The sequence below is a fragment of the Pipra filicauda genome, unplaced genomic scaffold, assembly GCF_003945595.2.
Source record: "Pipra filicauda isolate LSUMZ 115617 unplaced genomic scaffold, ASM394559v2 scaffold155_size1731166_pilon, whole genome shotgun sequence".
NCBI classification, from domain to species: domain Eukaryota; kingdom Metazoa; phylum Chordata; class Aves; order Passeriformes; family Pipridae; genus Pipra; species Pipra filicauda.
Window position 1 is genome coordinate 1,286,555 of NW_024104051.1, and position 121,896 is coordinate 1,408,450.

Below are 121,896 nucleotides of genomic sequence, written 5' to 3' on the forward strand. Positions count from 1 at the left end.
GGAAGGTGGAACTGAGGAACAGCATCCAATGGGCAAGACCTCTAAGCAGGCCTTACTGAGCTACCATGATCAGTCAGCTACAAAGCAACAGGGAGCTAGAAAATCCCTCCAAGGGTCAGCATCATGCTGTGCCTGCCATCCCTGCAGGTCCGCTTTCAATGCCCACAGCACCTAGAAACCCCAGAAGTTTCCAGGTGCTCTCCATGGTCGCCCAGGGAGGCTGGATCTGCAGCAGCTCACTGGGATGAACGCACAGCACACAACGTGCTGACAGCATAGCCAGTGTACTAGGGAGGCTGTTGATGTGGTGCCTTGCCAAAGTATGTCTGCCTGCCAAGCTACAGGCAGCTGCAGTGGGAGAAGACAGGAGGAGAGAGGAACCCCAGGCACTGACTGGGTTTATCTTCCAGCCGAGTATCGATCCAGATTAACTGCACGTGTGACCACAGAGGCTTAAACTCATTCCTCGTCATGGTTATGAAACATGGCTGTGAAGCACAAAAAATGCTTGAAACAAAGATATTTAGAGCTTTTATACAGTATAGTCTGGAAACAAAGATATTTAGAGCCTTCATGTAGTACAGTCCAGTGCTGTGTTACGTGACTCACTGGGTTTAGCAAATGAGAGGCTTTATGTGCAGTTAGCCCTTTTAAGCACATTAAAGAAAGTCCCAAAAAGACTAAAAGCTTGATCTCTTGGTCAAAAGATCCCAAAGATCCCAAATGTCATGCAAGCTGCTGGGACTATGCTGGTTCTGCAATAGCTCAGCAGCACTCTGTAGCATGTTTGAGGGAGTCAGTGGCAGAAGAGGTCCCCTCCACTGGGAGGCAAACATGGGTACCCTCTGCTCTCCTGAGAAGTGCCCTCAGACTGGGGAGGCCCGAGTGAGGTACCCACAAGAGTCCGGATAAAGCATTAAAACCCCCAAGTAAACCACAAGCCCCAGGGCTAGGCTGTCTCAGTGCCTTTCCTTTTGACCTGAGCAGTTCAGACTCATCAAGATGATAAAGATCTGCCTAGAAAGAAAAGGCCTTTCTGTGTTTTCCATCACCCAGCACAGCGGATTGGTGGGAGCGATACTCTGCAAAACTGCTGTAATCTGCATCGGGACTGAAGTGCGTCAGCAGACACATGTATGGTGTGTTTGTTATCCTACACTTCACAACGCCGGCTGTGAGGAAAGGAAATGTGGGGTTTTAGGTCAACCACTGGACCAGTAGGTAGCAGTGATGAGTGATGTGCCATCCCCGTGCTTGACCACTTTAGAGCTTTAGAGCTCAGATTGTGCACTTGAGTCACCAGAAATGTGCATACTTCAGCCACAAAACTGTTTTAGGGACACACTGTGTTATATGAGAAGGTATTTAACATTATTAGTAAACTGAGTAACTCTTTAGACCTATAAAGCTCATACAGACCATGTGCATGGGAACCACAAATATAACAATAATTTTCCATTATTATTTTTTGCAATAAGTTTTATTTCTTTACTTATCATTTGGTACACACATGTATTTTAGAAGGGGTTGGGTAGAATGAAAATTTTTTGCTGGATCTAAGCCTTTATGATGTCCTTTACTATGTGGCAACCTGCTTCACTGATACATTCTGCTAATGCAGTGGTCCTGGCCCTGTTGGTCACTGGCAGCAATGCCAAAGGGCTAGTCTAGTAAAAGCAGTATGACTGCTAGAGATGCCCTGGCATCCCGCATTGCAAGGGGTCTCTGGTGCCTGCCAGCTTACACTGAAGCAAGGTGAGTGTAGCTACTGAATCATAGGATGGTTTGGGTTGGAAGGGATGACCTTAAAGCTCATCTAGTCTCAAACTCCCTGCCATGGGCAGGGACACCTCCCACTAGACCAGGTTGCTCAGAGCCTCATCCAACCTGGCCTTTAACACTTCCAGGTAAGTGGCATCCACAACTTCTCTGGGGAAGCTGTTCCAGTGCCTCACAGTAAAGAATTTCCTCCAAATAACAGGGACGTTCAAAAACAGGCACCTGCAATGAAGGTGTCCCTGGATATGAGCCAGGTACTTCACTGCTGTGCTTCAGCAGGCAGGTAATACTGTGAGGAGAGCAGCACCCAACTGCTGTCTCATCCCTCTGGTTGTCACCCTTGTATTATATGGATTGAACCCTGAAACTACTCACTTTCTAAATTGTAAGCGAGAGTTTTCTCATCTTGTTCACCACTTTTGAAACTGACTTTCTAAAGCATCAGTGGCAACATGCACTGCAGGGAAAACCTAACCAGAAACTCCTACGTTGGTCTGCGCATTCATTTAGATGCTTAGGTTGTCATTTGCATGGCTGGGGTCAGCGAAAGTCATGTGAGTGGCTGCACCAGAGCACACTGAAAAAACCCAGTGCCTCCTTCTCCCAGGGGCACTTCCTTGCTGAAAGGATGACTTTGCTCCTGAAGACAAGGAGGGACAGGAAAACAGTGGTGGGGTTCCCCCTCTCCACGACTTCTCTACCCAGATCATACTGCTCAGTTGGAAAGTTAAAGAAAATAGATGAGTTTTCATACACCCACCTCTGCAGTCTCATCCTGGAAGTCAGGCAGAGTTTGCTCCCTCCCACGCATCACCTCTGCTGTGCTGCCTGACCCTGGAGCCCCTTCTCCCATCTCCCACCTCTGCTACTGGGTGGAGAAACCACCACAAACCCACTTTAATCACTCTGACCAGCACAGTCTCCCTGGGGCATGTCCCAGGGGGACACTGGCACAGGGTTTGTTTCCACAGGTGTGCTAAATTGTGGCTGTTCTCAGCCCACGCCCGGCCAGCCCACACTCACCCCCAGTACAGCCAGGGCTCCATGGGCTGTGCTGTGGTGGGTCTCCCTTTCCTGCCTGGCTGATGTTGCTGGGTGGGAAAGGCCCGTGGCTTCTGGTGCCTTCCCAAGAAATTTGCTGCTGGAGCCATCAGAGTGTGCCGGCAGGGCAGATGGGGTTAAACACCAGAGCAGTGGCTCTATATGCATGGGGTGGGTGGAAAACACAGGAGTTAATTCATTCAATATGCCAAAAGGTGTGTGCTCAATTTAGTGTCATCATATGACTAGGGGCCTATCTGTTCTGTAAGATAAAATATACAAGAAACCTACATTAAAAAAAGTAATAAAGAGATTGCCAAGAGGATGAGAGCAGTGGGCTGGATCAGCTCAGCCCAGGCAGGAACCCTGGAAGGGGGCCAGGAAGGCAGGAAAGATCCATGAGGAGTTTTCTGCAAAGAAACCATTCAAGAAATTGGGCAGAGGCAGTATGCATGTGATGCCTGTATGGCTCTGCTTGGGTGGAGGGGGAGCCATTGTCAGGGAAAGCAGCCCATCCCAGAGATTTGGGAAAGAAGGTACAGTTTGGATCAACCTGATCCAAAATAATATGTGGTTTGTATTTTCTAAGCAAAAAATTAAAGAAAAAACCCCAAAAAAGTAAGCCGAGCAAAAGATTTCAAGTTGGAGGAAATGTCATTTTTCCTATTAAAAAACAAAACAAACCAGACCAGAAAAACCTCAAACTTTGCAGTTAAAAGATTCCTGCCAAACACTGAAATATTTTCTGGTGAGGCCCAGAGGTCTCTGTTCTCCCCCAGTACCATGAAGCTGGTGTCACTGGAATGTCCCCTGACTGGACGGGAACACCATTACACTGAGTTTTGGGACCCCCCACCATGTGTGTTCGTGGAGATTTTGCACCCCAGAATAGAGTTTATAAACTTTGCCAGTGCGGGGACTTAAAAAGCATCTGAAAATGCAGAGGCTGTTCTCCTGGGACCTCCCAGCGTGCCAAAAACCCTCTCAGCAAGCCCCTGCACCCCTATCCGAACCAGCCTGTCCGCTGGTGGGCAAGGGATGAACCTGGAGCTTGCTGAAACCCCCGTGGGGAAGCCAAGAGAGTGATGCCAGCAGAGGCAAAACCATGCTCATTTCGAGTGCCAAAGGTTTGCTTACATATATCTTCAGCATTGTGGGCACGTGTAGGGCACTCTCGGCCAGGCAGGGGGAGTGATGGCCAAGGGAGATGTGGAAAACAGCTGTGTGTGGTGCACAACTGCCTGGCTGGGTGGCTGCTCCTGCTGGAACAACTATGGACCAGCGAATTCAGTGAACTGGCCATCAGGCTAAAAGCAAGCCCTGGGCTAGGGCAGCTCTGCCACAGGTACCCACCGTCAGTGTTTGCTCTGTTACTTTTGACCCATAAGCTTTCTATCAGCAGTGCTGGAAACAGGATGGGGACAGGAGCTGTCAATGTGAAACTAATTCAGAAGAGGTGCTGGAAACTGATGCTGACGGCATTTTTGGAAACTCTTTCCCCAAGCTGAAAAAAAAGGGATTTCCTAAAATGACTGAAAATGAATTTGCCACATCTGCAAAGAGTAGCTTGTGGGTTGTCTGTCCCTGAAAGTAGCTGAGGAAACACTACAGTCAGCAATTTTCAGTTTAAATGACAAAAGCTAATGTGCCCATAGATGATGGCAAGTTCCATGTATACTACCAGTCACTTTAAATCCTGGAAATACAACTTTCTGAATTGTTAAAGCTCTACAAGTTTTCACAGTACACAAAGACAGTCTCTTTGGCCAAAAAAAAGCTAGTTTTGGAATCAAGGACGACCTGTAATTAAAGCCAACAGTATGAGAATCCGTAACTGATCTGCTCAGAACAAACTATTTGGCTACCTGAAGAGAATCAAAACATTTTTATTTCTTTGGAAAGAAGTGCAAAGAAGAAAAACATTAACTTGTTAAGAAAGAGGAAATTGTATGGGCAAACTAAAACAGGCAAAAACCTGACCTTCATATTGGGCAAGTGTATGCAAAGGTGGAGAAGTCAGGACTCGATTTAGTTTGATGAACGATCCAATCATGCTTATTACATGAAATTAGACCATTTATTTAAAAAACAGCTACAGAAACCAAAAAGATCTTATGCCATTGACCTTAACACTCTGCTGTAATAATCTTGATGAGAGGGATTTTGTTTTATTTTTACTGAGACAAATTCAATAGATTTACAGTGATGAATGCAATAAAATTACATACATGGTGAAGGAAAGCTTAGCTTCAAGGCAGTACAATTCTGTCCAAGAAACTCAACTCCTTGAAATGCGCCATTTTCAGCTGGAAAGGAAAAATCTCAAAGGCATGACTCCAGCAAGGCTATTTAGTCAAATAGTACCAGATGGATGTGTGAGACTCACCTTCTGCTTTGATTATGAATGAAAATAGTCACTTAGGTGTTTGCTGAAGCCTATTTTGCCTGAAGAAGTCTGGTCAAGTTGGGGTTAACGTAGCTGTGCTTGGGTCTGCTGTGCTTTGAGGGAGGGATGTGTGGAAATGAGAAGGAAAGGAAGCTCAGAGGAAGCCAGATAGCACAATGTCTGAAGTATTTTGCTTGGATGAATTCAGTCTGTGACCAGACATTTTGCTTTGGTACAAAATGCCATGGTCTCCAGGAGACACTGTGAATTTGTGACTGAGTTTTCAGTATTTTCCTCTTTCCAGGAACCTCACCAACAACACAGCTCATGCTGTCCACATAAGGCATAAATATCATTATTTCCACCCTCCAGAGTGGGAAGCAGAGAAAGAGCCCTTTGATTGACCTCTGAAGAGCGGACTGTATCTGGGTTTGGATGGGCTTGGAGCATCTGCCTCTCCTTAAATGGCAAGGAGTTGGGTAGCAGCCCCAGGGAAGCCAGGTGTGATGGACTGAGCAGGGAGTGACACCTCATACTCACAGGAAGACAAACCCAATGCAGAACAAGGTCTTCTTTCAACAAAGGCTTTAATACATATTTGACTCCTTCTTGAGGAAGTTTTGAAAGGTGTTTAAATGTTCATGTAAACTCTGTGGTAGGCATGCTTATATACTTTCCAACTTGCTTTTTGTTCTGAAAAATCAAATCAGATCAGGTTTTCTCCTTTCTGTATGATTTGGCCCATCAGGTGTCAGATGTTGGTACATACAGATGCACCACCTGATGAGGTGACTAGAAACCCAAACCTGTGTACAGCCCAGCTTTGACTAAGCTGACATCCTCCTGTTGCCCCCTTCTCCTTTGGGGCAGAGCAGCAAGGGGATTCAGGGAGCAGGACGCATCATACAGATCAGATCCATCAATCGCACGTGTGGGCCAGTGGCAAGCCATCCCCTTTCTGCCAGCCTATGGGCAGCCATCCCTTTGCAGGGCTACCAAAGCCTCCAGCCTAACAAAAATGTCTCTTCTATCTACCACGTTGAAGACCAGAGATCCAAAGCCTACCCTTTGTAACCCACATATTTCAGAAATGGTTCCAGGGAGAGCAAAAGAAACTGCTGTCCAAGCAATATATACAGATGCAAGTACTTAGTTGCATGATTAATAAGGCAGTTTGTTTCACCACTTAAAATTCATCCAGAGGGCTCTTTTTAATAGTCAGAATCATCCCTGGCAAAGGTATTTTTGAACATACCTATTAAGATTATGCTCCAAGTTCAGAGTGTTCTGGCTTTTTGGTTTTGCTTTGTTTTCAAAAAGGGTTGATGAAAACCATTTTCTTAAACTGACAGCAACAACCATAACACACGTACAGAAACAAGATAGCAGTCTCATACAGGAAATATTTCTGCTTTCATTTTTATTTTATGAATACATATACAAGAGATGCATAATTTTCCATTATCCAGGCTTAAAAGTAACAGGTTGGGGTCTGTCTTTTCCTTTTTTCCTTTCCAAAAATAGCTTAAAGAGGAAAATAAGAATGAAGAAGGTGCAACATAGCCAAACCATACAGTTGAAAAGTTTGCTGAAATTACTGCTGAAACATGAACACGTGGAGGATGTGCCTCTGTGTGTGTGTATTGTCCTGTATGGTTAAAACCTCACCCAAGGTATTTATGTATATGAATAAAAAAAATGCTTTGGCATAACCAGAGATTCCTCCATGCACAGTTTATTGACATTTCTGAAATACTGAGAGAATTAAATCTGAGAATTATATCATATATAATTTTCTCTTCTTGGCAGCAATGTCTTTAAATGCAGTGGAAAAATGAAGAAGAGTCTGTTGACAAGAGACTTTGCTTCCATTCTATTAGCAGAATGCAATCAGCTTCATAGAGAAGACATGGAGACATAGATATATGTATATAATCTAAAAATGCTTATTTTTTATGAGAAAGGAAGATTTTTCAAGATAACATAAAATGAACCACTCTAAGACTAGCTTCCAGCAAAACATGTTGCTTTATTAGTTCTATTTTCTAGCTACAAGTCAAGCTGACATCTGTCAAGCTTTTTAATTTTTCATATGGCAGTCTATAAGAAACGTTTCATGCAACGTCTACAATGCTAAATACAGGGTAAATAACTGGGATTAAACAAGTGAGGAATACAGACTATCGTAAGGACCAATAACAGCATATTATGTACATATAGCCATATTATATTCTCATGTCTTCACAGTAATGTGCAAATGTGACAAATATGGCTTTCATTTTTTTCCCCCTAAAGAAAGTAAGACATAATTTTACAGAATAATGTTTTAAAACGCTTAGAAGGATTTCACTTTTTTGTGAAACCTGTTCAGTCTTCATTGCATCAGGGTTAAGGAGCCACCGCAGCTCGGGGGTGTAGTTCAGGTGTATTTCCAGGAGGGGGCACAGATTCCTAAGGCACAATATTAACGTTAAACATTTTTAATTTAAAGTCATGCTATTTTATTTTAGTTTTGTTTTTATTTTTTTTTTTGGTTATATGAAATAATAGGTTGCTACTAGTTATATAATAAGCAGTTGATTGTAAAAAATACAATGTTAAAGGCTACACTACATGCCTACCTGTAGCTCCAGAAATATTAGCTAATCTGAAAATACACTATACAGTGCCGCATATTAAACTTCGGTGTTTTTTTGGTAATATCCTTTTTCATACATGTAGCAGAGAGTTATAAGGCTTCTGCGGAATAATAACATTATAACTGAACAAATATTTTACACTCTTCCATAATGGTATTTACAGTTACTATAATTCATATTTCAACATTTGGTAAATAACATGTATCTTGTATGCATTCTTCTTGCCTATCTAAAGTGCTTGCTTAAATGCGTGAGGAAAGAAAATGCATACCTGCTTTAGGTGCAACAAACCCTCAAAAAAAGTAGCTGAAATATCTGTTGTGGATTTGAAATGCATTCTCAGAAATTGAAATTATTGCTAAATTCAGTGCCCTTATCAGGCAATCATCTATATTATTTGTCATATAAATATATGCATATATACTAGTATGTATGTACATGCATACACATTCATCTATCATGTAAAAGATAGATATCAATTTTTTGTCCATCAACCTTTTTTATTTTGTGCTATTCAACTCACTTGTGCTATGACAGAAGCTGGATAAAAATCAAAATCTTACCATGCTACTACTAACAACCCTATGATTCATTAGCACTTAAGAAAGACAATATGCAAAAAAAAGCTGAGATGATGACAAATTAGGAGGCTTTTGAAATGCACTGAGAATAAGGCAATAGGCTGTACATTACAGCAGAGGAAAAGCTGAAGAAATTCTGGAATTCATAAACGTGTCTTACTGGAGTTGGGATTGCTCTCCCTACTCTGCTGCAGAGTCCTGCTTTTTTTTCCAATATCACTCTCAGGAATTCAAGCTCTACAGTTTCTGCACCTACCAACACTTTTAATGGTAGCAAATTCAAAGCTTATTAAAAATGCCCTGATGCCACAACCTGGTAAAATAAGGCACTTCCAGGGCTGTATTCCAGCGGTGCCATGCCAAAAAGATCAGCACTCAGATTTTGCTGAGTTTCCTAGTTTTGTCCCATGAAATGCGCCATCTTGGAGCGTACTCCTTCTTCTCTCTTTTGAGATGATTTTCTTTAAAAAAGCTGTTTCATCAGTTGAAGCTGAGGAGCTACTTCTTTGTAAGCAAGAGGTAAATCTTCAGTTCCAGACATTCAGTAAGGTGGAAGGTCAGAGTGGTACCAGGCAACGTCTTCATTTTATTCGGTATTTCTCTACTCGAGCTGACACACCAGCCAAGTCAAAAGTCTGTATTTCATGCTAAGCCCATATTGAAAGCTATGAATGGACATTGGTACTGGAAAGGTCATTCCTTATAATTTCATTTACTGCAAAGAGAGAAGACAAGAGAAAAGGAATCAATTAACATCCCACTGCTGCAGGCAGGTCTCTTCAGTACACAGCCCCCCTGAACTCGCATTCGTTCCTTGACAGTTTCAGTACAGCTCTGAACAGTGTGTAACATCACGAGGTAGCTTGTACAGGCTGATCACAGTGCAAAACCAGCAGGATTAACTAAGGTTATTAACATGCTAAATACCATGTAAAACCAGCCATCACAAGAACAGCAGCATCCTGGATCCTTAATTGCATCAGACATACTTCACATTTCAAATCACTTACAGATAAAACATTTCATTTGCTCTAGAATTGGCTCAGAAATGTAAAACCAAGAGAACAACAGAAGATCTTAGAATTATCTACTCCTTCCACAAAAAGAGCCATTTGGAAAGTATGTTAGCCATGGTAGGTACTGGTGGCAGAAGGCTGCCAATCACCGAACCTGGCTATGTACAGCTGCAATGCCTATATAGAATACAACTTCACATGCTGATTTTTTCCACCGTGGGTTGATTTAGGAAAAAAAAAAGCAAAAGAAGAGAGGAAACTGCTGCATGCTTGCCCATTCCCTGGAGCTGGTTACATGTTTAAATATATACCCTCCTTTTGTGGTGACCAACACACGTGGACATGCAGGCTTCACTTCTATCCACACAAACAGACAAGAGGGATAAACAAAACTCTCGGCAAGAGTCAGAGGAAAGAATAAACAAGGTCTGCTATCTCAGCATCAGCCAGTCAGACTGCATCTCCACTGATAAAGTGTTTTTTTCCTTATTCACAAGTTCTTCTTTCAATCTTTTCCCTCTCCCCTGAAGATCATCAAGCAATACAGTTTCCCACACTCCAATTATGTCCATGTGATTTTTGGCAGATGGACAGGAAATGACTGAACCTGGCAAAGGTCATCGACAGTGGACTACACAACATCCCTTTTATTTCCACTCCACCTCCCTACAGCAACTGCCACCACCTGATTTACACAGAGATAGACAAAATGCCATCACTGCTTCTGAGTTTCCCTAACATTGCTGGGAGTGGGAAACACATGCCCACGTCATGGGAGCACCATGGAAAAGCCCGCATTTTCCTTTCCTTGTGGGCTGCTGTTCACAGCAATCCAGATAACTTCATATGTTTACTGGAAAAGACCAAAGCCTGTCTAAAACCAACTTCCTGAACCAGTCAATTGGGTTCTTTGGGTGTTGGGGTTTATGACTTGGTCAGTTTTTATGACTTGTTTTTTTGTTTTGTTTGTTCTTGTTGTCGTTTTGGTTTGGGTTTTTTTACGTGCAGACCTATTGCCCATATGTAATTAGTAATTGTAGCACATGAATCAGTCAATTTGTGTTACAGGTCCTAGTCACCAAAACCAAATATACCAATGGATATGCACACCATTCTTTGGAAAGGAAATATCAATTTCATCTATAACTATCTATTTACAGAAGAAAACTAAGAGAAATGGAAATGAGCTGTGAAGACAAAGCAGTTCCTTCACTTGAGAGTGCCGAGGCGTTAATCTTCAGTATTACCAAACAGCAAACACAAATTCAAGCAGCAAGCCCTGCACTGTGGCAAAGACTGCTCTGCATGCATCCAAACACAGCAAGAAGTGCCATCCTATTCACTTGTGTCAAGACTTCGTACAGCTTTTGGGACTGAGTCTTTGCCTTCAACGCAAACAGCAGAGTTCTGTGGGATGATTCTTCCATGATGCTTTTGTAAAGATAGTTTCTGTGATAAACTTCTCAAAGCAATATTGGGTATGCAGCAAAACCACATAGCAACCTTGGTGTTGAATGTGACAATGAAAAAAAAGTCCTCATGTGGGCCAGGCAGTGTCACAGTTTTGCTAAATTACCCTCAAAGTTTCTGTTACAGCAAATAAAATCAAGATACTAGCAAGGCTATTGTCATTCTTTGTATAGTTGGTTAGTGCTCAGAAACATTAAATAATGAGTCTTTATGGTGCTTCTGTAAAATGTGAACATACACCGGTATCTCACAGATGGGGACAGGAAAGTGGAAACATGAAGGACCTCCCCATCTCAGTCGGGATTAGCACTAAGGCATCTTGAATCTCAGACTAATGCTACAACATGTGCTTGACTCTTTCAGTAAAACTTTCAAAAGCAAGAGCCTGCCCATGCTTTCCCCTATTAGAGCATCTGGTAAAGATATTTTGGAAGCAACTTGATGACATGAGAGTCTAAGAGCCACAGGTTCATCTCCAAAATCATCTTAGAAACTTACAGGCTGCCCTTTCCAATCACGCTAGGTGCCCTCAGCTGATCCTCTGTCACTCAAGTGCTCTAGGACACATGACTTATCCTAGATATGACGTGACTTTTCCTTTCAGCTGAGAGCCCACCTGCCTTGGCTCAGGCCATGAGACCATGACACTCCTTCAGTCACACTCTCTCTTCAGCTCTCAGCAGCCAAATCAGTCTGTCTCCAGCTGAAGTCACTTGTAATTTTGTTATCGACTTACACCACTTTATTTCTTGTTTTTATTACATATAGAATATATATAATATATACATATTATATATAATATTTATTATATTTTATTATATTTATTTATTTATTTTAAAATATATTTCTATTTTTTTATATACACACACACACACACACACATATATATATATAACTTTCTCAACAGAGGTGGATTTCTGCTACCTTGATGAGTAAGTCTAGTGTCCTCCTGTAACAACATTTGACAGCTGTTCAACAACAGTCACTAGACAATGTCTGCACGGACTTGGGAGACAAAAGAACCTCAACCCAAGTGTACCCATTGCCACTGGATCTCACAATCAAAAACACCAAGAGGACATTCAACGTCTCTCTCATCCACAGTGGTACATGGACAGCATGGCTCAGACATGGACCTCTTTATTTCACTGTTGCTTGTTCCCTTTTAGCCATCGCAATGTCAAAAATGCAAAAAATTCCCAATAATGCAGTGGAAAAAACCTGCAGAGAGGGACAAGGGTGCATGCAAAAGGCCCAGGTGGGGCAATACGTGATCTGGCAGCGCAGCCGATCTTGCAGAGAGCACTAAACACGAGAGCTGAAAGGGGAAGTGTGCTGAGAGCGGGCTTTCCCGCACTGCCCACCAAGGCACCTGAGACTGGAAGGAAAACCCTCTGGTGGGTGGGAACAGGGAAAAACCAGGAGGCAAGTGCACATGAAGTGGGCTGGGTGATGCTTGCTGGGCTCAGCTAGAAGGATGCTCCCTGCCACCTCCAACTGCATGGTCCAGCACTCCCATGAAGGATCTCTCAACATTTTTTATTTTTAATTTCTGGAAAATTTGCTTCTTTTAATACTCCAAAACGTATTAATATTTTTTCTTGCACGTTAGGAAATGTTTTATTTTGCATCATGTCTTGGGGAACTGTCTTGGAATGTTTTGTTTGACCCCAAGCTGTTTTTTTTTTCTTTTCCTAGGAAGACATTAATATTCTTGTTGTAGGTTGACCCAAGATTGTCCTTCCCAACAGCAACTCAAACATTCTGTTACTGAAGTATGGTTCTGCTAATGCATCATCTTTGTGATGCCCATCCACACTAGTGTCAAAACTACCACAATGGCCAGTAGTCAGTTCTTTGGGAAAGAGCTTAGGAACCAGTACACCTCCAGTGATGCTTTCTCTGGTACACCTTTACTCTGCTGGGGGTCTTCGTGAGCCAGAGGAGGTCTGCATTCTTGTTTCTAGTGAACTCTGATGAACTTTCTTTCACGAAGTTTTCTAATAACCTTCTGAACTTGTTTTGGCCTTTAAGGTTTCCTATAGCAATGGCTTCCACAGTTTATGGGTGGAAAAAATGGATGGTGGAAAAAGTATGGTGGTTTTTTGTTTTAAATTTGTTTCTTGTTAATTTATTTTATGTGTCACGTGAATGAGCTGACTGTTCCCTGTTCACTATCTCCTTTGCCATCTATTCCACTCCTTCCCCTTGGTATCCTCAGGGCTCCACCTGGTCCTGTAGGACCACTGGAAAACTTCCCAGAGAAGTAAGATATACTGTTTGTGCAGATAAAAATAACTGACATTTTTCTCTTAGTTTTCACCTTTCTAACAAAATATTTATTATATACTTAAGGAGATTCAGCCATTTGCTGTCTTGAATGCTCAAGTTCTGACTTCTTAACCTGTTACTATTACAAGAAGATTGTGTGTGCTCCACAGAACAGCAGTATTCAATGCAAGCAGCATTTTGGCCTGGGTTTGAGTTTCATTCCTAAAGCAAATGCTGTTCTTTGACTCTGCTGCTGCTTGGATATGCATCCATTCATCTCTGTAGTACCATTCCAGGAGTAGCTGGGTTTTGAATAAGCACAGCATTCTTCAAAGGAAGATTGCAAAGCCTCTACACTCATTTTTAAAACAACGTAACCTGAGTACTTGAAAAGACCCATTTTATAAACAGGACAGATGAGATCCAACTAATTACCTGGCTTGTTGTAGGCCCTACATACAGCTTAGGAGCAGATCTGGAATAGCATGCAAGATGTTTAATCTTCAATGCCTAGAGTAGCACAACACTTCCCTTACAGCAATAGGTTGATCCCTATCAGATCAAACAGCTGAGTACTAAAATTTACAGTGCTTTTGTCATCAGATTTTTTTTTTTCACTGTTTTTCTGCTGGCTTTGGGGTGGGAGGCCACTGTCGCTTTCATAGCTAACACCTACAGTTCCCCACAATGCCTTCTCTCGACTGGTATTTTCCATTGTCATGTTCAGCTTTTCCACTGACAGAAAAGTCAAAAAATAATAATGCTGAGAAATGCAGGTAACACGTGACCTCTCTACCTGTCAAGGCTTCTGAAAGAGGAACCTTTCCTTTGCTAAACAGCAGATGCCACGGTAGCAGGATGTGGTGAGCTGTTACACCACATTTTAGTTTAATAAGTAGTTTTTTTCTCCTTGTATTTAATTTTGCTTTGAAATGCCCTTGCAATGGAATCTTTTGCCTTACTAATTAGCAAAATCAGTGTCTTACTGATGCAACAGTTTGGGTTTCTGCACGGAACAGGACAACCAGATATATCTGAACAAATGTGGGTTCCATATATAGATGTGAACTTCATAGGAAATGGAATATTTTTAACATTTAGTGGCTGTACACAGATTCCATCAACTGGCAAAACTTTAAATTTCTGCAGATTTCGGCTTTTCTTGCATCCGACTACTAATATGGATAACAATGTGGCTTTATTATTTATATTTATTATTAATAAAATACCTGTTCTTCTAAGACAAAGTTCTGCCTTCAGCTGAGAGACTGATCCCTCTCAGATCAAAGAAATTACAAGGTCAGTGGTGCAGAGAGTAGGGAGAGGGCACATGCATGAGGTTTCTCCAACTGGGGAGCTTTTTGGGGATACAAATAAGAGAGATTGGAAGACTTCACACTCCTAAAGATGAATGTTACCAAGAGTCTGAAAAAATGGAATGTGGATGAAAACCATGGTCAAACCCACAACTGTAAAGAACTGAGTCTACAGTTTTGTGGGGGAATGTATCAATTTGAAAACATCCCATCTCTGTTCACTTTGTAAGCAGTAACATTGTCTCCAGTTTCTGGCTGGGTTAAGCTGCTGTCTCCTCACACATCACATACCAAAGGCTGTGGAAGTCAAAGAGCATCCTTCCAATGACTTCAATCCACTTCAACAGGGGCCCAGAAAGGCTGACCAGCAGAACTCTTGCCTGTATTTACTGCTGCGCCCCTTTACCACTGCGTGCTTCTCTTCTGCAAGAGAGCTTTGCGGGTCTCCACTCTGTAAGGGGTGTGACAGAGTTGAAGCAAAAGGGCACTGAGAGGTTATGCACTGAGCTGACACCACGTGATTCACACGTCCCCGTTCCCCTGTAAATAGTGATGGTTTCAGCTCAGTTCCTTTAGGATGGTTTTTGGTTTCCTTACCAATAGGAAGTGCCACATGGTATGTCCCAAGACATCAAGGCATTCAGGGTCACATCAAGTTTCTATCCACAGCTGACTAACCAACTTCATGTCCGCCCGTGTCCGCTGGGGACCACTGCCTCTACCATGGAGCAGAACTGAAGATGGAGGTTGAGATGCCGTAACGCTCTCTTGACGAAAATGAACAAAAGCAACCTGCTCTGACTGGTTCACGTGGCTTGGAAAATACAAGTAATACCAGCTGCACCTTTCAAGCTACATGTGTGGAAAGCCTGTGGTAAACTATGCTCAGATTTGGCTGCGTCTGGGCAATAATGCTTCATCTTTCAGATAAGTGTAACTGCTCAAGCAGTGCAGTGCCATGCTTGTATACTCTGTTTGACCATGTTTGACATTGGTCAGACTGCACACCTTCTGTGTCACAATCTCCAGAAGGTTTGTGGAAGCTTTGAGCAACCTCCAGAAAGAGTAGCAGTCCTGAAAGCAAAACTGCCTCGGTTTGGCTCATCATTTTTGCCTTCTGGCAGAATTCACTAGCTCAGGTCAAGCCTTACATGGGTACAACTACAGTGATATCCAGGTCAGGGATCTTGCTACATAGCTCATTACACAGCGTGGATGTACCCACAAGTGCTCTAAATTTCTGCTGTCACTATTCAACATACGAACAGAGACAGGGACACAGAGCTCTGGAGTGAGCATATGAGTTTGATGCTGAATCCATGCTACCTGTAGTAATGCTTTGTAGCATGATGTTCACTTTGCTGTCTATAATTACTGCCCTGAGACTTTTTCACCAGCTATGATGCCATATCTTGCTCCATCAGGCTCTTGTATGTGCTTCATTTCAGATGAAATGCCACGTATTAGCCTCACTGAAGAGGAATTCAAAGTTGCAAGTGAATGCAGAGGAAGCAGAACAGGAGAAAAAAATGTTTTTCTTATCTCCATGGTCAGATTTTATTTTAAGAGAAAAATTACTAAATATAGACATATATAGAGCAAGTAAAGAAATTAGGCTCCTGGTATAAACTCCATCCCATGATTAAAATTCTACAGTTTTTATCAGGGTATCTACTTCCTCACTATTAATAGGCATCATTCCTTTCTGACATATGAAAACTGCAACAAACAACATAGAATTATAACTCAAATCACTGAAAAAAGTAGAGTTGTCTTTTTCAAAGCTAATAAGTATTGTCCTATGAGTAAGATAAAACATCAGAAAATGGTGATGCAAATTCCTGAGGTGCCAGACTGTAATGCAAAACTATAGATTGCATTAAAGCTTACTGAGTTAAAAACCAAACAAAACAAGTCTCATGAAGCAATGGAAAATGTAACTTCACATGTTGCATAAAGAAGTCAGATCTTGTATTACCTCAGGTATCCTGGATGTGTTTAAACCTTAAACTTATTTTTGTCTGTTTAATCATAATAAACCACCACCACAGGGCATGCTATTTTTGGAGACAGAGAATAGGACAGTGGAGCAAGTGAGTGACAACAACTAGCAGGTTTTAATAAAACATGATCCTCCCATAAGAACGTCGGCTTGGCGCGATGGATGGTATTGTTGTACATGACAGCCATTAACATGGAGTTATTTTCCTACCTGCTTTACCCTCTGCCTTATTTAGCTCAATAACCCCAACTAACCCAAAATCTCCCACGGTGGCTGTGCTGAGGAGGGCTAATGGGAAAGGTTCCTTGGAGTGCGATGACAGCACTGTGCGGCAGCAATTTAACTGGGGCTCTTGACTAGGTGCCCAGACTAAATGAGTCCCATCCTATCACTCCAAAACTCCTGGGTTTGGATTTTTTTTATCCTTCCCATATGCAGCCCTGGAAAAGCCCTGTGTGTCTTGCTCTTCAAAGACTTAGGGATGAATTCCCTGGCTGCTGGAAATTAATGCAGGAAATCAGTGGAGCCACAGTGATTCCCAACACACTGGGGTCTAAACTTTAGCTTGTTTCTACTCTCAATCTGAGAGTGGCTGCACTGAACCTGATTTACCCTTCTTACCAAAGAATCAGAGAGTCAAAAGGAATTTAAAGCAACCTTCACTGAGGCCAACCTTGCCTGGAGCGACGGGGATTTGGGCTGCGCAGAGGCTGCAGGATCTGCCCTGGTATGATGCAAGCCACGTTTGACACACGCATACACATACGTGTGAGGATAAGGCTGGGCAAAGGACAAATAAAACACATTTTAACCAAAATGACGTGTTTACATTCTTAAGAGCATCTGTAAGGGAAACAAAACAGACATATTTTATGTTTTACACAAAATTCCCACATGACAGACAAACTACACAAATGTTACCTAAGGCAACCAAAACCTGAGGTCGGCACTGCTGGAAGCTTTGTGGGCACCAGTCAGGGAAGGAGTAAGGAAGACCACGCACCGCTTTACCAGAGACACCAGAAATCTGCCTCTGCTGTAAGCACTACAGTAATGCAAATTGATGCTGGTTAAAAGTTCTACTTTTCAGTCTAATGACCAACAGTGAAATAGTGCTGTCAGACCCCAGTATTCAGAACTTATGAATCATGCCCTGAAGCATGATGAGACTGGATTCAAAACTGAAATAAATTTAAAGCAATTCTGCATTTGCCTATATTTTAGCCTCCAGATGTCTCTGGCAGCATTTATTAAATCCTGAATATAACCAAAATGAAACTTCCTCTTTTTCCTTTTTACTCTCATATTCCTGATCCCATCCCTCAAGGTTTGCTGTACCTCACAACCGGTAGTCAGCTACAGGATGGACAACACTTGAGACATGAGGGCCTCAAAGCATCCTATGGTTTAGAAGAGCAAGGTTAAAGCCCATAGGATGACCCCAAGGGCTGGCAGCTCCCCATGTTTACAGGCAGTGAATGGGAGAGGGAAGTAAATCTGGACCATGTTGCAAAGCTCTGAGCCTGACACTGAAGGCTGCTACTTGGGGACTTCATACCCTGCCAAAGGAGCATCCCATGTGTACACATCCAGTCAAGCACCAGTGATTTCTGTGGGCAGCTGACACCAACCTTTAGCATCTCACACAGCAATCTGTATCAGGCCAGGCCTTTCCACATAACACAGGAAGGGCTTTCTCCATATGCTGGAAAAGTGACAGATTAGCTTTAGAAAAAAAAATATTCTGGGGGTACAGGAGGGAAGAAAACAGAGCAAGGGAGGGTCCATAATCTCCATAGCATACTGATTTCAGAGTTTAAAAAAAAGCCAAATGAGACTGAATTTCTTTATCGATTATACAATTATTAATCTTTTTAGGAGCTTTTCCAACATTGCACATAATGAGCAATTCATCAAAGTATATTAGGTGCCACAGAAGTTGCATTCAATATAAAGGGGTCATTAAGTTTCTTGTAATTGCACATTACTGAAGCTTTCGTTAGTTCTAAATCAAATCAATAGGATGTGCACGTATGCTCTTTAATTGACTTTATGTAATAATAGTGTGGCCCCTAGTGATCATCTGGAATCCTCCAAAATGAGCCACCTTGCACTGCTGTTCATAAAAAAACAGCTCGTGTGCAGCTGGGCATATCAAATAAAGCAACAGAATAACAAATAGGGGAAAGAAAAAAAGCACCTTGGGTCACACTGCAGTATTTGCTGAGTGCTCTTTTCTTTCCATGACAGAGAACAGCCAAGTGACTCAACTCTTCTTCTACTCAACCAGCTTCAAAGTCTGATGGACTTTAGCAGGAGTAACATGGTCTCAACACTGGAAGTGTCATGGAAACAAGGTTAAAACAGGTTCTATCTGATCTGAGCAAAAGAGTTTGGTTTTGGTTTAGTGGTGGGTTTTTTGTAAATGGACCCTACTTGCCCTATTATCATCACCATCATCAACACCTCTTTCCTTTATAAACCTTTTCATCAGCAAAGTGTGTGCCAAACAAAAAAAAAATCACTGCTATTATTCACATCACCTAGCAAAGAGGGCACTGAAGCAGGAACATCACTAGGATACTGCTGCCTATACCACAGAATATGTGCCTATGAGCTGCTTCAGGAAGCGACCACTGTTGGGCCACATCCACACTTAGGCTGGGGTGAAGGCTGAGCCTTGTTTGGTAACCTCTAATTCACAGGGTTTTTGCTCAGGCAGATAAAATGATGGTCATAAGATGACTCAGTGAGTGGCCACATGCTGCTGGGTGGAAGACAAAGGCTAGGTGGAGCTAATAAAATTTTTATGTGTTTCATAAGGGAAAAGAAATCCACCTATGAGCTTGCTGGGGACTAGGCTGGGAAAGGTCATGCTAGCTGGAGGAAATCCTTAGGTGATGGAACACAGCTGCTAATCTTCAGCAGTGGGCACAGATGAAGGGCTGGCTCTGGGAATCTGAACTGGCAGCTGCAAACAGCCTGCAAAAAACCAGATGCAATAAAAAAAAATCATGTAATAAATTTGCTTGTGGCATGACAACCTGGTCACCACCATAATGTGAGCTGCACGTAACGCCACAGGAGTTCATTTTAACCATGGCAGCATCTGTTGCTTGGAAGAACACTGCAGTTCAAAGAGGAATGCATGTCCTCTCTGCCACGGCTCCTTGGACAAGAGCACTGGCAGTGGTTAATGACATTCTTGCATTGGTTTTGCACCACACTAACTAGGTAAAGACCTTTTCATAACACACCTCTCATTCAGTTTGGCTGGGAAGGTTTGAACCAAAGGCTGATTTACTGGACCCACACTGGAGACATACCAATGCAACCTGGGCCATGGTGGGGAAACCACCAGGTGGGTGTTAGTAGGTGCTGTAACCAGTGCAGAGAAGTGGATGTGAAAGCCACTGTGTCCAGACAGTTGCTGGACTCCAGTACTCCTCAGAAGCTAAAATCGCCTACAGCAAGCATCTCAAATTATAGCAGCTGGAAGAATACTCTTATTTGTACATGGTCCCAGTGCGACAGAGCTGCAAACACAGCAAAATGTCTCTTCCTCTTTTCCACTCTCCCACATGCTGTGTCTAGCTGCAGAACGGCTCAGGCTTAGGCTGGACCAACAGAACAATGTCAACAGTAAAACACCAGATACAGTTGCAAGAATTCAGTAAGAATCACAGCCAAGCTCTCAGGGAAGACAAAACCTTCCTCCTTGCAGCTCAGTGCTTGACACAAGAACCCTGCTGAAGCTCAGTGCTCTTGACTAGAGAGAAAATTTATTCCGCCTCAAGAATGAAGCCTGTAAACCTGCTGCCAGCACTAGAGAACAAGGAAAAAGGCACTTGAGAGCAGGCATGCAACACTCATCTCTCAAACACACTTAAGGACCTGAAATTTTAATCAAAATGTTTGCATTACACTTCTCAAACAACCACTTGCAATGTGCAACAGGCTTCTCTTCTGCCTCTTTTGAGTACCTGGACTCCAAATCCCTTGCTTCTCAATAGCTGAGAAATGACAGGGTGCTTCCATGGCCCAGGCTGTGAATCTTGCAGCACATCCAAACTCTAGTAGGAGTTGGTCTGGACTTTTGAGAGGTGCTCTGGGCAACAAAATGAGTGGAAGAACTTTAACAGTAATTCAAGAAGAGCTTTAAAAAATTTATTAATGCTACAGTGAAGAAAAACTGGCTGCTTATATGAGATTCAGCCAGTTCAAGTCAGCCAATTCAGACCAGGAGGTGAAGGCATGGAACCCAACACAAGGAGCTTTGGAAAATCCACACAACTACACATTGCTTGAAGGGGCAGGCAGCTCCCTGCTGCCCAGGGAGATCAGCCAGAACATGCAGACCCCAGGACCTAGCTGTGGGCATGCAGATGTGCAATATCCTGCTCTATCTTCAGAAGCATCCTTGTGACAGGAGCAACCCAGCAAGGGTCAGCTCTTGCTGAAGATCCTGTCAGAGTCTTGCTGAAGACCCTGTAAACCCAATGCTTTTCAGGCTGAGGCTTTAGGGACATCAAAGACATTCCAATGATAGGATAAAAGAAAAAAACAAAGGTTTTGATGAAAGGCTGTGCAAGTTGATTGTTGTTTGCTCCACACAACAGCCCTTCTTGTGTAACCACACCTTCTGTAAAACATAGTTCCATGAAACAAATTATTATCTCCAGTAGCTTCCGTCTACACAAATTTCTGAAATACTTTCATTCCAAACTGTTTTGAGAGGAAACATTAAAAAGAATGGAAACCTGGCAATTAATCAGATGGAAACCTTTGTTTCCACTTTACAGAATAGGAAAAAAAGAAGAGAGAATTATAAAAAGAATACCCAACATTAACACTGAGTAGGGAAATGAAAGATAACGAGAGGCCAGGAACTGGGAACACTGGTGCGCTGCATGCATTTACCTGCATTTGGACGTGGTTCTAAAGGGTGGGTCAGATCTGTGTTTGCCATTCTCGTTCAAACCCACATAAACACCTAGCTAGGAGCTGGGTTTTGACAGATGAAAATTCTATTTTCTTTAAAACTCACAAAATAAAAACCTTGAAAATTTTTTTTGAAGCATGGATGAAAGTCTCTCCTGGTCAAGACACAGAGCAAATATTTACAGGTGCTGGGGAGACACCATTTCCTCTCTTTAGGCTTCAACCCAGTGTCTGCTACATAATTTCATCCATTCAATGAATTTTCTTTTCCAGACATCTGCCAAGAGGAAATAACTTTGCTGTATTGGGAGTCTGGGAATCCTAGAAAACAATCTTAAATCCATAAAATAATTGAAGTGCAGTTTTACTGAGCTGTTCAGTTCGATTCTGATTTTTACTACAATGTCAACAAGAGTTTAATTTGTTTTAAAGTTTAGGTTCTTAAATCTGAGTGATATACGGTAGTTTACAGCTTGCTGGCAACAGCTACTGTGGAAAAAAAATGAAAAGTGCATATAAAGGCAGTTCTAAGTTTGACATTGTGAAAGCAGGGAGCAGTGCCAAGAGCAGCAAACAGCATGGCTTTCCCAATCCTGGCTGGCTTTAGGGACTGCTTGCTATTGACATCAGTCGCTATGGGATACATTTCCCTGCTCTAACAAATCTCATCTGGAGCCTGTAATTAAAAAAGAAATGTCTCAAAGTGTAATTTCTTTCCCTAAAACATTTACAGATGTTAACTAGATTGCTAAGAGTGTGAGATGTCTGTGGGTGAACATCTTCTTCCTTATCTGCTGTGTCAAAGAGGAAGATTTCTTTACTAAAACCAATTCTAAAGGTAGCATCTTTGCTGTGTACATCTTTGTGTATGGGGATGGTGGTGGTTTTTTTCTAAACTGCTTGCCAAACTGAAAGGTTTGGAGGTGTTTTTATAATTTCTTATTTTTATCTTTTCTTTCAGAAGTCACCTCCAGAGTCGGCCTGATTTTAAAAGTACTCAAAGGGACTAAAAATGTCTTTCCTGAGCAGATGAAGAAGTATCCCATCTGAGCTGTAAAATTATAATAAAAATAATAGTCGTAGTAAAAAAACTAATAATAATAGTAGTAGTGATGTAAGTTTCCTGCTCCAGTGACTTTCCACCAGTGTCTTTGGCTGGCATCCTTTGCTAAGTGCTGCTAAAAGCATTTACAGGAGCCGCCGGACGACCAGGGAAGCTGATCTGCTTTAGGTGTACACCAGACATGAGAGGGGAGAACGTGACAAAGGGATGGGTTTTTAGAAAAGCATGTCCCTTGGGAGACAAAAAGAAGTTTTCTTGGCTGTTGAGGGAAGGTGCCGGCCCCAGCTGTGCCTTGCCAGCAGCATGGAACACTGCTCCCAGCCAAGCACTCCCTGTCCACATGGCCATGTCGAGCAACTCCCCAGTACCCTGCAGGAGGTGATGGCTGAAACTCTCCTTCCTGACACACACAGCCCAGGGCCCTTCCCTCCGCCAACACCCTCTCTCTCCCTTTTCATTCTCTTTTTTTCAACCAGCTTTGATTGGAGCCAGAGCCTGGAGTAAATCAGAGGAATTTCTAGATTTTTCTGAGTGCTGTGAGCTCTTGCTGTTTTCCGGTACCTACTTCCTGCCATATCTAAAATAACAGCAGCTGCAGGGGCCTGATAGAGAAGAGCTCCAGGGGAGAAATTCTCACAAATGGGGTGGGAAAGAAAAAAAAAACTAAAAAAAAAGACAGTTATTAGGGAGACGATAACACATAGAGCCAGCATCAGATTCATTGTTGGAGTTGATAGCACCACAGGCTGTGGATGTTGTTGTCAGAAGAAAACAAATCCTGTAAAATGGCCACGAGAATGATAAGTCTCCATGTTTGTTGGGATAACAGAAGTAGCTTTACAGCACTTGTCCTATTGTATGGAGTATCGGGCCTCGATTAGCTAATGTCTCTGAGGGCCAGATAAGCAACGATGAACGTTCTGACCTAGAAGCTTTCGTGCTTTCTCTTTGTCATGGCTATCTATGGAGAGCTGCAACAGAAATCTTTGCACACATAAAGAAGACCTGCTCTTTTGAGAAAAACATCACAGAGAGTGGAAAATTGTTGAATTACCTTGTTTTCTGCGGAGAACGTATGGTGCAGTGTTGTCATTGTCTCATTACAGACCACACACGTACAGCAACTCAAGACTTCCAAAATGGACATGGTGCATTCACACAAAATATACTTATGTGCAAGAACACATTGAGTTCTCTTTGAGATTCCTTGAAACTAACACAAATATTGCTTTAAATATCAGCACACCCCAACAACCAAAGTGAGGGTTCTTAAAATGCCACCAGTCAGTCACACTACTTGCGCAGTACAGGCAGCATTTCAGATTGTTGTATGTGCCATTAACCTTAACATAATAATGTAATAGAATCTTCCACAGTTACTTTGGGAACTATAAATTGTGTCTGCGTGAACTTTTGGGCCCTGAAATTTCCACCCAATATTAGAGATTTTCATGTATTCTTTGTTTTCAACATAGGACTTTTTTAAAGAGCATTAAGTGATTGTGAGATGAAGGTTATCATGATTGTGAGTTGGAGCTTGATCCGAAGAACACAGAAGGCAACAGAAGAATTCCTACTTGCTTCAATGGGCTTTGCATCAAGTTCTTATGAAACACAGGCAGATATGTAAAAGTGGTCTACAAATGCACAATGTACTGGTCTGATGACTTGGCAGAAAAAAATCAGTCACTGCATTGCAAACATCCTATTTTGCTCATTATTCCCAAAAGATCATTTGAAATGTTTTAATGTTGACATGCAAAAAAGGCAAATAGATCTGTTCTCTTATTTTGCCTGAATTTTGGAGCATGCAAGACTTCTCTGATGTCAGCAGACTTACTTCTTATTTCGATCACTCAAAGAGGACAAGCATGTTTCTGTGTTTACTTCAGTATGTTGGTTTGAGTGCATATGCATGTGAGTGCATGTGAGTGCAGTTTGATCCTAGAGCTCCTAGATCCTTTCTAGGGAATAGTGGAAAACCATACACAGGGGTTTAGTAGCAGCACGTGGTTTTTCTTTTCTGGATTTTAAACCGTTTCTGTAGGCCTAAAAATCCTTGCTTTGCTTCAGTACACAGCTTAGGTGCCAATTTTTAATTGTTAAAACAAAATTATGTTAAGCTACTTGGTTCTTCATATCCCCAAAAGAGGCTCCTTAAAACATGAACCATTTTTGGTTCATGTTCAGGTGATTACACAAATTGACCAAGTTTAGATAGACTAGACAATATTCTAGTCTAAACTCATAAAACCAAAACTAATTAAAACAATTTTTTCACCAAAAAATCAACCTTGACAATACAAAGAAAGTGAATTTGTATTCCTGCAAAAGTAGAAGTAGTTAGAAATCATGAGGTATTGTCTAATCTCGTTTTAAGCACTGTTATGGTTGTGCTGACATATGCTCATGGAGCAGTACATTTATGGTAAACTGGTAAAGGAATTTGGGAGTAGGATTAATGAACTTTCCTTTCACACTAAACTAGATCAGATCTCAGAAGGAGATCAATCTGCCATAATTCCCAGCTTTTGTACAAGAAAGGCGAGCATAGTGAAGGTCAGAGACAGACTGAAGTGCAGCATGGCAACTATTTACTGACATGAGACTGGAAAGAATATCACATGGAGCACAACTTGGACTTCAGACATGTAGGAAAGAATGGTTCATTTTATGCCACTAATCATAGCCAGGGGTTAAGATATTTTGGAAAAGCCCTATAATTTCTCATTCTGCAAACCAGGATTTCATTACTGGTAAATCAGGAAATTTATGAAGTCCATTCATACAAATTAATTTCCTTTCCTGATTTCCATTGGCATGTGAGATACAGATACATAATAGAAATAAAAGTCTGTAAAGGAAAAGATACACAGAAACGTCTGTTAGCACTTAGAAATGGGGTAATCTCAAGGAAGGGTGTAGCTAGAAGGATCATCACTGCAGCTAGTACATTCAATCTTAAATAAATTGGTTTTGGATCTGAACAGGTAGAAATCAGTGCAGTTGCACTACATGTAGATGGATCTATATTGACTTACTATAGTTGTCTCTATCAAGAATAACCTCAAGGTCTCCCACCCTAAGATTTTTGTTGTGCAGTAGCAGTGTAAAATCTAGATGTCTTTCTCATATTATGAGGAATATTCCCACCTAGACAACTTAACAAAGAATTCTTACAGCCATTTTAGTGTCACAAGTTATGGGGGTTTCCCCGTTAAGTGGTGCTTCCCCTCGATGAAAGTTTTTCATACGAAATGTAAATCTCTCTTCAGACAACTTGCTGAACACTGACATTTTTCCAAAAATAGGCACAAAGAGGTGTGACCATATCCCTCAGGGGACCATGCACAACAGAAGGCATGATACAGCCTCATCTGGCATCACAAGCATCTGCCAGCTCCTCCCTGAAACGAGGTCTTGACTAACAGTAAAGAAATCGTGTTGGTCATTGCAGAAATCTAGATTTCATCATCAGAGAAACCATAAATATAGCCCTGAAATACTAGATATACATCTGGCTGATTTCTGGCTGGCTGACCAAACATTTTTAGGGTCACAACACCTAACATGAGACACAGAAAGTCCTCTATCTGACCACCTTCCTCACTAAAATAAAGAGAGACAGCAAGTTTGCTTCAAATTTCAAAACCAGATTATTTTTTCCGAATATTCACCTAACAACCAAAGAAATGGTCCACCCATTTGTAGATTTCTTGGCAGGAAATCTGGCATCTCTACCAAACTCTGCTCACTTTTTGTACTCTTCTCTGTGCTGAGTGTTGAATCCAAAATATTCCTTATAATAATAAAGTCTACCCCACAGTTTGCTCATGGTACTGTTATGCAAGGCCTTGGTTCCGACAAACTAGTTCATGGGAGCAGAAGGTGCTCTGGTTTAAGATGGTGATATTCCCTGTAACAGAATTCAGTGGAAGGGAAAGAATTAGGGAGGAGTTTTCTTTTTCACTTTAGCGAAGGATTTTTTTTTCAAAAGTGATTTTGGTCTGGAAACACTTAAAATTTTTGATGAGACACCATTCAGTCCAGGTGCTTTTCCTAAGATAATATTAAATATAGCTTTGGAAACTTCAGCAGATGTTCCAATTTCTCCTAGTTCAAAATTTTTTTTCTACTACTCTGCCTTTATGTAAATAGTTGACTCTAATTGATTCTTTAATACAGTGATTCATAATCTGTTGTGAATCTTCTGTTAATTTACTTGCAAGTCTTAATATTTCCCCTGGTTTAACACATCCTGTTTTAGAACATCCATCAAAGTTGATGGGAAAAATTTTCATGGCATTTGGATCACATCCTAAATGTAACATGAATGCCATCTTTCAAGAGTTGCAAAGTAAAGGGATTTCCTGTTTTATTCTTCAATTGTATAACCTTGAAAGTGAGCTTTTACAAAGCCTCCTCTGCCTTGTCAAGGTCTGATCACTTCTACTCCTTCTAGCACTCCTTTTTCTGGGTAGTTTCCAACTGGGGAAAAGTCAATGGATAATACATTCTTATTTTTCTCATTTTTACTGAATGCCCTCTTACACTGTGAGTCTTAAAACTGATATGGAAATTTCTCAGGAAGTTCAGGTGATGGGACTGTATTTATTTAGAGAGCACTTCCTACCCCCTTAATTTCCATATTATTTCTGAGGGTTTTTTGGGCTCCCTACAGGAGCTTTCTCCACCCGGTGGTAGCACTGAAGCCCTTTCTTCGTCTCTTAGAAAACTTGTCAATACAACACAGAAATAAGTTATGGGGTTATTTGAGGCCCCAATGGAGCTGGGCCACCAAAACTTCCCATCTGCAGGCAATGCAGCCACCTCACTGCAGATCGATACAGACAGACGGGCTCCTCTACACTCTCTCTTCATATCTATGTAAATTTAATGATCACATTGCTCATTTCATAATCTCATCTAATTTTTCTCTATACTTAAATTATTTTGGGGCAAAGTGAGGTATCCTTTAGGCACACTTTTCCATGGCAGTCAAATCCTGGGCTATTACTAATCATTTGTACCATTTTACTTTTAGACAAACTCCTCTCACACTCACACTCATCCTTTCCTCTCTTCTTCCAGAATTCATCTTTGCTCATCATTTTTTCCCTTTTTTAAATTTTTTTATGGGGATGCTATATTTAACCTTTCTCTCATTTCTCTTTTTCTCAAGCCTTCTCTCACACTAATTACCCCACCAGGTAGTTTCACAGCCATACTCGAAGTCTGAAACTTTAAAATGCTTGCTAACTGTGCTACAGCTTCATGAGAAAGCTTCTATTTTATTTTTTTAGTAAGTTTCCTGAATAGAATATATGTATATACACACGTGCACTTGCCTGTACTTGTCACAAAGGGCCCCAAACCTTCAAATGTGCTGAAACCTCTACAGGGAGCAGCCCCATGCAGAACCCCTGTTTTGACTGAGGGTCCTGGAGTCCTGCAACACAGATCTGCCTCTGCCAGCAAACACAGACCAACTCAGCTGAGGGCTTCAGCTATCTCTGGACTTGTAAATTAGTGACTAAAATACTGCAAGAAGATGCTTTTGCATTAGGATGTCTTTCTGACAAACGTTTCCTTGATTTCAGCACTGCTGGTTCCTCTGTAAGACTTTAGTTTACCGTTGAAATAGTGTGAAAGGTAAGTCTAAACCCTCTAAACCGAAAGGTGATGGGCACCTTTATCTCTACAACTCTGACTATGTGCTGAACAGGGCAGAAATCAACACTGTCTGGTAATAATGGAGGTTCACAGTTTCCTATCAAGTGGTGATCTGACACAGTTCATCCAGTGAGTCTGTGGTTTAAATAGACTACAGTGTGCTTGTCTGACCTGTAAAGATCCAGCATGGGTTTCCAGAAACAGTGAGAGAGTTCCTGGAAAGTCCTCTGAAGCAGCCATTGCCACCATATTGGCCCGCTGATGCAAAAAGCAGTCTTCTCTCTGTGGTTGATGGCACTTTCTGCCCTAGGATCAGTTTTACTTCTTTTTCTTTTGTAACGAGGTCTTCCCTCATCCTAACATACTCTCTATGTGGAAGAAAAAAAACAAGAAAAAAATCCCTGAGAACTATTTCAAAGTAGAGCTCAGGGTTTGGAGTAGAGCAGCTATCTCCATCTCTGGCAGCCCTTCCAGAGAGATCTTGTGCACTGCCTGGCTGAGGTACAACTTGCCAGAACTTGGACCCATTATAACTCTCTGCAAAACCACAATTTGCATTGCATCAATTCTAGCAACATCAGGAAACTGTAGCCTTTGACTGCTGCGGCCCACGGGACACCTCTCTATTGTGTGGTGCCATGGTTAATAGTCAATGAGCCAGGGAATTTTCTCAGAAGAAAGAAAACAAACAAGAGTGTGTAACTGAAAAAAATCCAGACCAGTTTCTCTGCTAACCTCTTTTAATATGACGATTTCACACACAGTCACTTTAGACTGAGAAGAACATTTGAACCTCCCAGTACTACTGACCCAGAGACATTACTATAAGGAGAAGATGCCTGGAGAAGCTGTTAATGCCTTATGCAGATGCTCTGAGTTGAAAGCCCTCGAGTCAATAGCTGAGTACAAGTGCAGCGTGGAGCTTGGTGGAACACAGAGTCATCACAGGGAAAAAAAAGAAGCCAACTAATAGCGAAGAGATTATCTTTACCAGTTGCTTCAGTCTTCCAAATGAATAACTGGATAGCAAAAGCTGGGATGCCAGCACCAGTGACAACCACAGCTCAAAGATGTGCAGCAGCATGGAACCAGTTTTCAGAGCTGCAATGGGCATTTCAGTTCAGAAACTAACTGTGCACAACACAGCATCCACAGGATGGGCTTCTCCACCTGACATCATGTTTCTAAATGCTTTTACTCAGCACGCACCTGTAGATTTTCAGAAAAGTCAGTCATGAGTAGAAGAGACTTAGATCACTTTTGCCCGTGACAACTACAAGAATGCAAAAGAATTAGAATACTAAATCTTACAGCTCATTTCATATATAGCTTATCTCATGCACACTATATATGCATATGGATTTGCTTATACAGGATAGAAATAAAGGTTAAAATAAATATTCTTCAGGTTTTTATTTTTGGAGGATTCTCTTGTGACCCAAAATAGCATTTTTTCTACTTCTTAAGTAATTTGCAGAAGATTTTGCTTATGAGGTGGCAATGAAACATATTTTCCCTGAAGCATTAGAAAAAGAACTGACTGCTGTTCCCAGACTATCAAAATGGATTTGTAATATCTATAGCAATACCTATTCTGCAATCCCAACGATATCACAAGAGTTATGAAATGGAACAAATCTTCACCTCCAGCTCCCACAGAAATCTAACATCAAGAGCAATCTTTAAAGCACAGATATAAAACATCAAATCTTGTCTTCTGCACTCTCATATGGCTGCAGATGGGTCAAAATTAAGTAAAAAAATAATGTTTTAGTTGTGCAGAGGAAAGGCAAGTAAGGAATGTTCTTGTGCACACATGATGCTTGGATAACATGAGCTGTAACTATGTAAGGACCAAAGAATTTAATCCCTTAATTATGGACTTTGATAGCCTATAGCATTGCTTTTTCAAGACTGTTCAAGTGCTCATATTGCAATTTACTTGTTCAGGAACAATGCAGCTTGGGAGTTTTGACACACTTGCAGCACCGTCTCACTTGGCTTTCTGCTGTTTGCCATGCAGTAGGCTTCATAGTGTGCAAAATGTAAAAGACCTACTGACAAAGTGAGGCCTGTAAAGTAGGTAGAGGGCTGGTCCAGCTCCCCAGTTTGCTGACAAACCCAGCCAGCCTAGCCAGTGAAGAATAGGACCATAGTTTTCCCACTGTACTTCTTACTCACCAATTGTTCCCAGGTATTTTCAATGCCCAGACTTTGCAGACTTCCTCAGTGACAGAGGAGGAGGGGAACATTTTGAGGGTCTGCTTTTTTTCATAAGATTCCTCCCTGCCTGGAGATAAGCCTATTGTGGAAAGCCTGTGCCCCCTTTGGTTGCAATCAGCATTAGCTCCTCAGAGAGGAGGAAAGACCTGGAGCCAGGTTATCAAGCAGCCTGCTCTCAGCAGCAATGGTCAAGACACTATCAGGCCCCTGACCAAGCCCCCAGATGTCCAGCAGACACAGATGAAACAGCGGTGCCGCGCAGAAATCTGCTAGGGAAAACTCCCTCTCTGCCTATCAGGGACCAGGTTTCCATGAATGCAGCTATTATGTGCACTTTAACTACCAGCCACACGCTTGGTCCCGTTCCCAACAAACCCAGAGGGAATGGTGTTATTGACTTAAGTGGGAGCAGAGAGGCAGGCTCTCCACAGCTTGGGGATCCAGGAGCTTGCCAGTGCCTCACCAAGAGTGCCATCTGTGAAGTCAGGGAGTCTGCTCATGAGAGTGCTTCCTCTGACACGTATGTGTTTGCTGGCAGCTTGCTCTAGCCCAGCTCTGCCGAGACGCAGTGGGGGTCTGTGTGATATTGTGCTCCCTCGAGAAGAGGAGTCTGCTACCACAACTTCCCCAGCAGCGTTTTGCCAGAACGGGTTCAGGACACAGGAGCATGGAGGCCGACCAGGAGGCACAGGGCCACACCTGACCACCTAACATTGCTCAGCTCAGCAGAAACAATTCAAACAAACAACATATTCCTAAAATACTTTGCATCGGGACAAAGCTTTCTCACGAAGCTTCTGCAAGCCATGTATTTTCCTTGGCACTGCTCCAGGCTTAAAAGCAGATGTAAATGTTGCCAAGGCTCAGATACAGCAACTTCTTCTCTCCCAACCACCAGAGAAAACTTACAGAAAATAACCAACAAAACCTTTACCATTTGAAATAGCAACGCCAACAGCCATTAATATGGAAATAGAAGAATGAATCGGACATGGGAGTCAGTAGAGACTTCTTCCCCAGCGAACTGCACAGCCACCAGCAGGGCTGCCGTGCCAAGCAGCTCTTGGCTGTAAAGAGGGGGAGCAACACAGCTTCAGCCGAGCACTTAATGACTCCAAATGTTAACACGAAGGTGTGTGTGCAAATGCACAAAAAAGCAAATCTGTTTTTTCAGCACTAAAAATACTGCTTTCTGCAGCTTTCCCGTTGCTTGGCCAGCTTCCTGCTCCCTCTGCCAGTGTCTGCCATCACTGAATGGGGCTGGAGCCACTAAGGACTTCTCCAAAGGGACCAGACACTTCCTTGAAAGTCTGAGACTCCCTGAAAATCTAAGTGCTGATGTTGAAAGAAAGCAAAGTTCCCTACCGTATTACACAGCATATCGCAGCTAAGAGGTAGGCAGGTCTGCCCTAAGCGCAGCTGCACACCTGGGGCTGGAGAAAACCAGGAGGAACACCTAGTCTGGTCATCTGCGCTTCTGGGGGCTTTCTTCTGGTGGGCCTCCTGGGAGACCCAATTCATCAAACCCACTAGAAACAGCAAAACACTATCCCCATGGGTGTGTGGTTTCGTGTAACAGGATACCCCTCCAACCCAGACACGCAGCTCCACTGAAGGTCTGACTTGAACGCATTACTTCAGCCCTCCCGTACTCATCGCCTACAACCCAAGCCCCAAATGTTAACGACTCAGCATGTTTTATCACAGTAGCATGTACACTTTCAATCATCATTAGAGACGAGGAGGGTCTAGGCTCAGGCACTATGCCAGGTTAAGCAAAACTTTCCATGAGGAAAGCTATTTGTTTTCTCCCAGAGCTGCGAGGCTTGGCCAAGAGGGAGGGAGGGAAAAGCTTGCCCAAGCCAGACCAAAGTGTAGACAGTGTTACTGGGCTTTGCAGACTACCTGCGTGTTGTTCTAATGACATTTGGACTACTGGAAATCACTGAGTGAACTCAGGAGTTTTCAAAGGCATAATTGTGGCAGAAGCAGACTAAACTTAGTGCCTCAAGAGCCAATCGCTTTAATCATGAAGCTGAGATGTATGAAAAAGGATACATTTCAGCAAAAGAATAATTCTGTCTGCTATGGTTCCTGTTCAAATAAACTATATCACCAAACCACGTGCATTTCCAGAATATAGAGGAGTAAAAAAAGAACATATGGTTTAGAGGCAAAAAACTTTCATATATACTGCATAGGAGATATATGGACTTGTCAGACATCTAACAGTTCAACGCTGTAAGCAATTCATGGGAATGACATTAGCAATAGCTCATATTACATCCAGGAGTTACAGCTTTTACTGCAAAAGTTATTTTTAAAAGAGCCATGTTTAAAATGAAATGGCTGGCAGGGCTGCAGCTTTCAGTAACACTTTACCTGTGGTTTTGCCACTTTTACATACTTATTGGGGACTTAGTGCTCCCAATTTACCTTTTCAGAGTAAAATAAAAGTCGCAATGAGTGCATTCATTGGCACAGTGCTATAAAACTCACAGCTGTGCAAAGACAATCACAAGAACAAAAGCCTCCTTGTTTTAAAAAAGATGATTATGTGGTTCTGATACTTTTTCTTAGCCACATATCCAAACATCAGATACCTTTGTTTATGACCTGTGTATTTTCATCTTACTACACAAAGATTTATAGATCGAATCAAGTCAAGATCAGGATAGAGACCTTTATGAAAGCATTCATGTGGAGAGGAGGAGGTTGAATTAATATACAAAACTTCAGACAGGAGATCTGTCATTCAGATATTGTTATTTCACTTCTGGCTCCTACACAGGACTCAGGACGTTCTGGAGAACATTTTTTTCAACAGCATGTGGAACCTTGGCCCCCTGGCCAGCAATGGGAGCGTGATGGTGATTTCAACAAAGCTGGGACTGCATCTCAAAAGTTGATATTACAACCCAGGAAAAGCTTGAAGAAGTTGAGATCTTCAGCTTCAGTACTCAAGCCCACCTTAAAGAATTCTCCAGGATGCTGCTTTGCTTTAATTTAAAAAACTGCTTTTGTGAAGTTTTGTGCACTGATATAACAAATGGGATTACACATTTACAATACACCTTGAAATCTGCTGAGAATGTAAGTCACACATTTTTTCCTGTGCTTCCCCCTTGCTTTTTCAAAATAGTTTCATTTTCATCTGTAATAAAAACTACATTCTTTGATGTGTCTAACAGCAGGAAATAATTTCACAACTCAGTATCATTCTGCTGCAGGAAAAATATCCAATAGCTATTGGGAGTGCCAGTTAAAAACTGAAAAATGTTTCTTGGCATTAGCATGCTTAATTGACCTCTCTCCATCCTGGTGAAAGGAAAGATTTGGAGCTCAGTTCTGTGTTCCACTCAGGCTACACTAGGTACAGGAAAGGGAAATGGGTATAAGAAAGGTGATTTCAAGTCACCTTCAGCATCTCCTGTTGTATGCCCGGCCAGTTCCCAGATGCCTGAACATCCGGAAAGCTGTGTGAACTTCCAATCTACTGCCTCTGGCTGGGGGTTTCTTCTACCACTAAGAAAAGCAATGCTAATCCACTTCATGCCCCAAAGGGGCTCTACAGCACAGCAGATGCAACAGTACATCAAATAAAATGTTTTCTCTTAAAAGCAATTACAGAATGGACTTGTACTGAAGAAGTCCCTCAAGCCTGCCTGCCTAATGATTTTCCATGAGCTCCACCACCCTAACATCCCACACTGCTCCCAGGTTAGCTCTGAAACAGAAATGTCACTTAACCTTCACTGTCTAAGGCAGGGGTGGCGCACACACACACACAGACATTGTCACCCCTGGCATCAGCTACCAGGGTGCCCCAGTGTCCTGCAGGTTTCTGCAAGAGCTCCTGGCACAGAGGACAGGAGACACTTCCTCTCCCACTGCAAAGGACCATGGGCTCTTGCAGAGGACTAAAACAGGCATAAATGTCACTATTTCAACCACTTTTAATCAGATTTTCCTGTGAAAGCAGCAAAGGCAGTCAGCCATAATCTTTGCTAGGAGGTTGAACTCAAAATTATTTGAAACGGGTGCTGCTATACAAGCCAGATACCTTTCAGTATCAAGAGCATAGCCATAATATATCAGGTATCACTTTATGGTGTGAGTTTTAAATATGTTCTGTATGTGGAATCATATATTCACATACTGAAAGGGACAGCACATTTAATGAGTAGCCCAGGTGGCTACTGTGGATTTCGATTTAAAACAAATTGCCAAGACCGAAACTTATTTGTCAAAATGGAAGTCACCTTGTGGGCTCCCTTTATATCACTTCAGCTGCCCACCATTACCAAAGCAGAAAAATGTCATATAAAGGATATGTATCTATATAAATTCACTGACTCTTCTTTTCCATCTATACTTTGCAGTGTAGATGGTCTATATTTGGACATACTCCAAAACAAAAGGAATGAATATTTCTTTGAACCCATAAGCTGAAACCAAAAAAATTTCTGTTTATACCTGGTCCAAAAATGCTATGCATATATTAGATGCATAAATCAAACCTCCTTAAAGTGGTAAACAAGCAGCCAAAATTTTATGAAATATCATCTGGGAAAACCAGCTGGGTATTTTATTTGTCTGGCAGTCCCATAAGTATGTTAGATGTCTATACCTCACACTTCTCAAATACTTTTAGGTAAAACTGGATGTATAAATAGCTACAAGTACTCTATTAAAAAAAAAAAAAAAAGAGGAACCCTCCTTACTCATGGATATGATATTCTGGATTCGTGGATTTGATATTCTGGTTTTCAGAATACAGCCATAAGGTACTACAGATATCTCTCCTCCAACAAGAAAAACACTTAGAGGTGAATATGATACCAGTAATAAACAATGGTGATGGCTTAAAAGTTCCTATTTTTAAAAAAAAATCAGGCACGTGAAAGACTAGTTGCTCCCATTTGGCACGAGCCACTTGCCAAAACCCATTGTCCCTTATTCCACAGTTATAGCCAGAGGTCTGAACGAAACAGTGCCAGGCACAAAGTCATTGCATATGTGCATTGCCTTTTCCATGCCCATCTCAGTGAGCAGCACCTCCTGGGATACCAGGAGCAATTACTGGTGGTTTCCAGGCAGTCACTGTAGTAGCCAAACTGCCCTTTGAGACTGTGCCATGGAGCCCTTCCGTAACTGAGAGGTGAGCATGAGAAGGGGATTTTTAACTGAGACAGGATGAGCTGATTAGATAGTTGCTGGGGAGATAAGATCACATCAGATGTGTGGCTTCAACTCACACTTACTCTGGCCTATGGGTGGGCTGCTGCCAGCGGGAGCGGTCCTGTGGCACCCCTCAACTCACAGTGCCAGACTTCCTGCCCCTCTCGAGGGCTGGACCCGGTGCTTGGACAAAGGGCATGTGGTTCCATGAGCTGACCCAAGAGAAAATTACGTGAGTTTTGCTATTTTGGGCAGGCTAATTTTTCATTAGCCTGCTCTGCTGCTCCATAATCAATTGATATGATTCAAAGGAAGCAGCAAGAACATGTGACTGAGAGCAAGACAGATTGAGGCTACCCTTTCCACTGGAGCCTGCAGTTACATCAGATTAAACGGAATGTGAAACCAATGTCTGCAGTGGTGGTGAAAAGGCTGCCTTCATGAAATGCATGTAGCATAGACCCAAGTAGGCTTCCAGCCTGAGCCACAGTTTTGCGCTCCTGTGCTGTGCATCTGAGGCATGACGGAGCTCTGAATGGTTTGAACAGGGCGGCTTGGCCACAACAAGTCCAACATGACATGCTTCCTGCCTTTAGCCCCTCTGCCACATACTTTCTCTCTTAACTGCCCAGACACTGAGACAAATATAAAGATGACAGTAGTCCACTCCAGATTACTACAAGGGCTTCATTTTGTCAACACAAAACATGGAGTGGATGACCTTTCCTTTCAGGTAGTATGATAAGGTTTAGATATGAAAGGGCAGCTTACGTGGGTGACACTCCATCGGTGTGAACCCTAAGACAAACCTAAATATCAGTTTAGCCATTTCTGATCAAGCCCTTTAGAGGAAATTGGTGGTATATAATTTCTGGAAGTTTGAAAGGTTGGGTTTTTTCCTATTATATTCTGTTACCAGGACTGTTATATTTATGAATTCTTTCTTGGCCTATAGTTCTTGTAGAACAATTTTGATAGCCTGCTGGATGCCAAAGGGAAGTATATATCTGGATCTGGCTAGCTGAAGAGATCTCCAAAGTCAACCTCAAGTTTCAGGGCAGATGTACAAGGTGCCTTCTACAATTACTTCTGATCATCTGTTAGAGGATTGCTGTGCATGTGTGTCCAGAAGAGGGGATAGAAGAGAGATGAGGTTTAAGGCTAAATTATTTATGCTTTGTCAGAGAGAATGAGCGCTGCTGAAAAAAACCTAAAACCTCTCAGAACATATGGTAGCCAGTTCCTCTGTTCCTCCAGGAGAAACCTCAAGTAGACATGGCTAAGGAGCTTCATTCACCCTTCATCCATGAGATGCAGTCCCATCTCTCTTGGAGAGACCAGCCAAAGGCAACTTTCATGGTTCTGTCAGAGGAGTGGTTGCTGGATTTTTGAGAGGTAAGGCAGGAAGACTGCCCATTTCTCATGCTTTTCTAGAAAGACAGCTATAAACTTGGTTTATATTTTATCTCAATTCTCCTCCTTCCATATACAACTTCTGTTTTCTCTCAAAACCTAAATTTGGCCATGGCTTTTTGTTTTGGTTTGCATACATTTCTCACTTAGTTTGTTGAAATCTTACTCCTTACAGCACAGACAAGTGGTAAAAATGTCTGCTATATGAAAAAAACCTTGTCACAAAGATGTGTTGTGCATAATTTTAGTGAACTAAATTCCTGATTAGGAAAAATTCCTTAGACCTGTCTATCATGTAACCAGTAATAACTTCTGTTAAGAAAAATAATTTTTCTAGAGTTGAAAAGCAAAGGGCTGCTATTCAGGCTCCAAAATATTAAGTTGCAATCCTAATTCAGTGAGTAGCATGCTGTTTAAAATAGAATGACAAAATGTCCTATTTAAAAAAAACCAGTGCAATGAATTGTCTTTAAATTCTCCCTCAAGGACAATCATGTTCAGATGTTCCTTGGCACCAATTAGTTTCAATGCAGCCACTTAAGAGGCATCTCTTCTTCAAACAGAATGGTATGTTACATAAAGTTATGTGGCTATTGGAAGGGAACTCACATACTGCATTAAGGTGAAGGACCAGAATACTATTGGGATGCTTAGCAGCAAATGCTAAATCACAGTTCAGTGAGGTCACATAATCAAATTCCATATTATCCCTTTTACTACATTCAACTAATAAATCTTTGGAAACTAGAGTGTGACAAGTTTATCACAGTATTTTAGCTTTTCGGTGGTGCATGGAGGCTATATATACATACAGAATCTTACAAAAGAAAAAAAAATCATCAGCAAGGCCACAAGAAGAATGGCAAAAAAACAGTCTTAATGCCAGATGCAAACAGACTGAAAAGTTATGCTGAAAGATGTGCCTCCATTTTCAATTTGAACCTTCTCAACTGAAGTAGAGCAGTTTATCATTTACTTCCATTGAACAGATTTGCACATCAGACATTTCACTGCATTACGAATGGGACAATGTTAAATATGTTTTCCCTGCAGCTCCACAGGTCACTGGTGTGGGCATAAGCCAAGAACATACAGTTACGGTTATTACAACATAGCTGTCGGTCATGCAGCTAGCTCTATGCTAACTAACAGCATTTAATGCTTAGATAATGTGGTTTCATTATTGCAAGTGGAATGAGAGGGCCCTTTCCTGTATAGAGACAATCCAAGCGAAAGTCCGAACCATTCCACCAGGCTGTTAATTGAACTTTTTTTCCACCAGGATTCAAAAGAAGGAGGGGGTTAAGGAAACTCACTGATAAGAGCAACATGGTGAATGCAAACCTATGCTGCGGAAGACTTACCATCATCCAGGTACATCTGGTCCAATTCCTCAGGTTCTCGCTTGATCGTTACAGGAATAGGGGCCAAATTATGATTACTTTCCTCATGCAACTCTGGCAATGACAGTGGTTGGGTTGTTGGAGACTCATTTCTGTGAACCTTCGGCAGTTGCTGCTGCTGTTGACCCATTATGGATGAGTGAGTTGGACTGCAGGACTGCAAATATGTTGGCTCTTGGGTAACAGATGGAACTGGAGAAGAGGGACTGTTGGGATAGAGTGTTTGTTGATAACCAAGGGGACAGCTACTGCTCAGATGTTGACTCACCTGCGGCTGCAGCATGATGTGAGATGATTGCTCGGAGGAGCTTGGGTGCACAACTATAGACCTTGGCACTTCCTGTATGGTGGGGACACCTCCAGCAGGCTGTTGAAGTCCGAGGTGACTGTGGCCCGGGTTGGGGATGCACTTGTAAGGAGAGGACGAAAGGTCGTGCAGCTTGGGGCTTGCATTGGGAGAGGGTGACATCACGGCATTTCTCTGCTGACAGGAGGCAAAGCCAGCCACGAGGCATGAACCAGGATCAGGGGGCATCATGATCTGCTGGCTGTAGTATGGTTTAGAGAGAGGGCTTAAGCCTTGGTTCATTGGTCCACAGGTTTGAGCAGGCTCATAGTCATCTGTGGGTTCTGTTTTTATAATTGGAACTGTTAAAAGAAAAAAGGTTTTAAATAAACATGAGTTGCGTATTGGTATGATCAAGTTGGCTTGTGGCTAGGATACCCTTTGCAAAACAAACAACGTCGTGAATAAGACTCTGTGTGTCTTTTGCCTAGTTCTCCCACCCTATAAAAAAAATGAATGAGTCATCAGCACAAGAAAGTCACAGCTGGTTCTAATATTGAAAAGGACTATTTTCTTTGGACTCTCCTCCAGCACTAATGTGCTATAAAAATCTATTTGCAAATAACTGAGCTTCAGTGGAAGCTTTGGACCCAAGGGCTCCATGGATTTGTAGTAATCAAGGCAAGAATTTTAACTTGGATATACTACTGCAGTTCCACAGCTACTGATGGCTCATTTGATAAATGTCTGCACACTCAGTAAACTGGAGTATAATAAGGTAGAGATGGGGCTTTCAGAGTTCAATGAAAGTAAAGTTGCAATGATACATGACAAACTGCTATGTACAAGAAGTTTTCAATTATGGGGATATTTGTGAAAGATAAGATACGGTTTATTTAGTTTTTAATTTCTGCCAATGCCAACTCCTAAGAAATGTTAGTCAGTCTCTGTCTACCAAGAAAAACTGATTCCTGTTCTAGACATTTGCTTACTTGTTCCAAAAAATGCCCGACTGAGCTGTCAATTCTCTAAAAACTACGAGAATCTGGACAGAAATGGCAGTCAATGAGCATCAACTCAGTCATGACAAGTGTAGAGCTGCTTTCTCAAATCGGAGAAGATCCTTCCTCAAATCACAGTGTCTTTTCAACACTGGCTTTCTCTCTCAAATCAAGGGGAGGTGCCTTTGAAGCTTCTGCTACAACAGATGCAGTGCAGAGGTAAAAGACATCCACTTTCTCTATCAGGAAAATTATAAATAATAGAGCCAGCCTGGTCTGTAGATGTATTTTTTTCTAGACAGATGCAACTCTAATGCATACAATGCTTGAGTATGGATGCATTTATCTTCTTTCTAAAAAATTCCAGTGACACCAGAGGATATTCTTCAGAATATTCTAATAACCAACCCATTGTGGCACAAAGTTATTAACGAAACATCTTTGCACAACTCAGCTCAGAGACATATGTGTTGTGTGAGTGCCTCTGACAATATTTTGCTTGTGTTTTAGAAAAACCCTTATACATTGTCCTGTCATTTACTATGTTCATGTATGAGTCTTTTTGAACCCCTAAATATGCACGTGTGCATGTGTACATATAAAACCTCTTTTAACATTCACAAATTTTGCTGGCGGTGAATGCACTTCACTACCCTTGTTTTACAGTTCCCTAGCCCCTTGTTAACTTTGTTCCTTTTATGTTCTTTTACATGTAGATGCTTGCAACACTTGTTTCAGGATTTCTAGCACCCCTAGTAAAAACAGGTCGATATATGTAACAGATGCACAGGTGCTGCTCAAGACAAATGTGCTGGGGATAACGGACTGCCATTGGATTCCTCATAATCTTATTTTCACCACCTCGTGTGCTGTACACTGGATAGCAGGGCTACTAATGCACTTGGTTGCAGAGAAGCAGATTCCAGGTTCAGTGACAGCTTTATAAAACCACTATCACACCCTTTACGAAAATGCAAGACCAAAGAAACACACCTAGATAAACACAGCAGCTCAGATATTGTAAGAAAATACCTTCAACAAGTTCCTGAGCTAGCAAATATTCTCACATGTTTTATATTAGGTTCACTGTGCTAGCACTAACCACAGCACAGCTGGAAATATGATGGTTGTTGAACACTGAATTTTCCTAATATATCACTGTTATAGAAACACCTGTGCTAAATAATTCCAAGCTCAACCACTGCTAATACAACTCCAATAAACCCTGGAGTTGTCTGACTTGTTATAACCCAGAGAAGGGTTATAGCCCTGGTGGCAGGCAGGCTGGAGACTTTACAGAAGGCAGGTTCCTGATCTCAGGCTGGTTTCTCATTGTAGCTCTTCTACAGCACACCTTTGCTACCTGATTTGCCAAGCACTTTTTTGTCACTTAACTTTGAATTATTTTCTTTATAAAAGCAATGCCATGGGGTCCATTTGGAGGTCTGATTAGTGGCCATGAATATTGTGAATCTCTTTTTTTGTGTTGCTACACTGAAATACATGGGCTGCAACCAACAGAGGATAACCATTAAGTCCTGCTCTGCACCAGGCAAAGGACTGATGGGTGGGCAGGACTCCATTCCAAAAACTCCCTTGGAGATGGTGACAGCAACCAAGGACACTCCTGGCTGCCTATAATTCAGAGTTCAGAGGGAAAATAGAGACTGTTGTTAATTACAGGGCCAGTCAGGGTAGGTCACAGTAGCTTGTTTGCTAACAGTAGGTTGGTAGCCAGAGAGGGAAGCAAGAAGAAGGGATATGAGATTAAAGTGGTACCTCCATTTTATATGACATCTGTTTACAGTGTTTTGCTCTGAACCGATGCTCCTGAGCATCAGTTATTTCATGTAATGGGAAACAAATTGTCTTTAAATGGACAGATACTTACCTGCACTTAGGCTCAGAGGTGCCTGAACTCATTCAACTGAATTGTCTCCACTACCTTTTTTAAGCACAGTAAAAGCACAGTAAAAGAAGTCACTCCTTGCTCATTATCATATATATTGTTTGTAGGCTAATCTCATAACTAGAACAGGTATCACACTGGAAGACAGGAAAAGTATTCATTCTGAAATGGTGAAGGGATTTGTATCTGACTTTTCAGGGCTTTGCTATTTGCACAGCCATTAACCCTGGGCAGAGTGAACGTATGCATTTTACCAAACTGTGGGATGGCAACCACTCACTATCCTTTACAAAATCGCAAATGTCTTCATGGGGTACCAGTTTGGAGAAGGAAGGTCTATAGGATATTTTTTTTTTCCATGAAGAACCCATTATAATGATGCAGATGATCTGGAATCAGAACTGCAAAGCTGAGCATGTCAGAAGAAATGTAAGACATTACACTTCTCTTTTTGGGCAGACCTCAACTTTAGTATTTTACATGAATTAACAATAGCACTTGACTTGTGGAGGACAGATATACCACGAGTTGCCACATTACACCTGTTAACAGCTTATTTACACTACTCTGTCCTGTTACCTGCTTCTCCCTAGCCTATGTAACTTCACCAAATGGAGTAACAAGGGCCAAAAACCTTTGCTAGTGTTTCTATTTCCAAACTCAAACTAGCTGTGGGTCTGATATACTGAACACTCTGAAAATACAATGAACGTGTCAAAAGTTGATGTAAACCACCTTATATGCTTTCTTTGAAAAGGCAACTATTTTCTTCTACTTTTCAAAGGACTGCAGAGAGCCAGAGCAAGAGCTGTGGGTATTTCAAGGCACACCTTCCAAAACCAATGCATGAACAGCCTGCAACTGTGCTCAGTGGCTACCCACCCACCCTCATGGTGTCTGTGGTGTTAGTCAAACAATTCAGAATACTTGAATGTAACACACCCTCCCCACTGTCTCACTGACTTCTGGGGGACTGAGATGCTCAGCTGGGGTGAGCAACTGCAGCTGACATAGAATAGCTGAGGATACCAACCTTAGTGTCCACCTTCACCATTTTCTCCTAGGTAGGAACCTACTTGGTTCCTTCAGAAAATCACAGATATCTGGAGTTGGACAGGACCCTCAAGGATCAAGTCCAAATCTTAGACCTGCACAGGAGAACCCTGGGCAACCCATTGGACAAACTTCTGCACAAGGCAACACAGCAGACAGGGCTGTTCACTGGCCAGCCGGGGACTAGTGTTACCACTTACCTAGTGACTCATGCTTGATTAACTGCAAATCTTTACAAACCCAAGCTCAAAAAAGGGGTTTCAAGCCCTTTTATAGATCCTCGTGGAGGCACGGTAAGCTAGCTGCCATAATACACATCCATTTCCATCATCACTCACTTGCACAAGTGAATATTTCACACAATGAGATACAGACAGTACCGTTAATTTTCTCAGGATTAATATTTAACAGAGAATAGTATTAGGATGACTAACCTCTAGCTCAAATATTTCAAATCTTAAATGACACAGTAAAACCCCACCAGCTAAAAGAGACACTCCTAGTCACACAGCAGGCCTGGATTGGCCATTAAGTGCAAAGCCCTACAGCTGTTCAGAACCTGCAAGCACTTTCAGCAGAAACCAGGCTATTTCTTAAATCCAGCAGAGCTATACCAAATAGCAACAAACATTCTGTCTCAAAACTGCTCCATGGTGCTGAGAAAGCACTCAGTCTTGCAGATTCTCAGCTGGCTAGAATGAAAAATTGTGACTGAATTTGCCATATGCTGAGATTTGCCCATAATAAACTTCAGCAATGAAGCCAGAATGTGTGAAGTTGTATACACAAAAGACGATACTGTTTTTACATGCAGTCAGGCTCAGAAGTAACGTTATTCATTTAGGAGACACTACTCTGCTATGGATCTGGCTCTTGCCATAAAAAGGCAAAAAAGAAGGCAAGTTTGGTTTGTATGGTGAATTTTTAAATGCCTATTACTTCACAATGCATTAGGTCAGCTGACAGACGATTTTAAAGAGTGCTTGATTTTGAATATTAAAATATGACAGAGCTCACTGTTATAAATTAGTCTGATAAGTAAATTAATTTCTGCTAATTGGTGTTCAATGGTTCGATGATGCCTTCTTAGATTCTGAACACATGTCATTATGTCATCTAATTTAATATGAAGTTCTGAGAACCACACATTGGCAGCAGCCCTGACTATAAATCAAAGCTTCTTACTCAGAAGGACCAGGGTTATGACATCATACCGAGGTACTGGTGGAAGACAATGGTCCTTCTGTGTGTGTCTGAATCTGGGAGAAATATTTCAGCCAGTTCTGCAAGCCCACATTAAATGAAAGGCCTTTCTAGCAGGTAAAAAGTTAATATATCAAACCTAGAAGAAAAATAATAAATCATGCACGTTCAGTAAAGGGAGTCAGAAAGTGCTCAAATATAAATTATATGTATTTTTTGACAATTCTAACAAGTCTGTTTGCTTTTACACTTTAGCAATCCAGATGGGTTTTTAAACTTTTTTGGAGGGCTGTTATTAAAATATTCAAACTGAGAAAATAAAATCATATAAATTAAACAGATGTTTATCCTGATTAACATTAAACTAACAAATTCCCATTTTCCATGTAGTATCATCAATGTAGATATTTATGGTCCTATAATATATTTATTTTACCCTTAAGTTTGATTGAACCTATCCAACAAAATAGCTACCTTTCATGGTGTAGACTATGATGTAGTTCCCTGGCACCAGCACATAGATTTTGGTTAGAGTATGAAAATGAAAACACTACTTTTTTCATCATATGCACACACACATTTCTTCAACTTCTAGAGTAAATGTCTTGCAATTGGTAAGAATTAGGGATGAGGCTTTCAAAGAGAGTTCAGGAGTTAGGTGTCTAAATCTTCATTACTGAGCTGAACTCTGACAGGCTGTTCATGCCTTTGAAATCCTCCTTTGTCAGTCAGTTTTGATGCTGACAGCACACCTTCAGAAGACACTGCACAAGTCTCCCCAGCTCCTGCTGCTCCTTTGCTGCTGGTTGACCAGAGACATAGTTAGGGATGTGGACGCATCTCCAGGTACAGTTCAGCCACTCTGGATTTGTGCAAAGACAAAATCCTGGCTGCTGCAGCAGCATTGGCTGGATCCAGCACGCTTGAGTGAAGCAAGGACCTCTCCCCTTGTTCTTACTGTGGAGCAGTTAGGGAGAGGCAAGGGGCTGGCTGCCCTCAGAAAATATAATCCCCCCTTTGGTAGCATCCAAGCAGCAGTGGCTGAACAAAACTTTCTGAAATGCCCCACCAACATATCTGCAGCAGTGACAATCTCAGTGACAAGGGACAAGCATTCAGCCCCAGGGATACTGTGAGACAGTCACTACAAGGACCTGTGCAGATGCTATCTGCGCACTTCCATCTATTAAAGCAAAACATTTTTAAAGGTTAAGCTACTATCAAGCTTTAGCTGTTAATTAATAAATCCAGAACACAGTGACTCAGAAACAAAGGGAGCCTCATGCTATCAAGAAGCTGTAGGCAGCACATGTGTGAATGCAGCTTTTATCTGCACAAGTATCTGAATTCACCCTGTCTTGCTAGTACACTGCTACTGCTGCTGCTCATTGGGAGGGCTAACTCTAACATATGCCTGCCTGCCCTTTTTGGGTTTGCGTGGATAGATTTTTATGGGATCAGATGCATATGTAGTTTTATACAAGAATAGCTCCAGGAAGATGGAAGCCTTGCACATACATCTCAGCATATAATCTCACCATTATCTGATTTGGAAATGCTTTCTAGCTAACTCATTTGCTAAATGCTTTTCAACAGCTGTTAAACTATTAGGTTATTCTACACATATTTATAAGACAGAAGATTATATATGGTAGCTTGGTGCATGCACTGCTAAACCAGGTTGGGAGGAGTGGGAAGTAGGTGGAGGGCATTTGGGTTGTGCTAGTACAGAAGATGGGCACTGGCTTTCTTTCAAAAGAAAAAGGGGAAAATTCTTAAAAGGCACAATTTTCCATCACAACACTTTATTAAATCCTATGATGCTGAATATGAAAATCAAGTCCTGTGATATGCCCACTTGGGCTGCTCTACTGCTGTTCCCACAGTGCAGTGCAGCACCTGGCTCCACTACTGCCTTGAGTTGGAAGTTTAACTGTGCATAATACCCAGGCTACACTGGCCAAGGCTTTCTATGTCATCTCTGTCAGATACGTTAAAATTCACTGGGTTGAGGTGTTTTTCAATGATGCTGCACAACATTGCGCCACCAGTGCTGACTTTACCCCTGCTTCAAGAGGAGAAGAATAGGAAAGCAGGGTCTGTGGGAAGGGGTCCTGCAAGGACAGGGGCAGCTAGACAGTCCTCATCACTGGCAGTCCTGTGAGATGCTCTGCAAGGACAGGTTGTCAGGAGGGCATCCTTACAGCACCAGTCCTATCCACAGATCCATCCTCTCTGGAGAGGTGTTTGGACTTGGCTGACCTCGGACATCTCAGCTCCAACATGGTCTTTGTCTTCAGAGGAGAATGCAGTTTCTTCCCCAGTCTTCCTTGCCCATGCATTTCGATTCCAGCAGCCTCCACCACTGTTTCCCCTTTAGGATCAATTACTGGGCTAGATTAATTTTGATCAGCCACTTGAGGAGAACAAAAATAAGCATCTCCTGTAATCCAGCCCATGTAATTCTAAACTCCGCTCCCTCACACAAGTTTTACCTTTTGACTTTTAAGCTAATTGGAAGATCCCAAAGCCCCACACTAGCTAACATATGCATGTGAAATCACTGGGAAATAAGGGAGGGAGTCCTTGAGATGCTCATGTAGAAGGGTTTGGTGACCAAAACTATAGGCTGGGTTTTGTTACCTGAAGGGAAATATTTGAAAAGAGAAGTACTGCCAAAAGACAACTTTATGCACTGGAAGTTAACTGTTATGAGTGATCATTGCTGCTGCTGTGGACCCTGATGGTCAGACACAGCCAGGGGCTTCTATACAGTGCTTGTCCACCCCTGCCTGTCTCAGGGACATCACACAGGTAATGCTGGCTTTCCAGGTGAAGATGGAGCACCGCACAGAGAGGCAGAGTTCTGCCCTTAGAGATCAAGACAGACTGCATCTCCAGTTTGGATGTGGCTGGCTAAGCTCTGGCTGACTGCTGAAAATGGATGTCACCTGGATGAAGTGTGGTACCAGCTGGGTATCCACTAGAGCACGCAGGGGTGTAATGCTGGTGAGTGCCTGCTCTACTCTGCCACAGACCTTGAGTGGCTGCTGGATGGGAGTAGAAGGGCTGATGCACTTGGTGATCATGAATTTTATGAGTGTCCTAAATGGAAACAGGACTGACAAAATCTTACCTGTTTTTAGTTACTCTATTAGATGTCAAAAGTAACAACCAACCACTGAGCAGCCAAAATGAAATAAACTGTGACAGTGTATAGTGTAAAAATGAGTAACTGTGATTCTTATCTCCATCTAAAATAAGTCCCCTCTGGTCAACATTTCTCCTCATCCCTTCTGTTGTCCTATCCTGCCCCGCACCAGCTTTGCAGCAGTCTGGCTGTTCCCTGGGCTGGATGGAAACACTTCCAGAAGGTGTGAGGCTCCAGGCCTGACTCAGCTGTGCTCAGTCCCCTTGTCGAGGTGTTGCCCTCCATGGCTCTGGCATGATCATGTTGCATAAACCACAGATTAGAATCCATTCACAATGCAGGCTCCGAATTAGGCCCTGCTTCCCCAACAGCCTCCAAATCATCATCTTTTTTCAGAAAGGACTAGGCTGATAATTTTGCCAACCTCAAGCAGGGAAATCCATCAAATACTGAAGAGGTGAGAGGTCTCAGGAGACAATCAGCACAAGCTGTGTGCTGTGTCCCATTAGAGTGACAACACTTCGCATCCTCATTTTGTTGTTTTCTGCCAAGGCGGCCAATGTCACCTTCTAATTCAGAGAGTGAGGTGTTGGTGCAAGAGCCGAGGTGATAAAGAGGCATGGCTGCTCAGTGCAGTCACCAGAAAAGTGCTGATTGCACCCATCTGTAGCGCAGAAAGAGGACAATTTTAGAGCAGAGGCAGGAAGTCAGGAGGATGCTGACAACAATGTGCAGTGGGCACTTCAGATGTACACCAATAGGTGGTCCTGCAAGGAGCAGGTAGTTGGACTTTTATGATCCTTATGGGTCCCTTCCAACTTGAGATATTCTATGATTCTATTCTACAATTCTAAGACCTTCAATTTCATACCACTGTGCTGTAAACCACAATACTAAGGCACATCTAGTCACCACAGACAGGCTCTCAGCACAACTGCCTACATGCAGCTTTCAAGGACCTGCATCCCCACCAAATCACTGTGGCCAGGTTTTCAGAGGAGCTCAACACCTTGAAGACTTTGTGCAGATGACTGCAGGGAGGCAAAAGAACCGCAGAAAAGCTGGTTCTACTGGAGGCTGTGCAGTTGAAAATCTGGCCCTATGGGTAGTGAAACGCATCTCAAAAGTTGCCCATAATGTTAACACCATTTTAATAAATACTAGAAGCAATGAAATGATTTTTTAATAATGCTTTGACAATTAAGAAGCCTGACAGAAACAGAAACCAGAAATACTTTATCATCAACTGTTTGCAAAAGTGTACTTTTTCATTCCAGTAAAAGAAACACATCAACTTTCATTTTTCAATCTTATTAAATATTTTCTAGGCAAACTTGCCTGTCTTTGGTTAGTCTATTTTCCAAGAAAACTTTCTGGTATTCACCATTCTTGATATCAACATTCATTAGATATTAGAAAACATAGAGAGCACTCACTTCAATCTGCAAAAAATAAGTTCTTCAACACATTTCCTCTATTTTGATGTACCTACATAAAAGAAATCTGAACAAACAGACATCTAACCCTTATCATTCAGTGAGTTGTTTAAAGTCTTCTGAGCAGGAGAATGCCTTCAGCTTTCTTAAGTAGATGAAAACACAGGTTTTGGAACCACAGCATACGTCTGGTTGCTTGTGTACTTCTTCAGGCTCTCCAGGTTAGTTTATCCCTCAAATGCTACTGCTTACATCTAGTGATTTCAGAAGACTGTTCCTCCTATTTCAAATGCATATATGGGCCAATGATATAATAAATTCATGGAAGCAAAATGATATGCAGTCATAAACAGAAATTAAAACCAACCGTTTTTCTACAGGGTAGGGTTCACAAAGGCAGGGTTCACCAATGGTTTTCCAAAATGTTCTGCTGCACATAATGGAGCCGCAGAGCCCATCTGCACAAAGCTGCAGCAATGGAGGCACTTTAAAAGGTGAATATCCAAGGGTCTGCTCACTGTGCTCTGCTCAGACTCCTGACTGCAGCATCTGGTCCGGAGCCTTCCTCCCCAAATTCTGATGGGATGTGGCAATGCAAAACGTATCAGTACTTACCATATGAGCTGCGGGAATTCACCTGTGCCAGAATGGTATGGAAACTACTTATATTTCTGCACCAGGCATGTCGAGCCTACAGCCTGCAGGCTCCAGGACAAAACTGATATGCAGTTGCTCAGTGATGCGTAACATTAAAGTAATACTAAAAAAATGACATTACAGTCATTTCTGCACAATATAGGCTAAGACAGGATTCAGGGATTGCTCAGATTTAGCAGAACAATAAATCAAAATTTCAATTAAAAGTGGATTATGAGTACTTAGGTTTACAGTCTATCCCAAGCCAAAGACTTAAGCAAGCTCATTTTGGCTCCATTTGTGAAGTGTCTGCTTTCTGGTTTGTTTTGTTATTTAAACTTTTCATTTACAGAGCAGTAAGATTTTCATTTTTGCAGCGTTTTTTTGTTTCTGAAGCAGGAACTCATCTTCACAAAGTCCCTGCTCTGCAAAACACTTGAGCTAACAGAGGAAAGGTACAATCCTGCCCCATCTCCGCAGCACGGGAGAAGTCTTATGGAGACGAAACCATAACACTCTGCTGGAGATGGCAGCTTGTGCTGACTGCATGTCACAGAGCTGTACTCCATGGAGACGCTATAGGACCATCCATAGGAGGTGGGATGAGTGAGGCCACGTGTCCCTGGATCCACTGGCTGTTTTCCCCTAGGGAATGAGGAGAAATAGGAGCTACAGGAAAAAAACCCCTACTGCTCTGCGGTCGGGGTGGGAGCTGCACAGCAAGCCCATGGCTCTCCCACTGGTCTGCATGTACCCACACCCACCCCAGGATCACAGCCAGCGGGCTCACACGATATTTATGCTTTAGTCCATATATGGTATTTTGCTTTGGCACAGTCCAGTTGAGCTGTAAAATACATCTAATGTGCATTATGAAGCTTTTAAAAGCTCCCTCATGCAGCAATACCTGCAAAACTACAGTAGGCACTGAAATAATAGCATTTTGATTAGTCCTAAAGCAAGGAAGGAGAAGCAGCTTACAGTATACCATCAGATCTGTGTGAAACCACATCTTACACCTGATGATCACTGACATTTGCTTCTCAAAACTCTTCACCTTCTCTGTTTGTGGGATTTGTTTAAACAAGAGACAAACTGTTAACTGGGCCAAAATCACTTATCTCATTTACATAATTTACATTTTTTACACTGGTCACCCAGTGGCTGTTGACTCAAGTATTTTTTTCCCTACGAGCTAAACTTTAGTTTTCTACAATGTCTTGAATCATTATGAGAATGTTGTGACTGAAAGCAATTAAGGCAGAACATCCTAAAATGACTCCTAGAAATACAGCAGCATAAATCACTGATTCAGTCACTATATGTGGTTTCTACGGTGATTGTATGTATCTTTGAAAGGCAAGGTGGAAAAAAACACCAGCTATGTAAGGGCAAAACCTTAAAGCTCTAACACAGGCATTACAACACATGCATAATAAAAACATACTATACTATTAATTCTGATGATTGCAGAAGCACATTCACTCTTACCACTGTTATGAGAGAGGTTGCAAAGAATGTAACCTGTTTCTCAATTGCCTATATGCACATATACATGTGTATTAAGAGAACGTGAGTGGAGAACCAAACAGGAACAGGAGAAAGGCATATTTACTACAAATACCTTTGCTTTACCCTACCCTGGTGTTACATTTTTTCTTTCAGGTTTCCCTACACTGAAATGAAAAGATTTCCTGTGAATTTAAATTGGTACAGCAGACTAAACAAGATTCTCAGTGATTTCAACAATTACCATAATTAAAGATGTCTTTGCAGAATAAAGCCTAGGCTGTTTCTCTGTTAGGCTAGCCTGTCACTAGCTATATATTCCCATCTCTTCACATCAAATGAAACATCAAATGTTTCAAACAGAGAATGGGGGTAGCATAAACCAACTCTGCAGCAGTGAATGCTGCTCCCATGGTTTAGAATACAATGGTAAATAATGGCCTGTGTAAAGGCTGGAGGGAAGATGCTGTTTAATAAACAGCAGTTAACATGAGGCATGAATCTGAAATATTTATGAGGGGAACTTGGGTGACAAGGCAATACCTGATTGCCTCTACAACTGATTTTTGTTGCTGAAAAGTGTTGTGGAAGAGAATAACAACTCTTTTTCTTTCCAGTTTAAGAGATGAACAGTCTTTAAATATACACAGACATCCCCACTGGGGATGAAGTTTGCATAAGTAGGCTGACTCACTGAAGCATAGCTACACAGCACATATGCAGTAAGCAGTCAGTTGCCCATGTCAAGTTTCCTGTACTTTTATTAAAAATTAAAGTCCTGATAAAAGTCCGAAGTGCATGCATGCTAACTGGGTGAAATTCCAAATGTGTACTTTAAGGGATTTCACCTGAAACAAGCTGGCAGGTCTCTTCAAGTCATGTGACATGACTGGAGTATTGCTTTGTGGGAATTTCCCTCAGAAGGACTATTTTCACTTGGAAAGACTACAAAAAAGCATAACCTAATAATTTTTCTAATTCCTCTTCCTTCCAAAACAACAACAAAACAAGTACCTTTTTATTCCTGCCTTCCCCAAAAGAGCGTTCTCAGAAAAAGAGCCATTTCGAATAATAATAAAAAAAATATCTAAATTTATTTGCTATTAAAATCTTCATTACAAGCCTGCTTGGAATTCAGCTATCATGAGTGACTTTATTGTCACTTCACAGCTATCAATATAACCAAAAAAAAAAAATACTGGCACATGTGTTTCTGAACATTTCCCATACATAAAGCATTTTGTATGGAGGAGCGCTTTGATCTCCATCCATGTTGCCCATCTCAACTTTCATCCCCTGTGAGACAGCGAGGTGCAGGATGACTGCAAGGAGAATCCACACATCACTTCCAGCTCAGAGCCCAGAATGCTTACAATGCTGTGGTGCAAATTCAGAAGTGTTATTCAAATGCAATGTATCTTCTGGGGCCAGAAATTCAGACTGAGGGTTGACAGCAACTTAGCAGAGAGCTCAGTGCCTTCACAATTTGTAACTACACATGTTTATGTTGTGGTTCTTCAGCTCCCAAAAGCATAAGCCCTTGTTCCAACAGGTCTCTGCCACCAACACAAATGGAAATAATCTGCAGAGGAGGTCTGTTGTGCAGAGAGCAGAGAGAAAGGCACCTCTCATGCGTTGATTCTCACTCTCATTTTAGAACACCAGGTATAACATCCAAATTATTCAGGTAACTAAAAAATTACCAGAACCATAAATCTTTCTAAGTAATCATCATTATCTCTCAGATTTTACTAGCAGAGATAAGGAACATGTTTTGTTACCATTAGCAGGGAGATACGTGAAAAGCTGGTACTGGCTTCTCTTTCTTTTTCCGTTGCAGACATAGAAGTTGACCTGAACAGGGCTGGTAATTCTCTGATTGCGGAAAGGTGGTATCTCGACCACCAGTGAATTCTGCAAAAGCAACACATCAGAAAGTCAAGGTATGACTAAAGCAGTCAAGCTGTACAACAGTATTCAAACGTCAACCCTGAAAAGGAGGTGCTCGGGCTCACAAGGAAGAACACCCTCTGCAGGGAAACTGGTAGGCTTTGTGGACAAAGATGGCCTCCCACCAACTCCTGTGTCCATTCCAAGGACTCTAGAAGTAGGGATATTATTTTAGTGTGGTTCAGATCTTTACAAAATCTCTAGCTTTCACTTTGGACAGCAAATATGATACTGCATATGGACAAGGCTCTATGCCTCCTGCCTCTGTCAAGAATCTGGGACCACAATCAAATTGTGGTCTCTAACTCAGCAGGAGAAAGCACAACAGCTCAGTTGGCAGGTCACCCCCAGTATATCTCAAGCTAACACAATTTCCTTTGAAAGCCATTAGGACAGGATTATTCAAATATTTCCATTTTCCACAGTGCAGTATTTTTACATATAACAACTCAGGAAGTTTTAAGCATGCTAGTTTCTGTAGATGGGAGATCTTGCAAGAACATCTAGTGATACAGGAAGAAAGGCTGGAGAGCCTGTAGATGATCTTCCACTGTCAGAAACCAAATGCTCCAGGTATGGGGCTAAGGAAAGACTTAGCTGCTAGGGCATCAACTTACACAAATGCACAGTGAAATCTATTATGACCATCAAAACCTCCCTTGGCACTTTTTGAAAGAATAAAATTGAATGCTCATCTTAACATTTGGCCTGAATTCAGCTGAGATTTTTAAATTGTTTGCCTGCAGGTTTGCAAGTATTGCATATTGCTGGAGACACGGATTAGTGGACGTACTTCCCACTTAAGTCATGGCTGAGAGAGCCACACTTCTCTAGTGTGGGGTTGATCTCCTGTGAGGGTACTCAGGTTTCTTCTGCTGAAGTTAGAGGAAAGCCAAGGAAAACGATCAGAAATTGCTTTGGGAGCAGAGGAAAGAACTGACCCAGCAAGATAGAAGATGAGCAGACAGGGCTGGCCCATCCTGGACAATGAAAAAATATTTTCCAAATGGTCTCTCCTACTTTTGGGATAGCTTCCAGAGAAGGTTCTTTACCCCATGCTCACGTTAAAGAAAGATTTCCAGGCGGGGAGGCCTAAGTACTTGTTCTGTTTCAGTGCCAAAGCCTTGGAAATCCCTCTTTAGTAACAGTGCTGGAGAAGGGAATACATATTTTTCATCTTGATGTTAAAATATTTAAGGCAGACTTACTGGCTTGCACATTTCTTTGTCAGTTTTGGCTTCCATTTCCCACACATGGTGACCATCTAAAAGACAAAAGAAAAAGATATCTACTTCTGTCCTTTTTTCCTCTCCCAAGACAAGAAAGGAATGACTTCTGCAAAAAAATCTCTTTGAAGGGGCATTACATATATGAAAAAGAGCTCTCAAAACTCATTGCCCAAGTGTTGCCCAACTAAGAGACCAACTGGGTAACCTGTGGCAGGAGTCCGCTCAGCTTTTCTGAAGGGGAGAACCACAATCCAGAGCACGTGATGCTGTGATGGGGAAAGCTGCTGTGAGTTTGTTCTGCCACTAGTATGGTAAAATATGCAACTGTTGTACACTTTAGCTCCCTTCAGACAACAATACTGCTACGTTGTGAGGCCTTTTGATTACTACCTATGCTGTACGTCATATTCAACATTAATATTAAACAAAACAACAAAAAAGGTAGTATTAAGAAACTCCTCAGCCATGCAGTATTTGATTTTAATATACTCCTAGTTTGGTTTGTCATAATTCTGCTGCTTGGATCAAAAGGCAAGGCCATAGGCTGGGAAACACAGCTTTTTGCTTCATTCTAAAGTTGGTTAAGCTTAGCTACACTTAGCTTAGCACTTCTGGAGCTGCTTCTAGTGATGTCTTGGGTCCTCCTAATTTACTGTATTTCTGTTTTCAAGCAAACATAGATTTAAGCCACAGCTGTAACTTTTTCTGGGGAAGAAATTGGTTTTGTCTAGTCATTTTTTCTGCACATCACTGATACAGAAATAACTTGTCAATAACAAGGTGGGCTCTTACTTCCTTGCGTCTTCAAACCTCAACAGCGAAGAAATTAGAAAAATAATACAGAACATAAGGTTTCCATTCTGCAGGCCTAGGAAAACACAAATGAAAGGCCATAAGCAGACTGCTGGCTAAGCTGGGCAGGAGAGACACAGGAGTGCCACCATTGTCAGATGCTACTGAAATGAACAGGAAACTGAGACTTTATGTCATCTCTTTTGCACATTTGTTGTGGCATTGGGACATGCAAATGCAAATATTAGTTATTTTGAACTTCATCATATAGAGGGGGTCTGCCTTAGGAAAACAGCTCTTTGAAAGGTAAAAGAGTGAGTGTACTTTTTCTTCTCTGTTCACTTTCATGGCCAGGATGGAGGTGACGCATTTAGAACCGCCTGATTTATTACAAATGTCTGTAAATAATATTTTTGTGTACAGCTGTCCTACTGTGAAAGGAATGCTGCTGAGGGACTAGCCCTGGCAATTGTTTTAATGTCCAGCCCCCCTTTTTTTTTAACGTATGGAAAGAAGTGCAATGTGAAGGCCGCAGCACAAATACCACAGTGGATTTGGCAGGTCTTTCTGTAGGAAAACAATTAGCAGACCTACCCTCAGCTTCTTCCTATATTTTAACTTGTGACGCTAGAAAAGGAATCCCTTTAATTGGTACTGCCACGTTCGGCTGTGGGGAAAGAAGGAGCAGCCAGACTGTGCTCCAGTCTCCTTAACGAGTCCTTTGGAGAGTGCCAAAACTGAAGTAGACTTCTCGGGAGGACTGGTGATCACTTCACAATTTATACAACAGATGCTTCCCCTAAGCTGTCAGTAGAAAAAACCCGACCGAAATTCAGCAAGCCAGGACACATCCCCTGTCTGGGAGCAGCCTCCTCTGTTGCCAGCCCTCTCCTCATAGAGGCCCTGAAGCCCTCCCTCCCTGCCCCTAATTAATTCAATCAGTTGTAAAAGCAACACAACTCCGACACTGTCACACGTTTTGCAAAGTCTAGGAACTTCTGCTTTGTAAGGGGTTTGTTGGGTTGTTTTTTTTTAAATCTACAGACGTCCAGACTAGTAGTTAACATGTGTTCAATTTGCCTTTGTAAACGGATTACCAGAAGTTCAGGTTTTTTCACTATGGTTAATTTCTGCTTTGCAAGATGAATGATCTGATTCAGGTTTCTGGTTTTTATTTCCTGCCGATACTTCAGTAAAATTCAAAATTATTCCATCTCCAATTCATCTTTCAATTACTTCATGCAGCACTGCCTTTATGCATTTTTTAAATTTTTATGATGACAAAAATGCTGTAATCTAAACTATTAGGAAAATAAAAATCCAGAGCCATGGCTTGTCTTATGGAAGTTAATAAGAACAATACGGGCTTTGCTCCAAGAAATTCCCTTGAGAGTGTCCAGATCATCGCTGCTCAGCAATTGAGGGGAAAGGGAAGAAGTAGGGAATAGACAACTAATTAACAGATAGCAGATAGTCACATTTCATTTAACAAAAACACTGGGAGGAAAAGTTGTTATGAAGCAAGAAACCAAAAAAAAACCCAAAAAAAACCAAAGCCAACAATTCCTCATATTACGTCTGGTGAACCAAGAGGGAAATCTCAACGCCCACGGACTGGGATCAGCTCCAGGAGGGAAACCTTAGACCACTACGTCAACCTTTTACAGTAAACATGTTTTGCAGGTTTATACAGTTCAGCTGAAATTAAAAGAAAAAAAAAAGAATAATGGCTTCAGAATGGTTTTTGGGAGCCCTAAGCACCAAGACAATCTGCCTATGCCAGAGAAAATGGTTTTGCCCCAGCGCCCATCCACTGGGGAGCCTGGCGAGCAGGCGGGATGCCGCCTCCTGTCAGCATGTGCTGGAGCAGCGAGGGCTGCTCGCCCACAAAAGTTTCCATTGTACGTCTGCCACATCTGCAGCAACGCGCCTGGTCTGGGCCTGAGGCAACTCCCTCCTGGCTGCCAGCCAACCCAAGTACACCAGAGCAATTTATACCTTTCCAAAATGCAAATAATTCAAATTACAGACATAACACAAAGCTGAAGCAGACACATTTCAGGCATTCCCGTTAAAGTTTACTCTCTGGAATTACCGTACCCAAATGGGCAGTTGTTCTACAGGGAGGGGGAGAGATGGAGTCAGGAGAGGAAGGAGAGGAGGAGGCATGGAGGAAAAGGGAGAAAACGGCTTTTCCAAAGGTCTTATTTCATTTCCTTTCATTTCACTATTTACTTTTACCAAGTAATAAGAAGTGTCTTCTCCAAACCAAATGCCTGGCTTTGTTTTGGCATTTTTAAGATTTATAAGTGCAATATTTTGAAGAGAAAGACAGTTCTTTATATAGCTAAAGAGTTGTGTTGAGGTATTATACCGGGTTTCTTTTATTATGTGAGGTTTTCTTTTACAAAATGGAAATAAAACCAAAACATCCGTGCACAGAACCGCGGGGCAGAAACCCTGCAGAGTCCCCGGCGGAGTGCCCTGCTCCCTCGCTGCCAGCAGCAACAGCCATTGACCTGACAAAGCCAAGGCTTCACGTGTGAACTGTGCCACGGGCTAGATGAATGACCCTCAAACCCCTCCTCCCAAAGAGGCAGTGCAGGAGTGTGGCAATGCTGGGGGAAGGAGAAATCCCCCATTCCACACAGGCTCTCTGCCTGCGCCCGGGCTGGACGCTGTGCTAACAGGTGGCCATCAGCACTGCTGCCAGCTGAAGACACCAGGTTTGTCAGGAAGCCTGACATTTAGACCGATCGCTGTTATTTATAGCCATCCCAGCTCAGGGTGCACTCCACCACCATCCGCTTCTGGTTTTTTTTTTGTTGTTGTTGCTTAGACACTCGGAGCACCTGGGATTGCTAATGACGAAAATGCCATGAACCCACCACGTTACGTGGAGTGGATTTTCAGCTTTGTAAAGCATAAACACCCTGCTTTAACATGGGGTGGCTGAACAGTGAATGGGCCTTTGTAGTCTGCTCTTATCAGCCGCTCACTCGGCACTGAAGGAAACTGCGCACAAGTCCAGAAGTAAAAATACTCTAATTCATCAGGGAATTCCCTGCACTATGAGTCACCGAACGGCTTCCCCACCACACCCAGCTACAAGATTTCCACATAAAAAAGCACCATAAAGGCCTGTTTTAACACAGAAGCAGCACTAAAAAGTAGTTGTGTAAATCTAGCAGCATCAGCTATTCACATATAGATCCTAGCAGACCATGACATACAGGTTTTCTTCATGGCAGAGCAACACAAAGAGCTTTCCAAAGACATTTTTGTAGCATCTTCCCCTCACCTCTGCCCATCTGGACAGAACCCCCTGGGTTTCTAGGGCTGGATTTACCTTCGTACCCCAGGGAACTCCAAGTATAGCACCAGGAGTTTGCAAGCTCAAAACAATCAAGCCACCAGCGTAACTTTCATTCCAAACCAATGGATTGCAGAAAGGGGAAAGAATATACAAGAGCAAAAAGCCCCCCAAGCCTGGAAATGCAGGAGGGTATAACATCTGGCAACCACTTAAAACCTCACCTCTATGAAATGGGCATAATGGGAGCATGCAGGTACTTTACTACAGGAGGTTAAAACACTCTATACTCTTTAGTAGACCTGTGTTCACTTGAGATATGAGAAGAATAGATATTATGTAGGATTTCACTGCCTGTACACAGGGTACATTTTATACTCTCCCAGCCTGCAATTCAACAGAGTTTGACTGTACTGGCTGCACTGTAAATCTGTATTTACATTCATATATTCCAAGTAAAATGGTGAAACAAGCCTTACTCTCCCAAAGGAACACACTACTTGATTAATGCGTTGTGAGATTACCCTGAACAATAACTCCTGTTACATCCCAGATTACTTTAACATGTCCAACACAGGCAGGGCACAGACGCAATGCAGCGTCATTTTGAGGAGCTCTGCCTACTTTCCTATTTGGCCCTAACAATGCATATTTAAATCCCCGAGGATTGAAGGATTTACAAATTTTCAGTTTGCACCCTAACCCCTTTTCCCTGGTAAGTACCCTCATGACACTGAGATGACTGATCTGTGAACACATTCAGAAGGAATGGATGGGTTTCCATGAAAAGAGGATGAAGACTAAGGCAAAGTCTCATCATTCAGACTCAAAAGCTATCTGTTTCTGTGCAGAGGGGATTCCAGGGGAAGGGCAAGTCGAGCCAGATCTGCACCTGGGCTGGCAATGAGAGAGGCAAGGAGGCAGCTCTATTGCTTGGAGGACAGCACTCCCCATGCCAGTCCTGGGTATGACCCACTGGCACTGTCTCACCTGCTGGCACATATTTGCTGTCAAGGGTGTACTAGTGCCGGATTTTGCAGAGGCAGCAACCTTTTCTCAGGCAGTCTTGCAGGTGTCTTGCTGTGAACAATGCTTCCCCAGCTGAACACCATGCAGGGAAGGGAATCCTACCAAGTGGGTGGGATTCTGTGCCTGTGCTGACACACTGGTGTACATCTTAAAGTCATTTACGAGGGTCAGACTAAGGGTGAACCAACACCAGCCAAGCAATCTGACATGAGATGTACAGAGAAGATGGGCCAAGAGAGCGAAAAAACATGCAGAAATACAGAGGCAGCAGAGAGTAAGTATCTGCAATGTAAGTGGCCACTTACATCTCCAATGTAAATGACCATTCTCTTATCTCCTCAATGGTACTTTGCTCTCCTGAGATTTACATCTCTTAGGGCTCTGTGAGCAGTAATATGCCTCCTGGTTCCAGGGCCACCTTCAGAGCAGCTCTACCTCCTGCTGCTGCTCCTGCTGGTGTCATGGCCTGCCTACCTACTGCCCAGCACCTCATCCCTGTTTGCCTCTCCAACGACCTTGATCTCCCTACTTTGCTATTTTCACTACTTTTGCTATGAGACCACATGGCTAGTCAGATTTTTGCTTACTTTATTTTCCTCTCCCTTGCCAGGAAGTCCCGCAGCTGTTCTTCTGCCCTCCTCACAGCCTACTGTCCTGCTGCAGAGACTTCCCCTACAGCTTCGCTCCCCATCCCTGGCATGTCTTCTGGCATGCATCCATCCATGAGCAGCAGGATTCAGGCATAACTGACCTATTTTCATTTCCACATCAAAGGTGCTGCATTTGTTTGTGTCTCCTCATGAGCATTTTTGCAGCATATGTATTTTGTCCCTTCCTTCAGCTATACATTTTTGCAGTACTGAGCTGAATACTATGTAGACTTAGGTGTATCTGTCATTAACAGGATGCTCTCAAGTTACTTTTTCTCTCTTCTTTACCTTAAATTAACAATAAAAAAGTCATGCAGCGACCAGGTGATAGAAATCCAGCACAAACTGCATCTTACAGTACTTTGGCATCTGTGCCAGACATGTGCTTCCTCTCTGGTTGCTCATCTGGGCAAGCCAAAAGCTGAGGGACTCACTTTGCCTAAATGGTGAGGCTTTTCAGCTTTTACCACAGTATGTCTAACAGACTTAATTACTCTGAGTTCAAGTGTTTGCAAATGAACTGTAATTTTAGTTCAGGTAATTAAAAGGAGGCACTGTGCTGACAACTGACTGATTGGTGTTCATTTTGAGCCAAAACCATTGGAATGATTTGCCAGATACTATTTTCAGCAGAATGGAAGCTGGTTATGCAATTTGTGTTCTCTGGCACCTCCCTCTATTCAAATTATCGTTGGTCCGAGGGTTTTATTTAACAACTTTAAGTAATTCCAGGTCTAAGACACACAAATTTCAAGTAAAACTGAAGCTTGACATCCCTGAAAAATCTCTCCAGAGCAGGCAGGTCAAACAAAGCACACCCAGCACAGCCACCCATCAGCAGTCATGACAGTACTTCACTCTGGTTTTGATTACATTCACGTCATCTCCTTGTCTTCACAATTTTACTTTCCTTTGTGAAGCTCTAGTAGGCTGAACCTGTGACTCTGCAGCTGAAACTGAGTAAAATATTCCTGGTCCATCTTCTTCGGTCTAATCTGTATCATATTTTCTCAGACTATTGGAGTAACAAACCTCACAGCCAGTTTAAATCAAGTTCCAAATTTTTCTTCCATGAATAATTCTTTTCCTCTACTTCTGTGCTGGATGCCAACACCGCCACCTGTACTATAGCTACTTCTAGTTCTTTCTCATCTTAAGGTGTAAGTTTGATCCAAATGCTTTCAACCTTCTTGATCCCTTTTTGAGACTCTTCATTTTATTTTTATGACCACAACTTGTCATCTTCCAGAAATATCCCATTATGGTAACTCCTTGTGACATTTTAGCAGAGTCTAAACAGCAGGCTTTTGAATAGCATTTTTATATTTTTCCATCTCATTGTCCCCCTCATGTCCCTTTTTTTGTCTCTCTAATCCAAGAACATCAGGCTCAATCTTAGAAGTCCCTCCTCCTTCTCTCCTCTGATTTTCCATCTTGACATCAGCTTCCCAGGAACAAGGCATACTTTGAAAATGACTTAACTCTCTATTCCTCTCTTAAATGTAATTATATTTTCTTCCACATTGTTCTTGAAGGTGTAATCTTAGTTCCTTAATAGATCTTCTTCCCTCATCTCTCCCCGCTTTTCCTGTGATGTCCACCTGAGTAAAGTTGGTTTTCAGTTCTACCTTTTGTTTTTCACTATCCTGTTCTATTTTTAATTGGGAACAAACTATTTTCCCCAAGTGGAGCCTGTTTTGCCTATGACTGTAACTGATAAGCAATCACCCTGTCTTTATCTTCACCCATGAGCTTTTTCATCTTATTTTCTTCCCCTGTCCTGTTGAGGAGGGGGAGTGAGAGAGCAGCTTGGTGGGCACCTGGCATCCAGCCAAGGTCAACTCACCATACTTCTTTCCTCCACTGTATGCATTGATCGCTTCATTAGACTCTCAGCTTTCTTGTAAGGGCTGTGTATTTGGACAGAGGGTCCTACTGGAACAGTAACAGTAAAAACTATTTGAAATCTTGTGCTAGTTGTAAAAGCTCAGAGACAAAGCTTTGATTGCACAGATACAGCTCTTTGAAGCCACTTCGTTTGGAAGACATGAAAGAATAAACTTGCAGCATTCAGCCACATTTTCTATATTAATAAAAAGTTTACAGGATTACTCAGACAAGTGACTTTTGAGACCACATGGTTATTCCCTATTTCTCTGTTGACCACAGTAAGTATCTGTGATTGACTGATCTCACTCTTCACTGTGAGAGCAACAGTCCGGATGAGGCTTGTTGCCGCTGACACCATCTCATGCGTATGGCTGCTGTCCCACTCTGTCTTCACCATTCCCTAGACTAAACAGCCAGGAAAAACTGAAACGTGCTGACATTTCCTACGAGCTGCAATCACTACTCTTTTGTGCACGTGAAAGGGTTCCACCATCAAATGACTCCATCATCTGATGACACTATTCGCCCAAGGATATCTATTTCTGGGCAGTGGCCAGAAACCCCTTCAGCTATCAATATATCTCTAGGAACTAGGTTCAAGTGACCTTCATGTGAACTCCATGCTCCCAACTTGTATGCCTTTGAAGTTTCCAGTTTATCTAGTTTCCCGAATTTTTAACCTCAATGCGCATGAGTCAGCGTTGAATCGCTCACTGCCAACTACAATGCCTGTCCTGAACTTGGATAAACTGACAGATAATGACAAAATTATGTAGTATCTGTCCATCTGACTAGAGGGGGAAAGAGAATTTTGCCGCTTGCTTATTTATTATGTGAGCTACAGTATGATTACCCGTGTGAAACATGACCCCTTCTTGGCCAGGTGCCCCCCAAACTGTGACTGCTACTGGCAATGGAAAAAGCAATGGAAAGATCTCTGAGAATGTAAGATCTTTTACCAAATGGAGCTCTGCCAAGACTCAGGTCACCCGTCTCCCCATCACATCACATCACATCACATCGCATCACGTCAAAACAGACTCCAAAACCTAAGCTCCACAGTGTATCTAAGTCAAACCAAAAAGCCCACATGCTTCCCCAACGCATCTGTTCCATCCACAAGGCACTCAAATGCTTCGTCAACATATCATTTTCCACAACTTTTTATAAGTTCTCCTGAAGCTAAAAAACTGCATTTAAGTTAGCTGCCATACAACAAGGTAAATTCTGCTCACACAACATACAGGAAACAGAATTGAATTTATCAGATTGATGTATATCTTTAAGCAGCAATTGATTGACTCTAATCTCTTCTAGAGAAAGGAAAATTTGAGAGGAACAAAAAACTGTGAAATGCTTGAGTGGACACCTAAATTCATCCAGCTTCCTTCTTTTTCCATGTTGCATTTCCTTTGTGCAAACATTCAGCTGACCAAGCTTGACCACACATTTAACAAGAGGCAAATTGCAAGTTTTCCCATCTGAAATACTTAAAGAAAGATGATTTTCTTTGGCATATATACAAAAAAATAATTGCTGATTGCACCCAGTTATCTTTCATTTGCTCTAATATAACTATTACCATTACACATCAGCACCTTCATGTTCTAAGAGCAAAACCTGTTCCAGCAGGGAAGAGGAACAGTTTTGACAGAAAAATCCATTTAACAAAATAAAAACAGGAGCAAAAGGAACAGTTGGAAGCAATAACTAAATCTGAAAAGCACTTTAATTGCTTGAAACTATTAAAAGAGAGAAAAATCCCTAGAGGAAATGTTAGCTTATGTGCTGTTTATTTCTCTGTCTTTCAGGAACTTTGAGTGTCAAAGGCTTTGGGCACAATAGCTGAGGATATTATGCAATTAGGTTACAGAGTGTGTAGGTGCTAGGATTACTGTCTATTTGAAGTTGCAGTAAATAACAACAGGTTCAAAACCACTAAAGTCTGTAAGTCTGGAGTTACTCAGAGATACAGCATTACAAATTGTGAACTCTATAAATGTCCATCAGAGAGTGATGCATCCTCAGGGAGGGGCATTTGTTATAGGGAAGCTTTGACGCAGGCCTTTGACCAGGACAAAGTGGCCCTCAACATTTACAGCCCAGAATAAGAATTTCAAAGTCAGTATTATTCAAGAAACTAATCCCATAGAGAAGATGGATGTTACATTTCGGCCTTTTGGCTCCTTAAATCTCTTGTCTTGAACTCTCATCACTAAGCACAAAAGTAAAGAAATGGGTTTGGAGTTCTAACTTAACTAGTGGTAACCCAACTGAATGATAATTAATACTAATACATCAAACGACTATTTCTTCCCATAGATCACAACTTGATAATAGGGAAGATTCAGTCAGTTTAACCTGATCTCTTAGGTATGTCTAGACTTGGTCAAATCCATGAAGTCCAGAAATACCTGAGCTACTTCCAGTGTCAAAACTACTCTGGCTACAGGAACAAGAAGCAATTTTTGAGCAAGGAGTAATTTGCAGGGTAGATTAACTCTTTCAGATCTCAGCATGAGGCTCTTTCTAAATCTCAAAATACCTTGGGCTATTCTTTCTAACCCAAAACATCCTACAGCATGCTAAGAAGACATACCCATAACTTTCTTGTGCTTTGTTTCTTGGGATATTGGCTTTGTCTCTCATCACTGAGCTTTCACTCATCTGTTACAGGATACATTTTGTGAACAGAGGGAAGAAAACTAGGACTTTTCTACCACACTCAGTTTTATAGATCTCTAATCATAATCTGATATACTAAGAGCCAGCAATCTGGTTGCTTCTGTTAGGCTTTTTTTCTGTTTTGTGCTCAGTAATTCATATTACTTTAAAAAAAACAGCTTTGAAAACAAATACAGAGTGTTTGTAGAATTTGTTACCAAAAAAAAGGTAGCTGACAGATATAGTCATTAAAACACACTCTCCAAACACCTCTGCATTTTCTGATTTTTGTTGCCTGACAAATAAAAAGTTTTTAAATTATAAGGAACTAAGTCAGTCTTTTTTTGTAATTCCAAATCACAATCCATGCAGATGCATGTGTTAACATGAAACATTTTGCCTCTCCTAGACAAACACTTCCTCCTGTAGCTAACACCAACTTCATTTCATCTACTTTTGTAACTAAAATGCACATCTTGCCTACACAGTGAATCCCAGCCTACAGACATCAAGGGCCTTTGCCAGTAAGAAATTGCAGACTTTTTTATATTTTACAAAGTACTAATTCTTCTGGTGAAAAACAGATAGGTGATGGACATCCTAAATGTAGCATCCAACAACCATGACACACACACACACCACTTTTGAATCTCAGGAAGAGAAAAGCATGACTGCAAAGAGAGACAGAAAGTGAAAGAATATAGGAAAAACAATTATTAGTGTAATATTTAAGAGACAAAGTAATTGTGGGGCTCCCCAGTCTAAGGAAATTCTGCATTTAAGAGTGAAACCTCTCAAAGTACATTTAGTATTCACATTTTCACTACCACTAGATTTCTTGGATGATCATTTTATACTATCATTCATCACTGGAAAATATGGTCTAATGTGCAAGCAACAGAGCATTGCTCAAAATCCCGTAAAATAAGGACTCACTTCAACACTTGAGAACTTTTTTTATGGTACTGTAAAAGGCTTGAGCAAAATTTAGTTCACTTCTGAACACTCTCATTATTTATCCAAAGGGGGGTCTTCTGCCTGAGCACTGGACCTCAACCGTGAGGGCTTCTCCTTCCAGAGGAGGTGATCACAGCGCTTCTCCCTTGGTCCTTTCAGTGTGCCGTGCCTTCATCCCTTTCTCCTGTGTGAGACACAGAGTCACAGGCCTGCAAAGTTTGTTTTGCTCTGTTTCACGTGCCTCTGGGCTGAACAGCAGCCAGTAATGGGTTAAGCTGAAAGCACCAAGCCACTGCCTCCCCAGCAGAAGGATTGATTTGATCATTCTTCAGGGATTCCCTCTTGTATGAGTCACTGCTGAGACTGACTCCCCAGGAAAGGAGGCCAGGATAATGCCATTCCTCCAGAGACTACAACAGCTGAGGGCTAGCCCTGAAGACTGAAAGCTTGGGACTCATGCTTGGAAAAACACTCAGCAGACTTAGAGAAATTATTCAATTATTCAGATGGGTGGGAGGAGGGGGGGGGGGAGAAAGGCAAACAAAAGTGTTCTCAAACTCTTTGAGTTAACCAATTAAGTATGCAGACTAGCAGGAATTAGATGAGTTTCCGGAGACTGCCTCCTGGCTTGGGCACTCTGTCAGAGTGAGGACTGAAGACATGAGTTCATATAGTATAATATTTAAATTTTACACAAAAGATACGTTCTCTTTATAAGCACAAGGATTCCTGTGATCTATTACTTTGTAATAGCTGCGTTTGGCTGCTACCAACCAGGAACGTGATTAACATTCCAAATTCAAAAACAAAAGTGGTAAAAGCAGCAAAACTAATGAATGTCTCACAGAAGTTCATAACCAGCTCTCTAAGAGAAAGAGAAACTATGCTGGTGTTCCTTCTCTTGACCTACTTTCACTGACGTGCAAGAGCTGAAAGGCAAAGAAACACCTTGTGCTGATTTACAAAAGCGAAGGCTGCTAATGCTTGTTCATTTGACATTAAATACAGTGACTGTTCAAAAATCCAGATGGAGCACTCTGCCACTAAAGCAATGATGCATTGCTCTTGTTTGCTTTCAATGCATTGAGCTGTGTCAGGCAGCGTAGCACACAATTCACCACAGAAGTCTTAAAAATTGCTCAGCCCAGATCAGTCAGCAACTTTGCTTTTTGTGTGTCACTCCTAGTAACGTGACTGCAGCTGCTGGAGACGCTACAGACTCTCGACTTTAAAGGTTCAGCCCCTGGACTGTACCTCCGTGAGGCCGTACTGCCCTGCAACTGCAACAAACCTACCGTGAGACTACTCAATCCAGGAAGGACCTTAAATTCTGTAACTTAAAGCTACGCACTGAATATCTTGCTTTTAGGGTACTTAATGCAAAGGGAGACAGTATTCAAATCTCCACTGTGGTACCTGCTGGTGGTCAAAGAGCATCACCATCACAATCCTTTGGGACGTGATACTTCAAAATTTTCTAACTCAAAAAAGGAAGAGGAGATGAAATAAGTACGAAGGAAAGCACCCTCTAATGTGGTTTCCTTCCTGTAATGAGACAGACCGAGGACTCCACTCCTCACATGTCACACTAACCCAGTTCTGTGCAGCAAAGGAAGTTTAAATATAAAGTAGACAGTCATTTTCTCCCCCCCCCACTGATCCACGGAGAGAGCAAAATTCAGGTTTTTTAAATTGCAATACCACTTTTTTTTCCTTTCTTTTTCAACTTTCTTAAGAAACAAAAAGGACATTCTGCTGATGTCGCAGTCACAGCCCAAGTGTGTGCTGTGCTTGGGGGTCATGGGAATAGTGCCACTGTCTCTCCCCGAGGAGTCAAGGCATTACCTCCATCCCATATGCGCACTTTGGGTGACTTAAACCTCACCAACCCAGGACTCCACTGGGAAACTTCAGGGAAGTCTTCTGCTCTTCTCCTGAGCTTGCTGAGCCCAAAGACCTGAAGTCTTGCCCTCTAGACCCTCCCCTGCTTGTCCTGCCATCCTGCCCCATGGTCTGACTGCCTGTGCTGCTGGTAGGGGCTGTGGGCAAGAGAAAAGCGTGGGAACCTTGTGGACATCAAGGGTTAAACAAGCACATTGTCAAAGCCAGTGCTGTCGGCCTAAGGAGTGCCCAAGACTGTTTAAAGTTCAGGGGGGGGTTCAGTCGGCAGCTGAGGAATCCATAGCTTGTGCCAGCGCTAGGGAAACCCTTTCCAAAACAAGACTCAAAACTATCTTTAACAGTCTTGTTTCAGAGCCTGACTTTGACTCACAGCTCTGCTCCCACCACCTATTCCCACAGGGGGCATACACACACACTATGCATTTTTACCCTGTGATCCACTGCTCCTGCAGGTACCCCATGGCTCCTGCAGACACATCCTACTCCCGCTCCTGCTCCAGCCCCAGCTCCTACTCCATGCTCTTTGCCCTGCTTCAGCTTGGCCTGGGATCCTTCTCCAGGAAAATCAGTCCCACTATGAATGCACTGCAGGAGCATGTGGGCACTTGTATCCTTCCCCCAGTCCCCTGCAGGAGCAGGTGGGCACTTGTATCCTTCCCCCAGTCCTAGGACAGACTAGAAACATGTCCTTCAAATGAACATGTGTGGGCTCCAAGTCCTCCTCAGCCAGCACCTTCTAAGTGCCACCAGTCTCCACCACCACAGGAGGAGACACATGTGCACCCACACCAGCAGCAGCATCGCTCTCTCTTCCACAAGTTACAGAAATGTTTAAGAAGATGCACAGTATTGCAGGCTTTATGGGGACTTGGCACCAGAGGCTTCCAATGCCTTTCACAGACCCTACCTGCTACAGTCATGGTTTGCTACAAAAACAAATGGCAAAGGTTGACTTTCAATGCTGCTATTGTCTACCTGTAACTACACTTGCCACAGTGTAAAACCTCAGCATTAGGCACGGCTGGGATTACTTCCACAGCTTTGCCCAGTGACGTGGAGAACATATTATGTACAGAAAAAAATGTTATTACCATATTTATGCTTTCATCATTTGACATAGACTTTAAAAAGGGGCAAAAGACAGACCAGAGTCTAGATTGAAGACATACCTGGTGCTTTCTCCACAAAGATGACTTTAGAGTCTTGCAGAAAGTTATGACCAGTAAGTACCATTTTTTTCCCTCCAATAACAGGAAAGCTGTCAGTACTTTGCTTCTCCACCAGAGGCAGTTCTTGGGCAGATCTCTGAGCTGGAGAGTTATATAGAAGATTAAAAAAAAAAAAAAAAGGTAACCACAAACATACACAAAAAAGTAAATACTGCACTAGTAAGTAACTTAATGCTTGCCCTCATAAGATAAGCTGAGTTTGATATAGAAACAAAGAAAGGTCAGAAGGTTTGCAGGAAACGTGTTTTGTTTTCAAGTGCCCTGACTGTAAACAATAGGGTTAAACAACAGTACAGATTCAAAAGACTCATAAAGAACAAATGTTTTAAAACTCAATTTGATCTGTACTATATTAAAAAGTATATTTTTATTGAAATTCATTTATTTTAAACAATTTTCTTTTATGCTGTGTGTTTACAAGGCACACATGACAAGGTAACCATGCATGTTCAAAATTTGTTTCAGTCACTATATTGTTTCCGTCACTATACATTGTATTGTCAATTCCGCAAACTGTCTTGCAGCAGCAGCAGCCATGGCCCTTGTGATCCAGCACTTTAGTGAACATGTTTCCAAAAGAACCTGAGTGTCAAATCACACAGGGTTCCATGCAAACAGAATCTGGTATTTTTGTGGCACATTTTATGCCCCCTCAAGTGGGACATGAAGAAAGCGCTGCTTCAAGGGATGATGTGATACTTTATCCAGATTATATGGTTTCTCCCTGAGTTACATGCACTAAGAAATGTATGAAGTTTTCGGCACCAGTTTATTCCACATTCTGCACTGGAAATAACACTATCACTTATTTTTTCTCCTGTTTTCCCCTTTTTTCAGCAGCCATGTGCCATGCTTTTGCTCATTACACAACACTCAAAGCTACAGTTCCCTGACACAAATCCAACTGGTTTCACATTCGGTGGCTCCTTGAGCTTGGCACCTTTGCACAGACCAGTTCAGGATCAATTTAAATTGTGCCTTATCCTGCTATATAGCAACTGAAAAGCTCTCTAAACTTCAACAGCAGCAGGATGAAACCATGACTCCTCACATTTTTTGCTTTGCCCTCCAGCATGAATGGAGTTAGGGATGATTAGGTCTTCTTCTCCATCCCCTTTGCCAGAGCTCACCCCACACATACCTGCCAGATGTTAAGTTTACCCCCTACTCTGTCAGCATCAGAAAGATCCCCTTTGTGGAATTCAACAGAACCTTAAAAAATTGTTTTGGTCCATCCAGCTGACCAAATTAGCATTGGGAGTTAGACAAAAATTCAGCTTCCACCACTTATCCTGAAATGTCAAAGCTACACAAAACAAACAGGTTTTGTTTTGAGTGGGGGTGGCTGATGAGGCTTACAGAGCAAGAATGATATAGGTGTCTTTGGAGGGTGTCTCAGTGTATCTGATAAAATGCAGTCTGTTCAATCAAAGAGACCCCAGTGCAGAAACCTGGTTTCCGGAGGTTTTCTGAAGCCGCAGGCAGCTTGTGCTAGTGTGTCAGCTCTAGTGTACTGGTAGCTCCCCATCAAAGGGTTTGGGGTTTTGTTTGCTGGTTTTTGCTGTATGATGGGGAGACAGACAGTGAAAAGGGCAGGAGAGATGTTTTCCAGAACTTCTATAGCAGTTACCTTTAGGATAAGGAGTCACCAAAATAAAAGACTCTGTCACTCCCAGGTCTACTATTGGTTTAACTGCTCTCTACTTTTGCTTCAAGTGTGTGTTTTTCTACAGCAATCAATGCAAGACAAGGGTATTCTGTTCTCAATGTAAACCACGTACTTTTGGAAAGCAGTTTAAAGTTCACTGACTAGACAGGTAATGCAAAATCAATGTAGAGCATGTTGGTGGACAAAGACTGCCTATGGGGTGGAAGTGTTCAAAACTGTTCAAAACGCGTGTGGATGTGGCACTTGCGGACATGGTTTAGTGGTGGATGTGGCAGTACCGGGTTAACAGTCAGACTTGATATCTTAGAGGTCTTTTTCAATCTTACTGATTAAATGATTTTATGATAATACCCAGCAAAAGGAGGATGTTTGTTGCTACTTACAGCACTCAATGGGGTTGGAGGCTACTTGCAAAGAGAGGGTCCTGCCATTGGCCTGTGGGATATGAACCCTGAAGACCAGCCGCACACGTGTGTTCTTCCGACCGATGTCCGTCTCTCCCTTGCGCAGCTCGATGTCAGAGTTTCGGAGCTTTAATATCCCAGCACAGTCAATGCTATCCAAAAGGAAACACAGAGCAATTCAATGAATTTCAAGCAGACTTCAGGAAGGCATGAGTGTGCAACATCTTCCCTCTCTCCTGTATGCTCTTCTTAAAAAACTGAGTCAGACACAGCCCAATGACCAAGCTGAACACAGCACTTTGTTTAGCCTAGTAGTTGCATTCACAAGCAGCTAAGTTGGGGCTATCTGCAGTAACAGGTAGTAGGTGCAATTTAGCACACAAATTTAGGACGTTACCTCAGTTCTCAGAGGAAGAAAATCTAACAGACCCTTCCTCCTCAACACATCCTGTCAGGATGGTGCTTAAGGACTACCGAAAACCCAAAGAAATAGCAAGACTAGAAAAGTCAATAGAATGAGATGATGGTGCAGACAGTGTTACTAATGTAGAACGCAGGGTTACTTACAACTGCACTTGTTACAACTAATTTGGAGAAAAATCTGACATGATTTTTAATCTAGGGCAAAGTCCTGAAAATGCTTATTAATGAGTACAGTTGTCCCTGAGGTCAATTCTACTGTCAATGTGTTTGTATTTGAACAAGTTGGAAATACTCCCAAGCTGAGCACTGAGCTGAAGCTCTGCATGAAAAACACTAAACTCAGAGTCCTCCCTCCACATTAGGGAAAAACGTGCTTTTCATCAGATACAACTATTACTATTTCTGACCTCTCTCTCATTTTTTTTTTTTAACTTTGGTTTCCTCCTGGATGAGCTTACAAGTAAGGATTTTTGTCAAAGAAAATTTCAACAGAAGAAGTTCCCAGAACAAAAGACATACAAACATACGCACTCAAAAACCCACTGCAAAAATACCTCTGCCTTGGCCATGACTACAAAGCCTACATGGCAATTTCTTCTGGGTACTGGTCTCTGGCATGCACTTTATTACACTGAATATGCATAGTTTAATTTTATTTTGCATTCAAAGAGTTTAATTCCCCCTCCAGACCTTTGAAGCTCTGTTCTGAAGCAAACTGCAAACAAGCACTATGGCAGCATGGTTTTGATCTGCATTTTTTCTGAAGTATGGATTTCAGAATTAAAAAAATGCCTTTGCTGATATGATCAAAGAAACTAATGAAAGTGTTAAAGCTCCTCAACAATGCATATTAGCAGGTGAAGCCATAAGAATTATGAAATATTTGACCCATGTCAAAATTCTATGCAAAGATCCTTAAGCTATGGAAGAAACAGTGCATTTCTCAATATTGTCTCTCCTATAGCAACACTAGTAAAATAAATACAGTACTTAATGAGATTCAATTCAGAACCAATAAAGCTCAGAGGAGAAAAAGCATTTAAATTCAGGCTTTTAAATCATGGATATGAAAATCTGAAGTAAACAGGAACAGTTAAGTGTGCAAAAACTTAAACGTGCAGATGAGCTTTGGTGTTTCCCTAAATCAAGGCCTGAACACACAAACTATGTGTGAGAAAAGTCCTTGGCTCCAAATTTCAATTCATTGTTAGTGCTACATGAGGTTTTAGACTACTGATGTGTAAGGCTTACATACACCAAAGCATTGTTCATGGTTCTTGAGAGAGCTCTACTACAATCTGGCATGCATGCCACAAAAATATTCAGCTTGGCCCCTGAACTGTGTAACTACCTTTATTTTAGGGTGAAAGATGATTGAAATGGTAATAATGTTCCTAGATGGCCAAAAATGTGATTCAAACTGGATAAGTGAAGGGCCAAATAAATGTTGTTTGGGTACAAATTGGTGAAATTTCATTAACGTCAATGTAGCTGTGTCAGCTTACGACGACAGCAAATGGGGCCAATAATTTTGCAGGCTTGTCATGACTTTTAACACAATGCACTGAGAGAGGTCCTTGGGTTTTGAGTGATCACTCTAAGCCCAGCTGGCAATGCAGCTAAACATATTCTGGCTGTTCTATTTACGTGAGGCACTCTGAGGCATGTTGTACATGACACTGCAAACCAGCTTCTAATAACCACTATGTGCAGAAGGACTTCAGGTGTCTGATACCATTTTCCACTTCATTAAGGCATAGAAAACTCTATGAATAACAAGGAGTGAAATTGTGATTTTCCTGTGGCATTTGGTTTGGTGGGGCTCAGGACTGCTTTTTGTCTACCTTCTACTTGTCTTTCTGTCTCCCTATAGATGTACACAAAGGTGCATACATCTATACATAAATATGAATACATTTATACTTACACACACATTGAGAGTTGTACTTGCGTGCAAGCACACAGAAATTCCTCCCAAGGCGGACACCTCAGATAAGGGTTAGGATCATATGAAGGAGGGGTGAGATAACTCAGACAAGGGCTAGGATGATTTGAAGGAGGGGGCAAAGAGGACAGGATTAAATAATATGGATTCTCTCATGTATGTCACATACACAGAGGGATATTTCAACCTTTATATACAATCCTATAATGACATTTACCCATGTGTAATGGACTTACAGCATTTAATTATCACTCCTACTAACTCAGAAATCCACACCTGCTTTTTTGCATAGGACTAAACTTATCCCAGTTTAATGACTCCCATTGGTAAATTGCATCACCTTTGAGTAAAGGTTCTCAGAGGTAACTTTTCTTAGTTCTAGAAGACTTACTTCTAAACAAATGCTATAAATATGCTGAGTTTTATTATGTGAGAAATGAGTGGTTTTATTTGTCTCAAAAAAACCAAGAGGGTACTTGGAAATGCTCTCTAAGAGTTTCCTTTGACATCCAAAGATAAATTTTAATAGGTTCTGTTCCTTGTGCTAGTGCGTATAGGAGCAAGAGGTGTCATATTTAGAAACTAAATGCAGGAGCTGAGGTAGGAGATATTTACAGCTTGGTAACTGAGATACTTATTTTAAATGGCAAATAAGTACATTGGCTGAAACTCTAGAATGAAAGCAATCAGTTGTCATAAATATTTGTGAAGTTCATTTTGCTGTTAAGCCGTTTAGGGGCAATTTGTCCCAGCAAAGTTGTGAAAACCTTCTATTACAGAGAGAGATTTAGGAAAAAAAAAAGATAGGAAAAGGAAAATCGTGTACAGAAAAAAAAGAAACAAAACCAAAAGAAAGTAAGCGAGGTGACCAAGACCAAGAGGAAACTGCTAGATGTCAGATATATTGCCTGACTCTTACATTGCTCTCATGTTGTTCTCTGGAAGAAGTGGAATTTCCAGGACTTTGGTGTTGGAAAGTATTGTTTCGTGGCTGGTGGTGGAAACGGTCTTCCCGGTGATTCGGTGAACCTGGTAGAAAGCATGGGGTCGCAGCAGGCGGTCGTCTGCAGTCCCAATGAACAGCTGTAGCGTGAGCGGCTCGCTTTCTAAGTAACCATGTAGCTGGCAAGAGAACAGAAAACGCCCACTGAGCACGATGCACATAAACTGCTAGGAATCAATTAAATTTTTATAAGCGAGAGAGCCTAATTCAAGGAGAGGACTTGTGACAGGTGCGATGTGTTAAGTTCCCCCCTTCCATTTTTTCCTGCAATGTAATATTAGTACAATAAAAAGGTGCACGTAGAACATGTCTCATTATCCTAAAGGACCTGAGGCACTTTAGATGGGCTGCGCTTTTGAGCACTCCTGCTACATCCACAGAAAACTTTGCATAAATTCTGCCGCAGTGTTCGACAAAAAACCACAATGATGTTCCCTCCCAGTACTGAGGGAGGCAAAACTGATGGAGTTTGCAAGTGGAAAGGACACAGCTCATCCATCCCCATGCTTCCTGGGTCATCCCTCATGCAGCAGCAGGCTGCTGCTTGTGACTCGTCCCCTCATTAACCGATTTTTATGCTGGTAAATACCTCCCGGGACAGCATAGAGACAGATCACGTATACACAACCAGTAGCTCACCATGTGTGTCAAATTCTTGTTATAATCACACAGAAATCTCATTGAAGCTATTGGGCCTGACCATATTACAGTGACTGCTCTGATGACAACGAGTTATTTCTGCCACAGGCTGGGGAGGGAACAGGAGCAGAGCCTGACCTAATCTCCACCATCTCCTGCAGAAGCTACTCTGGGTTCCCACTGCTGTGGAGTCCCCAGACAGTCCTGCTTAAAGCTGCCACCTCACACTGGGAAATGAATCTCACAAAATAGTTATCTTGCAGTTGATACCCGTGAAGCCTTGTCCCAAGGGAAGAGAGGACACAGCAACTTTAGGAAAGAGAAGCATGGGCAAGGTGGGCTGTCCCAGGAGATGCCCCATCCCACAGCAAACCTGCTCACTTTGTTGTAGGTTTAGTTTCCCCACTGAATGGTTCAGGTGGGTTTGGGCATGAGTTATTCATCAACACTGCACCATCACTGAATCTGATAGATCAAAATTTATCATAATTTGGTGAGGAGCAACACTTTTGTTTTATGGTGCATGCAAGTTCAAAGCTAAATAAATAAATCTAAAATCAAACAGTGAAACTCGTTTCAAATCCCGTAGGTAACTTCTGTATTGTATTTTGCTGGCTTTCACTCTACTTAAATCTTAAAAAGTAATTTCTGGCTATCTCTCCAGTGTATTTTACCATTTGACATCAGGAGTGCTATTAAAAACAAAGATCTTTAGTCACTTTTACTACTTGAGCACTGCAAAATTCTGGTGGGTGCTAACACAGGCACAAAGCCTCCCCTCCATTATCAAACATGCTGAACGGCAAAAGGAATGCACAGTGGCAATGTTTCAGGTACCACGATGACCAACACATGAGCAAGGAAGGACGCTGTGCTTAGACACATCTTCCATCACTAATTGGGCATACTGCGGATTTTTCAATGCTCACTTTGGTCAGAAGAGCCAAGAGGAAGCATTTCAATTTGTGTGGCAATTTTTATACCCTTACCTAAAGCACATGGATGTGGAAGGATGTAGGGTCAAGAGGAGAACAAGGCTCATTTCCAGCACTACAGTATTTTATCAGCTCTGCATTCCTGAGACACGACATGAAGGCAGCTCAGAGAACAGGGAGTTGTGATGTGATATGATATATGAGGGGGTTCCATACCAGTATTGTCACATTGAAAACACACCAGTGGCAGTTTGAAAATCTGCAGTATCAGCAAAGTGACGAAGAGAGAAAAGCAGAGACATGCCTGTACATTGCCTTCAGCAGGGTGTCATGGGCTGCAAGCCTCAGTCCAGCCCCACTTGGAACACCCGCTTCCTACAACCCTGGACACCAACATTAGCACTACACTGCAAAAAAGAGGACTTTCTGACTTTATACCCCAGAGACAGACACGCAGCCTGAGCTGCTGGTAGGTGATCACAGGTGTGCTCCTGGTACAGCCAGTGGCCATGGGGAAGCCACCGTCCTACACATCACCACCCTGCCCCCTCGCATGGTAGCCCTGCCTGTTTAGTAATTCCATCAGTGTGCATGAGTTGGGCTGGCAGAGTGACCTAGATTTGTCCTGGGCTGATCTTACCCTGCCTCAGCATCTCCAGAGCCTTGGCAGCAAAGCCGAGGTAACGGAACAGACTCAAGGTATCGTGGGGTATTTTTGGTCAAGAGCAGCATGCAATTTTTCAGGGGGAAAAGTAAGATAGTGTGACACGCCAGCCAAATAAATTTCTGTGCATTACTAGCGGTCACTTCTCCAACTCGTCATGGAGGGTGCTTTTTATGGGGAGTGTAAAATTAAAACAAACACATATTGAATTACAAGGCCACTTAAAACGTAAAAATAGACTAGCGAGTAACTCAAACCTCAGTTCAGCAAAAGCAAAGTTGCACACCAAGGTACCCATATGTTTTACTGAATGCAGGCAAAGGGGACCAAAAACCTTGGTCTTGCATTGGGTTCTGCTATTTCAGGCTTTATCTTGAAATCTGAACTCAGCTGCTGCCATATCTTGTAACCTACTGCTGAGTCTCAGCTTGTGCTTTTCCCACAGGTTTCCTACCAGGAGGCAATCAAACACCCGCAGTCCTCAGCTTTGCACACCTGCCCTCCCCCGAGAAGTGTTCACATGCTGGAGAATAAGTAATAAGATCTCAGATGCATGTTTTGCACTGTTTTTTAAGGTTTGTGATCTTCAAACTGAATTTATGTTTACTTTTTTCAAAGGCCCTGTCCTAGAGCCATTCTGTGCTTCGCTTTGGATTCATCACCCATAGTTACTTACTCTCTGACTTGGAAAGTGCCAGAAACATTCAGAAAGACTAATGTAATGACTATATGCTTGATTTTGCTGCCTTCAAAACAGGCAAAACTCACACTCATGTCACAAGTTTTATGTCGTCTTCTGTGGCAGGAGGTATCTGATCTCAAATTTGTATTTCCATTTGAGCTTTACCCATTGCATCATATTATTTACTTTTATATTATGTCACATAATTGTGTATGCCAACAAAAGCAATAAAAGAAAGCAATGCAAGGATTAACACTTAAAGGAGCACATACTGCGAATGACTTATTTTAGATTACGCACCCAGCACACGATTTCTGTGACAGACAACGTTGCACTTTGGGAATTTTCAGAACGCTGAAGGTGTCTGGAGAATGGGCAAGATCTTGCTTACTCTCTCAGCTGGGCACATCAAGAATATTGTACAGTTCCCTCAAGACATCGAAGAGCAATATTATTGTCACATCATTCAACAAAATGTCAAGAGGAGTGGTGCCAGTAGAGGCAGAGCTGCAGTACTCCAGGCTGCTAGATTTGCTAGCACATAGAGGGAATATCAGACAAGACCAGTGTAAAATGGGACAAGGGAAAAGGGTGACTGAGCATTTTTCTAGGCGAGGAAAGATCTCGCATGTTCACGTCCATGCATATTTTCCACACATGCTCTGGGATACTGTACTTGGTGGTATAGCGATTCAGTTTCCTGGCGCGCAACATGGGATGCGTGCGTCAGACACCCTATTTTTATCTTTTTCTCTGTGTAACACAGTCCAAAGCTCTTAATAACTCAGCGGCTGAGTATGGGTGACAAAGGTGCTCTCGGCTATGGCATTCATAAAAAAGGATGTACCAGGCATGCTTTGCTTGGCAATACGTAGATCCAAGTGGGAAAGATCTGTACTTTCCCCTGCTATGGAAGTGTAAAAGGAATTACTTGCAAAATAGGATCAGGAGCACAATGTTTTTGAATGAGTTTCCCTTCCAAAATAAAGGCTGTGATACAGCAGTCACCTGATTCGGTACAAAGGAAAGATGCAGGAAAAACTTAAGTATGCAGATAAGAGCTCTGTGGTCAGTTTGTTTGGTTTTGAAACTAAAGCAGGTCATATTGTTTTGTTCTGACCAACCACTGATTACTCTGTTCTTTTCCTTTTTGAGCAATACTCTTAAAAATATTTCAACTGGTCTTAAATGATATTTGCATTTTTATTGTCTGAAGCTGCTAAGATCAAAATCAGACTTAATTGTAGGCATATTATATACTCCTCTAATTCTATCAGAAGCAATGCAGTCACTGGTAATTAACACCAGAACAGGACCGATTGCAGTTAAGCTTATCGTCACCTTACATCATCTTACACAAGAGCGAGGGAAAGGCTGGGCGACTGTGCCACCGCATCAAGCTTTCCCTGGGATTCCTACACCTCTCTGTCATCGCTTTCCCAACGCCATCTCCCACCAACACGTCTTGATTCTCACCAGTAGATTGCTGCTCATCTCGGCACAGGGTGCCAAAGCAAACCCCAGCCTTTCCCTGAGGAGATGCATTACGCACCATGCACTGGGGCTGGATGTTTCTGTGTGTTCAGTGCCGCAGCACTGAACACCAGGCATCTTCCTCTGGTGGTCAGCAAAGTGTGAAGGAAACGGGGCTGTCACCCCTCACAGCCATCAGCTGACTACAAGGTACTACCCGATTCAGTCCTACAGCAATGACAACCTCACGTTTATCACAGACATGAGCACACCCAGCCTGCCTGGATTCCAATCGTGTCTGGTGCATATCTATTAAAGCTGGCAATCGGAATTAAACAGACTTGAAAAACGATGAGCAGAAGGAGGTGAGGTGTTTCACCTCAACACAAGGACTAGGAAAAAAAAGCAAAACCTCCCCAAACCTTGCTATAGTTACCAAATTTTGAGGAATTTTTGCAAATGTCACATCCAATAACTCAAATGCTATTTTGGCTTCGGTGGTTATTCTACAGTCTGTGAGAAAAATTTCTATTATTTAAGCCACAGCATTTATTTTAAGAAACGCAGCTGAAATATTCTGCATGCTCCCTTCCAAGTGTTTTATGCTTTTGGCATGCCAAAGCATCTGTTGAAATGCTCAGAAAGCTACCTGTCATAACAAGGAGCCCTCTGTGCCCAGAGAGGCTCCTGGACGCCACCGAAAGAATGGTCTTGTTCTCACAGGACACACCAGCCAGGTACACCATCTGCACCACCCATGACATCAGTCAGGAAAAAATGGAACTACACTATGTAGTAACCTTTAAGCGTACTTCCTGCAAAAATGCTAAAGTGGTGCATTCCTCCAGATACGGACTCTGCAAATATGTTAAATAATCATTAAGGAATAATTCAGGGCTTAGCCTTGCTCCAACGCATCAGGGTAGAGCTCCCGCTAATAATAAAGCCAGGGTATGACCAGGGACTTGGTATTCCCCCTCAAAACTAATCAGCAGCTTGTGCTTGAGACTCTTGAGGCTACTAGGGGCTGCATCCTTAATGATAAAGATGTGTCAAAAAACCCCATAGGTAACTTCTGTATCAGCAATACCTCTAGAAATGTGTGTGCCTGTTCTTTGTATGTTTGGTATATAACAAAGACAACAAGTAAATACAACCATTTTTGCCTCTAAAAATATTAAGAACAATATCTACATTTTCTTACCTGACCATGTAACTGATGGCCATGCTGCTTGCAGCAGGTACTGCAGTGTTTATGCTCAGCGACGCCTTACACATCTGTCTATTCCATTTGCACTTCCAGAACATGTTCAAGGAATACCCGAGTCAGTCTGGAGAGAATCGTCAGTGAGACTAACTACCCAGTCTGGGGAAAGAGGGCTTCTTTCCCTTTTTTTCCCATCAGTGTGTTGGAATGTAATTCCAATGCTTTCTAAAAAAGCTCAAAAAGAATAAAATCTATAAAATAGTGACAATTTTTATGTAATTGCTGCTTGTCTCTTTAAGCTAGAGCTTAGGGAGCTACACAACAGACAGCTTTATTGCTAACTTTCTCAAAGAGCAGGTTTGTTTTTTTTCCTGTTACAGTAACTGCACATGATTAATGAGAAAATGAAACAAATGGTCATGTTTTAAAAGTGTATCTAATATACAGCCCCGATAAAAGACCATCAATGAGTGCTCAGTATCCTGATTTTTTAAAATCAAATTGAAGATCAAGCTGTCTAAACTACAAAGAAAGTGCACAAACATTTTGGGTATTGATTTCAGCTGTGAGCATCAAGCATGCATAAAAATTGGGTCATCAATCTGATTTTCAAGAAAAAGAATTTAGTTATAGCTCCCATGTAGAAGCACTCAAAGACGTAAGCCACTGGATCATGGGTTTAAACAGCAAGAGGGAAAAGTTGATCTTGCAGGCAATGACTGTCATGTGAAGCGCAGGCAAAGAGGGTGAGGTCAGGAGACCCAGGCATCTATTCTCGTGTACACTGCAGAGATTCTGCCTGACCTTTGCCTGGGCAGCCCCTGGACTGCCCTGCCACCATGCCCCTGGGCTGAAAACGCCCAGGGACCTGCTGCTGAAGGCTCAAGGCACCAGCAACCTATGCCTCTGGGGAAAAAAAGTCAGGAAAAGACTGCCCTCCTCATTGCAAAATTCCCTCCACGTATTCCAATATATTTTCGCCCTGAATTCCCCTGCTAGGTGAGGCCTGAGGAAAAAACACACCTCAGATGTCTCGAGGCAGGGGGCTGCAGAGGGTCTCCTCTCAATCTCCTCTCTAAAACCCAAGGGCTGAACACCAGGTGCCATGGGAGATGGCTTATGGAATCAGCTCAAACTCCCCTCAACTCCTCTGCTTAAGAAGGAAACTGGGCAGTCCTCATGCAGATCTAGGGGTGCTCCACATGCTGCAGGGCAGCGGCAGGGCACCAGCAGGCAGCTCTACGCTCTGCTACAGAGCAAAGTTGAGGCAGGGGCTGGCAGCCTCCAGTTTGGAGATGCAGGACCCCACAGGGCAATGAGCAAGCAAACCTGGCAGTGGCAATTCAACCAGACAGGCAGCATCCACAGAGCACTGATGAACCACTGAAACGCGTGTCTTGGTTTGGAGTGTTGCAGCATCCCTGTCTCTTTCCAGCTGTTTCTCTCCAACTTCAACCTCACACACTCCAGGAGTACATGTTTCAGTCAGTGCCATACCACCCATGTGCTCCTTGTGCTTTTTAGATCTCTGGCCCAGAAGCATGCAGGCTGCTGTGCACCATAGGACTGAGAGAGGCAAATCATGCTGACCAGGGTGACCATGAACCTCTTCCCTTTGCCAGCAACCAGGCAAGCAATACGGGGTGATGGGTTTTGGATGAGGTGCAAAGCTCAGTTCTAGACTCCTGGTCAGTGTGTATTAAAAACGGAGGTGCTAAACTTGGGCAGCTTGGATGTTCCTGAGAGAGCACAAGCCAAAAAAAGAGGAACATCTTATTCAAAACAGCAGAACAGACAGACTTCAGAATAAAAAAAAAAAAAACAGTAAACCAAAACAAACCCCCAAATACCAACCAAAAGAAAAGAAAACACCTCCTTAGAAGCTGGGATGATTCTCTGGCTGTGATAGATTTTGCTGAACTTTATCTGACACAGTTAGGCAAAAAAAATGAATAAATTATGCTCTGTGTGACTAAACAGGGTACTACTCCTTAGTCCTTCCCTTACTTCAAATAAAACTGTAACAGGAATTCCTACAGTTTTTCATGCTACTTTCAGGATTTATTTTTCCTTTCTAAAACTGATTTTCCTTGGATTCACTCAAACCCTGTTTTAAGAGCCAAATGTAGTCAGAGCTGGTCCACAAATAAAAATAAGATGGCTTGCTCCTGCAAAAGGCCAAGCCTGGGGCGAGGGTGAGGGCTGGATGGGAGAAAAGTGAATGGAAACAGCAGGAGTGTGTTTTATGTGGCACTTTCTAGTGCTGCCACTTGGACCTTAACTCAACAGTGCAGCAAAAGAGCAGCTGTTCACATCATGATGAATAAAGATCTATATAAAACTTCCAGCTGCAAATACGCTAAGGAATTATTAATCTTAATGTAACAAAGACACTGTACACTCAGTCACTGGCTCACAAGTAATTTCAGTCTCTATCCAGAGAAAAACAGCCTTCGTGGCTGCTGGCTCTCAGCACAGCCATGAAATCTCCTTGTCTAAACAGCCGTAAGACGCTGCTCCCTATTTCTGGGAAGGATTTTCCTCCTCAAAAATATGCATACCTAGTAACCAGCCCAAGTCACACTCCTTCTAAAACTATTAGACTCACAAGAGGAATGCCCGTAAGAAAAGGAGTTACTAATAGAATGAATTTGTAGGTCCTGGGTACCTTATTGACCGGGACACCAGGAAATCATTAGTGCTTTCATGATATCTTCTACCACAAGACTGAAGAAATGTCCTTCCCCTAAACCTTGTTGCCTCATCACACTCCAAGGATTAAAATTCCAAGTCTGGGAATAGTGCCCTCCCTGAAACTACCCAACCCCTCACTTCACTAAGTTTTCGCTCAGACATTTGCCCTCAGCATCCGTAACAGCTTTCAGTTTGGACAGTCATATCCATGGCCGTGTATGAGTTAAAAAAAAGCACGAGAGCACTGTAAAAGGAATTTATTACATATGCTTAGGCAGATACCCCTGGCAAGCTTGTACTTGTGAACCTGCCTTTCGTCATGCCGCTGACGCATCACTCGCACCCAGCACGCTCCTGTTTGTGGGTGAGCACAGGCTGGCCTGGGATCCTCGGGCGTGTGTTGGGTGCCGTCAGCGCAAGTGGGATGGGCATGATGCCCTTCACCGGTGCCCATCCCAGCCATGGTGGAGTGCCACTGCCAACATCAGTGACTTCTCCAAGACTGAGACACACCCTCCCTCAATGCCACGTTTTAATTTGGTGGCTCACTAGTGCTTCAGTAGCTGCATGACTTTGAATTCTCACCTTTGCAAATCTGAGGACAACGGGGTGCCCATCAGGGATTATCTGATTAAGGGTCAATGCTTCTTGCACATCAAGACGAATACTGGCTCACATGGGACAGGGGCAACACAGTTTCAGGCAAAAAGCCTTCAGGGTTCAGAGACAGCAGTGAGACCAGAAATGGCTGCCTTTCCCCTAAATGTTAACTCCTATCCAAATGACATTTATTTAAACTGCTACTGAAGACAGAAAGCTGGGGCTATGTTTAAAGGCTTTATCTCTGTAAATATTTGGAGAGTTATAAATACTGAGCCATATTCATAATATGAATATTGCACTTACTGTTCTGTTGCCATGAAAATTACTATAAATACACTCCCAATTCTTAATTTCTCTGATTTGCCAAAAACTTGTTTAAAAAGACCAAAAAAAATCTTATGTGAGACATTTTGCTATTTAATTAGCCATCGGAGTCAAAGGCCACAGCACAGAGAAGGAATTGAAAACTCAATGATGGAGGCAGACAAAGCACGTAGTGCACTACCACGCTGTAAAGCTCTATGTCCCAAATGAGACTTATTATAATCAGACAGTCCATGAGTCAAGCCCTGACTGCTTTCTGTGTTCGGGGAAAGGAGGGAGTGTGAAGGGAGATTGTCTGGAGTTTTGAAATAAACCTCCTCACTTCTTCTGTAAGTCACATGAATACCAATGGCTTCCAAATTTCACAGTACTTCTGTCCATTTTTGGTTGGGTTTCTTTTATGTAGGAATGAATTAAAAGAAGGAAACCATTTCAAGGCATTTTATAAAAGTGTCTTAGCGGATGAAGAAGCAGTGAGCTGGGCATAGACTGATTGGGTTCCCATCTTCAGCTCTGCCAGAGTTTTTGCTTTATGAGAGATACATCACTTGATTTGAGCATGTGGCAGTTTGAGCCAGAAAACAAATTCATAACAACTTCTTACGTATTTTCAGACTGCTTTATATTTAATCAATTTGTGCTTCAGCCTCCTTATAAAACAAAAGCCAGTAACCACAGTGCCATGTGGCTGGGTAACCCTTTCTTCATGAGGAAAACGCAGCAATTCCAGCCCTCGGTTTCCAATCCTTGCACAATTTACACTCGCATTCCTTGGGGAATAGAGATTAATGCTCTTCGGAGTCAGAGAAGTGCTGTCTGCATGTGTATGTTCCTCAAGTCAGGTTCCGCTTCTGTTGTTTCATGTTGTGCATGTTGTTGTGACATGAACAAGATTCCTAAACATGCTATTTGTGACTCCTGTCTCAGAGCAGAAAGGGGCAGTGGCCTTTGCCAGGTGCCATTACACACTTCTGGTCCTACTCTCCTTCCCCAAGCCACCTTTGATCTACCTGATCCCACAGCTCCAATTATGCTGCAGTTTTATCTGAGAACATGCCTTCCATGGAAAGCATCTTAATGCAGCAATAAAAATAGGTCAGGTATATCTTGTAGCTCAGATTCAATGTTTTGACCTCCAGGACAGTCTGATTAAGCTATGAAAAATCCAGAGAGACTGCAGATTCCACACCATGAGTTGTTTGAGAGCAAGGGTGATGCTGTTAGTTGATGTCATTTTTTTTGACCAAAAGAAACCCCAAATGGATGGAACAGACCAGACTCTGACCAACGAGCATAACATGAACTGCTCTGCCACATGAACTGAAAAGCCTGTGATCTCCAACAGCAAGTAAATAAGCATGAAAGACTCCTAGATAAACTTTCTCAACATATAGGGACTATTTTCAGTCAGTCATTCTAAATATTGTCACATTGAGTAACATGATTTACAACAGCTGTTGCACTAGAATTTCTGACTAGAATACTGACAAGCTAATACCACAACTCTGTTTAAAGCCAATAAGACAGCCAAATAAAATGTTGCAAATATTAACAGCAGAAGTTGCCAATAAAAGCTTTATAGAGTAGCTTATCTGCTGCTGCAAATGGATGACACCTTGCTCCAGTCAATGGAGCAGGATGTCAGTGTACGACTGGGAATTGAGGCGGATGCTGAGGGTAACACTTTCTCCTTTGAAGGAAGGTATGATGAGAAGGTGATGGTGATTGGGACCTGTGTTTTTACACCCAAACCAAGACAGCGTCTCTATCAACCTGCTGACTTCAAACATGACGCTCTAGTACGGGTCAAGTTCCAATGCCAAGCTCTTTAAAGATGCTGCTCATCTCAACCATACTCAATCCTTACCTGGGTATGCAGTCTAAGAAGTACATCTCAGTCTTTGTAAACTGGTAAGATCTTAAAGCCTGTTGAGCACAGTTGCAAATAATTGTACAAAACATATTAAGTCAAAAGAAAAAGGGAAAAGCCAGGTGATTCATGACACATAACTTTTAACACGTACAGGCTGGACAACAACAGAGTCTAGTCACCTTGGCTGCCGTCACAGCCAGTAAAATGAGACAGGCACTCTGAAGGTGTGACTTACCCAGGCTGCTTCAGATGTTCACATCAGAATAAAATTAATAGCTCTCTAAACTCTATACTGACAAGCCTCTTCCTGATTACAGAGAGAAACTAAGGCAATTAAATCAGGTGCAGACATCTAATAAACCCTAAAACGTAGACTTGCCCCTGCCACCTGCCCAGACCGCAGTTCAAAGCATGAGTGTCCCACAAACCCAGGGCAGTGCTGCAAGAGAGGCACACTGTGCTTCTCCCAAAGATACATGGAACAGAGCTCTTGTGAGAAGCCCCCTGCAGTGGCAGAGCTCACTGCAGACACAATGCTCTGCACTTCATGAGGTGTTTTGGTTTGGGCAGTCACCCAGAGATCATTGACTTGAATGGTGGTACTCTGCAGCTCTTTTCCCTCCCAGAAGGAAAGGTAAAGTCGGCTCTACCACAGCTTAAATTCTGTGCTTTGGCTTCTCCACCCTGACATTGGGGATCTGCTGTACTCTGGTCCTAGCGTCGGCCTCAACATTGGGTGGGCAGAACGTGGGGAGACAGACAGCTGGGAGACAGACACTTCACCAGCTCCCTCCACAGCCTCTCTCCCTGTGCCTTTGATGGGAATAATCACCCCTCCCTCCCTCAGAAGAAGGGAGGCACAAAGGAGCAGCTCATTTCCCTGCAAAGGCTGTAGCAGCGCCCCTAACCCCAGCAGTGCTCCTGACCTCTGCTCTGGAGCACACAGGAAATTCTGGAGCAGCACCACGTGCAGTTTCAGTGGCCTTGCTGTTTCCACTGTTTCAAAATTGGACTGCACATTAAAATCATAATAAAAATACAACCCTGAGCCCTATTCCTCCTAATGACCATTTTTATATTAAATTCAAACGTATTACATACCTCTTTTTACTACAAAAATGGAAAAGAGAATTTGCTAAGAACTGGAGAAACTAAAGGCCAAATTTCATCATATTTTTCTCTATTTTTACTAAAACTGGAGGAAGAAGAATGCTTTTCTCACCAGGCCATTTTCCTACAAACATCTGCTATTACTGCTAGGCTTCTCGGTTAATGCTGCCCTGTGATTAGAGCGACTTCCCCTGTAAAATCTATCTGGGCTAAGAGTTTCAGGGGTTTAATTTATGCTAGCAAAACAGCAGAGCCGTAGCCCAGCGCCATCGCCACTGCACTGCCTTGTTCTTTGCAAAACCTCTCCAAGCTGCCTCCATCTCAACTAGGGCTCTTGCAGCCAACAGTGGGGCTATGTCAGTTCACACATTTTAAGGTTTTCCTCACAACCTGGAGGGATTAGGAAATGAGGCTTTGATGTATTCCGGACATGTGCCTGAGATTGCTTGTGTACCTAGATACTAGCACATGTGCTGGCAAGTTGTGGTCTAAATTTGTTTGTCCCTGGAAGCTCATGTTTGCAGCTGGGTGGAGTTTGTATCAAATTCTATAACTGTATGCCATTTTGTGGTCAATAATACTCTATAACCTACATTCAGTAGTAATATTCAAGTCTATATTAAAGAATATTGTATTATTGCAGAATAAGAGCTACAATACAAAAGGCCCACATAATGAAAACATCATTGCAAAACAAGAGGTTGGAAATTAATTTGAAAGCCATTTACAAAATTATTGCAGGATTATTAAGGATGATTAACACAATCTATAATTTTTTTATATATATCACATTCCAAGCCATTTTATGAATTCCTTTAACTATGGAGAGAAATTTATATATTTTACGTAGCTTTTTTTTATCCTGATATGACAGGCACTATCTAAATAATATTGTACATATAAGCCAGACTGCTCCATGCTGCATTGTGTTTCAACCAGATCAAATACTCTCCCATACTACAGGAGCTGTTACAAGATCTTAATACAGAGTTCTGAAAGAAGTGGCAAGCTTTTGGGGGCGATTTGCCTTTTTTTCAACAGGTAGTATCTTCTGTGGACTTCTCCCAAGACAAAAAGCAAGCTGACCCATACCAGTCACACTTCTTGAGCACTTCTCAACTTTATGTCATGCTACTCCTGTTCAAGTCAATGAGAATTTTATGGCTAAATCTAACCCTGCATGCTTTGCCAATTTTCTCCGGTGTTTTTGTCCTAGATATGCAGGCACTTGGTACATATATACCAGCAAGACTGTATTAAAAGCTAAGCAGGTAGAAAACAATACAGCCCAGGGAAGTTTTGTTTTTGACTCTCCTCATAATCAAAGCTATGCACAAAGCACAACGAGGCACAGTAAATACAGACATTTCACACAGACAAGCACGAAAATCTTCCAAAACAAAGAAAATTAAATTATCTTTCAACTAAAAAACACACTGCAGTGAAAGACTAAATGAGGAATTCTAATTAAAACCATGCTATGAATCTCCGACTTTCCAACACACACACAAAAAAAATCAGCTCGTGTTTGTGCATTTACAGCCACCCTCCAAAACCAGTCAAGCAGCTTTCCAGCCAAACAATGATAGACACAGCATCTAAGAAGTACAAAACATATTGAAATTATTTCCATAGCAATCATAACAACAACACGTCAGGCCAGGATATGCAGGGAAGGGGGGTGGCAGCAGGAGCTCAGCCCCTCACTGGCTCCAAAGCTGTGTGCTGCCCCAGGCACGCTGCCGGCAGCACCCACACAGCGTCCATCCCTTCGCCCCATGGTCGCATCCAGCATGCCACCCTGTGCATGGGAGCTCACTTTGGCAACAGTCCAGCTCATCCAAAATAGGCACCTGCATCCCTTCTCTGCCCCTCACACAGAAGCGAAGCGTTATATCCCCGCGTACACACGCAGGAGAGCCAAGGCGCTGGTAGTCCTGGCCGCCGGCAAGCACAGGCGACATTGTGCAAGCCCTGCTCGAGCTTCTTAATCCTGACACGCCGCAACCATCTCAGGCTCAGGTCTCTCTCTCTCCTTGTAGTGCTAAACGAGGCAGCTGCCTCAGGTGAAGACGCTAAGACAGGGATGAAAACTTGGGACTAACTCTCTGTGCCTGAGCTGCACTCAGGATTCATGCACAGCTCAGCTCTGAGCAGCTCTCCAGAAACGAAACGTGATCTCTCTCCCAACCTGCTCCCTTCTAGCTATTTATTTGTGCAGTCACGATACGCTGCAGGCTTCCTGAAAGCTAGCCACTGTCCTTTCATGGGTAGAGAGCTGAGGGGACAGAAACGTGAGTCTTATTAAGTACAGCAAGTATGGGCATCCATGTCCTGTGCAGAACATGCACGATATGCTGATACTGCTGTTTTGATGCGGGCACAGGGACAGGAATTGGCTAAATATAGCAGACTTCAGTGAACAGTCTAAATTATAGACCTAAATGACATGAAGAAAGGTACAGTTTGCCCAAAGACAGAGGAAAGTAATGGGAAGATCTTGGACAGGGATGGAAAGCTTGGCTCCAGTATCATCATGCCTGACTTGCTATCAAGACATCCAGTAAAATCAAGACATCCAGTAAAAGTGTCAGAGACAGAGACTTCACAGCCATTAGATGTGGACAGGCACAAGGGTGGCAGAACAAAAGAAGATGCAGTCATCCTAAGGGATCCCGAAATCAAAGGGACCAAAGACAGAGGCAGAGGAAAAGGAGAGCCCAGTTAGTAGCATTCAACTGAAAACCATCAGAAGGAAGTGGCAACATATGGGGAACCTGCAACACATACCCAATATATCAGATTTTTAAAAGGGAAAACTTAGTAGATCTCCTGAAAAGCAGCACAGAGGTCTGCAAGAACAGAATGCAGCTACTGCAACTTGCTCCCCTCTATCACGCTATTTTCAGGCAGCTGGCAGCCCCACATGCTCACACCTGACACCCAATCTCTTGTAACACCCGTGCAAGGCAGTGAAAGTGTTTTAATCCAGATTTTGTAGCCAAGTAACCTGAGTGACAATACACTGCACAATTAATTGCCAGTTAATCAACATATTCTTACTTGGTAGAACACTTAAGTGCATATTCAACATTTAATCCCACTTTATGATTAAGTGCTCTGTTTCTCTGAAGATCGCTTTGCTCAATCTCTTACCTTTTTTCTCCCTTACATTACACAGAATGGGACCAGCAATATTTTTACATGAGTAGGACTGCAAGTGGCAAGGGAGCAGTTCTCTTTCTGGTGAGGACTATTGGTTTTCTCTGGGATTCACATTTGGTTCTAACACCATGTTATCAGTGCCCCAAAGAGCATAACTCATTGAGGAGGACTCCAGTGTCTCCAAATCCCCAAAACGTACCCACGCTGTGCCTGCAAGCGTTTACTGCTTTGAACAGGACTGCATTTGAAACCTATGCAGCAGACTTTTAAATCCCAATGTACATAACGTCTGCATGCAAACCAAAAGCAGGAGTTCCTCCACTTTATTGGGTACTGAAACATTAAAAACAGGTGTTCAAAAACTGTATTACAAATCTGTCTGTAACCTATATTATTTTTACCACGTGCAAGTAAATTGATCACTAGCATGTTTAAACTGTTTCAGTGAAAAAAGGCAACTCCTGCTAAATTATTTCTTGAACATGTGGAGGGAGGAGAAAGTTTATGTGATTTCACCGCACTAACAGTCTGCAACAAATTTTACTTATGTACTTACATAGCAGATGCTGTAAAGGATCATCTCCCTTTCACGGCACGTATCAAAGAAGATCTTGAGCTATTCTTCACAAGGAAAGAAATTATAAACTCTGCTCATAATGAAAGCTGCAACATACTTCAAGAGAGCAACTGAGTAATTTGACATCTTATTTTCCACTGATTCAGCCTGTTAGCTGAAATAATGACTAATTAAAATGGAAAATCTATATTATAACCACACATACTGACATTCCAGATCACAAGGTATGTTACAGATGTAATTTTTTACTCGTCTTGAATATAAAAATTAGAAAATATAAAACCAGAAATTCCAATGGAGTTAGGCTGGTGTGAAAGGGATCTGAAATTTGAACTGGCCCCCAGTATGTCTTCATACAGAATGCAGGCAATATAATTTTCATGATATGTGTTTTATGTAATTCAGAGTACCAAGAAAAAAAAACCCTTTGCCCTGAGATATTACTTTTAGAAATAGAGGACAGATGTCTAGTTGCTAAAGCAGACTTGTAAAAAATTAATCACCTGCCTCATGCAGGTTAGCAGTATTTGGCAGGTAGGTTAGCCCAGCTTATAATGAAGCATCTGGCTTCTGGTAAAGCTGCATTTTAATTTTAACTGTGTTTCATTTCAGCTTTTGGGCACATGTGCAATAATCTGACAAGTCTGGAGAAGATTTGCTGGTTGGTAACTTTGGTGTAGGTCTTCTCAACTGCAACTAAAACTAAGACAAGTGACAACTGTGGTTCACGCCCACACCACAGCCCCGCATATCACCTGAAGCTCCCATTTTAAACCCAGTCGTCAACATCTTACCCACCCACACTCTTATTTTCTTAAAAACAGCTAAACCAAGAGTCAGCAAACCCCTAAGCATGTGCTTGAATTAAGCAGGCTAAGCTGTCTGACTGCAGGAGTGCCCCAATACTTCTTTGAATGTAATTTGGTTTGAGGCTGGGTTTTTGGGTTGGTGGTCTCTTTGTTTGTTTCGGTCTGGTTTGTTTGTTTGTGTTTTGTTTGTTTTTTGTTGTTGGTTTGTTTGGGTTTTTTTAACTGAGGTCTGGTAATTTGAGGCAAGCAAAAGATCAACCCATATTGTATTTTTCCTTAGAAAAGTGGGTACCCATTTCTAGCACTACTGGTATCCTCTTTTGGCCAACCAGAAGCATCTGCAGCTTCTTCTCTGCCTTCTGATCCTGCGACTCTCATAATTTCTAGGTGTTCCCCCTGATGCATGCATTTTCAGTTTAGGGGTGCTTCTACCATGAATTTACTGGGAATCCCCATCAACACCACCCCCACCACCATCAATTGTCACCATCACTATGCATTTTTTAACATGAATAGCTCAGACATCGGAAAAATGTTTCCAAAAGACAAAGATGTATTAGAGTACAAATTATGCAATTGCCAGTTTTTGGGTTTTACACGAGGACCACATTTTAAGCTTTCAAATGTGCCCAAACCCTCAAAAATGTCCCTGGCTGATGTTTTTTTCTCTTCTTGTACCACTTAAGCTGAACTGTTTCTTTCTAATACTTTTTCTGAAAAGAAATATACGAGACAACAGATCATACTACAGGCTCCTGAGCTCTACAGATGTTGACAGAGGAAAGGAACTGGGAATATTTAGCTCCGGAAGCACATTCATAGCAGACTCCCTAGCAGTATCACGAATGTCTTTTGCCAGGCTGCTGTGGCTTGTGTAGGTATTTTCCTAGTACACCCATGCAAAGAAATCACCTATTTCAGCTGCTGAGTATATTAATTTTTTTGTTTCCATCTTCATTGAACACCACCCAATGACAGATACTGATCAGGCCTATAGACACACTTAAAATCTATTCAGGTATGTAGAAAAATAAGGCAAGGGGAATTCTTATCTTGATTGGGACCTACCTGATCACATGTGGGAAAGGGGAATGGCAACTTCTAGAAAGAAAATTCAGAAACAAATAGAGCAAGAGACAGCACATCTACAACTTTTAGCAGGAGTAATGCAATATTAAGCACAGGGCAAAAAGGATGGAGGGGGCAAAAAAAAGCATTGGACTCACACAGTCAAGGATGAGTCCTGATTCCTCCCTGGAGAGCAGTAATACACATTTTGGAAGTATACTTCCAAAATAACGATGAATTGCCCTTTTAGACAAAGAAAAACTCTGCAGAATAAACTGTCCACAATGCAAGCAGTTCACCAAGTAAAAGGAGGCATCATTAGAAAAAGTAAACAAGGAATCAGAGAAGACTGCTAAAGACTGTTCTTTTTTGACCTTGCACAGACTTCCATCACGTTGTTTCTAGACACTCAGGGTGCGTATGCTGCTGGTAACCAAAACCAACCTGACAAAAGAAGCAGAAAGGGTGGCTCTGTGAGCAGTGCTGGAGATAAAGACGACTTCTCTGCTTCCTCCCTAACCTAGAAGGTCTTTGCCTAATCAACCGCCAACAGAGGACAGCTAGAAGATACCCCACACAGCAAGAGCAATGCCACTGACTCCCTTGTCTCAAAGAACAAGGAAGAAAGTAAACCTGGAGAGGCCAAGGAAGAGGAAAGTCAAGAGCTGTTATATCATACCCTTTCACAACAGAATGGAGACAGCACCAGTGGAGGAATGCTTTCCATCTCCTCCTCCCTCAAGGCCATCACCGACTCCTGCTTTGCCTGCGGCCAGTGAGTCCAAACTGAAGGCAATCCTAGGGCTAAAGCCTTCAGGCTGGAAAGCCAGATTGAATATCTCAGCCTCCTAACAGCCGGGATATGTACTGTAATGTCCATCATACCGAGCGTGGGCGAGGTATCATTTTTAACAGCAGAGAGCAGAGCTGATGGAAACTTCGTTTTTCATTTGGAAAGGGCTGTTGCACTAAACAGAAGAAGCCTGTTCCCAGGATGGCTCATAAATCAGAGCTGAAGTTGCATTTTCAGGGTCATGAAATCTTTTCTGCCTGACAGCAGCACACTTTCCAGGATGGCTCCCTTCTGGACTTACCCCTCCTTGGGGAGGCTATAAGCTAATGATACAGTTGTGCTCGTGGAGCTACTCGGTGGGACCAACTTCACACAAAACACCAAAAAGAGAAGCTCCCCTCTTCCCAAAATATGCTCTCCTAACAAAAAAAAAAAAGTGATGAAAAGCTTTCAATGTGCGTTCTTCCATTTGCTGGATTTATAGAAGCAATAGCAACCTTAAAACATCTGCCAAATCATTGTACTTTTCAGTTTTGATTATGTGTCTGCTAGTTTGAGGTTTAGCTTTAACTATACAGATGCAAGAAGTGAGAAAGCCATTCAGGTTAGATTTATTTTTAAGAAGTATCGGCTGTCTAAAACAAGGCTATAAGGTGTAGGCTCCCTGTCTGGTTTGTTGTCTGATTGCATGGCTTTGTGCTATTACTTGCAACCTGGCTAACAGGTGCTTGCCAATGTCTTTATAAGCCCACCATAAGAAAGGATTATATTTTCATCTGAACAAAAGGGTGATGCTGCCTTCTAAAAAGAAGTTAAGAACAGCACAGAGAGGAAGTCCACTGTGGCATGACAAGTTGAATCACTGCTTACTAACAAGAACATGCCCCCTACTCTGCTCTGATAGACTCGGAGAGGGAAGGGGAAAGCAGCTAACATGATTTTTTTCCACATCCACTCTTCTTGGTTAGGTGTCAGATGGCCATGAGCTGGACCCACGAGGGACTGTTTTTTCCTTCCCCTTGACTCACCCAGCAATGGTGGCAGCTCTGCTGCTTAAAACAAACTTGCAGCACTGGGAGACCCCTGCCAAGAAAAGCACGTATGCACACAATGCACGTATATGAGAAGTCCCTTACAATACACTAAAAACGTAACCATGGGGTCACTCTTACTCTGCAGCATCACAGCATTGCTGCAAAGGACTTGCCCATATCTGCCTGGAAAAGCCTTCCTCTGGGCTTCCTTATACCTTCATCTTCTTCCTGTCATCAATGGTGAACACCTCTTTCCAGTCTTTAGCTTTTCAATTTCTCTCTTCTTCTCATCTTGTCTTCTGGTTATTGCACAACCCTCTTACCTCATGCTGTTAAGCATTAGTGAAACTGGGTGCATGAGAAGTTCTGTATCAGACTGTGATGCCCTCTGAAGTTACAGTGCTTTGATGGATGAGGCTTTCTATTCCCTGAGGGGTTTGCAAAAGGTATTCATTGCTCATGGGTCTGAAAATGAAAGGACTGACGGATATCTGCAGTGGCCAGCACCTGGACCAGGACCTTGAGCTTGTTATCCAACAGCAAAAAAACCAACTGATCCATGAGAAGCAAACAACAACGTGCTCCATGTGTTACTGAGGTGCACAAACAGCTCAGGGGCATGCTAGTGCCTAATTATGGTGATGTGGAGATGTACAAAAAATACCAAGGCAACAATTGCTTTAGAGAGGAGTCTGACACTTGTTAGTCATAAAGGGATTTAAAAATCCCAACATACGCCTCAAGGCCTTTGAAAATCAGGCCCAAAGTGCCTACTTGAGATCTTGTCAAGAAATGACACAGATGACTCTTGCAAACAAATCTGGCACAGACAACATTTTCACTATGTAAATCAGCAGACAAATTGTTGTGTTTTGCCTGTACAACAAGGGAGTTCAGACTATTCAGCTGTTAACAGGCTCAGATCAAATTTCGTATTGGAGCACAGGAGCCATACGCAACCTCTACCACCTCACTGCAAAGTGATACAGTGAAAGGCAAGGCAGCATCCACTCTATCTTCAATGTTAACTTAATTTTCAAAGAGGAAAACAAATTCTGGATAGTATTGGTTACCTAGATAAAAAAGGACAACCCCTGCAACTCCTTTTCTTCCCTTCTTCTAACCAATTTATCTATGACAAGAGCAATCTTGAGGAGAATTCCTGGCATATTTTGTGTCAAAAAACTTAATAATAACCATGGCCTTTGAAAGTGCTTACTAGGCTGCTCTGTGCATTTGAATATTTTCTTTCACCATTGAGTACAATCTCCTATGGGAGTACATCATACCCTTTAATTAAACATTCCTGAGTATTTGGATTTTATCTCACAGATACACCGCACCCTGCTTGTAAAAATTCCATCTCAGGCAGTCAAAGTGTTTGACTTACTCCAAAGATGAGTTATTAATTAGAATATCTACAGACCATATATTTATAATCTGGTGCCATCCCTCCCCAGGGAACCCAAAATTTATCTGCTGTATTACTTACCTGCAGCTGAAACAGAGCCATCACTGCCTGGAATGCAATCCGCATCTTGTGTAACTCCTTACCACCACTCTCAAAATGAAGAATGGGAGATAGGTCCAAACAGAGGACATTTTTAAGATGTTCTGGATGTAACCCCCTTGAATTAAGCTCACCTTGCTTAAAATATGGCTGTAGCCATCTAATGCTGTGGGTTTCCTAAGGCCCCTATTCACTTCATCTTGCTTCATTCAAAAGAATCCTCCCACTACCCATGAACTCTTGTGAAGGGAGAGGTGCCAACAGGATGCATACTGGTAGGATGTCACTCCCCAAAGTGGTCCCTGGTTTAAGCCTCACCTGACACAGCCTGCAGCTTCACAATGCCTGATGCCAGCTAGGGCACCATCCCTGTTTTGACTCAGAGATGGGAGTACTCTTGTCTGAAATCACCAAAGGCAATGGCAACTCGCAAAATACTTCCCTGAGCCAAGGGATGAGAAAGTCAGTGCCAGCTGTGAGCTCACCAGCACCGCTCCCCAGCACCACTCGCTTGCCAATCTTCTGAGGCATTTTTAGCTCACTAGGTGCGCCGGCTCATCCCACTCTCCAAACGTTTAGCAATCGGGAACAGTGATAGCTTGGAGCTGCCATGGCAGCCAAACACCCAAACAGGCAAAGGTGAAATGTGAGAGAGGAATATTGCATTACGGGGCTCATGAGCCTTCACAGGCAACTTGAAGCTCTGCAAACCATATCATTCCTAAGTGCAGAAGGGAGGGTGCAGTCATTCCACAGAAGGAAATCCACAAGAAATCCTGCTGGCACGAAATATGCCTGGGAGATGGCTCGCAAGAGCTTCCACTGAGCAAGTCCTATGAAGACAATGCAGAGATGATAAGGAGCAAGTGGGGCCTTCCAGCACTGTGTTAGGACAAGACTCTGCTGCCACAGGCAGCCACCAGCACCCGCCAGGCTTGCCATGCTCAGGTTTGGGAGAGAAAGGTAATCTCATACACCGGTGGCATTCCACACAGTACCAGGTCTTCAGCTTTATATGTGGCCCTCTCCAGTTCCACAGAAAAGTCACCAGCCTGGAGGAGCCAGTAGAGCAAAGGAAAAAATTGGTCTCCAACCCTGAGCCTCATGTCACACCCACACCCACAAGAGACTCCTGCCCTCCTACACCACCACTCTCCTCATCCAGCACATTTCCCTCAGAAAACTTTGATCCTTAGACATTCCATCTCCCACAAGAACAGAAGAGATGGAGCAGCAGCAAGGAAGCTAATGGTGCCTGGAAAAAAATAGATAAACACGCTCTGGCTGCAGAGAGAGCAACCTCCTGGCAGTTTCCCTTGGGAACCATACCATAAACAGTGGACTCTTTTTGGATTTACTTCTCCTCTGCCTTAGCATGCCCTACAGATTTGTGGAGGTATTAGTGTGAGAACATCTCCTGGTTTGGGAAGCAAGATGCCAGCAAGAGAGGGTTTGAAGAGAAAAAGAGAGAAAAGAGAAAGACCTCTTCCACATTCTCTTCTTGTTGAAGATAAAGGGAAAGAGCTTTATAACACACACAGCAGAATTAAAGTCAGTTTCCCCAAAGTACCAACATAAGAAAGACTGTCCACATGGCAAAAAAAATATAACACAAAAGGGTAGTGCAAGAGGTCAGAGCAGTTTTATGAGAGGTTTCCTTGAGTTAACACAATGGAAAACACCAGAAATATTAGAGGGGAAAGCCTGATGCAAAATCTCTCACCTGAAGACACTCAGATTCTGTTTGAGCTTACCTCTGGGTTTGAACTTCAAAAACTTAGGCTCCTTTCTGTATAACACAGGGGGATGAATCAAACCCAACCCAAACAGCCACTACATCTGGAAATATGTTGATTCAGAGATGCATTTTACAGGTTTTGTCAGTCACTAATTTATCAGAAGTTAGTCCCTAGATTTCCTCCTCCTACATTTATTTATACACACTTTTGTTTTTCGGGTACTTCTTTTATAAGTACTTACTATTTCTCTTCTAAAAATTATTTATAAGTACTTCCTCTCTTTTTGGAAGTACTTTTAATACATCAATCCATCTTTGGTCTAAGTCAGAAGCTTTTATGTATTCCCTCAGATAACTGGCCATGACGGTAACGTCAGCATGGAGCAGCTTTTTCTGGCCCCCTTTATGTTTCTGTTCTTTCTGGAGAAAAGGATGCCCAAGTCATAATAAAAAGACTGAAAAATACATAAATCCTTATTAAACCAGTAGAGCAAATTGACAGGGCTAGGACTGTCTGCTTCCTCCCCTCTCCCTTCATGCCCTTCCATAGCTTCCTCTCCTCTTTTCTGACAAGTACTTGTTTGTGCTTGGAAGCAGTATGCTCACTCCTGACAGACAGGGACAGGGAATGAGAGGGGAAATGTCTGGACACATTTAGTCCAATTAAATGCTGGCATCACATTCAGTCTTTCCAAAAAGCACATCAGAAACTTTAAACGCCAGGCTGGCCATTGCAAATTGATTGCCTCCCCATTTGCATTTCCTTGCATGAAGCCACAAACAGAGTAGGCATTAATTGTCATCACGCATGTCTGCCACAAGCCCCTCTTTAATATCGTTGACAAATGCTCTGCTAAAACCTTTCAACTTCCAGCAGACGACTTCCATAATCCTATGTCACTGACGAGTTCTGGCAGAGCTAAAGAGTGAACTGTGTTTGCTGCTGACAACTCTCCTCACTTTCCTTTTCCAGCTGCCACAGCAGCACACACATTCTGCAGCAGCATTCTCTGACCAGTGTCATCTCAGCCTCCCATCCTTCCTTCTAATGATGTGTTTCCTAACAAGCTTTTACACCAAATAAGCAAACACGCACGAGCCCTGCACGTGTAGTCCGTACATCATCTCGAGCCGTCCGGGCTTTCAACAAGCCATTGCTCCTACAAGAAGGTTTGTGGCACAGACCCAAGCAGTGTGAGCACGGCGGCAGTGCCCTGGCACCCATGGATCCTGTGATGTCTGGGCAGTGACAAAAACTGGGCTCCGCTGCACAGAGGGTCACAACCCTGACAGACAACACTGGAAGTTTAACTGCTGGGTGAGAAAGCAGCAGCTGAAGACGGACAGGTACTCTGTCCCACACTCTCCCACTACTTTTTCTTTTTTTGTTTTAAACAACTAAATCTTGTTTTTCCCACTCCTGAGCAAAGTCCTTTAAAAATGAATGAGACTAGTCATATAAATGAATTAAAGGTCAGTTTAGAGTGTTATTAAATTAAATGCTTTATACACAGTAACCAAAGAGCTTGATACAATTCATAAGACTAGATTCAGACCTCAGATGCTTTCCAGAGCAGCTGGAAGGGGTTTAGGAACTGAAAAGAACAAACTTTAAGTGCCTCCCTTTGCTCAGAACTCACTGCAACATCCAAACCAGTGACATACTTCTACATCACTGCTACAGCTCTGCACTCCAACATGTGTTCACAGTTCTGATTAGATCCAACTGCAAGTTAAGGACTAAATGTACCGAGGCACATCCCCAGCTGATCTCAGTATAAACTGTGTGTCTGGAATCTGACTGCATAGATAGGTTCGTGGTCACTGCTTGCCAGCTGAACACTCACTGAGTCCTACACAGACAGAGTAGCAATCCTCTTGCTCTGCATTCACATTGCTAAGAGCAAATGGATGCTCTTGCCTTGTTTTTACCAAAGGCTTGGTCCACCCAGTTTAAAATACGCTCTAAGGCACACTTTGAGGACAGGAAAAATCTCCCATCGCTTTTTGGTTTTAGAGAAGAAAGGGTGTTCACCACAGAGCACTGAGATAAACAACCTGTGCTGCTCATTACACAATTTGATACCTGCACAATAGGGTGGCCCCCTGCAGATGCCTTCACAGCCCCTCGACTCCCTTCCGTCTCGTAATGGGCTCGGTGGTGGGATTTCGGCTGCACTTCAATACGTAGTTCATAAGGTCCTGAGTGAGATGGCAGCTGCCAATCAAGGGCAGGGAGGGATGGGCTAAAATGGAAAGGAAAATGGATTAAAAATTAACATCAAGGGCACTAGCACAAACCACAAGTATCCAGCACTATTACTTTAGAGACCGTGTTTTGCAGTTCATCCTTCACCATATTACATTTAAAATTTCATCAATAAGGATAATGCCATGACATAAGTAATTTAGAAGGTAATAATTATTTTATGAAGATTTATGGGTCAAGCATATCTGATGGTCCAGATGGTATCTGATTTGTAACCAAAATGGAAAAATTTTAAGACACAGCTTACAAATATCTTATTATATTGACTCTTGAACCAAAAGAAGAAAGGTAGGTAGAAAAACACAGATGAATTTTAGGAAGAGGCTTTCTGCTGTGAAAGTGAATGCCAAACCAGCCTGTCATTTAACAAATCTAATGGATTTCAACAAATCTGTTCGGTTTACACAGGGCAGAAAGAAGAAAAAAAGCCATTTCCCTGCTTCCTTCCCAACACAAAACACATCCTAGAGACTCAAAGCAAAGCTGATCTCTTTGGGGTTAATGCACTGCAGGGGAGCAAGCTCTGAAGTCAGAACTTGCTTATGAATCCTGATGGTGATGTTCAAGTCTGAAGAAAATGCAGCTCACTCTTCTGGCTCTGTATTGACTCTGCAATTAACTAAAATACTAAGGACTCATTACCATCACAAAAGCAAGCAGGCCCAAGAGCATGTGATGGTGGGAAAGTGTCATTCTTAGAAATCCTCTTCCAGTATAAAACCACACTTGAAAACAGCCAGGAGACCTGTAAGAAATGCCAAGTTGACGCTTTGGGTTGAAAGAAAAGAAACAAAAAAGCACCGTAGAAACAGTAGGCCTGAGACAAACTTATCAATGTTAAAATAGAAGCAGAAAGCTTCACAATTAAATCACTAATTTCATGTCAACTCTGTGTTCTTTTCTTTGTTGAATTCTCTTCACTGGGTGTCCTTCAAAAGTCTTTATGAGCAGTTAAACGGCACAAGTGCAACATACTACCCTGCCCTCTTACATTAAACTTTACTATTTCTCAAATCAGCACAGAGAAGGTGACCAGTAAGCAGAAAATCATGATCCTCAACCCTCTGTAGGCTCCCTGCCACCCCAAGAGGACTTGTCCCACCACAGCACACAGGTGAGGAAGCTGAAGGGCTTAGTAGCTGTCCCCAGCCTGGGAGAAGGCTGGACACTGGGGATTTACTGGTCTCTCGCCTCACTGCTGGGGTGCAAGGACAGTGTGAGCTGCGTGAATCACAGCTGAAACAAGCTCCCTGAGAGGGAAAGGATGGACAAGAGCTTCCACACTGGATGTGTATACTACAAGCACATGTTCAGCTAGAGACCGAATAATCCATGTTACCATCCCAGTGATCCACACTTCAGTGCACTTATGACTTCTCAGGCATTACAGCTCTCACATTCCCCAGGGCACCCCTGTTGTCTCCCACGGCAGGACAGGGACTTTGACCACTAGCACCAGAATTTTTTCTGCTTTGCCTTTTAGGTTTTTTGGGGTACTTATCCAGCCCTGTATCACCAGCATATTTAACCTGCACCCACTAGTGCACATGTGCCTACGCACTTATGAGACTTCAGGTGGTGCTAAGTTTCTCTCTGTTATCTTTCCTCATCACTTATAAATCTGAGCTATGTGACTTGCAGGCCTATGAACACACACTACACACATTACAGGGGTCAGCTGGAGCTGCCAAGTCCCAGCCCTGGGAGAGGACCACAACCATCTTGCTGCCTGGGCACCCCCTGCAACCCCAGGACAGTTTGCTGACAAGTTGCAGACTCCAAATTCCCACCTCTTCTGCTCTCCAGCCCTCAGGACATGCAGCCTAATAACAGAGGAGGAGAGAAGAAAGCAACCACATAGCTCCCAGCTCTGCCTAAATGGGAGTTCATCCAAAAGAAAGACGTTGCCTCTGTGCAGGCCTCCACCTGCCATGAACATCTGGATACAGCAGAAGCCAGCTGGTTACTCTCTCACAGTGGCAAGATCCTGCCAGGGACAAACCCTGAATTTGGCTACCACCCCTCCACACATGGAAACCCCAGCCTTGGCTACAGGCAGGATGTTACACCTTCTTAGTTCCCGTGCAAACTTTTCCCCCAAAATGGCCAAGACCCACCCTGAGGGTGACAGGAAGCTCTTCTGCTACTAGATACTCATACAAAGAGCAAAGGAATAGCAAAAAATTACAGTCAATTGGCCATGGTATGTAGCCACTACTCTTTGCCCAGTACTTTAGGTACACATACTTCAGTCTGAAAAAATCTCAAAAAAAATTCTGGATAAACCATATTTGACTAATGATAAATGACAAAGAGCAGAGCAAAACAGCTGTGTCTCTCCTGGTGATGATCAGCACACATTTTTAAACAGATTTTTCTGGTTTTAAGTAAATTCTCACTTGATGGATCTTCTTTCTTCTGAGGACACAACATCTATCAGATTAGAAACTTTTAGCACTTAATTAAAAAGGACAACTTTGACCGGCAGCATGTAGATCTCCAGTGAAGAGCGTTGGGTTTCTTTTAAGATACATGGAAGCAAGCATTAGTTTCATAATTAAATACAGCTCTTAAAAAAAAAAAAAGAACAAAAGAAAAAATGCACAAAAAACCCCCTTTCAAATTAGCACCTGAAAATGTCAGTATAATTAAGTTGTAAAATTCATGTTTTCAAGTAAAGCCTGAAAATAAAAATACAGTTTATTGTTAGCCTGAAACCTACCATCAAAATTCCAAAATGCTACCTGTCTGATTATAAATTGACAATTAATGGGAGTTTTCCTGATAAAGGAAGCAGAGTGATGCATTTACCAGTGTCACAGACTAGGGCTGTCAGAGCTATTTCCTATGTTAGGTTATCTTCATCATGCACTTAATTTCCTGCAGCTAAATGTGGTTAAAGGAAAAAGCCACCAAGCAAATGGTGCAGTGGTAAAATCAAATCTGGTTGCTGCAAATAAGCATTATCAATTTGAAAAGGCCCAAACTACCTCATCTAGCTGGCATCACATGGGGGAGAGAAGAGCTCCTCCACAGGAGTCACGAAGAGAAATAAAAGGTCTTCACACAGCCTTCCTATCAAATATACATCAGTGTACTTCCCTCAGGTCGCATTGTCTACCAGCTGAAAATATGTCCCATTCCTTTCTATGCCCTAATAAATTTCACTCTAGTCCTCCTAAATGCTGTAATGAGGTATAGTTGCTTCAAGGTGGGTCACAAAACCTGGTGCTAGGCTGTAGAAAACTGGCTCAATATAACTCTGTGCTACATAAATCAGATTAAAAACCAGATGAATAGTGATTTATTTTGCATACACCAGATACACAATATGATTAAATCAAAAACAGATTATCCAGTCTGGCTGACTTCTGCCTTTAGCAGAAAGATTTATCAAGTTACCAAAAAAAAAAAAAAAAAAAAAGAAAAAAAAGATACTAAGCAGCACACTGAATATAGAGGGGGAGGAAACAAAGCCAAAAACTTACGCTAAACTTTGAAGAGGGGTTTAAGCTCCATTTTCACATGACTGCTATGCATTTGGGAATTAAATTACCATTATGCTTTCTAAGCCACTAGATGCCCAAGGTTGCTTGAATAGAGATTTGTAAACATTTGTGTCCCAAACTAAGCTGCTGTGCAGAGAAGGCATCAGAACAACAGCCAACCTCGCACTGGGACTAATCCTGTTCCTCGCCCAAGTACCACAGCATGAAGCCATCTACCCCAGACAGCTGTCTGACAGTGGCATAAGCCTGGGAAAGGAGGATGGTAAGTCTCTTTCAGCATTCAAACTAAAGCAAGTGACTTAGAAGGAGTGTGGCTGAGACTGGGTATCCTATGCTAAACTTATTTTTTTTGAGAAAGAGTTTTCCTTTAGAAACAAAAACACAAACTAGAGAAACCATAGGGCTGCTGAAAGTTTTACCAGGCTACTAGCTTGAACCTGTTCCAACTGTGCACCAAATGCAAATATGGTTACCATTTATTATTCATTACCCGGATCTCACATCGAAGTGCGTGCCTGTGAAAGATCCCTGTGTGTGATTTTGAAAGAGTAAGAAAACAACAATGATGGCTACATGTCCATCAACTTGATGGACAGAATGATGGTCAGAATAATACACCTGCTTTATATTTCACCTATGAATTAACGTGGGTAGATTTTGCTCTCTCCTTTTTTGCATTTCCTGTCTGGCAATTGAGCAATCTGGCTGCGAGCTGTTAAAATAGATACTCGGTTGTATTTTGCTGGCATGTGAAGCAAGTAGCTCCTCCGTGAAGTGCATGCATCGCACTGGAATTCCTCAGGCTGAAGTCTGAAAACATGAGTCGTTGTTGTCATACTCCCAAACAATACTTCACACTACTGTCCTAAAAATTCACATTCAGAGATTGATTTGCATGGGAAGTTTTGCATTTGTTGTCCTAGAGAAAGAACAAGAAACTATCGCTGTGGGAATGGAGGTAACAAGTGGTTGGCATCGCATGTCTGCTCATTCTGAATTTAGAATCACAAGGTGCTAAAATGAGTTGGTGAAGGAGGGCCATTAATAAGATGCTCGCATGGGCGTTTGAATGAACAGAAAAACAGTCAGGAGAAAGCATGGGGAGGATTAAATCAATCAAACAAACAAACAAAAATATATCAGTTTACTGAGACAGGCTTCCAAGTAGTCTTCAGCCTTATGGTACAGCAACAAAATGTAACTGAAAGTCGCTGCTACATGGTGGCAAACCAAACTTGTTGAAGCATCCAAATATCCCCATCCAGCAGGAATATAGCAGGAAAGAGAAAAACGTTAGAGGCATTTCAGGCTCTTCCCTGTCCACTCCCAGCCCCAGCCCCTCAATTAACACTAACGAGTCCCAGGAGATGGTCACCACCACACAAGTCTCCACTTCACTGAGTCTTGCCCAGACAGCCCTGCCTTTGCTTTGTCTGAGGAACTTCCTCTCGCTTGCCATAAACACGCAAGTTCGTGATAAATGCACAGGTCAGCAAATCCGGTGCTGCTACACCGGTGACTATCTCATCTTAAGATTGCTTTTTTCCACCTTCAGAAACTCCCAGCTTCTTGTGAAACTTAACTTCTCCCAAGTAAAGTTGTCCTCTATCTCATGATCTGGAACAAAACATCTATTAAAAAAAAAATAAATAAAAAGGCAAAATCAAAAGCATCTGAAAGGTCCACAAACCAAAAGAAAGAACTAAAAGGTCTGCAACATTTTAAAATCATGGTTTGTAAGGAAACCATATGGTTTGGGTCTCAATTTTTGCTTGCTTCAGTTTAATACTGTCACAGTCCCAAAAGTGGAATGCAAAAAATACACAAAAAAATGAGCAAGCCCATTGATGCAGATGAAGTTAAATGTGCTTTTGCAACTCGCAGACAGGTATCCAGCCACACATTCTCTAGGTGCAAACTTCCGTCTCCATATGTAAAATTACACGACCATGCGTCTGTGAGGACAAGAACATACATGTATATTTTTGAGGTTGAAAAAGATACTGCAGCTAAAGAAAACGCAGCTTTCGACGGTTAAAAAAAATAAACTGCTCAAGAAAATACAGTAGAGAGCTTTTATAAGCCACCTGTCTAGTCCTGGAAGCTCCTTTTGGTGTGGTAGACCTCATATGTGCCATACGCCCAACCAACAAACCCAACCATTTCTGTTCCCCTTCCCCCTGAAAAACACTACATTTAGTGCAAACTGAAGTGTTAAAGACCAACACACTTCTTGGATTAATCTGACGACACTTGAAATAACTACAGTGCATTACTTTTCCACGAGTAAGAAACTGCCTCCAGAAAATTTCAGGTTGTGTTTAGTCAAATACAACAGGTGATGAGGAGGTCATGTGAAATGTGTAAGATACTCAGAAACAAGGCACTTTGGTGAGTGCCTATACTCTCTGTTGTGATATAGGGTGATTTAGGACCTGATAATGAGTGGGCAAAGAATAAACAAATAGGATTTTAGTTTGGAAATAGACACTAACAGTGCACCCATAGCCGCGGGCAGAAGTCCAGTCCTATACTCCATTTTGGGTTTGAAATTTTTGCCCATGAGAGATTCTGTATTACACAGCACTGAGGAGTGATGGAAAAATGGTGCAGAAGGAACATCACTGAGACAGCAAGGGCTGGAGAAACACAGAGCATCACCTGCTCATACAATAACTGCCTAGTAGAGTGCTTCTTTTAAATCTATGTGCTACGTTAACTCTAAGAGACGGAAACTTCTTGCATTTGAGTGAGACAGCACAATGTATAAACACTGAAACAGAGAAAGGCCTTGGAGATAAAAGCTACAAAAAAATTTCAAAAAGACCATCTCTTGACTCTCTGCATCATGATTTACCTCCAGGATTTTTTGAGGCAGACTGGTATATTCAGGTAACTCATTTTAGTCTAGAAAAGGTACAATTCTCATCACTACCTCAGGGTTTGTTGCAAAGCCTTTTCTGAAATCTTTGCTTGGTCTCTAAGTATTTTCTACATCCCAGGATTTGGTGTGAGGCCCTGGGCTGCAACCAATGGACCGTGGGCAAATCCCCAGCAGCCCTGGGTTTACCTGTGCAGTTTTTGCCTTGGCTTCAGGGTGAGGCTCTACCCTCCCATCCTGTTTTGTGCTCCTGTAAACATGTGTGCCAAGTCCCATGCAGGTACGTTTATAGTTTTTGAAGGGGATGTGTGAGCCCAGATCTGAACCAAAGAGCCCACAGCCTGGGGACTGGGCTGAGCATCCAAGCTCACAGTCCTGGTAAGCAACTAAAGAAAGCACAAAACAAATAAAGACTCTATTTCTGTTAAGGCACACATTATTATACTCTCGTTATATACTCCTACTATTGCCCTGCTCCAGGACCCGAAAAGCCTAAAACAGAGTGAACTTCGACTATGACAAATCAAAAACATCATCAATTTTAGAAACAATACCAAAAAGCAGTTTCCCTTTTAAACTGGTGCCCACCATAAAACCCTGGGAAAGGAGACAGCACCTGGGCCGATGGTCTGCCTGAGCCTGCTCCCTTCTGCCCCCAAAGAGATGGGAATGCACGAGAGGGAGGGAAAGGCATCAGTGATTTTCCAAGGCATGCTGGCTTTTGATGAAAACTGTACCGCATATTCAGGAAGAGACAGAGGAGGTAATCAAATCTGGTTATCTCAAAATCATTATGACCGGGTAGATTTTGGAGCCCGAGTTGTTTGCTGGAATCCACCCCTTTAGCCCTCATGTTTGAAATAGAACAGATGTGTAACATAACAGGAAAAAAATCCAGCTCTGTTGTGACAAATTCTTAACCAATTTTTTGGAAAGATTTAAAATAACAGTTTCTGTTGCGTAGGCTGTGATCCTGTTGACGTCCGTGCTCAGTTGCCCAGCATTTTCACATACATAAAATGAGAGGTATTTTTGGTGGAAGGAAGCACAGCCAGTGTATCTGATTGGTAAAATAACTTAAAATCACATTTCAACAGTAACTTCCAACTGCCCTAGAGCACAAGTTAATGAGATCACATGGAAACATATTGCGAACCAGGAAACATATTTTATATAAGACCAAAACAGTGGAAAAAAAACGTTAAATACACAACATAGTGGGGCTTCGTTTTGTACACTTCACCTTTCTTGTTTGTGTTAGCGCACAGGCACACCGGGTGCCTCCTGACGGCCTACGGCCGCTCACTGGAACGGAAAGATAAAAGCCTGTTTGGGAAAACTGTCCTATTCCTGCCCTTGAAGTCATCGGCAAAAAGCTGCTCCCAATGCAGCAGCCAACGGCTGGCCTCTCTGATGAACGTGGGCTACTTGGCACGGCAGTGGGAGAAAATAAAAGGCTTTTTTTAAGTAGGTGAGAAGGCTCTGAAGAATTTGCCTGGTGTTAAAAGTCTCCATCTCTGCTCTGAAAAGCAGTGAGTCCCTAACTCTGGGTGGCTCAACCAGACCCAAAGGGGTTGCTGCATTTCCCAGCACTGAAGTGAGACGGGATCTTGAAAGGACCTTGGGAAATGCAGAAAGGAGGAAGAAGGAGAACGAAGAGGAAGGGGAATGTACTGTAACACAAAAGGCCACAGACTGTTCCACCTCAGTTTTGGGAGATGGCACATGGCAGAGAGGTGCTGGCTTGTGAAAAGTGAGACTGACACATTTGAGAGCCAGGGAATGCATTGCTAATTAAAACATTTCAGCTATGTGCTCACTGCTTTCATTTTGAGAAAGGTAGCTTCGCTGTCAAAAGCAAGAAGCCAGGTGTGCTTGGGGAGGAAGAGGAAAGGTGACCATCACCACCAGGGACTGGGAACAGCCTGGTTTTCCAAACCTTTGGAAAGCCTAACTATTTTCCAGCACCACATGCTTCTGCATATACAGCCTTCAGAAGACTCCAAAATAAAGCCTGTAATTGAGACGGAAAGAGAATGCAAGAGATGTAACTCAAATTCTGGCTATTCTGTGCTGCTTCCTACCCAGAGTCTTCTTGTGATAAATAAATGCGACTAGTGTATTGACTCCTACAAGCTGAACAAATTAGGTTTACTTCTTTAAATATAAAAATAGCAGTGAAGAGGGGGAAAAAGAGAATCACTGTCCAACATAGACGGGAAAAAATTGATAGACAGCCTTCAGATCAACTGCAATAATTTCAGATGAACTGAAATAATTCACAAAAGAACCATATTCTTACTCTATTTGTATTCACTGTGTATAAAGCATACATGTAAAAGGCCCTATAACAGCCACCATAATGAGAACATCTCCTTGTCCTGCAATATAAACATACTGAGACATGGTGAACTTTATTAACTAAAGCCAGAGGTTTGACAGCACCAAAATTGTCCTGCTGCCTAACAAGCTTCCAAATACCCCATTTCAGGACTGACTAGCCTGGGGCTCATCCCCTGAGAAGCTGATAACCAGTTACAAGCTATGCATGGCCAACTTCTTTTACCCTTCAGAGTTTTACTCGTGGTCACACCAAACCAACAACAGAGGCAGCATCACAAGATACGGTTAAGCGTAGTGAGTGGATGGGCAGACTTGGTAGGAAGCAGAGACAGGAAGGGGAAGGAGGAAAAAAAGGCATGCAATGAAGATATTACCAGGATTGTCCTCTAAGTCAGGGTTCCTTACCTCATGTAGGATGTCGGAGACAGAGACTTTGGTTTGGCCCACTGGTAGGGATGCTGCGGCACAGACAGGTACTGCTCACAGAAGTTTCCTTTCCTGATGTGCTGAAAGCTGGAGAAGTCTTCTGGTGACAAATCGGCAGTTGGCGATACGGTCCCATGATCCTCGCCAGCTGGTTCAGTTTTGAGAGTCATGGATGGGGTGTGATCAATGGCGGTCTTCCTCGACTTGATGGGAATCCCATCGTTCATATCTATGGTGCTGTCAGTGGTGAGGGCATTGATGGCAGCGACGATGGCAGAGCTGGTGTATTGGTTGGTGTTCCCCAGCCACGTCTCGTCTGTGACACTCACCCGGGGCGAGTTTTGTGGAGAAGGCGTGGGGGAGTGGTGTGGGGAGTAGGAGGTCTGCCGGCCGTTGAGGCTGTACTTCCTCTTGTTGCAGGGAGACGGAGGCCTGGAGTTGCGAGCCCCCAGCCAGCTCTCCTCTGTGATGCTCGTTCTGGGAGAGGTTGATGGAGAGTGCCTTGGAGAACTGAGCAAAGTACAGGCCACCATGCTGCGCTGGTAGCCCTCCTCTGTGTCGGTGGTCTTCGGAGAGACACACGGGGACTGCCACGGAGAGGTCTGAGGTGAAGTGTATGGATACGAGTAGTTGGACTCATAGGAAGACGCTTCAGAGTTGCAGCTTCTGGAAGACAAGCTACTCGCTGGACTCAGGCAGGATGGGTCTCTGTACGCTTCGATGTTCGGTAAGTTCAAAGTGGCAGTGGAAGGTGAGCGCTTGGGGTTTGGGATGGCCTCCTCAACCTCATCATGGAAAAACTGGTTGTTGTTATGATGCAGTCCCATGTATGAGGTGATTTCAATTCTAGGGCTCTCCAGCGCTGGAGCTCCATTAGGTCTCATGTTTGGTGGCAGGTAGTACTCAGAGGCCCCGCTGTCAATGTGTCCTCCATATCCAGAAGGATGGTTTGTCGATGGGACAACTGAAATGACGGGATTTGATGTCTGCAGGCCATGACATGGAGTTGACAATGAGGAATGTGCCACATTTAGAGGCAAGCCAGTATTTACATTTGAAGATGTATAATTATAGTGTTCTGGAAGAAAACAAACAAACAACAAAGAATGACATGAGGTGCTGCACAAATATACTCACTTAGCAACATACCTAGCTGAAATGGAGGGACATGGCACAACACACAAAAGCACAGTTCTCCTTAACAACCCAGCCCACACGCATGCCACGCTGGGGGAGAGGCTGCAGACTAGTATCACTGAAAATGTCACTAATTGAACAGCACAGGACAAGATATTTCAGGAGGCAGATGTACACAGAGTTTGTCTTGAGGATGTGCTTCTTACGTGAACATTCAAAGCAAAAAAACTTTACATAATGTCGCTTCAGCATTGAAAGACTGCAGCACTGTTCAAGAGATCTGTATTTATGTAAGCGAGCCCAACTCCCTCCCTGAAAAGTTGGAATACAGAAAAAACACAGGACAAAAACCCAAAAGTGGAGGCAGACTAAAGCAAAGAACATGATCAACTGCGTTCCGTTAAAAAAAAATCATACACAACCAAAATTTCCATTACAGCAAGTTTCCGACTGGTTCCAGTTAACTAGGATTTTGGAACAAGATGGATGTATTGACCTGCTGTGGTTTCTGGGACCACTTATCCTCCAGCCCAACTGGCAGAGGCCAGGTAAAGGAAAAATAAGGATGTCTCACTACTCAACGACAGCTGAAATTCCATTGAAATTGCTGATTATTGCGCACGCCACATCAAGTGCTGCCAGCAGCACTTTCTCTGGGCCAGCACTCTAACCATTTAACAGCTCTGGGTGTGTAAAAGCAACAGCAGAGTTGCACAGTCACTGTGGAAAACCCGGACAGTGACAAATCACACCACTGTCTTGTGCCAAGGGGGTCCCTGACTCAGCACAGTGAAAAAACCTGCCTTTTGCGTGCCTCCATCCCTGTTGCGCTACAGGGACCAGCCTCTCAAAGCTGGTCTACAAGAGATCATCCCTGCCTAGCCTCACTGTCTGCCTGCTGAAGGGACTCGTTCAGTTCTGCTTCCCTCACCTCAGGGATGCATATGTGACTCTCTCTGCTACCCAGAGATACTGGAGGGCTGCACATGGGGAGATGGGCAGCCCTCAACCAAGGATAACATGACTCGGTGCTCTGAGCGGTGGTGGGATGAGGAATCAACCTCCCCATTCTTATACACAGAGGCTCTGTGTCATCAGCACATGTGAGCCAGGGGCCCTAATACTAGTACCTTTTGCTTTACTGGGAAAAGACAGCAAAGTCTTTCCGTCAGGGACAATGGTTGCTGACTTGGGTAATGCTGTTGTGCAGGCTCTTCTAAGCAGTCTGGAAATGCAACCAGCTCCAGCCCCAAGAAGTACATCAGTCTTCCCTGAGGTTTATTATGGTAGCAGCAACACTTTCCTGCAGGACAGAGGGAAATTCTATGTCCTCCACTGGCCACAGCCAGTCCACATAGGGAACCTGTCCCTTTTCCTCCCAGGAGGCAATTTCCCTTAGAAGTCATCCTTGCCTACCTTCCCTAGGGAGATAAGGAAAAGCTGTGTTAATTACTGCAGCTGCTATTCCTGAGGCAACCTGCTCCTGGGAGTGCTGCAAATGCAAAGGAGCCTCCAAGCTGGTAACCAGCATAGCCAGCTATTCTCTTTCTCTTGTTTATCAGCTCAGCCCTCTCTGGTGTCATCCTCCTGCGATCCCGCGCTCACCTTTCTTGCTGGCAACAACTCCAAGGCAAACGGTACTTAGGAAAAATTAATGTGCTGTGGCAGCTTCACAGCAACTCCACGATGTTCCAGCTGATGTATGTCATGGCAGGTAACAGTCAGGAACAATGAGCAACAACACCTTTTGAACTCACTCTCTAGTCTGCCTTCAGAGATCGGCCATTTGCTAAGGAAGGGTCATTAAATTACACTGCAGTGTGCCACAAATAAAACCGGATTATTAAAAACATGCCGCAGCTTCATGCTCTATTCGAACAACCACACAGGCAGGAAATATAGAGAAAGAAGTAACACTTGACAAGACAATCCAACTGCAGTGATGCAGAGAGGTGCAGATCTGTCTGGGGGATCAGAATCTCCTCCTTCCAAAATCAGTCCCCTTTCGTTGCTGCCCTGTCAGACCGCTCTGTCACCACACCTGCCATAACTTCCCTCTCATTCTTCATGGAAAAAAACCTCTGAAGTGGTACAATAGTGGTAAGAATTTCTGTCTCAGAAATTAGCTCAGAGAAAGCGTCAAGAGTAGCGCCTTCAAGGCAGCTTCAACCCCTTCACTGCCTCCTCCAGCTCCAGAGGAAGGTGATGTCTGTGGCACCACACTGCTGCCAGGACACTGGTTAGGCTCTTCTTCCATATACCCTTCCACAGTCTCCTGGTCGGGCATGGAGATGGATAGCACTGGTGGCATGGCACCTCTTCCAGCTGGTTCCCACTACACAGCCGGACAGCCCAGGAAGGGGACCAAGGGCTCAGGAGGCTGCCCCAGCTCTGCACCCACTTAGGTGGGCTTTGCCTCTGCTGACTGCAGAATCTGTGCTTTTGGATCTTGTATTAAAAATATATAGGTAAACAAACAAAATAACAGGAATGACTACTACCTGCGAGAAAAGCATTGTGGAACCCAGCAGTTCACTTAAAATCTAATGCATGACTAGTGTGAAGTTCAAAAATTGCAGTCTGCTGGAGATCTGTGGCCCAGGCTGAACAGGCAATATAAAAGTTCAAATGAGCCTTTGTAATCCAGTTTAAAAAAAATTAATTAAATGACAGGCTCAAGTGCTACAAGCAACAAGTTCCCTAATTCACATGGCAAAGGAATAGCCACTTTTAGAACTATTATGCATGTTTTGTTAAAGCCAGCTTTTAAAGGGCCAGAAAAAATAATGTCATACAACTCACACAATAATATTCAAAACTGAAAGATGCAAGATCCAAAGCTTTCCAAACATATTTATGTATCTTAAAATTGCAGGCAGCGTGTAAAAAGTATGTCCACCAAATATAAAAGCCCCAAACCCAGAACTAGGAACAGGACTGAGCCCTTTGTGAGCTAAAACCTACCAGCTACAACTTCTGAAAAAAGACATTCTTCTTCAAAATTTCTGTATTTACAAAATTCATTGAATGCATATCCCTATTCAGCATTTATAACACGCTGACATTTTCCTCACTGGGGTGAATTAGACAGGTAGAAATAAAATGCTGCACCACATAATATAACTGTGTAGAGTATTTTTACAGTCCTGGTAGAGACAAAAGGCTTAACATGGTGTCACTGTTACAACCGTGATCCATAGAGGCTGCCGGGACCAGTGCACTAACTACCACTACACTTCTAATAGTGTATTTTAATATCCCATTATAGAATAGACCAGTGGAGGTTTGCAACAGTTCTGCTCCAACAAATCCACACTTATGCTAGGTGTAACTAGGACAAGAAATTGGACCTCTGGATTTGTGAGCATGCCCCCACATATTACGTTTCACTTTGTAGCAGTATAAAATTTTTTTTTTCTCTAGCCAATTTCACAGCACAAAGGTTTTATTCCTTTCTGTCATTAACGGGCTGATCCTGCAAGGCACTGGACACCACTGGTTTTTATTTACATACCTTAAATAGGAATGCAGAACACCTGCAGCTCAAAGGGGCTTCAGAGAAGATGAGGGCTGTTTTACATTTCTGAAGATGAAGCCCCATCTAAGTCTATGTTTAAACTCATGCTTTCAAAATTGCCTAATGGAGCTAGGTACTTTTCTCACTAGGACTTTGAAACTCAATTTGCCCCTCCACTTTAGACACTGAGGTGTCTAATTACCAGGACACTCATCTGATAAGCTTGGTGTGAAACTCTTAAAATTGCCTTTTTCTAAAAACTAGAAGCTCATAACAACGATTTGGACACTGATAACGCAGCAGAGAGCTGGGCAATTGGGGAGCGCTGGGAAGGCACAAACGTCTTTACCCACATCCTGGCAAATTGCAATAAGCAGGCAAGAATTTGGGAACCTGCTTCAATTTATAGGCAAAAAATAAAGCACAGACACAGCTCTCCTTTGAGGCAGAGCTAAGTCATCTATTTCGAAGAGAGCATTTTACAGTGACCCGCTACCGCCAACACCACTGCAAGTCAGCCCCGTACCAGGAAGAGGCAACTTTTCCTCTCTGCCAATTCCAGGCTTGTTCACCTCATTTCCACCTCAAGTATTGTTAGAAGTCATAAAAACAGACAGCCAGACCGAGACACCAGAGTTGGGAACAGTTGAGACCCGTGACACATTCGCGCCCGTTATTTTTATTTGCAGATGACCTTCAAGCTAAACCCTGAGCCTAACTCCGGCTCAAGGGGTATGGGGAAGGGGGCTGAAGTGCGTTTTGAACCGGCCCATCTCTGTAATGGGCAAGACCCAGAACCTCACGTCCTCAGCCTGGCCGGTCCCGGGCTGCCTGCAGGCGGGGGCCAACGCGGGAGTCTGCAGAGCTCAAACAACACCAAAGAAGTTACGAAAACTCGGCTACCCGGGTCGTCTCCCCTTGCAGGCTCGTCCGGCTGCAGCAAGGACCCCGCGAGAAGAGCGCCGACCGCCCGGGCAGGACCCGCTCCCGGCCGCCGCGGCCCCGCTCGCCGCTTCCCGGCGCAGCGGAGACGACACGCGCTGCCCGGGGCCGGGCCGACCTGTCCGGGCGGGACTGCCGGCTTCCCCGCCCCGCTCCCCGCGGTCGGGGGTAGCCTTTCCCCTCCCGAAGCGGTCAGCGCAGGGAGCGCTCCCCGCAGCATCCCGCCGCCAGCACCCCCGGAGGTACCCCGGCCGCCCCGCCGCGACCCACCTCCTCCCTCATCACTGTGCTTGAACTCGAAGAGGAAATCGAAGTCGAACTCCTGCTCGGTCTCCACGCCCGTCATGGCTCCCGCCGCGACCCCCGCCACGCTCCGGCACCCAGGCAGCGGCGACGGCGCAGCCCCGACCCGCCCCGTCGGGCTCGCCCCGTCGCGCCCGGACACCTGCTGCCGGCGGGCCGGGCTGTGCGGAGCCCCGGCACGGCGTGGGACGGCGGCCGCTGCTGAGCTCGGTAACGTGACCCCGGCCCCGACGGGCGGCCTGTCTCGCTGCCGCCGCCTCCGATCCGCCCTCCCGCCCGCTGTTGATGTTTCCGGGTCGATGCAAACAGCCGCGATGCCCGGCCCCCCTCCTACCCCCCCTCCCCGGGGCTCTGCCCCTGCAGCACAGCCTGTGCACCGCGGGCAGCCCCCCCCCGGCTCGAGGGGCCCGGCACCGGGGGGGGGGGGGGGGGGGGGGGGGACTCCAGACCGCCGGCGGCTCGCCGGCTCCCCAGGGGCAGGATGGGGAGCCCGGGGTAGGCGGGCAACGGGACTTCACCTGCTCCCGACCGGCGGTAACAGCGCGGAGCAGGAGCGGCTCCTTCCGCGCTCGGCGAGGGGACAGTGGGGAGGGCTGCTCAGCCCACTCAAGGGAACACCGGCGTGTCCCCTCTTCAAGGAGGAGTGCTAAGGTTTCTTCAGTGGGTGCCCACCACGCCGCGTCTGCGAGCCAGGAGGCTCCGCTTTCATTTATTCATTATTTATTTCACTTAGTCGCAGCACCCACTAGTGCCAGCTGCTATAAAAAGCGCAGTAAAGCGGGACTCTGAACGCTGCCGGCCGCCTCTGTGCGCCAGGGAGGGAGGGAAAGGTCCCCGGGCAGCCGCCGTGCACCGGGGGAGCGCCTGCAAAGGTGACGATGCGGGGCAGGCACGGTGCTGCCCCGGCCTGCCGCCCTTCCCGCTCGTACGGGATAGATATCAACTAGGGGAAAAGTAAACTAAGACTTTTTTTTCTGTTTCTAAGTTCAATTCTGTCAGGTTACACCAGCCCGTCTGAAGGTCCCCGCCAGGCAAAGAAGGGCCCGCCCGATAAGCTCGGCTCGGCTCGGCTCCGCTCCTCAGTTCCCGGAGCTTCAGGCCGGGTTTCAAAAGGAACAGTTATTTAAAGCAGTTATGGAAATAGTATTCCCTTTTAAACTCAGGGAATACCATTTTCCAGGCTTACGACTGAAATCTCCGTTACAAAGTGCCAGGAAAACACAATTTTTTTCCATCTGAGCCCATTATGCTTTTTCCCCTCCTCGCCGGGATAGCCGCGCTGCAGGCTGGGTTCTCGCAGGAGCCCAGCTGGGCTTTGCCCCGGAGAGGACGGGTCTGCTCGGGGGCGGCGGTGAGGCAGCCTCTGTGGGGCTGCCCTCGGTACTCGCAATCGCTCGCAGCCCCCGGCTGAGTCACCCGAGTGTGCTAAAGGCCTTGGCTGCAGCGGAACCCCTCCGCCTGTATCTGCCAGCTTGCCAGGACCGTGCTCGCCCCGGGATGCCGGAGCAGGCCGGGGGTGGCCCACCCTAGCCGGAGACAGGGGTCTCTCCTCTCATCCCCTGCCCAGGGACTAAAGGCAGGAGAGCCGCCTCATCCTGGCCCCCAGGCTCTCGGTTTCCCTGGTGTCACTCCCTGCCGCCTGTCCGTGCCGGATGTCCATCTCCTGGGGCGCCCCGGCAGGGACGCGAGGAGAAGCTCCCAAGCTGCTCTTGATCCTTTGCCTCTCCCACAAGTGGCACCTTTAAGGTGGGTGAATTGTCCCAGACTATTTACAGACAGCTTGATTTGTCGGTGCCATAAATATGAGTCCTGTCAATGAAATATTTCAATTGGCACCCTTCCCTTGGAGAAAGAGGAGAGATGTGCTATGGAAAAGCTAGAACCGAAGTGATACCACATGTGGGGACAGAATTACAGCGGTGCTCCAGTTAATAGTCCAGTTTAAACCACTGCCATTAAACTGGGGAGAGCGAAATGAGCGATGGGGGGGCGATACAACCCAGCGAGGCCATTCCCGTGCTGCCAACGGCACTTGCGTGACCCATGGACCAACCCACCAGCTCAGCTGCTGCCCACTTAGCCTCTCCCTGGAGTGAACCGGAGCTGTTCCAACTCCACGATGCAAGTTTGACAAGGGACGTAGCAGGCAGGCTGCTCCAGATGCAGCCCCCCAGCCTGAAGGAGAATTTAACTTGTACACAGCATTAAACCTGGTATAACCACTGGCATTCTTAGAGTCAAAGGACTCCATATCTTGCTACCACTCAAAAAAAAAAAAAAAAAGGCAGGGTCCTCCCACTAGGACTCTTTGCAAGTTTCTTCCCAGATTTAGCAAGAAATAAAGTATTTTCTTGGATTGTCATAGTTTGGCAATCAAGTGGCACCTTAATTTGCAGGCAGCAATCCTGACGCGCAGGGCTCCCCTACGTGTTTCCTGGATTGGGTCACGCTTTCTGGCTGGACTCATTTTCTTAGTCCCTTACAAACTACATCAACAGGGAAGAGAACTATCGACAAGGATTGATGCATTTCAACACAGGCATCAGAAATGCCACAGAAATGAAGGAAGGGGGATTTTTTTTTTCCTTTACAAGAGGCTGCAGAACGCTTTTTGTGTCAGCTGCCTCTGGGTGTAATTTTTACAAGTGGGTGTATGCAGTGCCCTTGGAGCCCAGAGCACTGGAAGAGCCGTGTGTGCAGCAGGCGGATGTCCGAGCGTGCGAGAGGCACGCCAGCCGCTGCTACTAAATACAGCGTAATTAACTTCCATCCCAAAAGGTGCTCCATACTTCACAAGCGGAGCCACAGTCACAGCCGCGCTTGTAGCTTTCGCACTGGCAGGATCCTCACAACTGAAACGAACCCTTGGGATGAAAACTGCTGTGTTAATAAATAAATAAATAAATAAATAAATAAATAAATAAATAAATAAATAAATAAATAAATAAAATTAGTCCTGAGCGCCCTTCCAGCTTTCCGGACAAGCCTGGGGAATGGAGTCACGTTGTCACACGTTGCGGAATAAACACAGCGGACATGGACGGCCCCCCCGCTCCACATCCTCACAACTTTCTCTGCCCGGGACGCGCGGGCTCGCTGCACCAGCAGCAGAAGCGGCGGCACCACCGGATAGGGAAGAAACTTTGGAGCAGCCAGGAGAGAGGGGCAGGGGGGGAGCACGGCAGAGGGCAGCCACCGGGCCTGCAACGGGGAGTCAGGAGCTGCCCCGCACCTGCCGCGGCGCGGAGGTGATGCCCGGCGGGGATGCCTGCGGGGTCCCGCTGCCGGGGAGGCGGCGCGGCGAGGCCGAAAGGTGCCGTAGGGAAAACGAGGTGCGAAACTTTAGCCGGTGGGCAAGAGCGGTGCTGGGTAACGATGCTCCAGGGGGAGAACAATGTCCCGACTGGCAGAGGAGAGGCTGAAGCCGGTCCCGGCTCCAGCCAAACGCTGCCCCTGGCAGAGCCAAGTTCAGCTCCGAGGGGCAGAGCCCTTCCTGAGCCCCGCGCCCACCATTTTTCCCTCTAGAAACTTTGCCGCTGTCTTTTCAGGGCACACGTCTTTGCAGGGGCAGCTCAAGAAGACGCGATAGAGAGCTGGGATAGCGAGGCAAGCGCTGTCCCGGAGCCAGGCCGGCGGCGGCAGGGCTCTCGCCCCCCGGCGGGGGCGTGGGGCATGCGGGGCAGCTGAGCTCCGCAGCCGGACACGGCGTGCCCGCCTGTCTCGATGTGCGGGAGCGCCGCTATGGCGCCTGGCACTGCCCGGGACCCGCAATTTGAGGAGACTCCTTCCTTTCTCCGGGAGCGTGGGATGGTTGCAATGACCTCCTCTAAAACGAAACCTGGGGCTGGGGAGGGAATCCCCAACCCGCCCCGCAGCGAATCCCCCTGGCCGGACCCCAGCTGCTCTTGCAGCCCCGCCGGGCCGTCAGCGGGAGCGGGCCCGAGCCCAGGGCCGCCGGGAGGCGGCCGGGAGCAGCGGCGGCGCCTTGCGAGAGGCGAAGGAGACACCTATTGGCAAGGGGCCGCCGCGGGGAAACACCGGGGGACACCGCCGCCCGCCCTCCGCCCCCCGCAGCACCGCCCGTTACCTTCCTCCGCCGCCTTCATGGTGCTGCCGAGCGGGCGAGCGCCGTCCTGCGGGGCCGCCGCCGGCCTCTGTCTCCCGCTGGATGGGTCCCGCGACGGCGGCGCGGCGGCGGCCGGCGGGGCAGCACTTGGCATCCACCCGGCGGGGCGGCGGAGCCCGGCACAGCGCCCTGGGCCTGTCGCCTGTCCCGCCTTGTCCCGCGCCCCCCGCCCGCCTTCACGACCCGGCGACCGGGGTCGCGCCGCCCCCGGCGTGGTGGCCGCGCCCGCGGAGGCACAGGAGCTCGCCGCCGCCGCCCCCCCGGGGCCGGGGCATGGAGGGGAGGGCGGGTGTGCGTGGGGACTTCGGAGGCACTGCCCGCGCTGCGCGGCGGGACGGGGCGGCGGACGCTGCCGCCCGCCGGGAGCAGCGGGCGGGGGACGGGGACAGTGAGTGTGCGGAGCGTGGAAGTCTCGCTCTGACGCAGGGCTGCGCGCCCGGCGCCGCCTTTTTAAAGCTGGAAAACACCCCCCCACCTCCCTTCCCCTCCCGGCCCCTCTCCCCGCCCCGGCCCCGTGATGTCAGCCGGGCTCCGGCCCCGCCGCCGGCGGGCGGCCAGCGGGAGGCGGGCACCGGCGGGCATCGACGGGCCCCGGCCGCCTGCCCGCCCCTCCGCGGGGCGCAGCGGCCGCCCAGCCCCCGGCCCGCCCAGCCCTGGCCCCGCCGCCGGTGCCCGCGGGGTCCCCTCAGCCTGCGGGAGCCGGGTGCCCTCCTGCGGGGGAACGGGCGGCGCGCCGGGGTCGCGAAGTGAAGGTGGGGAGAGAAGGGAGACGAGAGACCGAAGGAGGCAGGCAGAGAGAGGGAAAAAAAAAAAAAGCGAGGCAGCCTCGCATGCTGAAATCATTATGTAAAAAATCGCAGGCTTCCCCCGCTGTGGAAATTTGGAAAAGAGCATCAGTTGGCAGGCGAGAGAAAGGAAAATCCCATTCTGCTAAATTACTAACAGACCCGGCGGACTCGGTTTCAGTCGGTTCAGATTTATTATTATTTTATTTGTTATTATTCTGTAAATATCTCAGCAACACAGTTGCGTCTCATCACTTCGTAGCGGGGGGAAGGAGAGATTTCCAGCCCACAGCGACTCCTCCTCCCACCTCCCATCTTCGGGATGCCCCGTCTGGGCCCCCGATGAGGCCGTGACACCCCGGCCCAGGCAGGAGTCTCCTGGGCGGGAGCGGAGAGAGGGGCCTCGCCGCCCCCGCTGCTGCCGCTTCCAGCCCCTTTCCTCTCGCCCCCCGTTCCCGGTTCGTCCTCCCTCTGCCTCCACAACTTGCAGAAGGGGACCATACTTTCCTGTTGGAATTGGACGGCGGCGCTAGGGGAGTTGGGGTGCTTCTGAGCATATCTGGTGTGTGAAAAAGAAGGAAACAAAAAACATCAGTCTAGTGCCTGTGACCCATGTGTGGTTGGAAATAAACCCAATATAAACGAAATCCTGTCAGCTCCCGGGGAACAGGAGCCCGCGGTCGGTTATTTGGGGCGAGCTTTTCCACTAAACCGTGTTGGAAGACGTTGCCCGCCTAAGAGGGCGCCCGGCGAGGAGCACAGCAACCCCCGCGAATCCCGCCGTCCCGTCGGGCGGGGGAAACACAAACCCAAGAGGGCGACGCTTTTCTTTCAAGGAAAACTGAATGGGAGAACAGAGGGGAAAAGCCCTCAGCCCCGCAGCAGCACCGTCTCAACCCTCCCACCTCCCCTCGGGCCCCCGGGGCGGGCGGCCCCGACGTGGCGCTCAGGGAGCGGGGGAGCGGAGCGGCCCCCGGGGCGCCGCCAGGGGGCGCCGGGGGCGGAGCGGCCGCAGCGCCACCGCCCGACGGGGCGGCCCCAGGGCGGCGCTCGGGGGTTCCGGACGCCGCGGTCCCCTGTGCCCCGGTCCGGGTGTCCCGGTCCCCTGTGCCCCGGTCCGGGTGTCCCGGTCCTCTGTGCCCCGGTCCGGGTGTCTCGATCCTGTGTGTCCCGATCCCGTGTGCCCCAGTCCCCTGTGCCCTGGTCCGTGTGTCCCGATCCCGTGTGCCCCGGTCCCCTGTGCCCTGGTCCGTGTGTCCCGATCCCGTGTGCCCCGGTCCCCTGTGCCCCGGTGCGTGTGTCCCTATCCGAGTGCTCCGGCCCCGTGTGCCCCGATCCCCTGTGCCCGGGTCCGTGTGGGCCGATCCTGTGCGCCCCGGTCCCTTGTAGCTCGGCCCGTGGGTCCCTATCCGGGTGCCCCGATGCCGTGTGCCCCGGCCCCGCGCCCACCGGAGCTGCCCGGCGTGGGTGTGGGACGCAGAGGAGATCCCGGCACCTTCTCTGGAGGCCTGGGCGGGGGCGGGAGCCGCGCTGCTCTCGGCGGGACTCTCCTTTCCTGCCCTCCCCCGCCCCCCCGTCCCGCTCCCCGCCGAAATGACGGAATCCCCCGTCTGTTTCCTCCTGTTTAATGCCGTTGCCCGGACCACCGTGGCTCCGCTCCAAGGTCCCGCCAGCCGGCGGGGGCAGCCGGCGGTGGCGGCGCAACGCGGGGCCCGCTGCCGCCCCCAGGCCCCTGCCCCGGCCCCGCCGCCCCGCTCCCGGTCCCGGCCGCGGCCCCGCCGCCCTCGCCGCCTCCCGGGGCCGCCCCGCCTCCGCCTGCCGCTCCACTTCCCTCTGCCCTACGCCTCCCGCCCGCCTTTCCGAGTTTGTTTACAGCCGCTACTAGGAGAGACTGTTACACGGAGCTTATTTTGGGAGCGGGTGATGACTAACGAAGTTAAAAGGAGCTTAGTACAGAAAACAACCTTATTTTTAGACGGCTGTTGTTTCATTGTAGCAAACGCGCCCCCGCCGTTTCTAAAAGCCACGTCCTCGATGCCAGGTCCCTTCTCCTGTGCTGCCGCCGAGACTTGCACACCGGCTGGCCCCTGCCCTGTTTGCTTCCCTTACCTACGTCTCCTGCCCAAACCCTACCCGTAGCTGCTACGGCCATTGCTGCCCTTCATTAATTTGGACTTTACGACATGTTCTTTAAACAGAAGAAAAAAACAGAGGAATAAATAAATACATAGATAGATAGATAAAAGTCTTGGGAGTATTAGGAGCCACTTTACAGTGACCTCAAGCGCTGGGTTAGCAGGGACCAGTATCTGCATTCCCCTTGCCTTTCGAGGCAGGGCTAGTCTTCTTTGCCTCCCCGGGAAGATGAAAGAGATCTCCACGTTCAGCCTCATCCCAAGCAGCCCCCTGGGCCGCAGCATGACGGCACTGCCCACTACAGCCCGCATGCGGGAGAGGTTGGCAGTGGACAACAGGGAGATGTGGCTGCTGCTGCTGCTGCCTCACTCCCCCTCACCCTTCTCCCCGTGTGGGAATCACTGCATGGCAGTTCAGGCACCAAGAACAGGGGGCTCCCCCTGTCCCAGGCCAGTTCCTCGCTGACCGGTCCTAATCCCTCACGAGTAAATCACAGCAGAGCTGGTGAGACCTCAGCAGGCTCTGCTCCACTGGATACACAGGACTGTGCAGAATGTGCACCTCAGCAAGAAACCCTCCCTTGTCATCAGTGCTGTGCCAGGCCGTGTCTTGCCCCCCATCACTGCCATGAAGGCAGCCAGCCTTCTCCAGTTTATCATGAGAATGATTCTGCTGGCCTGTCTTTTCTCACAGCCCATCGCCGCCAGGAGAGAGTTGTGTGGGCTCCCTGGGCAGCCCTTCTCCATCCATGTGTCCCATAGCAAGAAGGAAGGCATGAGGTGGTGCTTCCCTTCCCCTCCACAGAAGATGCTGTGCTTCAAAACAAAGCATTTTCTGCACTTAGCCAGTAATTAGGTTAATTGCCAGGGAGAGTTCAGCTGCCCTGCTCTGCTGCTCAACTCTACGTTTCCTCCTTTGCTGAGACTGAGTGTGCAGTGGCTTGTGTGGCCCAGGTCAGGCTGAGAAACTTGTCTGTGTGGCTGCATGTCGAGG

The 121,896-nt window shown here is 44.1% G+C and overlaps 1 protein-coding gene across 2 annotated transcripts; it reads right to left on the reverse strand.

Annotated features, from left to right (window-relative positions):
- Nucleotides 1-7,211: 7,211 nt before the first annotated feature.
- Nucleotides 7,212-118,367, reverse strand: NFATC1 (nuclear factor of activated T cells 1). Of its 2 annotated transcripts, none has more exons than XM_027721519.2 (10): nucleotides 117,944-118,367; nucleotides 107,937-109,035; nucleotides 98,616-98,775; nucleotides 73,548-73,750; nucleotides 70,240-70,412; nucleotides 68,128-68,268; nucleotides 53,741-53,796; nucleotides 52,364-52,496; nucleotides 38,667-39,046; nucleotides 7,212-9,141 (listed from the first exon to the last, which is right to left on the reverse strand). In XM_027721519.2, exons 1-10 carry the CDS (start codon nucleotides 118,074-118,076, stop codon nucleotides 9,139-9,141), a joined length of 2,481 nt encoding a protein of 826 aa, XP_027577320.1. In that variant the 5' UTR covers nucleotides 118,077-118,367; the 3' UTR covers nucleotides 7,212-9,138. The 2 variants fall into 2 exon arrangements, with proteins under 2 accessions (XP_027577320.1, XP_039235037.1); XM_039379103.1 differs by lacking the exon at nucleotides 117,944-118,367 and adding an exon at nucleotides 113,824-114,058 and having other exon boundaries at nucleotides 38,360-39,046.
- Between the last annotated feature and the right edge of the window lie 3,529 nt (nucleotides 118,368-121,896).

Bases quoted from the DNA above. Each gene is read 5' to 3' on its own strand.
- NFATC1 (XM_039379103.1), bottom strand. From the start codon at position 113,899: ATGACGGGCGTGGAGACCGAGCAGGAGTTCGACTTCGATTTCCTCTTC. The intron at 53,797-68,127 runs GTATGTCTTCAA...TTTGTCTTTTAG, and splicing joins CTTTGTGGAGAAAGCACCAG to ATGGTCACCATGTGTGGGAA. The intron at 39,047-52,363 runs GTAACAAAACAT...TTCTTTTAACAG, and splicing joins CACGTATCTCCCTGCTAATG to TTCCAATTATAAAAACAGAA.